Here is a 144,179-nt window from a genome sequence, read left to right as displayed (position 1 = left end):
TACATTCACGTGTTGCTTCATGACGGGGATACAGTCTGAGAAATGCATCATTAGGTGATTTCGTCATTGTGTGAACATCATAGAGTGTACTTACACAAACCTAGATGGTATAGCCTACTACACACCTAGGCTATATGGTACTAATCTTATGAGACCACCGTTGTATATGTAGTCCATTGTTGACCAAAATGTCATTATGTGGCGCATGACTATTGTTATTTCTCAAGATTCCATACCAGACCATCACCTCTTCTCAATATACGCACTGTCCCTGGGTGATTTTTATCCCACATTCCTGGCTTCAAAAACCATGTACTGCATATATGGAAATGAATCCAAAGAACAGCCTATCCTAAACCATTCCTGAGGTCCATACCCACAAATGGATTCATAGTCATGTCAAGTTGGACGTCTTTCAGGAACCTTTAACTCAACGTGTCAAAAACTAAACTTATTATCTCTGATTCCTATGGCTACTGTCTCCCTGTAAACTGCTCTTCCTCTATTCCTCCTCTTAAAAAATGGCACCACCATTTGCTCAAGATAGAATCTGAGCATTATCTTTGATTTTTCCTTCTCCATTATCTCTATTTTAAGGATCATCAAGTTTTGTACATTCTACTACTTAGAGTAGATTCTTGTTATTTGTAGTAGCCATGCTCCACTAAACGTATAAAGTAAATGTTACTGATTTGGGATCTGTCTCCTTTTTTAATGTAGGCACTTACAGCTCCCAGTAGCTTCTTATACCTAAGAAAATGAAAGCCAGAGCAGCAGCAAGTGTACTGTTTCAGATGGCCTCTGATTAGCTGAGGGAGGGAATGGGCAAAGCAGAAAGGCCTGAAATAAAAGAACAGAGTTTTTAAGTATAAAACCTATGTCTGTCTGAGATTTTTGGCTATGGTTACTTGCACATGAGACAAACTGGAATCAGCTAAACTAGAAGCCTAAGATTGGGAGAATTTTTTTTTTCAGAAGTCACACACATTACTTATCAAAGTGTCTATTTAACCCCTAAAGTAAATAATGGGCTTCCAAAAATGCACCAGCAGAAAGTGGCTCCCAAAGTTGCATATCTCACAAGAAGAGCATATTCTGTAATGTGCACTTCAAATGTGGCCATAAACAAGAACCTTCTAGAGAGGAAAGCCAGGGATGACAGAAGATAATGGAAAAGAGGATTCCTCCCAAAAAACAGAACTGGGGAGAGAGAAGGAGATAGGCAAAGTTATTCTACATGCAGCAAGTGGTTATGGATATTTGGGTGGTCTATTAGTTACCTATTGCAGTGTAATGAATTACCACAAATTTAGCAGCTTAAAAAAATACACATGTATTATCTCACAGTTTCTGTGGACTAGGAGTCCAGACATTGCTTAGGTGGATCTGCTGCAAGGATATAGTCAAGGTGTTAGCTAGTGCTGGGTTATCATCTGAAGGCAGTATTTGGTTCCTTGAGTTTGCAGTGTTGCTTTATACATCAGACCTACTCCAGCCAAACATCACAGAAAAAAAACTGTGGCTACACCCACACCCCCACCACAAAGCCTGAGTGGGGAGTCTAGATTTCCACTGTGACCAGGCTGTAACAAGGCACCCCTCAACTGTGCTGAGGGTGGTGTCAGAGAAGACCAACAGGGAGCAAGGACTTTCATCCCCACTGGCTGATAATGAGCTCCACCCCTGGAATATCAGTGGCGGCCTTGTGGGGAGTTGGAACTGCCACACCTACCCAGCAGTAAGGAGAAGCTCTCCCCCGCTCCTGCACCTTGGGAATCAATGGAGGACAACTGGGAAACCTAGAACTTCCATAATAAAGCAGTGTGCTCCTTCTCCTGTTGAACAGGTGTCAGAGGAAGCCAGCTAAAGTAATGGGTTTAAATAATATTTAGTTTCATACCATAATTCTGGACAAAAAAATGTCCAAGATTCAACTGAAAGTTACTCATCATACCAAGAACCAGGAAGATCTCAAACTGAATGAAAAAGACAACCAACAGATGCCCATGCCCAGATAACAGAGATGTCAGAATTATCTGATAAAGATTTTAAAGCAGCCATGAATGCTTCAAGGAGCAATTAATGACACACTTTAAACAAATGAAAATTAGAAAGTCTCAGCACAGAAATAAAAGATATAAAGAACCAAACAGAAATTTTAGAAATGAAAAAATATAACCTAAATAAAAAACACTGGATGGGCTCAAATGCAGAATGAAGGAATCAGAAGAAATAATCAGTATACTAGAAGCTGGAATAGAAATCACATAGTATGAACAACAGAAAAAACAGTCTTAAAAAATGAACAGATCTTCAGGGACCTCTGGAACTATAACAAAAAACCTACCATTCATGTCATCAGTCCCGAAAGAAGAGAAGAAAGAGGGTGGGGCTGAAAAAGCACTCAAAGAAATAAAGGCTAAAAACTCCCCAAATTTGGCAAAAGACATAAACTTATAGATTCAAAAAGGTGAGTATGGCCCAAAAAGATAAACCCAAAGAAATCCATACCAAGACACATCATAGTCAAACTTCTGAAAACTAATGACAAAGAAAAAATCTTAAGAGCAGCAAGAAAGAAACAATCTGAATGACAGTGGGTTTTTCATCAGAAACCACAGAAACTAGAAGGAAGTGGGACAACATTTTTCAAGAGCTAAAAGAAAAGAACTGTTAACTCAGAATGCTATACCCATTGAAAATATCCTTCAGGAATGACAGATAAATCAAGACATTCCTAGATGAAGGAAAACCAAGAGAACTTGTTACCAGCAGACCCATCATGTAAAAAGAGCTACAGGAGGGGGGCAGCCCGGTGGCGTAGTGGTTGAGTTTGTGCGCTCTGCCTTGACAGGCCCGGGTTCGCAGGCTCGGATCCCAGGCATGGACCTACACACCGCTCAAGCCATGCTGTGGCGGTGTTTCACATATAAAGTGAAGGAGGACTGGCACAGATGTTAGCTCAGGGACAATCTTCCTCAAGCAAAAAGAGAAAAATTGGCAACAGACGTTAGCTCAGGGCCAATCTTCCTCACCAAAAAAAAAAAAAAAAAAAAAGAGAGAGATACAGGAAATTCTCTAAACAGAAAGAGAATGATAAAAGAAGAAATCTTGGAATGTCAGGAAGGAAGAAAGAATACAGTAAGCAAAAGACATGGGTAAATACAATACATTTTACTTCTCCTCTTGAGTTTTCTAAGTCATATTTGATGGCTGAAGTAAAAATTATAACATTGTATACTATGTCTCTAAATGTATGTAGAGCAAATACTTAAGACAATTATATTACAAATGGGAGAGGGTAAAAGAACATCAAGGGTAGTAAGGTTTCTACACTTCACTCGAACTGGTAAAATGACAACACCAACAGAAAATGATAAGGGGTATATGTGTACATATATATATAGTAATACCTAGAGCAACCTCTAAAAAAGTTATACAAAGAGACACTCAAAAACACTAAAGATAAATCAAAATGGAATTCTAAAAAATGTTTAAGTGGCCCACAGGAAAGCAGAAAAAATAAAACAAAAAAGTGAAAAACATACAAAACAGAATAAAAAAACTGCCAACTTAAGTCCATCATATCCATAATTACATTAAATGTAAATTATCTTACTACACCAATTAAAAGACAGAGATTGGCAGAGCGGATTAAAAAACATGACCCAAGCATATGGTGTCTATAAGAAATTCAACTTCAAATATAATAATATAATTGAGTCGAAAATAAAAGGATACAAAAAGATATAGCATGCAAAAACAAATCAACAGAAAGCAGGTATGGCTATGTTAATATCAGATAAAGTACAACTCAGAAAATTACTAGATACAGAGAGTGACATTGTACGATGATAAAAAGGTCAATCCATTAAGATGACATAGCAATCTGAAATGTGTATGCACCAAACAACAGCAAAATATATGTGAGGTAAAAACTGACTGGATTGAAAGAACAGACAATCCACAATTACACTTAGAGACTTCAACACTCCTCTCTCAATAACTGATAGAACTAGACAGAAGATCAAGAAGGATATAAGATCTGAACAACACAATCAACCAACAGGATCTAATAAACATTTATAGAATATTCCATCCCTAACAGCAGAATATATGTTCTATTTAAATGCCCACAGAACATATGCCCAGACAGACGATATCTTGGGCTGTAAAACAAACCTCAACAAATTTAAAAGAACTGAAATACTATAGAGTATGTTCTCTGACCATCATGGAATCTAACTAAAAATCAATATCAGAACAGTAACAGGAAAATCTTCAAATTCAATGAAATCTAACAAGAAATCAATATCAGAAAGATAACAGGAAAATCTCAAACACATGGAAACTATAAAACACCTTCTAAATAATCCACATGTCAAAGACAAAGTATCAAGAGAAATTTAAAAATACACTGAACTGAATGAAAATGAGAATAAAACATAACAAAATATGCATGACACAGTGAGAGCAGTGCTGAGAGGGAAATTTATACCATTAAATGCATTCATATGAAAAGAAGAAAAGTCTCTTATCAATGATCTATGTTCTCACCTCAAGACCTCAGAAAAAGATCAAAATAAATCCAAAGCAAGTAGAAGGAAGGATATAACAAAGATAAGAGCAGAAATCAACGATATTGAAAGCAGAAAAAGAATAGAGAAAAATCAAAGAAGTTGGCTCTTCAAAAGATCAATAAAATTGACTAATCTCTCACAAAACTGACAAAGGAAAAATAGAGAAGGCACAAACTACCAATATCAGGAATGAAATAGTGATACCATTGTAGACCTGACCCCACAGACATCAAAAAAATAATAAGGGAATATTACAAAGAACCCTGTACACATAAATTTGACCACTTGGATAAAATAGTGCAATATCTCAAAAAACAAAAACTACCATAACTCACCCAACATAAAATAATTTTCATAGTCCAACATATCTATAATTACATTGAGTTGAATAAACCAATGACTATTAAGGAAACTAAATTCATCATCTAAAAATTTCCCAATAAAAGAAATCTCCAGGCCCATAATTCCACCAAATGTTTAAAGACGAACTGACACAAATTCTGCACAATCTTTTCCAGAAAACAGAAGAGGATGGAATACTTTGCAATTCATTTTATGAAGTTAGTAATATCCTGACACCAAAACCAAAGACAGTACAAAAAAATAAAACTACAGACTAATACTCCTCATGACTATGGATGCAAAAATGCTTAACAAAATATTAGCAAATGAAATTCAGCAACATATAAAAAGATTTTTTCACTATACTAAGTGCAGTTTATTTCAGGATGCAAGGCTGGTTCAATATTTGAAAGTCATGTATTCCTCTACATTAACAAGGTAAAGAAAAATCACAATCTTATCAATCGATGCATAAAAAGTATCTGATGAAATTCAACACCCATTTCATGATTTTAAAAAAACAACTCAGGGGGCCGGCCCCGTGGCACAGCGGTTAAGTGCACGCGCTCCGCTGCTGGCGGCCCGGGTTCGGATCCCGAGCAGGCACCGACACACCGCTTGTCAGGCCATGCTGTGGCAGCATCCCAGATAAAGTGGAGGAAGATCAGCATGGATGTTAGCTTAGGGCCAGTCTTTCTCAGCAGAAAGAAGAGGATTGGCATGGATGTTAGCTCAAGGCTGATCTTCCTCACAAAAAAATAAAAAAATAAAAAAAAGGACTCAGGGGCCCGCCCACTGGTGTAGCGGTTAAGTTTGTGTGCTCTGCTTTGGCGGCCTGGGGTTTGCAGGTTCGGATCCTGGGCGCAGACCTACTCACCACTTGTCAAACCATGTTGTGGCAGTGTCCCATATAAAATAGAGGAAGGTGGGCACTAATGTTAGCACAGGGCCAATCTTCCTCAGCAAAAAAAGAGGAGGATTGCCAACAGATTTTACCTCAGGGCTAATCTTCCTCAAAAAAAAAAAAAAGAACTCAGAAAAACAGGAATAGAGGAAACTTCTTCAACTTGATAGAGTATCTACAAAAACCTACAGCTAACATTACAGTTAACGGTAAAACTGAATGCTTTCTACCTAAGAGAGGGAACAAGGAAAGGATGTCTTCTCTAAACCTCTCTTATTTAACATAGTGTTGGAAGTTACAGCAGGGCACAAAGATAGGAAAAAGAAATGCATAGAGAGTGAAAAGAAAGAAAATCATCCCTACATGCAGATGACATGATCGTCTACATAGAAAATCCCAAGGAATCTAAAAAAAACTCCTAGAACTAATAAGTGAGTTCAGCAAGGTTGCGTATACAAAATAAACATACAAAAACCAATTGTACTTCTATATACTAGCAATGATCATGTAGATATCAAAATGTAAAAATACAATACCCTTTATAATCATTCAAGAAAAATGACTTAGGTATAAGTTTAATAAGACATACAGTACTTGGAAGCTGTAACTACAAAATGCTGATGAACAAAATAAAAATCCTAAATAAATGGATAAACATACTGTTTTCATGCATTGGAAGACTCAATATAGTAAAGATTTCAATATCACCCACATTATATACAAGCTTAATTCCTATTGAAATCCCAGCAAGAATTTTTGTAGATATAGGTGAGATTATTATAATATTTATATGAAAGATAAAGGAGCTAGAAAAGCTAAAACAATTTTGAAAAAAATAAAGAAGAATAAAGTGCCCGATTTCAAGATATTATACAGCTACAAGTTTTTATGATATTGGTGGAAGGATAGACACATAGATCAACGGAACACAAAAGAAAACCAAGAAACACGTCTACACAAATGTGCCCAAGTGAGTTTTTACTAAGGTGCAAAAACAATTGAATGGAGCAGTTAGCTATTTAAGCAAATGGTGCTGGACCAATTTTGCATCCATTATCCGCCCCCACCAGCACTCAAAAAAAGAACCTGGACCTAAGTTTCACACTTTATACAAAAATTAACTCAAAATCAATCATGGATCAAAGTGTAAAATGTAAAACTATAAAACTTTAGTACTATTGAAGAAACCAGATTTTACTTTGTTTTGGAAAGAATCCAGGTGTCCTTCAATGGGTGAATGGTTAAACAAACGGTACATCCATACTATGGAAAACTAGTCAGCAATAAAAAAATAACAAACTACTGATACATGCAACAACCTGGATGAATCTCCAGAGAATTATGCTGAGTGAAAAAAAGCCAATCCCAAAAAGCTACATACTTTATGATTCCATTTATATAACATTCTTGAAATGACAAAATTATAGAAATGCAGAACAGATTAGTTCTTGTCAGGGTTAAGGGAAGGCAGTGGAAAGGAAGTAGATGGGCTGTGTAAGGTTAACATGAGGAATCCTGTGGTGGTGGAAATGTTCTGTATCTTGACTGTTTTAACATCAATGTCCTAGCTAGGATATTATACTACATAATTTTGCAATACATTACCATTGAGGGGAACTGGATAAAGGGTACATGGGATCTGTCTGTATTATCATTTCTGAAGACTGCATGTAAATCTACTATTATCTCACAACAAACTTTCATTTTAAAAAAGTCTTCAAAAAGGTAAAGGAAAAAAACCAAACTACCAAATAATTCTGCCTGGGAAATCTCTTTACTACATAAAATGATAATTTTATTTTTATCTCATATTCTGTTTGTCGGGTAATGAGTTTTGATAGACACTAATAAATAATTTGAATAAAATAGTAATGTTGAATAACTACAGGATAGCTGATTAAATTTAGCAAAATGTGAAATCTTCATTCATTTAAAACTCCGATAACATGAAAAATGACATTTCATATTACTGCATGCAAAGGGATATGTCTATTCTTCTTCTGATATTTCAGACAGCTTGCAGGCAAAAACATTTGGCCTATTAAGAACCACCTTATAATGGACTTCTACTATATTAAATTTCTTCCAGCAATACCTCATGACATTGCTGATCCTAGTTAATCTTATAAGCATTCTCATCAGTGTCAAGGGAAACTACGATGAAGTAACCATCTGTTAGAGATGGAAATCTTAAAACTCTCTACAAAAATAATTAGCTGGACACTTTTAGATTTCTAGTGTTTCTCTTTCTTAAGAAAAAATCAAATGAATACAAATATCATTTGCTAGTTGTGATCTTAATTTATTTAATATCTCTGAGTTTCAGTTTCTTTGGATATAAAATGGGATACTTCCTAGGACAAATGACTAAATAAAGTAAGAGCATAGAAGTAGTTAGTAATTATATCTGACAGAGAACAGTCATTTAATAAGTTTCAATAATAACTGATAGTTCCAGGTTAAGGCATAAATAATATAACATAGGTAGAAACTACATCATGTTGCTCTTTAAAATCTCTTGAAGCAACCGTTCTTCTTGGGAAGGGGAACAGATTGTCGGAATTGTCTCCACAAAGTAGCACAATTATGAGTGAAATTATAAAGGGGTATTTGGAAATCCTTTCTAGTGCAGACTATGTCACAATATCTGTGTTACAGGACACTTCGGATGATGTTGAAGAGCACTGACACAGTCATTGTGTGGCGAGATACCAAGAATTGGAGCTCTCCACCTTTCCAGGCATGTTTTAATTGTGTTCTTTTCAGGCAAGAGGACTGACTAAATAATATAATTATCAGTTTGAGGTGCACACAGTGGCTTCAAAAAAAGGAGACTGTCCAAGTTTACTTTGCACATAATTTTCCCTCTGTATAATGTTGATATTAGATGCTAAAGGAAGGAAAAATGCAAAGTTTTAAGAACAAGAAGCTTGATGGTGAAAATGGTTGGATTTAAATCCAGTCTCCACTACTTCCTAGCTGTAAGAACTCAGTCAATTTACTTCATGTCTCTAAGATTGAATTTCCTCATCTACAAAAAGGGGCAAGAATAATATAATATATATAAAGTTCTTTGCACATTACCTTTCAGATATTAAGAGCACAATAAATGTTAGCTATAATTTTAGCTAATACAATTGCTCCTCAAGCTTAAGTATAAAAGGGATAATTGCTGAAGTGGCTTCTAAAATACCTTTTCTGACAAGGTGAGATATAAGGATTAAAACGTAATTAAACTGCAAAAGGGCTACTAGATTTGAAATAACTTGCAGCTTGTTTTGCCTGAATATGATCATCATTTTAAACAAGTATTACGCAGGCTGCTTCATAAAGACTTGATGAAAGAACCATAATTTCCATTTTAGCTCATCAATGTCACTTTTCAAGCATAACACTAAACAAAATTGTTATATTTAATAATCATCTTCATATTCATGAACAATTTATTTTTTAAAATACTTTAAAAAAGTTGTTTATCCTACCTAAAATATTAGTCAATTCAAAGAAACAATAAGAATTTTATAAACATATGAACTTGTCTCCATAACAAATAACATCTTTAGAAATCAAATTGTAATAAACAAACTACATTACGAAACCCTTTAAGATTAGAAATTAGTCCTGTAAATATTAAAACATTTGGGCCTGGGAAGGAGAAATTAACTAAGAAATTCTATAATTGTGAGTAACAGCTGCACAGTCAATATTTAATCACTATATTGTGAGACGGTTCAGTAGAGGAAGACAGGATTAACATATTGCTTTAAAACATTCCATTACTTTCTGCATCTGTTTACTGATAATAAAAGACACAGCTGTTCTAAACGAAACACACTAACAGGTGTAAAGTGCCAATTTGGCATTTTACATAAAAGTCACTTCTTATTTCCTTTTGGAATACTCTAAAATTATACTCGAAGCACAGCTACCAATAACTTAAAGAATTTTTTTATACTAACTTGGATTATTCTAGTCATTGAAGAAAAGATATGCTTCTTTCTCCATGAATTCAAGATTATTTTTAAACAGTACATGTCCCGAACGAATTATAATTACCCCAGATGTTTTTCATAAAAATGGTCACACATTCAAACAGGGTTTCTTTAGCAACTGTTCTATATCAGATTTACTGCAAAGAGCATTAAAATTAGGAACTAACACTGTATCAGATTCACTATGTTTAAACTACAAATGATAATGAAGCTGGAGCTTTTAATGTATTTTGACAAGTACTCCAGCTAATCTGTAGCCATATGCATTTAATCCAAAGCAACCATGAGGAAATTCAATATTTTTATAATAAATTCTCAATAATCACTCACCTAAAGCATGTCAAAGTAACCAAAATTTGAGAAAACCATAAATGTAACCACATGGTTCTGCAGGGTTTTTTTGTTTTGTTTTTACAACATACCACAAGCAACTTAAAATTTCTTGAGTAAAAAATGTCACTCCATCCTAGTAATTTAATAAATGTAATAACTAATTTTTTAATTTTATAAATTATAACAGAGACATTATCAATTACAAAATCAATGTCAATGAAAATATTAATGTATTGGTGATAAAAAACACTACGAAAAATTTTAATTTGAATTTTATTTACTTTAATATATAAAACTTGGAGAGGAAAAGTTAAGGGAGAGTATCAAAGGAGTCCAAAGCATTCCAGTCGCTTTCTTTTCTTTTCCTAAAATAAAGACATTTGTCAAATTTGCTTTACGAAAAAAGGTTCACTAACGTACATTTAAAGAGTCTTTGAGACTATGCCTATATTTTGAGATACACACCTGAGAAGAAACATATAAAATATATACATTTCACTTATTTAAGATTATACAAAGCATTCAGATCTTCCCCCAATAGTTCCACTTCCCTGTTAGCTCAGGTATAAATGATTTTAAATTCAAATAAAATACTCTACAGCTTTGCAGTAAAGCTCAGCCACGTCATTTGGTTACAATAGTTTTTCTGGTCCTTCTGGAAACAATTATGATCAATGAAAATTCTATTAGTTTGCTGCTTAAGTTTTGAAAAGAAACACTGGAAGTAATTTTTTACATCAAAAGAAGGAGGAAAATCATTAATTTTATTGTGGAATCTAATTAAGCTTAGCTCTGCCTATAGTGTGGTAAAATGATGACATTATCTTAGTAACATACCACAGGATTTTCTGATTTGTAAAATAAACTAAAGTATATAGTCAATAATCCAAATCATATGATACAGCAACTCATGAGCTGTTTATAAAGACTTCATAAGGCCTTCAGTCTTCATAAGTTTAATTACTGTATGTAACCATTTATCTAAGCTGTCTTAACCTTTATCATTATTTATCAAGAAGGTTTATTATTTGGAATTACATACATGCTGTGATGTACCAACTACAGTGCACACTTCAAAAGATTTTTAAATTCCCTTCCGATACAAGATTATATTAAATTGTTTAATTTTTACTATAACTGGATATACATATACAGTCATGTGCTGCATAATGACGTTTTGGTCAACGATGGACTGCATATACTATAGTGGTCCCATAAGATTAGTACCACATAGCACAGATGTGTAGTAGTCTATACCATCTAGGTTGGTGTAAGTACACTCTATGATGTTCACAAAACAAAGAAATCGCCTAACGATGCATTTCTCAGAACATATCCCCATCGTTAAGTGACGCATGACTGTATATTCTAGCAATTATATATTATTTTGCATTCTTGTCATGTTCATAAGGAAAGGTGGACCAACCAATCTGTCTTATTAAAAGAAATAGTTGAGGTAAATATAAAAGAAAAAATATAAGTAGAAAGAAATAGAGGCTCCCTTAGAAAACTGAGTTTTTAAAACAACACTCGCTAAAGCAATTAATTCAAGTAATTCAGGGAAAAATAAGACAAAATGGCAACCAAGAGACAAAATGATTTGTCAATTCATTAAAGATGAAGGAATGACAGTTTAATGCCTTTAAAGAATCAGCCTTTAAAGAAATTAAAGGATGGATGTTTGTAATAACCGAAAACTACTGAATTTTAAAAATCCATATTGTATAAATTTAGTCGAATTTCTAGATTAAACTAAATTTAGTCAAATTTCTATATTAAATTCTTGACTCTTTTTCTAGTACATATAAGTACGGTCAGAATCATAAGATATGGGCATAGGGTTTTACATTACGTAGCACTTGAGTAGTCACCGTAGTCCATCTAACAATCAAGTAATGAGTTATAGGTGCGGCTTGAAACATTTAGGATTGTAAGAGATCAATAAATTCTCTAAATCTTGTTCATAATTCAATAATCTTACTGTATGTATCTCCTACTTCTATCTCAAAAACTGATATATTTCCTCCAAAACTAGTAACAATTACATATTTATAACCATATGTTCAAATGGGTTTTAATAAAATTGTATGTTAAGACTAGCAAAACTCAGCTTCTTTGTCCTATAAAACTTCTTCAAAAATCCCAAAGTACTGATTGTAATTCCTACAATCACGATGTGGCTATCCATCTGGTAAATTCTGAGGGCATTAATTAAGAAGTCTTAATAGTGTCCTTTCCTTCCACCTTCTAGTATGCAATATTTCTTCAGATGGAGTAAAATTCTTCCTCCCATACATTCTCTAGTTTTCAAAGATTGAAACAAAAGTTTCCATCAATATGTAATTTCATATGGAGTGATATATAGGGAACTTCATTTAATAAGGGTATATTAGAAGCTTAACTTAAATCCATGGAATGAATTCTGCCTCTCCTTTACTTGAGATGTGAACAGTGCTTTATAAGGAAATAGATATTGAGGTAGGCTTATGTCAGACAATGTCCAATCTCTCGTGAAAGTAATAAGTTACAAAATAGTGCTTATAAATACCTTTCAAAAAGTTACATATGCTACATATCACCCTGTTTTACACTCCAAAATAAAAGTTGTGTCCCTGTTTTCATTGAGAACTTAAATAAATAACTTTTATTGCTACCATATTAGCAATTTAATTTCTGATTTCAATTTTAAATACTGATTAATGGTAAAGAAAATTTTGTTATGCTTCAATTCTTACAATTAAATAAAACAAGACAACCATAAATACAATAATAGATTACTAATGCATATTAATCCAAAGAAAACTTTATTTTAAGTAGTAAATAAGTGAATTTTAAAGAACTGGAATTTTATTGTTAAATACATAGTATGAGAATAGGTCAAAATATTACCTACTAAAAAATCAAAAGGGATTTTCAAATCGTTCTGTGACTGTGTGACTTGAATTTTTCTAGGTTAAAAAAACAATTAAAAATACAAACTCTAATGTCATATATGATATGTTTACACAAACTGGAAGATCATCAATACATTAGTTTCACTGTCAAAGGGAGGGAGGTGGGGGGGGAGGGACAAGGGGAGGGGGAGGGAAAGACAGAAAGAGAGAGAGGGACATCTGAGGACAGACACAGACCTCAGAATAAACATTTTTTTTTTTGGCCATTTCTGCATACATTACAAATTCTTAAGATACTACAATTGATTAGGAAAGTATAGGCGGGCATGGAGCTGTTGGTTTAAATTGCGGTTGGCCTGCCCAGGTCCACTTTCAGGAGAGTATTCAGGTGAGTGTAACAATACTGTGAATCAAGACTTTTGTGATACTATGAAGCCAAAACAAAACACTACAATAAAGAAATACACCGTATCCAATGCTGATGATATACGGCTGCAACTGTTACTCTTAATCCTGTTAAATTAGTTTCTAAAAACACTCTCTTGTTCTCAGAGATTTCCTACGTAAAAAGGAGATGTTATAAACTAACATGGCTTGTATGCAAACAGTGCTTTTAATGTTTGTTCTCAAGTCATTAGAATATCTCTTTCTTTTGCATAATAATTTAACAAAATTTCATAACTCAAAGGTAAACATCTGCCCTATTTATTTCAAATGATAAATTCTTGAATGAATAAAATTTGGATCGTAAAGCTAAATTCAGAATATGTCCAATTTCAGAATAATATATACATAGGAAGCTAATCCAAGCATAGAGCTAAAGCAAAACATATTTATTCTAGATATTTGACCTGTGTTATAGAAACCATTTTTATACTTGAAAAATACCTTGACACAATTCTAAATGTAAAATTATTATAATTATCACTACTGAAATCAGTAGTTATTCATAAAGTGTTTGAGGTACATAGAAAATACAGCAATAACCACTAATAAAATATCAATTCAAATTTTTTGTACATAAATACTACAGCTTACCATGTCAGTGTTGACTTCTCTGCCTAAGAATAAAAAGATAATTCAGAAATCAAATGGTATTAAAATATTGTCAGATAATGTGTTCCATTTTAAAAACTGGGAGAACAAAACCTCCATATTGTACAAGCAATCTATCCTATTCCTGATGAAGGCTACCACTTATTGAGCACATACTATGTGTCAAGTACTGTGTATAACTCTTTACGGGGATTATTCGTAACCTTTAAACCATCTCAACAAGACTGGCATTTTCCAAATTTTACAAATAAGGTGGCCATGGGATTTAACTGACAAAATTGGTAAATTGAGAATTAAAAAAATGGGTATTTCTGAGAATAAAGGGAGGGGGGCATTATTAATAATCATGCTAGGAGAACAGGTGTAAATCATGACTGTTCCAGGAAATCTACAATACATGGTCACCACACAAATGAGAAACTGCCTCAGACAGGTTCATTCAAAATGTATTCAATGAACATTTGTTGAACAAATTTTACACAGTGTGTTAGTTACTGGGGCTAGAGTTCTGACTTTGCAGAGCAGGTAATTGCCATGTTTGCTTTCAAAGCCTCATCTCTAATCACCATATACACTACCTACAACTCATAAAAAATTGTAAGGCTTTATGCTTTTCAAAACATTTTCACATTCATATACCCTTTGTTTTTAAAGGTACACTTATATATTAACTATTCATTTCAACCAATAACTTTTTAACCTTATGGTTAAACCTTAACCATATGGTTAACCTTATGGTTAAAAAGTCCTCTTAGAAGTTTGATATGTATTTCTATTTTCTACTAGTTTTGCTCTGGTTTGACATTTTAAATGTAAAATTTAATACACCTCTAACTTACTTTGAAACATAGTATGAGATAGAATTCTAAGTCTTTTTGTACAAATTAATGATGTAATGTCTGAATATGGTTCTGAATAATCCATTACTTCCCCAATGATTTATAGCACTTGCTTTTTGATTCTCACAGGTTAAATTTGAGTCATCTATTTCATTCCACTGATATCTGCTTAATCTCGTGTTATTAATTCACTGTCTTATTTACTGAAACTATATAATCATTACCTGGCCCCACCCTGTATACTTGCTATTGTTTCCTATTTATTTTTCCAGATTAAAGTTTGAATAAAGATAATCAAATTCAAAGAAAAAAACAAAGATTGAGAAAAAAGAATTCAGAGAGAAAAAGAGAGTTGTCAGAAACAATGATAAACACAGAAACTGATAATGTTGGTTAATTTAACAATCGACATAACATTATTAAGTTTTGTGTTAAAATATTAAAACAAATTCTAGATAAATGTAACAGGAAATTGCCTTGGGGGTTCTACAGGTAAAGCTAAATTTGTCTTATTCAGGGGGAAGAGAGATGTTGAATAATTTTGTTAAAAAAATTTACGGTCAAGAATATATTTTAAACATTTAAGGGTAACCATTAAAAACGAAAAACAAACAAACCACCACCACCACCACACAAAAATCAGAAATATAACCCACTAGGGGTGACTGAAAAAGGGAAAATAAATTTCATTATTTCCAACAGAAAGGATTAATAGAGGGAAAGAAAGACACAGACAGATATATACACACACACACGCATGCTAAACAAAAAGCACAAAATAAGATGATGGCAATATTTTCAAATAGATCAGTAATCACAATAAATGTAATTGTTTAAGTTCATCCATTAGCAAACAATATAATACTGTCAAAGAGATGAATAAAGCTATATCCCCAGTCCTGCTAAAGGACTGGAGTTAGAAGCTGTGTTGTCATCTGGTTTCAATCTTCTACGTAAAACAGGATGATGATTTAAGCATAAAGTGGTACAGACTCTCTTCTAAAATATTACTCTCTCCCCCTTCCCCACACCAAAACACTATTACCCATATTGAATATTAAGATCTCCCAGCCTTTTTAGGTTTCTAAAATGCTAGTAGCCAGGCTTACTCTTCAGGAAGGAGATTGAAATATTCTTCCCTTGGGAATACGACCAGTTCACAGAAAAGGCCTTAAAATACTTACATCATGGGTTTCCCAAAGAGTCAGTCGGCCAGATAACCCTTTAAACGAATACTTCAATAAACAAGCCCCACCCAACTAGCTACTTAATGTCTCTTATTCTTAGTATAAACAGGCAGCCAAGGATCAGAAGACATCCGAGAAAAGCCACTAACCTAAAAGACTGAACTGAAAAACTGAAGGAGCAACTTGGAGGAAACAAGGGGGTATGAAACTGTCAGAAGACCTCACATTGCCTACGGAGAAAGAGGCACGCTCATGTACGATTGATGGAAGTGCAAAATGGTATATCCCCATGGATGAGAATTTGGCTATTATCTAACAAAATTATAAATGCATTTACCCTTTGACCTAGAGATCTTATTTCCAGAATCCATCCTGAATATACATCTCCACCAGCAAAAAAAAAACATATGCACAAGGTTATTCATTGGGACATTATCTGTAGTAACAAAGATCAGAACAACACAAATGACCATATTAGGGTACCAACTGAATAAAGTGTAAAATATCCATATAATATTACACAGCCATGAAAAAGAGTGAGGAGGCTCTCTACGTACTGATTTGGAGCGATCTCCAAGATATATTGTTAAATGAAAAAAAGCAATGTGCAGAACAATGAATAAAATATGCTACCTTTCGTCTAAGAAGGTAGGGAGAATTAGGGAGAAATTATATATATGTATGTATATATGTATGCATTCGGGTATTTTTTAAAAAGAAACAATGAAAAAATACAAACTAATAAAAATGATTGTCTATAAGAAATAGGAACAGAATGGGATGGCGGAGGGGAGGGGGATGGAAGCGAGACTTCTCTAAATCTTTTTTTAAATTTTTATTTATTTATTTATTTTTTCCCTCCAAAGCCCCAGTAGATAGTTGTATGTCATAGCTGCACATCATTCTAGTTGCTGCATGTGGGACACGGCCTCAGCATGGCTGGAGAAGTGGTGCATTGGTGCGCGCCCGGGATCCGAACCCGGGCCACCAGCAGCAGAGCGCCTGCACTTAACCGCCAAGCCACGGGGCCGGCCCTCTAAATCTTTTTATTTAGCTTTTGACTTTGAACATTATACAAATGTTTTATATAGCTTAAAATAAAATTTTAAAAAAGTAAACCCTGCACCTGAGAACAAACTGAAGCAAAAAAACAAACAAAAAACCCCAAAGTATGTAAAAAACCATCAGTAAAACCAGACAAAAGGCTTATCAAATATTCTTAGAATACTGACTTTCAGATATATTTTAAGACAAACAAAACATGCAAAGAAATCTTAAATTTCATTGAGTACTTTGTAGTTAGCAATAAGCATGGTATTGCCTTTTTAAAACTATTTTACATATATTGTAAAATAAAATGAAGTTAACATGTTAACATTATAAGGACCAAGATTTTTAGGATAAGAGAAAATTTTAAATATATAAAAACAAAGCAGTAAAGGAAAAATCTAAAATATTTAACTTGAGTTAGAAATATATATTCGAACTCATAGTCTTCTTTAAAAATTACATATACACATGTGTGTGTGTGTATATATATATGTATAGATATACATATATCTCCATCCATCCTGGCTGTAGCCATTGAGAAAGCCCAGAATTATTAACATCATTCCAGTGAACAAGGAGTACACTTAAAACACCTGGCGTCAGTTTCTATATGCCATTCTGACAAAAAGAAACCAGACAAAATGGCTAATTTCCAGGGGCAGGGAAAGTATAAGATGAGCCTAGGACATAATATACGTGAAAAAACACTGATGTGCTCAAAGACTATAAAAAGGTATGGCAAAAGGACACAAATTCAGCTTGAAGGGACTCTCAATTGCCAGATTTGGGACAATTTTAGTGTTAAAAGAGTATCTGTAATTGACTATAAGATACTGAATTAATAAACACTCAAGAATCCACAGTATCAGTCAAAGGACAAGGCAAAAAACGTTACTTCCCCACAGGAGATGACTATCACGTCACTTTTACAGTGAAAATTGGTGAATATTCAAGAATTAGGCATTCACCCTGCCTTTCTTACCCAGAACAACAGAATTAGAAAATTACCATTCTGTAACCCTCCAATGTAATAACTGATATAAGGAATATTTGCACAATGCCAAAGTGTCTTCCCACAGATTATCCGTTAATTGCAAAGGGAAAGCGTATCTTTACAAAGGAGAGATCAAGTACTCACCACCTTAGTCAAATGATCAAACTCAGCATCACAGAGAGTGGAACAACCTGATATTATGTCCTTCCATTATTATGTAGGATGAAATACCCAGTATCACCTATGAAGTATTCTTGCCAAAAAGGTGTAATCAGAATCTAATCAAATTATTAGAATTTAGAAATACAGAACATACAAGTAAAAGAAAACTAAGAGAAAATAATCAGACAAATCCAGAATATGATTCTTTCCTCAAGACAACTTTCTTCGTCTCTTTAAAAGGGCAATGACATTTAAAAAAAAAAGTGAGAAAATTGTTAAATGTAACTAGTGTGACATAATAGCCAAGTGCAGTGCATGAATCTGATTGGATTCTGATTTAAAAAAAACAACTCTGAAGAAATTTTTGGATTGGGAAAATTTGAAAATGGATGGATACTAGATGATTTAAAAGATTAACACTAACTTTCTCACATGTGACACTAGTATTATTTTTGAAAAAGAATGTTCTTATTTTTAGGAAACGCATTCTTTTAGGAGATACATCCTGAAGTATTTAGAGATCAAGTGTCATGATGATTACATCTTTCAAACAGTTCAGAAAAAAATACAAACATGTGGATAAATATGGCAAATGTTAACAACTGCACATCTAGAGGGTGAATATATGGGTAACTATTGTACTATTCTTTCAGCTTTTCTATATGTTTAAAAATGTTCATAGTAAATCATTTGAAAAAATACATTAACATCCCCAGAGAGAAAAGAGAACATACTGCATCCATGAACAGAATATGAGCACTTGGTGTTAACAATAGATTAGCAGAAATTAAAGAAAAAAGGTTGGAAAATAAAGTTGAGGAAATCTAGAAAATAGAGCAGAAAGGCAAAGAGATAGAAAATTATCATTCATATATATGTACACGCGTGTGTTTATATATATCCATCCAAAAGAAGTTTCATAAAACAATTCAGAGAAAACACAGAGGAAGAAACCAACTAAAAAATAACTCAAGAAAATATCTCAGAACTAAAAAGACATGAATCTAAAACTGAAAAGGCTCATGGAATGTTCAGCACAATGATAAAATCAAATCCTCACGGAGACCCATTATCGTGAAATTCCAGAATATTTAAGATAAAGAAAAGTTCCTACAAGTTTCCAGAGAGAATGAACAAGTCAGATACGAAAAGGATCAAGACTTAAAATGGCTTCAGATAGCACCACTAGAAGCTAAGACAAAAAAGAGTAATGCCTCTAAAGTTCTGTGAGAAATTTTTTTCCATACTAGGATTTTATATCCTGCTAAGTATAAACAATCCAAATCTAAGTGATTTCAGGTATACGAGGTCTCAAAAAATTTAATTCTCGGGGCCAGCATGGTGGTGTAGTGGTTAAGTTCACTCACTCTGCTTTGGCAGCCCAGGGTTGACGTATTTGGATCCCAGGCGCAGACCTACATACCACTCATCAAACCATGCTGTGGTGGTGTCCCACATACAAAATAGAGGAAGACTGGCACAGTTGTTAGCTCAGGGCCAATCTTCCTCACCAAAAAAAAAAAAATTTAATTCTCATGTACCATTTCTCAGGAAACTATTGGAAGATGTACCTCACTAAAATAAGGTAGTAAAACAAGAAAGAGCAAGACCTGGGATCCAGGAAGCAGTATTCAACTCAAGAAAGATGTGAAATGAATCCCCAGATGATAGTAGACCCCTGGATAATGGTTTTGTATGAGACATAGAGAACAACCAATTCAGAGTAGGGCAGGTCAGAAGCCTCCAGTGAGGTGATTTTAAGAAAAGAAGAATGACAGACTACATGATGTGTGTGAATGTTTTGAGAACCGAGTTAGACAACTGGGCAGATTTGGGGGATGAATGAATGACAGATGTAAAAACCCCAAAGAATGAAACTGCTTAGGAAATATATTTATATTTGATATTGGAATAGAAAAGGGCCCTTATAAATGAAACTGTTATTTATTAAAGTTGTTAGATTATACAAATAATGATAATTGCTCAATATAGCAAAAAAAAGAAAGTGTAGAGAAATATATGGGAGAAAATTAAAACCACCTAAAATTTTACTACAAATAATTATTGAATGCTTACTATATGCCCTGCTCTCTGGTGGTGTCTGGGATTCAGCAATGATTGAAATAAATTCTTGTTTTTATGAAGTTTAGATTCTAGTGAGTAGAGACTAACAAACCACTAAACACAGGCTAGAGGTCAGTGGTAAATAGGATAAGTAGGACAGAGTGATGGAAACGGAGGGATGCTATTTTTTATAGAAGGACTAGGGAAGTCCTTTCTGATGACATGCAAGCAGAAACTTCAAGCAAGTGAAGCAACAAAGACTGCAGATATCTGGAGAAAGAGCATTCTAGAAGGAAAAGCAACTAGAGAGACCCTGAGAAAAGAGCATGTTTGATACTTTGAAGGACCATCTAACAGGCCAGTGTGGCTGGAGGAATGAAAGATGGAATCACAGACAGAATAGTAAAGTCAGACAGAAAATGAAAGTTGGAGGATGGGTGGCACACATAATTTAAGACTTTGTAGGCCACAGTAAGGACTCTGGATTTTACTCTGACAAAGCCACCGGAAGTTCTGTGCAGAGAAAAGATTTAAAATGATTTCTGTAGTTAAAGACTGCTCTGGCTGCTATGTAGAGAATAGACTATAAGGAAGCAAAAGTTGAATTAAGAGGTCAGTTAGAAAGCTGTTTTAAAAATCCAGGTAAGAGATGATGGCAGCTATTAAGACTTTAGTGTAATTCCCTCCAGTTTTTTCCTGTGCATTTTAGTGTATGTATAATTAATATAATTGGGATTAAAAGATGTGTATAATTCGGTACCATGCTTATATGAGAAGTTAAAATTTTTCATATAATTTAAAATTCTCATAAAAGGTAGCAATTATGTGCCCAACAAATATTTTTCTTGGTTTCTTGTATGCTTGTAAATTTATTTAAGTGTTATACAGAAACTTTAAATCAAAAAGTTGGGAAAATTATAACAACCAAAATGTTAAACAACAAAATGAATGTTTAAACAATCATATATCTATATGCTGGAATATCATGCAGCTCTTAAAAATAACACTTAAATATTTTTACATGAGATAATGCTTATGTAATGAAAAGTACAAAAAGCAGAATAAGACTGTGTATACCAAATGTTCCCAACAATGTGCAATATATATCAAAAACACTGGAAGGAAATATATAAAAATATTATGTCTAGGTGGTGAGATTATAGGTATTTTATTCTCTTTTCTATTCTGCATTCCTCAAATTTTCTTTTTTTTAAAGATTTTATTTATTTTATTTTTTCCCCCCAAAGCCCCAGCAGATAGTTGTATGTCATAGCTGCACATCCTTCTAGTTGTGGCATGTGGGACTCGGCCTCAGGATGGACGGAGAAGTGGTGCCTTGATGCGCACCCGGGATCCGAACCCGGGCCGCCAGCATTGCAGCGCGCGCACTTAACCACCAAGCCACAGGGCCGGCCTCAAATTTTCTACAGTAACCTAGAATTAATCTTATAATTAAAAAATAATTTCATATTTGCAAAAATGAAGAAACACACAGAACTGAAAGATATAGGTTCAAACTCCTGCTATAACTCTAACCAGCCGTTTCTTTTTTTTTATTTTTTTATTTTTATTTATTTATTTTTTTAATAAATTTTTTGTTTATTGCAGTAACATTGGTTTATAACATTGTAAAAATTTCAGGTGTACATCATTGTACTTCAATTTCTGCATGGACTACACCATGTTCACCACCAAAATACTAATTACAACCCATCACCACACATGTACCGAATTATCCCTTTCACCCTCCTCCCTCCCCCCTTCCCCTCTGGTAACCACCAATCCAATCTCTGTCCCTATGTGTTTGTTTATTGTTGTTATTATCTACTACTTAATGAAGGAAATCATACGGTATTTGACCTTCTCCCTCTGACTTATTTCACTTTGCATTACACCCTCAATGTCCACCCATGTTGTCACAAATGGCTGGATTTCATCGTTTCTTATGGCTGAGTAGTATTCCATTGTGTATATATACCACAGCTTCTTTATCCATTCGTCCCTTGATGGGCACTTAGGTTGCTTCCAAGTCTTGGCTATTGTGAATAACGCTGCAATGAACACAGGGGTGCATGTATCTTTATGCACTGGTGTTTTCAAATTCTTTGGATAAATACCCAGCAGTGGAATAGCTGGATCATATGGTAGTTCTATCGTTGATTTTTTGAGGAATCTCCATACTGTTTTCCATAGTGGCTGCACCAGTTTGCACTCCCACCAGCAGTGTATGAGAGTTCCCTTCTCTCCACATTGTAGTTTTGATTTGCATTTCCCTGATAGTTAGTGATTTTGAACATCTTTTCATGTGTCTGTTGGCCATCTGTACATCTTCTTTGGAGAAATGTCTGTTCAGGTCTTTTGCCCATTTTTTAATTGGGTTGGTAGTTTTTTTGTTGTTGAGATGCATGAGTTCTCTATATATTTTGGAGATTAAGCCCTTATCAGATGTCTGCTTTGCAAATATCTTCTCCCAATTGTTAGGTTGTCTTTTCGTTTTGTTGATGGTTTCCTTTGCTGTGCAGAAGCTTTTTAGTTTGATGTAGTCCCATTTGTTTATTTTTTCTATTGTTTCTCTTGCCCGGTCAGATGTGGTGTTTGAAAAGATGTTGCTAAGACCAATGTGGAAGAGCGTACTGCCTCTGTTTTTTTCTAGAAGTTTCATGGTTTCAGGTTTTACATTCAAGTCTTTAATCCATTTGGAGTTAATTTTTGTGCATGGTGTAAGGTAAGGGTCTACTTTAATTTTTTTGCATGTGGCTATCCAGTTTTCCCAACACCATTTGTTGAAGAGACTTTCTTTTCCCCATTGTATGTTCTTGGCTCCTTTGTCAAAGATTAGCTGTCCATAGATGTGTGGGTTTATTTCTGGGCTTTCGATTCTATTCCATTGATCTGTGTGTCTGTTTTTGTACCAGTACCATGCTGTTTTGGTTACTATAGCTTTGTAGTATATTTTGAAATCAGGGAGTGTGATACCTCCAGCTTTGCTCTTTTTTCTCAGGATTCCTTTAGCTATTCGGGGTCTTTTGTTGTTCCATATAAATTTTAGGATTCTTTGTTCTATTTCTGTGAAAAATGTTGTTGGAACTTTGATAGGGATTGCATTGAATCTATAGATGGCTTTAGGAAGTATGGACATCTTAACTATGTTAACTCTTCCAATCCAAGAGCACTGAATATCTTTCCATTTCTTTGTGTCTTCTTCAATTTCTTTCAGAAATGTTTTATAGTTTTCGGTGTACAGATCTTTCACCTCTTTGGTTAAGTTTATTCCTAGGTATTTTATTCTTTTTGTTGCAATTGTAAATGGGATGGTATTCTGAATTTCTCTTTCTGCTACTTCGTTGTTAGTGTACAGAAATGCAACTGATTTTTGTATGTTGATTTTGTATCCTGCAACTTTACCAGATTCGTTTATTACTTCTAAAAGTTTTCTGGTGGATTCTTTAGGGTTTTCTATATATAAAATCATGTCATCTGCAAATAGTGACAGTTTCACTTCTTCCTTTCCAATTTGGATCCCTTTTATTTCTTTCTCTTGCCTGATTGCTCTGGCTAGGACTTCCAATACTATACTTGAACTAATTTCTCTCTTAATATCCATTTCCTCACTTTTTTGGTGAGGAAGATGGTCCCTGAGCTAACACCCGTGCCAATCTTCCTCTATTTTGTATGTGGGATGCTGCAACAGCATGGCTTGATGCGCAGTGTGTAGGTCTGCGGCCGGGATTCAAACCTGTAAACCTCGGGCCTCTGAAGCAGAGCACACCAACTTAACCACTATGCCACAGGGTCAGCTCTACCATTTCCTCACTTAAAGATAATAATATCATCCTCGAAGAATGACTCTGAAGATCACATGCATGAGTGCACTCAAGTCAGCATAGTTCCTAACATATTAAATGCTTGATAAATATGTTTAAATAAATACGAAAATCTGATGGTCTGAGAATTCACATTTCAAGTAAAATGCAAAGTCTCACTATGAAGACCTGATTAAAAATGAGTGAAAAACGTTATTCACCTTTTCACTCTGCTTACTTTTGTCTGCAATCTGATTCAAACTGGAGAAAAATACATCACCCTAAAATTAATGTAAAAGGCAAACCAAATTGCTACCTTCCTTCCTTGGGATCTGTCTGCCTAAAGTTTTCCCTAATAGTGGAAAGAAATTTTCAAATTTTGCTGTAAAAAACTCTCTTCCTAAAGTTTAATGTAAATGCTAGAGAGGAATGCTTAAGCCCCCTTTTGCTCAAGTAGATACTGAATGAAAGTAATTAAAGCAGTTTCCCACTGCTGATGAGAGCCTGGAAATTCATATGCAGTACTGACTCAATTTAACAGATAATTATCAACTGACTATAAATTGGGAGAGGAAACACTTTTTAACACAATAAATACCTAAAATTTCAATAGTGGCCAATGATTCAAGGTAATCATATAGACTGTGGACCTTGAAGACAAAGGATAAAAATTTCCTTTCACTAGAGGAATGTAAAACTACCTACTCTGCTAAAGATTTTTCCCATAATAATGAGGTTCAGATTTTGATGTGTGTGGCTGGCTGGCAGGGAAATTGTGAATATCAGTCTTGTCCCAACCACATACTTCTAGCTGTATCCTTTTTTCAGTCAGCCCCTGACTAAGGTAAACTTCCTCATCTTCACAAACTTTTAAAGTAAAATAATAAAGGATATCTAAAGTTCAAATATTTCTCTAAGCAGCTTCATACAAATGGAAATCTAGGTCACTGTGTATTTGCAACTAAAGCATTGACTTCGTAGGAAATATAACTGCAGCTGTCCCCAGTTTCAAAAGACTAAAAATCCAGATTTTGAGAAAAAATTATGAAATAATTCTATTACACAATGCTTCTTATTCTTATCAAAGATTTTATCAAGTTTTCTTTTAGGTGGAAATTTCACTCCCAAATTTAAGTATTTGTAAATCTTACTTATTGGTGATAGAGTTTTAGAACCAGAAAGTCCTATTTAACCCCATCCTTCTCTTTTGGATATAAAAGTGACAGAGATACATATATATATTCTTTTAGTAGCAATAAATGAAAATAACTATATAGTGCTTTGACATATATGATCTTGTTGCATCTGAATAATCCTGTCAGATTCTTTTTCCCATCTTTTGAGTAAGAAGTTAGGGTTCAAAGGAGATAAATGACTTTCCTAAGGTCACTAACTAGTACATACCAGAGCCATAGTTTGAACATAGGTCTTTTCTCTCTAGATTCAGTGTTCTTTGTAGTAAACAAAACCATCTCTTCTCAAGGTAGATTGTGTAAACGTGAGGATAAAAGACTGAAGTCCATTAACATCATACTGCACAAAGATTTAGAAAACCATTTCTTCTTTTCAAATATCTTTTCCCAAAAGTGACTTTAAAAAACAGGTTCTGTCCTCAACACGGCCAAGATGATTCACTAGGAAATTGCTGCATTTCACATTAAGGAATCCAGTTAGGTAATCTTTTCCCATGCTGTGTTAACAACTTAATTTATTCAGAGATGACTAAAAGAAACAAATAATTTTCTTTACAACAAAGTATAAATGGAACGATAATTCTGTAAGCAACTCTGTAGGATGCTAGCATGGTGACAAGAGAAGTGAAGCAAGAGTAAAGAGATTTGCCAGGGACAAACCTCGGGTTAGTCACTTACACATGTTGTGCTTCATCTGCAAAACAGAGTAATGACCTACAGTATTTCTGTAAGGATTACACAAAAATGTGTATGATGGCAGTTGGTAAGGCATCAAACACTATCTAAATGTTAGGCAACAGAATTATTGATTAGCTCATTGTATTTCCTAATGTAGATACTAATCACCATTCAATCAACATGTATAGTTAAACTTAGTTTATTTTAAGCTATAGAAGTGTTACTAAAATGTTGTACATAAATCAAAGAAAGCAAATTTTGAATAATCTCTTAAATAATCACTCCCACTTAATACTTGTAAATAAAAATTTTACATACAAAGAATGAATATAAAATGCTAAGTTAACTTTCTACAAGTCATATACATAATTAATTTTGCTACCTTATCACCTGAAGCTTATCTTTACAGGCAATTTATCTTCCCCTTTTCCAATATATAATGCTCTAACAATTTGAATTAACTTAATGTTTACATATAAAAGGCATTCAAATATTTACCGACTCTAACAGTGACGATAATGTTGACTATTGAGTCTCAAAGAACTAAAATATAATGAATAAGACATACTTAACACAAACTATAATGAAAAAAAAAATATTCCTTAAATGATTAAAACATTTCTTCAAAATTGTACCTTGTTCTAAGAATCATCATTATGAATATAAATTATTGTGTGGTATTTTAACAGTAATTCAGCTATCTAAGCATAGTGGTTAGGAATTTAATTTATAAATGTGTTTAACATAAGTTAAATACAAGCAATCATACTACTTTCCGTATTGTTCATATTACTTTAGATTAATTTTATCAACCTATAATCTCCTACCCTAATTAAAATTAAACTTAACATATTCAGTATTTAAAGTTTTTATATCCTTCAAGAAAACTGTTTAGTAGAATGTATAGTTATATAAGCTATATAGTTACCTGGCTCAACTTTTATTCTCTGATCTTCCATTTATAAACGTTTCTTCTATGTTTACACTTCTGATTCTTCTTATACTTAAGATCCTCAAAAAACCTATTTTAAAATATCTTTTAAAATCTATCCTGTTAATCCATACTATACCCTTCCTTCCTCATCTCCCAATTATTAGTCAGTTTCTTTCTCTTTAGTCTATCTCCTCTCCTTAAAAGATAATTAATAGAGAATCATATTTAATGCACATAAACAATGAAAGGGGAAGAAAATATATGCTGCCAAGTTGTGTAGTAAAATTGATAACCTTCCTATTACTAGTCTTTCCTATTGGCTAAATTCAAACAAAAATTTTGTTTGAAAAAAGATAGCAAAAGTTGAACACTGAAGTATGGGTTATTCATGGCTGACCAAAAAAAGGATAATTCTGAGACCTATTACTTATAGATAGTGTTTATGTCCTACACATATTTACTTTAACAGCATATTTATAAGCACTCATGCAATCCATTTAATAGTGACAGTACATACCAGTTGACAGATTGAATCCAAAGCTTTAAGGAAAAAATAAACAAGAAAAGCTCTATGAGAAATTTCTAATTATGCAACTAATGTAGAAAATATTTCAGATTTTGCACGAAAAAAAAAAGGCTTTTTAAATTAGAAAAGCAGGAATTACCAAGAATTTCCTGGTGATTTTCTGAATTCTTCGTTTGTAATTATACCAAACTGCTTAATTCTCATATTAAGCCTCTGAAAATGTCTCAATAAATAAAGTATGTTGTAAGTTTAAGAAACTGTAGCATTGAAAACAAAAGATAACGAAAGATATCTAGTAATAATTCTCAGGAAAAAGCAACAGATAAGATAATTTAGAACAATATTTACAGGCTCAGATACATCTACTTAACTTGTAGAGAATAAACAGCAAACAAAGATCGATGAATTTTAACAGAGAAAGATGAATACAATCTTCTAGGCTTCAAAAAAATCATAAAGATAGAAAACATGCCCTACCAGATATTAAAATTTATTATATAGCAATAATTATAAAAAGTATGGTTCTGAAAACAAAATAGACTCATCAATGTTAATAACAAAAATAAATAACAATAACTCATTGATTGGGCATATACTATGGGTCAATCATTGTGTTAAATGATTTTTATTTTATTTATATTTACATTTTATTTAATGACTCATCTTTAGTACTTGCAATAAATTTATAAGTTTATTATCTCCATTTTACAGATGAGGAAAGAAAACTGCAAAGCTTAAGTAACCTAGTCAAGGGCATAGAGCTAATCTACTTGAGTGTATATAATAATTCAGCATATGATAAATGCAGCCTTTAAGATAAATGTGAATTATTTAAGTTCAAGAGGCCTTCAAGAGGTTCAATTTAAGTTCAAGTGGCTAAGGTTTTAGAAAAAAAGAATAGATACTTATGTTACTTTTTACACCAAATGAATTCTCTATGAATTAAAGAGTTTTTTTAAATTAAAAAAGTAACAGAAAAAAATACATATTTATATAATTTTAGATTGTGATTATTTTAAGGATATCAATAATAAAAACCAAAAAAGAAACCTTTAATATACTTGGTTACATAAAACCCAAAAACATCTAAGTGGCAAATTACACCACCACCAAGTTAAACACACAAAATAAACCAGTAATATTTTTTTCAATATATAGAGCAGTTTTACTCTCTCCAATATAGGCGTTTTTACAAATAATAAAACTATCAACAATCTAAACAGAAAAAAATTGGTAAAGAATAGAACAGGGCATTCACAAGAGAAGAAACAGAATGATCAATTAACATATGAAAATATTTTCATATTTACTAGCAACCAATGAAATGCATATAAAAATAATAGTGAGGTATTTTACTTGCTTGAGGAGCAGAGATAGCGAGTGTTGGCAAAGGTGCGGTAAAACCTCCACTGACAATTATTGCTGATGTGAGAGTTAACTACTACCATCTTTTTGGGAGGCAAATGTGGTGACGTATAAAACATCTTTTTAAAAAGTCACATTCTTAGATCCAAAAATTTCAAATCTTATGAATTTATCAACAAATAGGCATAAATTTTTGTAATAATATGTTTGTGGACTGCATTGTTTTTAATGGGGAGAAATAAGTGGAAGCAAACTAAACTGCAACAAATTTAATACTGTTTAAATAAGTTCTAGCAAATCTGTTTAATGATATATTATGCTACGATTAAAATGGTGATTCAAATCTATATTTACTGACATGAAAATGTGTTCATAATTATTGATAAGAAAAACAAGATACAGACCAGCATGTTTAATACCATCCTAATTTCATGAATACTGTATATACACAAAAAATCTAAAAAGATAGAAGTTGGGTCTGGGTGTGAATTTCGATAACTTTTTTCCTTTTTGTTTTTTTGAATTTTCTACCTTTCTGAAATAAATAGCAACATTTGCAAAATTCATAAATTAATCTAAAAAACTAAACAGGAGGTAAAAAGTAGAGAAGACAATACAGGTAATGCTTTCAGGATAACAGGTTATAAAGGAGAGAAGAGAAAGAAGATGATAGCCCAGGTGTAATATATGAAGAAAAAAGAGAGAGAGTAGACCCAGAGATAACAGGGATGAGAAAAGGCAATAGCCAAATGAAGGAAAACACACACAGTTTGGAATGCAGAAAAAAGATTTCAAAATTATTACAGAAACAGGTTTGAAGCCATGGTCAAAGATCATTGAAGAGCCTGGATCGAAAAACAGCGGAGGCTGAAAAATCGTTTATTATTCCATTTCTGACAATACAGTCACCAATGATCTCAATGAAAATAATGTGGTGGCTTAGAAAACACAGGAGTTAATATTTTCCAAGAATCTATATGAAGGACAGAAGATTACATAAAAGTGAACACAAAACAGAATGATTCAGCTGAGATGTATGAAAGTACTTTGTAAATTGCTCAGATTTACAGCAATACTACTCTATAGAAACTGAGTCACTGAAGTTAGGCCAGAATGAGATCCGGTTTATGAAAAATACTTGAGGCAATGCAAGAAACGTTTTAGATACGGTTAGAGTAAGAAGATGAACAAAAAAGGCCTATTTATTTCAAATGATATGTAACTCTCAGGAAGTTGATAGAGACAAAATAACACAGATGAGCTTCTACTTTGCTTCCTTTTTCTTGATATACAAAAAAATTCAAATTGCGAAAGGTAGAATAAATATGCAAAATTGGCACTAAAGACATGATGAAGATATATTACAGAATCTTTTAAATTCTTTGAATTAAAAGTCTCCAAGTAAAACACAGATCATCCCGACATGAAATATATGTGATGATAAACAGTGGCAGCTCAGCCTGATCCTTAATCCTCCAGAAGCCAGGTTTTATATACGGTAAGCCCCAGTTCCTTACCAAAAAATAAAAAAAATGAATAAATGGATTCATCTAGAACCATCGCAGATTTCATGTTCCTGGGTACCTGGGCATACTGAATCAGGGTCTAATTGAGAAGAACATCCAAACTTCTTGGAACCCTACATTATTGAGATCTAAAGGGAAGTCTCCATTCCTCACAGGTAGGGATAGCTGAAAGTACTTTAAAGAAGCTAGAGAGACAGGAAGAAAACGAGGAAAAGAAGCTGAAATCTGTTCTTCCTCTACCAGCAGTTAAAGTTTCCCAAAAGTAAAGGCCCTATATGATGTACATCACTCTGCAATTAAACAAAGCTGAAGTATGTATCTGACCTTGGATAGAAAGTGGCCCTCAACATTCCATTCCCCTCTTCAGTCCCTATCTTTATCTCCTCCTGTCCTGTTGGCTCCCATCTCTATCTCATTCTGTTAATGATTCTCTCTCTTCTTCACCTTCACCCATTCTTCTCTATGCCTCTTTCCTACATATGTTTAAAGTTTTTTTTTTTTCATGTTTCAAACAAAAATTCTCACTTGGCTTCACATCCCACTTTAGCTAACACACTTTATCTTCATTGTATTATGCTTCATGTGTACACTCTTCTCTTGTTTCTCATAAACTTGCCAACTCAGTATAATAAGATACCTGTTCTTTCTACTCTACTGAAAGTGCTCGTGCTAAGGTCACTAATGATCTCTAAACTGCTTAAACTAAAGGATATTTTGCAATCCTTGTCTTACTTGACCTCTCTGAAGCATTTAATACTGACTTTTTCCTTCTTCCTGAAATTATCATTTCTCTTGGCTTCTGAGACCACTGTCCCTTAATCTCCTCTGCCTCTGCAACATCTCTTTGGCTGCCTCTTCTCAATAATCTTTATGGGCTCATCCTATTCCTTAAAATGTTAGTGGTGGCTAGGGTTCCATTCTTATTTTCTAAATAAAGTTAATTTCAGATTTTCTTCCTCTCAATACGCTCTTTGAATAACTTATCTACACCCAAGGCTTCACGTATACAACTATTATTTCAAGTCTGCATTTTCAGCTCTAATCTCTGTTCCAAGCCATAGATATATATGGCTTACTACATATCTACATGTGGATGGTCCTTAGGCACTTTAGGGGAAAAACCAAAATAGAAACAGAGTATAACTTTCAAATTAGTACAGGACAGAAACAAACAAAAACCTCTCATTGGAACAAGGAAAAAAAACAAAAAACCACAGAAGTTAGAGTAAGAGAGAGAGAGAAACAGAAAAAAGCAGGACAGATAGAAAGCACAAAAATAAGATGGTAAAAATAATATAATTCCATATAAGCTAAATATAATTACTACAAGTAATAAATGACAAGAAGATTATCAGACCTAACAATAACAGAAATCCAGCTGTATACCTAAAATATAAGGACACAGAAATGGTTGAAAGAAAAAAGATGGAAAATCCCCACAAATATTAACAAAACAAAACGAAAAGTTGGTATAGCTATACTAATATCAAATGAAATAGATTCAAAGGCAAAATTTGTTTCTAGCTATAAAGATTTATTACATATGACATTAACCAGCAAAATATAAAAATTCTAAACTTATATGCATCTAATAGCATAGCATCAAAATACATTCAGCAAAAATTGACAGAACCAGAAGGAAAAACATCCATGATCACAGTGGAAGCTTTTAACATCCTCATTCAGTACTCAGTAGCTAACAGAACAAGGAAACAAATTCATGCATGTTTGTGTTGTTAACAACACAATTAACAAGCTTGATCTGGTGAAGGGGTGTGTGTGTATGTGTAACTCTGCACTCAACAACTGGATACTCTTTTCAAGAACATTTAGAACATATTTATTTTATAAAGCTATAATAATTAAAAACTATGTATTAACTCTGAGATAGACAAACAGACCAATGAAACAGAATAGGAAATTCAGAAATCAGTGGAGGAAATGATAGACCTCTTTAACAATAAATATCATTAGTATAACTGAAAACAGACAATCTATATGATAAGAAGAAAAATATATGAATATATACAAAATAAATTCTTAAGTGTGACAAGGCTGAACTTGATCTGAGCTCTGTGTTCCCTGAGAGGAGTGATAGTTTAAAAATCCCTCCAGCTTTTCGTGTTTCCAGAACTAACTACAAAAGGCCACCCTGCTCTCACATAACCCTCATATCACCTCTACCCTTCCTCAATGATTATGACTTCCTTGTTTATCTGCCTTTATAAAACCTCAAGTCTCCTCCTTTTATTTTGAGATGTTCCTCACTAATGAATGTGGTCCCTATTGCAATAGCCTGAATAAAATAATCTTCCTAATTGTCTGGTGCCTCTGACAAATATGAAAAGCAAAGTGGTACAACTGTTAAAAGAAAATGTGACAGAAAATCTTGGTAACACTGGGGCAAGTAAGAATTTCCTGACTAAGATACCAAAACATGGATGAACTTCAAAAACACTGTTCAGTGAAAAGAGCTGCAGAAAAAACTGTTATTTATATAAAGTTTAAAAATAGCATGTGTGTAACTAGGGATACAAATCTATGTGATAAAAATACGGACAGGAAGGATACATACCAACTTTAGGACAGCTATTACCTTTTGTGAGGGAGGGAGGTGAATAGGATGGCAGAGGGGGAGGTTTAGCTGGACATATCTCTTCCTTTGAAAAAAGATTTACAGCACAGTTTCAAATAACTTGAGAATTCTGTTAAAATGCAGATTCCGCTTCAATAGGATTGGAGATGGGGGTGGTGCTGAGACTCACAATTCTAATGAGCTCCCAGGTGATGCTAATACTGCTGGGCCATGGACCACACTTCAGATCCTCTGATCTAAAGAAAATATGACTACAGCCAGCCCTGACGGCCTAGGAGTTAAACTTCGGTGTGCTCTGCTTCTGTGGCCTGGGTTCAGTTCCCTGGGTTCAGTTCCTGGGTGCAGAACCATGTCACTCGTCTGTCAGTAGCCATGCTGTGGCGGCGGCTCACACAGAAGAACTAGAAAACTTACAACTAGAATATACAACTAGGTACTGGGGCTTTGAGGAGGGGGCAGAAAAGAGAGAGAAAGATTGACAACAGGTGTTACCTCAGGATGACTCTTTCCTACCAAAAAAAAAGAAAATATGGCTGGCTTAATTAAACCTAGGTAGTGAGCACAAAAGAGTCTAATATTTTCTGTATGTTTGAAATAATTCATAAATAAATATAAAGTTCAGGGGAATTTCTAGCAGTCTCCATAAAGTGCCACCAAGCAGTAGTAAATAATCCCTCTCTTAATTAGGTACTGCTTGAGGCTGTTCTCATTTTGTGACACATAATATTTAGAAATACACAAACACATACGAAAATAAGGAAAGCATTTGGGATTCTAAGAAAAATGTCAGGACAGTATCTTAAATTCCTATAAAACTATTTTATAGTAAATTAATAAAAATTTTACTATTTTGTAATTTAGTCCCTACAAATTGACAAATTTCTTAATTTAATCCTAACCTCTTGATCTGTCATTGATAAGATACTCCTGAGAGACACTTTCTGAGGTGTTCTTCCACTACAAAAAAATGGAATAGGGTCGGCCCCGTGGCTTAGCGGTTAAGTGCGCGTGCTCCGCTTCTCCGGCCATGCTGAGACCGCGTCCCACATACAGCAACTAGAAGGACGTGCAGCTGTGACATACAACTACCTACTGGGGCCTTGGGGGAAAAAATAAATAAAATTAGAATATAATAGCTCAGATTAATATTTAGAGTAACATAAGTAAATGACCTCACAAAAAAGAGAACAAATTGCCTCATGAATGGATATCTTCTGTATTTGAAGAAGTGGATTTAGGAAGTTTACATTAATTAATTAATAGAATCATTAAGTATAGAATATAAGGTCTATGAAGGTCATGACTTTGTGTGCTTTGTTCTCCACTATTTCATCAGCATCTAGAACGCTCCTGGTATATAAAAGCCCTCAATAAATATCTGTCAAATGAGTAAGAAAAATTTCATTTAGTGACTCCAATATACTAGAGGATGCTGTAAGGGATATAAAGATAAAAACAAAAGATGGTCTTGCCCTTCAGGGTATCAAATCTAGTGGGAAAGAGAGACACATAGAGTTAATTTATATCTTACACATTATAATATTATATATGTAATAAATGATATTGACATACTTAGAAATCTACATATTTTTATATAGTAGGAAAAAATATGGTCACATAAAAAAGGAAGGTATGTATTCAGAGAAACGAACTATGTATGTATAAAAAATTGCATAAATAAATGTATGAAAGTGTATAAAAACTATGTATAAAGAAGTGTATAATGTGAAAATAAACGAGGGGGCATGAATGGTAAAATATGTACAGGATGCTAGGCAAACACATTAAGGAGAGAATGCTCAATTTGCTCAGGGAGATCAAGAACTAATTCTCAAGAATTTACAGTAATTATGAGTCTTACAGGATTAAGCAGAAGTTTCATGGGTGGCCCTGGACTGATGTGGGATAGAGCAGGAGGGATTAGGTAGCAGGAAGTCAGAGACATATTCTAAAGAGAGGAATGTATAGAAAAGCAGGAAAAATAAGGTTTATTTTAGAGAACTTCAAGGAATTTAGCATGTCAAAGTTCAGGGTAGAAGAGAAAAAATGATAGGAAATGAGGCTAAACAGGTATACAGAGGCTAGACTATGAAGTGCTTGAAATATCATGCTAAGAAATCTGACAATTATTATAAGCAAGAGAGTGATTTGATTAGATTTGTATTTGAGAGAGATTCTTTGGTAGCAGCATGAAATACGGACAAGAAGTGAATAGGACTAGAGGAAGAGACTAGAGGTCTTTTAAAATGGTTGAAGCCAAAAGTGATTAGAGCTTGAACCAGGGCAGTGGCCTTGGCGATTGAGAAGAGGAAAGAAACTCAAGAGCTTTTAGGAAGTAGAACTGACAAGATAATCAGGGAGATGTCAAAATGGCTCCCATATTCCTGACTTGGGAGACTGAGTGGATTGTGAAATAGTGATCATATGTACACAGATCCAAGTGTACTAAAAGCACATATATAAGACTGAAAGAAGGTGTGAGTAGAGTAGCACGTGGGCACACAGGAAAGTAAGATGAGAAAGGGAACTTCACATAAAATGGAATATATATGAGGTGTATGTGAGAGAAAAGACGGAAGTAGATGGGAAAATATGTTTGTGGGGATGCCTTTTTTTTAGCAGTCCTTATTTTCAATTTAAGTCACCTGTCGGTTGTACTTAGAATTTAGGCAATGCCTAGTTCTCTAAATGAGTTAATATATATAAAGGGCTTAGAACAGTATCTAGGTAAATACTAAGTTTTCAAAGAATATTAGCTCTTTTATTATTATCCTGAACCATAGAAGAGCTTTAGTCCCTACTTTCACTTTTCTATTTCATTTGATTCTGAGTTCTAAAGAGGATTTGATAAAATCTCTGGGGTGTGTATAACTTTCAAATTCTTCAACACTGTCATCCACTTAAAATGCTGAAATAAAGATGGTCTGTTTATTCAAAACAAGGAGAAACTGGAATACGAGCTTTCATTAATTGCTTATTTGCCTGAGGAAACACATAAAACTTACCCACCCCAAGTAAGTATTACATACAGTGACAGTGGTTTCAGATCTGCCTTAGAAAGATACTTTACGTCATTGAGAGTTGATGCAACCTATTTCTAAAATGGAGTTGTAAGAGAAGAATTTGAGCAGAAAAGGATAAAGAAGTTCAATAAATTTCCAGAGTTGCTTGAGTTGGACCTTCAAAATGTTCTCTTATTATTTTCTTTGAAGAACTGTAAATAATCAGACCAAAAATATCCAAATTCTAAAGTAAACTTCAAAGAAAATATAAATTATTTTTAACTACACAGAGGCTCTCTTTCATCAGTTTAATAGAAAGTTAACCGTAAATTCATAGTATCAAATTATTGTCAGTATCTAATCATTAAGATGGTATCTGACTCTAAGATACTATCATGATGAGTAACTTACCAAAAACGATAAACATTTGTTATACTTAGGTGCACAGTGACAGACCAAGCATTTAAGAAATGCCTTGTTATTTACCTGTAAAATTCCCTTAAGAAACAGGTGAAAAGCAACAAGGGATGTGAACTAATATTCGCCCAGTATCTACTATGTCCTAGGCATTGTACTAGTTGCTTTACATTTCCTCTCAGTCTTTACAAAACTCTGCAAAGTAAATATTACCCCCATAAACACTGAGGAAGCACAAAGAAGTAAAACAGTCTATAGTAACATAGCTAGTAATGGATACAGCTGGAATTCAATCCTGAAGCTGTCCAACTCCAAAGCCCACAGTCTTACATTATACTGTATTATTGATTCTTAAATATAGAATACATATGCCTTATGTTTGAATAAAAGTTATAAATTTAAAAGAAATTTATATATTTCACTGACAGATCATGTGCTTCTTTTGAACTACCATCTTCCCTTATAGTTTCTGTTTCTTCCTCCTTTGGGGAAAAGAAAAATGTAATATTAGGACCAGTCTTAACATGTATATGAGAGCAGGCAATTTTCCCCAAAATGTATTATCCCTAAATTGCCTGAAATTCAATCATTCAAAGATTAATTCAGGGCAACTGATTCCTTTTAAAATCCAAATATCCCAGTCATTCACATTATAGTTTCCCCCCTTTATGATAGAATGCATCTTTATATCATTCACCCTTGATATAAATCCCTTTCAATCGAATTCCTTTTCCTTTAACACTTATCCAATATCAACCAAATTAAGAGAAAAGGAAGTGTAATTGGTGACTGGGAAAGAGAACAAACAAGAGGTTATGTGGAAATATTTAGGCCCATGTGGAAGGCAGGAGAAAGTATAGGGACAGCAGTAAGTACAAGGAACCTACAAAGTCTACAAAGAAGGATAACAAAATATACATTTTTCCCCAGGCAAAAAATCAGAATATTTGCTATTATGAAAAGCAAGACAAAATTAATAATTTAAAGCACCTTTTTGTCCATGTACACCATAAACTCAACATTCTTCTTAAGTAAGGTTTTTGTCATTTCCAAAGTCACTAACACATTTTACTGGCAAATATTAGAACTAGAAAATGGAAAATAAAAATATATGCTTTAAAATTTTACTTTGATTGAATTTAAATTTAGAAATAATATATTTTTATACCTCAAGAATGTCAAATTCTTCTTCAAGTTCTTCTAAAGAAACGTCTATGTTGAATGAACACAATGAACATGAGATGACTAAAGACACATAACATAAACGGAACTTTTAGCAGTATGATTTTTTTCAACTGACTTCCCCATCTCTAGTCTTACTCATTCCTATTCATTTTCACCATGGTTTTAAACTAATATTTCTAATGTGCAGTTCAGATTATGTTACATTCCTGCTTGAAAACTTTTAGCTGCTCTTACCAAAGTTGAAAATCTTTAGCCTGAAATTCAGGGCCCCTCAAAATTTGTTTCCAAATGAACTTCTACTCTCATTTCCCATGACTCTCCTTTGGATGGGGAGTATGACCAGTATTGGTTTGTCAATACCTGCAGATTTGGAATTGAAGGGAGAGAGTGCTAAATAAAATGCCATCATACAAATATACAGATAATTATAGATTGCCTTCTGGGATAGGCACCCTGCTGGATAATAAAGATAAACAGAGGTAAAACTATACATAAAAAAGTCACAATAGTCAGTGATTTTAATACTAAGTATACTAAATAATGAATGAATGGTAAACACAAGTGCTAGGGTATAAGAGTTACTTCATTGTTTTAGGAAAAAACAAATAGATTTTGGCCAGCTGAAGGATGTCCAGGCGGTGAGATTAATTATTAGTACAGAGTCCTATAAAGTATGAGTGAGAAGGAAAAAAAGAGGGAAGAACTTTTGTGGTGATCATACAGCACAGGTCCCCCCCAACCCTAGGGCTTCTTCCTTTCTACCTATTGACTCTGGCTGTAGCTCTCCACTCAGATTATTTTCATTTAGTCTTTTCTGTAGTCTTCCACTTTCTTTTACTATTTAATTTGAATATTTTCTTCTGTTAATGGTTTTGATTTCATTTTCTTTGTTCTGTAACTGTAACCCATTGCAAATCCTTTTTGGAAATAAACAGTATTCAAGCCACCTTTTCTTCCCTCTTTCAAAATTTTTTTTCTTTCATTAGTGTTGTTCTCTTAGTTGACTAGAATTCGCTTTGTTGTTACGTGCTGTCAAGTCAGCTCTGACTCCTGGCGACCCTATGAATGAGGGATGTCCAACGGATTGTCCTCAACAGCCCTACTCAGTTTCTGTAGACTCACGCCTATGGTTTCCGTTATGGAGTAAATCCATCTCATATTTGATCTTCCTCTTTTCCTGCTGCCTTCTGCTTTTCCCAGCATTATTGTCTTTTCCAAAGAATCTTGCCTTCTCATGATGTGCCTAAAGTAGGAGAGCCTCAGTTTTATCATTTTTGCCTCCAGCAGTATTCCAGGCTTAATTTGCTCTAGGATCCACTTGTCCTTCTGGTAGTCCAGGGTATCCACAGTCCTCTCCTCAACACCATATTTCAAATGAATCAATTATTTGCCTGTCCAGCTTTCACATCCACACGTAATAATAGGAATAGGGGGTGTGGATAATCTTGGCCTTAGTCTCTGATGACACTTTCTTACACTTGATGATCCTTCATAATTTTTTCATTGATGCCCTTCCAAGTCTCAGTCTTTTCTTGATTTCTTGGCTGCAGTCTCCATTTAAGTTGATGACTGAACCAAGGTAAACAAAATCTTCAACAATTTCAATGTCTTAATTGTCTACATGAAAGCTGTGTAGTTCTTCTATAGTCATGATTTTTGTCTTCTTGATATTCAAATGCAGTCTGCTTTGGAACTTACTATCTTCACTTTCATCAGAAGTTGTTTCAAGTCACTGCTGCTTTCTGCCAGTAAGTAGTATTATCTGCATATCTTAGATTGTTGATATTTCTTCCACCAATTTTCACTCCTCCTTCATCTGAGTCTAGCCTAGCTTTTCATATATGTTCTACGTATAGATTAAACAGATAGGGAGATAAAATGCACTCCTGTCTGACACCTTTGCCTATAGGAAACCATTCTGTCTATCCATATTCTGTCCTGACAGTGGCTTCTTGTCTACAATACAGGTTATATACCAGGACAATCAATGGCTAAGGCACACCCATTTATTTCAGAGCAGCCCATAGCTTTCATGATCCACACAATCAAAGGCTTTACTGTAGTCTATAAAACAGACTAACCTTCCAAAATTCTTTGGAGCACTCCAGTAACCAACGAAGAATTGCAATTAGATCTCGTGTGCCTCTCTTGTTTTGAAATCCAGCTCGGACATCAGGCATTTCTTGCTCCATATAAGGTAAAAGCCTTTGTTGCAGCGCCTTGAGCATCACTTTACTTGCATGGGAAATTAGAGCAATGGTCCTATAGTTACCGTACTCCTTGGCATCTCCTTTCTTGGGGATTGGGATATATATTGAGCACTTGTTTTGTTTTCCATATTTGTTAGCATATTCTTGTTAGGATTTTGACAGATTCAGTCTCTGTGCCTTGGGATATTTCTATAATTCTACTGATATCCCATCTACCTCTGGTGACTTATTTCTTCCCAGTACTTTCAGCATTCATTTCACTTTCTAAAATTACAAATACCATATGATTTCACTCATAAGTAGAAGAAAACAACAACAAACACATAGATACAGAAATTAGATTGGTGGTTATCAGAAGCGAAGGAGGAAGGGAAGAGGGCGAAAGGGGTGACAGGGCACATGTGTACGGTGATGTGTGGTAATTAGTGTTAGGGTGGTGAACATGATGTAGTCTACACAGAAATCTAAATATAATGATGTACACTTGAAATTTATATAATGTTATAAACCAATGTTACCTCAATAAAAAATAAATAAAAATTTTAAAAAAAGAAAAGTATTCTAGATAGATGTAAAAAAATAAATAAAAAATTAAAATTATGGGTTCTTCCTCACAGGAATCTTGTTCAAAGGAATCTGTCATCCTTTTATCTCTTCTGTATAGATCTTCAGTATACTGTTTCCACATTCCCTTTATTTTCTCCTGATCAGATAGTGTATTTCCCTGTTGGTCATTTAGCATTCCTATTCTAGTTTAAGTTTCCCTTTTATTTCTTGGATCTTTTGGAAGGGACCTCTTATTCTTTCTTTTTTGTTGTTTTCTTCTATCTCTTTGCATTGGCCATTATAGTAGTTCTCTTTATCTCTACTTGATAGTCACTAAAAAACCGCGTTCAGGATTCTAACCCCAGTTTTGTCATCTTTTACTTTTGTTTCTTGCCTGTCCTTAAGAATTTTTAGTGCTTCTTCTGTCCTCCATTTCTATTTTTCTTTTCTTTTCTTTTCTTTTTACTTCAGGCATTGTCTTTGCGCAGTCTTATTTAATAATATTTTTGGTTTCAGTCCGTAGTTCTTCTAGTTCTCAGTCAATTAAGTTTAACAATGCAAATCTGTTTGTTTTTTTTTTTCAGGAAAACTGGCCCTGTGCTGACATCTGTTGCCAATCTTCCTCTATGTCTCTTTTCTCCCCAAAGCCCCAGTACATAGTTGTATATCATAGTTGTAGAGTTGTAGCTCTTATACGTGGGACACTGCCTCAGCATGGCTTGATGCGCAATGAGTGGGTCCGCACCCAGGATCTGAACAGGCGAACCCTGGGACGCTGAAGCAGAATGCATGAACTTAACTGCTATGCCACCAGGCCAGCCCCCTGTAAATCTCTTTTTTATGTGAACTTTCAATTTGTCAGGAATGTTGTTTATATTATATTTTGGCACTATGATACTTTTAGTGCTCTTTTTCAGCTTTACTCTGATATTTGATGTTAACAGTTTGTGGTCTGTACCACAATCTGCTCCTGGTCTTGTTTTGGCAGAGAGAATACAGCTTCTCCCTCTCCTGCTTCCAATTACATGTCTATTCGATTTCTGTATTGGCCATCTGGTGATGTCTATGTATACAATCACCTGTTCAGTTGCCTGAAGTGTATATGTGTAATGGACTGATTGTTGGCTTTGCAGAAATCCATGAGCTAGTCTACTGCTTCGTTTCTAACCCCTAGTCCAAATTTTCACTAATGAGATATTTTTAATATTCAATGATATTTTAGAATTCAGTCTAAATTTTCTAAATTTTAATTGGCATTTTTTGATTAAGAAGGTTTTTAAGTGTGGTCTTTAAATTAAAAAAATCTCATTATAGGGAAAGCATAAATCTTTTTCTGACATTTGAAATAAGAAATTATGAAAGAGAGGCAATTTGAGAAGAGATGCCAAAATTTTCGCATTAGGAAAGGAGGCTGTATCAGGCATAATAAACAATTTAGGAGGAAAACTAAAAGTAGAAGTGGGATTTATAAATAAAATTTGTCTGGTATGGTCAGGAGGAGCTTTAGTTCTTGTTTCCAATTCAAAAAACACAATTTTATTTGGGGATGCCCAAAAGAACATATGGATGTCAACTCTACCTGTTAGAAGACATAGGTAAAATTTAAAATAAACAACTATGAATATTCATTCTATGGGAAAAGGGCACTATGATGTTCAGAGAGATTAAATTGAATGTTTCTTCACAGAAGTATTACAATGTGGATAAAAATTGTTTTTTATCTTAAGCTACTCTATGTAGCTGTAGATTCGGTGTGTCTGTGGGAGGAGGTAATTTCAGTATCTTCCTAAGTCGCCATCTTGACCCAGCATGTTAAGTGAACCCAAAGAGACCCATACCGAGACACATTATAATTAAAATGTCAAAAGTTAAAGATAATGAGAGAATATTCAAAGCAGCAAGAGAAAAACAACTTGTTATGTACAAGGGAACCCCCAAAAGACTACAAGCAGATTTTTCAGCACAAACTTTGCAGGCCAGAAGGAAGTGACACAATATATTCAAAACGCTGAAAGAAAAAATTTCCAACCAAGAATACTCTACCTAGGAAAATTATCATTCAGAATTGAAGGAGAGATAAAGAGCTTTTGAGACAAGCAAAAGCTAACGGAGTCCATCACTACTAAACCGGCCTTACAAGAAATGTTAAAGGGACTTCTTTAAGCTAAAAACAAAGGGTGCTAATTAGTAACAAGAACATATATGAAAGAATAAATCTCACTGGAAAATTAGATATATGTAAAGGTAGTGGATTAATTACTTATAAAGCTAGTATGAAAGTGAAAAGAAAAATAAGTAAAAAATAACTATGATTACAACAGTTATGGATACACAAGATAAAAAAGATATAAAATGTGACATCAAAAACACAGAATGTGGTGAGGGGAGTAAAAATGGTGAGCTTTAGAATGGTATCAAACAAGTTGTTATCAAATTAAAAGAGACTGCTACAATATAAGTTGTTATATGTAAGCCTCATGGTAACCACAAAGCAAAAACCTATAGTAAACAAACAAAAGATAAAGAGAAAGGAATATAAGTATACCACTAAAGAAAGTTATCAAACACAAAGGAAGAGAGCAAGAAAAGAAGGAAAAAACAGAGAGGAACTACAAAAGCAGCCAGAAAACAATTAAAAAATGGCAATAAGCCCATACTTATCAATAACTACTTCAAATGTAAATGGACTAAATTCTCCAATCAAAAGACACGGGGTGGCTGAATGGGTAAAAAAACAAGAGCCATATATATGCTGCCTATAAGAGAGACACTTTCGATGTAAGGACACACACAGACTGAAAGTGAAAGGATGAAAAAAGGTATTCCATGGAAATGGAAACCAAAAGACAGCTGGAGTAGCTATACTTATATCCGACAAAACAGACTTTAAAACAAAGACTGTAATAAGAGACAAAGAAGGGCATTACATAATGATAAAGGGGTCAATCCAACAAGACATATAACACTTGTAAATATTTATGCACTCAACACAGGAGCACCTAAATATAGAAAGCAAATATTAACAGACTAAAGGGAGAAATAAACAAGAATACAATAATAGTAAGGGACTTGAATATCCTACTTACATCAATGGATAGATCATCCAGACAGAAAAATAAGGAAACACTAGCTTTAAACAACATGTTACGCCAGACGGACTTAACAGATATTTACAGAACATTCCATCCAAAAGCAACAGAATACACGTTCTTCTCAAGTGTACGTGGAACATTTTCCAAGACAGATCATATGTTAGGCCACAAAACAAGTCTTAATAAATTTAGGAGGACCAAAATCATATCAAGCATCTTTTCTGACCACAGTGGTATGAAATTAGAAATTAGTTACATGAAGAAAACTGGAAAATTCACAAATATGTGGAGATCAAACAACATGCTACAGAATAACCAAAAAAGAAATTAAAAAAAATACCTTGAGACAAACAAAAATGGAAATGTAACATACCAAAATTTACAGGATCCAGCAAAAGCAGTTCTAAGAAATAAGTCTCAAATAAACAACCTAACTTGACACCTCAAGAAACCAGAAAAAGAAGAACAAATGAAGACCAAAGTTAGTAGAAGGAAGGAAATAACAAAGATTAGAGCAGAAATAAATGAAAGAGAGACTAAAAAGACAACAGAAAAGATCAATGAAACTAAGAGCTCATTTTTTGAAAAGATAAACAAAATTGGCAAACTTTTAGGTAGACTGACCAGGAAAAAAAGAGAACTCAAATAAATAAAATCAGAAATGAAAGAGGAGATGTTAAAACTGATACGACAGAAATACAAAGGATCATAAGAGACTACTGTGAACAATTATGTGCCAACAAATTGGAAGACCCAGAAGAAATGGATAAATTCCTAGAAACACACAACCTACCAAGCCTGAATCATGATGAAACAGAATATCTGAACAGACAGACTACTAACAAGGAGACTGAATCACTAATCAAAAAAATTCCCCCAAAACAAAAGTCCAAAACCCAAAGAGCTTCACCAGTGAATTCTACCAAACATTTATCAATCTTCTTCAAACCCTTCCAAAAAACAGAAGGGGGAACTCTTCCAAACACATTTACCAGGCCAGCATTACCCTGATACCAAAATCAGACAAAGATGCCATAAGACAAGAAAATTATAGGTCAACATCCCTGATGAACATAGATGAAAAAATCCTCAACAAAATATTAGCAAACCAAATTCAACAATACATTAAAAGGATCATACACTATAATCAAGTGTGTTTTATTCCAATAGATGCAGAAAAAGCATTTGACAAAATTCAACATCCATTTATGTTAAAAACTCTCAACAAAGTGAGTATAAAGGCAACGTGCCTCAGGGGGGCCGGCACGTGGCTTAGTGGTTGAGTGTGCACGCTCCGCTACTGGCAGACTGGGTACAGATCCCAGGCGTGGACCGATGCACCACTTGTCCGGCCATGCTGAGTCGGCGTCCCACATATAGCAGCTAGAAGGATGTGCAACTATGACATACAGCTATCTACTGGGGCTTTGGGGAGAAAAAGGGGGGAAAAAAAAAAGGAGGAGGATTGGCAATAGATGTTAGCTCATGGCCAGTCTTCCTCACAACAACAACAACAAAAAGGCAACACGCCTCAACATAATAAAGGTCATATACGTCAAGCCCATAGCTAACATCAATACAATGATGAAAAGCTGAAAGCTTTTCCTCTAAGATCAGGAATAAGACAAGAATGCTCACTTTTGCCACTTTTATTTGATATAGTACTGAAAGTCCTAGCCAGAGCAATTAGGCAAGAAAAAGAAATAAAAGGCATCTAAATTGGAAAGGAAGAAGTAAAACTGCTGCTATTTGGAAATGACATGATATTATATATAGAAAATGCTAAAGACTCCATCAATGAATTTGGGATACAAAGGATACACAAAAATCTATTGCATTTCTTTACACTCATAACAAACTATTAGAAAGAGAAATTAAAACTACAAGACATTAATAAAAGAAATTGAAGCAGACACAAATAAATGCAAAGAGATATTTCATGCTTATGGATTGGAAAAATATTGTTAAAATGTCCATAGTACCCTAAGAAATACACAGATTCAATGCAATCCTTTTCAAAATTCCAATGGCATTTTCACAATAAAGCTGAAGGCATCATACTCCTGATTTCAACCTATTACAAAGTTACAGTAACTAAAACAGTATAGTATTAGCATAAAAACAGACATGCAGATCAACAAAACAGAATAGAAAGCCCAGAAATAAACCCACACATATACGGGTCAATTAATTTATGACAAAGGAAGCAAGAATATACCATGTGGAAAGGGCAATCTCTTCAATCAGTGGTGTAGGGAAAATTGGACAGCTACACATAAAAGAATGAAAGTGGACCACTCTCTACACCATACACAAAAATTAACTCAAAGTGAATTAAAGGCTTGAACATAAGACTTGAAATCATAAAACTCCTAGGAGAAAAACATAGGCTGTAAGCTTCTCGACATTGGTCTTGGTGACGATGTTTTGAATCTGACAACAAAACAAAAGCAAGAAAAGTAAAAATAAATAAGCGGAACTACATCAGATTAAAAAGCTGCACAGCAAAGGAGACCACCAACAAAATGAACAGGCAGCCTACTGAATGGGAAAAAACAACTGCAAATCTTATTTATCTGATAAGGGCTAATATCCAAAATATACAAAGGGTTCATACAACTCTATAGCAAAAAAAAACAATCTGATTAAAAAATGGGCAGAAGATCTGAACAGACAGTTTTCCAAAGAAGACACACAGATGGCCAACAGATACATGAAAAGATGCTCAACACCGTTAATCATCAGTGAAAAGCAAATCAAAACCACAAAGAGATATCATCTCACATCTGTTAGAATGGCTATTATCAAAAGATAAGAAATAACACGTGTTGGTGAAGATGTGGAAAAAAGGGACCCCTTGTGCACTGTTGGTGGGCATGTAAACTGATGCAGCTACTACAGAAAACAGTATGGAGTGTCCTCAAAAAATTAAAAATAGAACTACCATATGATCCAGCAATTCCACTTCTGGGTATTTACCTGAAAAAATGAAAACACTAACTCGAAAAGATAAATGCACCGCCATGTTCATTGCAGCATTATTTACAATAGCCAAGATATGGAAACAACCTAAGTGTCCAACAGTGCATGAATGGATCAAGACATTGTGGTACATACACACACACACACAAACACACAATGGAGTATTATTCAGCCATAAAAAAGAATGAAATCTTGCCATTTGCAACAACATGGATGGACCTCAAGGGCATTATGCTAAGGGAAATAAGTCAGAAAGGGAAAGACAAATACCGTATGATCTCTCTTACACATGGAATCTAAAACAGAAAACTAAAAAATCAAACCGAGCTCAAAGATAGAGAACAGACTGGTGGTTGCAAGAGGGGGTGGGTAAGTGGGATAAATGGGTGAACTGTTTTATTTTTTTAGTTTGAATATATAAAAATTTTTTTAAAAGTACACTTAACATAATATAACCTGTGATAAATGAATGTGAAAATATTTCATTAAAAATGGTAAACATGAAAACACACACACACACAAAAAGACCCAAGCAACCAAGAAAACATCCAGGTCCCCACAGCCCAGCTCAAATGCAATTTTCTTCATGAAGCTGATCACGCTTGCTGATGTGATTTTTATTTATTCTGAACATCCCTTGCGTTTTTATTTCCCTCACTCAGCATTGATTCTAATACGGTTATTTGTGGACGATTCTCTTTTCATAGACTAAAATCGTCCTGAGGGCAGAGACCAAGTTTTATTTAATTTTGCATCCCTCTGTGTCTTGAATCCCCCAGAGTGTTTTTGATAGATGTCTGGTAAAAACTGAGTGAATGAATAAGTTTTAAAATGTCACTAAAATCATTCTTTATCAAAGAAGTAAAGCCCAAAGGAGAGTCCCCTTAAGAAACTACGGTGGGGAGTAATACCTAGACAAACTATGGCATGAATCAAAGATAAAAAAAAAGTTAATATTCAGTAAAGAATATTAATCTCTTTCTCACTCATAGTTTGATCCAATGAATAGGCGACAGCATGGATAGGTGAGAATGGAAAATTCTAGTGATCATGTGGAAGAGATGAAAATCAGATCTACAAATAAACAATCCTTAAAAGTAATACTATCCCTAATCTCAAGGGCATGATCATAAAACATGACTGAAATATAAGTTATTTAATACTAAAATATTTTAATGAAAACAAAATGCTAGATACTACATGAGTAAATTTACATGAGTAAATTTATATTTAAAAAACCAAAAACTACAACATTATTTTATATGAAAATTTCAGATGAATTTGCAACCTGTATACTGATCATTTTCTGGCAGATCTACCTGACATTTCAGTAATAAAACTCTTTAAGTTGGCATAATGTAAATGTTCTGTTTATCTGTCTCTGCATAACAAACCACCTCAAAACTCAGTGGTTTAACAATTTATCTTGCATGATTCTAGTGGTTGATGAGCTTAGCTGGTCAGTTCTCACTTGGGGTACCTCATATAGTTGTAATCAGATGGCAGCTGAAGCTAGAGTCATTTGAAGGCATCTTCACTCAATGTCTGGCCCCTGACATTGGGGCTAGGATGGCTGAACAACTGGGAACCAACTAGTGAAGCATCTCTTTCTCCACATAGCGTCTTCACCTGGCTAGCTTGTACTTATAGAATGGCAGATTCAGGGTAGGTTGATGTCTTATGAGGTGACTGACTTTCACAGAGAAACTGTTTCAGGAAAGCTGCAAGGTTTCTATGACTTCACCTTGGAAGGCATAAAGCCTCACTTCTGTTATAATCTGATGGTCAAAGTAATCATAAACTAGCCCAGATTCAAGGAAGTGGAGGCAGAGACTGCACCTCTTGATGGGGGAATGGCTGTGTGTACAAGAAGGTAAGAATTGATGTTGGCCATTTTGGAGCCAGCTACCTCAGTAACATTTTCGAGAATATATAAATCCAACTTCTTAGATAAAGAATGACGTCCAATAAGAAAACCCAAATCTGACTTCCCAGCAAGAATGGAGAGTCATAAATATACTACTAATTCTGATTATTTGATTTTCAGTATATGTTTGGATTAAAAACATATCTGTATTCTACATCAAGAACCTAGCATTTGGCCAAAGGATTATGTGCACTCTTGTTGACCCAAGTGTGGTTCCTGAACCAGCAGCATCAGAATTACCTGGGAATTTGTCAAAAATGCAGAATATCAGACCCTACTCCAAACATAATGAATCAGACATGTATTTTAACAAGATGCCCAGGAGACTCAAATGCACATTAAAGTTTGAGAAGTGCTGATTTCGGCCATACTCATACACTAGTATATTCAGGGTATCCTCAAACTTGTCATCTGAAGAAACCTAGAAAACACAAAGTACTCCTCTTCCCACTTTGTGGGCAGAGAAGGATTGTACATTTTATTTTGGTTTTAAGTGGAAAAAATAGCTAAAACTTGATTGCTCCTATAAAATCTCTGACAAGTTAGAAACTGCATGTGTGAGGGGAAATCTTATTTTTATCTGGGACATCAAGAATCATCATTATGTATACGGGAAAATGTTTGATGTATAAGTTTTTTTTATATGACTAGGGAAGCTAAGGAGAAAACACCAAAAAAAGTGCAAAGAACTTCAAAATAGATAATGAATACCTTATATACATTTAGCTATTTACATGTAAAAACACATGGAAAAATTTTTTGCTATTATTATTAGCGCATTTCTTAAAATATATTCTTGGGCAGAATAGCATCACTGTCTTGCAAGTTAACTTGCTGTAATTTACCCATGTCTTTAGATAAAATGAAAGCAAATTTTAACACAAAAATGCCCTTTTTAAAGAAATAAAACTAACTTTTGAAAACATACCATTTTCTTCCAAAAATGTTCAATCCATTCACAATTTCTTGCCTGTTTCTTCTTAACTTGTCATTCATTTCTATGATCTAAATTACAAAACATAATTAAAATGCCTGAGAAAGTTCTTAAAAATCAAATAAGTTCAACATTAAAGATAATTTTAAATCCGCCAGCCATTACTTCGTCTTGTTAAGGATCTGGAGGTAAATGTTATCTAGAAAATTATATTTAAATATTTAAGCCCTTTATAAATAAAACTTTCATATAAGGAATAACTAGAAACTCTAGGTTGGTTTCTAAAAGGCCCCAGATACGAGCATAGATTAAAATTTAAACACCTGACTTAATAATTTTTTTAAAAAGATATTGAATGATCTTCCTAGTCTGTAAGGAATTCAAAAGGATTCGCTGAAATCCTACTGACTTCTTAGTGTAGAAAGGAAAGGCAAACGACCCTCCATTCTTCCAGTAATCTGTTATCACCATAAATTAGCCAAACGGAGACTTCTTTTCCACTTTATTATGGCATCATCCCAGAGAATCTACACTGAAAATCCCCACAAAGCTATGAGGGCCTCAAAAATTGTCAAATACTCTCTAGATTATTTGTCACCACAGAGCCTTTACCTCTTTTTGTTTGGATCACTCACATTGTCTCAGTTCTCAAGTAGCCTGCTAACCTGCTCTATCTGCTTTTAATTTGGATAAAGTGTTCTGTATCTTATCATGTACCTCTCTGCTTAAAAATTTTAATGGTTTCCCACAGTCCTTACGATAAAATTTCCCAAATCCTTAGAGGCCTATGAGACCGTTTATAATCAAGGTACTGCCTATCCCTCTAATCCAATCTCCATTTACTCCTCAAGAATCAGTGATGCAGAATTCCTTGCACTCACCAATGCACTGGCACATGCTGTTCCCCCTGCCTGAAATACCCTTCTTTTCTTTCTTCTCCCAGATAATTCCTTTCAACCTTAAGACTCACTAGTTTAATAATTTCTTCCATAGGTTTCTCCAAGTGGGGAGCGGGTGCCCCCTCCACGCTTCCATAGTACATACTACCTATTCTCATAACACTTATCATATTACATTGCAATAATTTTACCCTCTAGAGGCTAAGGAATGTTCTCTTTGTATTCTGTGTTCACCACTGAGTGTGACACTCAATAGATGTCTACAAAAAATGAATATACGACTAAAGTAGAGATGGTGGAGTTTGTTATAGTGATTTCAAGTCCAATTTGAGTAGGGTGGAAGAAATCTACTCCACCCCCCCCCACTGATTAAAAGATTTTATGGATAAAGTGGGCTAGTTAAGAGGCATTTAAATATGGTCAACAGTAATGTAGTGATAATTAACTAAAGAGGTCATTCCAGTTCCTGCTAATGAATATTCAAGAAAAAATAGGAAGAAACAAACTTACAGAATGTTAGAAATGATTGTACATGAGGTGTCAAGTTCAGCATCTTTATTGCAGAGATGAAAAAGTACAGGCTAAAAGAAATGGACTTGAGATTGTTAGGGGAACTTTAATATGGAACAGGGCAGTGGTTCTCCAAGTGTGGCTCAAATGTGATAACCACTGAGACAGGATTTTAAAAATTAGAGAAAGGACCTTTACATTAATTTGTAGTGGTTTAAGCAGAAATAAAAAGTGTGATAATAATAAGCAAGAAGAGAAAATAATCTCAAGGCAGCAGAGGTGAGGTTCAGCAGTGTGTGTGTTGCTAGCATTACTGGAAACATTGAAGAAGGGTTTTTTTCTTTGTTTTTTTTAAATAACAGCTTTTTTTTTTTTTTTTGAGGCAGATTGGCTCTGCACTAACATATGTTGCCAATCTTCCTCTTTTTCTTTTTTTTTCCCCCAGAGCCCCAGTACATAGTTGTGTATCATAGCTGTAGAGTTGGAGCTCTTCTGTGTGGGGACGCTGCCTAAGCATGGCCTGATGAGCAGTGAGTAGGTCCCAGCCCAGGATCCCAACCAGCGAACCTCAGCACCTCCAAAGCAGAACTGGCGAACTTAACCGCTCTGCCACCAGGCCTGCCCACACAGGTTTTGAAGATTAAAACTTTTTCAAGTTTAGGTGACATCAACCAAAACATCTAGAATAAGGTAACAGTTAACTCTTAATTCTTCATGCTTATGAAAGAAAGTAGTTAAGAATCTCAAGTCATTTTTCATTTCGCAGTAAAATTTATGATTTTTCTTTCAGTACTTACCACCTTTGTTTTACCAACATCCGAAGTCGAACTAGTAGAGTACTAGATCAGCTGTGGGCAATGAGGCAAATCATTTAATTATTCTGGGTTCCATTTTCTCATCCGTAAAACTGGTTGGATTAGATCACCTCGAAGATTCTTTTTAGCAATTATGAAGCCATGAACACTGGTTTGCCTGAATCAATCTAGAATGCCCCCAAAAAGTCTAGTTCATTTAAATACCTTAATATCATTAATGGTATTTAATTTGCTCGGCAACTTTGGTTTTTAAGTTAGTAGGTCAACATTTGGGTGCCCAATAAATAGCTCATCTTTACATTTTTAGTTAAGAAATGTAGATTGCGGTGGGATGGATTGCAATTCTTGAGCTACAAAATCTGGATAATATCACCCGAGAATGAAACAGCCAATGAACATAACAAAAATCTGCCCACCTGAATCCAGGCCTAACATTTTTCAGTACGTTAAATATCTGAAACCTTGTAGGCATCGCTGGACCTCGCATGGCTAGCCTCAAAGCAAGAGGTCCATCCAAGAGGCGCCTGCAGGCCTCACCTCCGCACGGCTTGGGCGTCACTCCGTGCTGCAGCCGAAGCTGGGATCCCAAACGAGGCCCTTGGGTCTCAAGAGTAGTTTGGGAGATTGACACCTTCAGAGTCCTCCCTCTCTCTCCTCGGCCAACTCCCAACCGAGAAAAATGGGCAATTTGGGGGTGAGGCTTTCCTTTCCCTCCAGATCTCTTCGCCTCCCCCTTAACCCCCCGCGCCAGCCTCCCAAACTGCAGCGGCCGTTACCTCCATCCTGGGAGCCAGGGCTTCGCAGTCTCTCCCGCCTGCTCCAGCCACTTCGTCCCACGGGGCCGCTGCTGCCGCAAAGGCTTGTGGGGCATGGGCGGGCGGCCGAGGGCAGCGCACCGGGCGGGGCTCCCGCGGCCACTTCAGGAGCCAGGAGGCGGGCCCTCAACCGAACCAGCCCTGACCCCGCCCACCAGGCTCTATTAGAAAAACGTCGCACCCGAAGTTGATCTGGCATTCCCGAGAGTGGCGTCAGGTAGTGTCTCAAATACTTTTTTTCCCCCAATATTTACGTTGACCATAATGACCTTTAGGGCCTATTTTTCAAGGCAGGCAGTACAACAGCGGTAAAGAACACAAGCTGTGGGATTACAGTCTCAATAGTAGCTACGATGCTAAATTTGTTGCAAAGATTAAATCAGACTGTACCAGGTAAGAGCATAGTGTATCTAGCAAATAAGTGGTAAATATCTGCCATCATTACATTACTACTAACCTGATTTGGCAGAATCCAGGACTGGAAAGAAAAAGCAAAATAAGTTTATTCATCTAAGAAGCTGTTGTAGGACCTTCTACAACAACAGACTATATCAGCTAGAAAATGAGTCTAAAATTTTGCTTAGGGCAGGTACAAATGTGTGATGCAAATTTCATCAATCCAGATATCTCTGTGACCTCCTCTTTTCTCAATTTACCCAGTAAATTAAAAAGCATTACTCCCAGAAAGGCATCCTAGAGAGGGGCCCCAAATTTTTAAAGGGGATAATGGAAAAAAATAGTATTTGGGTTATGGAAATTGGGTTATAGAAACAGGACCATGTTGGCAGCAGAAAAAGCCCAGCTACAGGTAGAATTTCAGGTATCACAATTTGTACCTCTTAAAACAATCGTCTTAGGAATTTAAAAATTCTCCTTGAGAATTAAGGGAAATGGTGTGAACGAGAAGACACTGTATCAATTATAACACATCTTTATACGATAAATATATTCATTAAAATCATGTTTCAACTTTTTGTACATTATTTTGGTGCACTGTGGGATCTGGTTTTTGAAAGGACACATACACAATGAATAATCTTAACCTACATTTTCTGTTAAAAATCTGAATCTTCCCACGTTCTCTGACAAATTTTGAGACCAAAGTCCAATAATTTCCATATAAGAGCCAGCAACTTCTAAACTGTACCCCCAAAATAGAGGTAAACGGCAGGATCTTCAAAGCTATGTTCTTTCTTCTTCCTCTGAATTTCATTTTCTCTTGCTCCCACTCCGTGTCTCTCTATCCTACTTTAAAGGAGATTGACAACTTACATCACATATGCCAGGTGGGTCTGTGTGATTTCTTTCTGCACAGGACTGACCCAGTGTATTAGTCAGCTAAATAGGCTGCTATTAACAAAATACTATAGACTGGTGGCTTAAAAGCACAACAGACATTTACTTTCTTACAGTTCTGCAGGCTAGAAGTTGAAGATCAAGGTGTCAGCACGGTTGGTTTCTGGTGAGAGCTCTATCCCCGGATTATATAGGGCCACCTTCTCTCTGTATCCTCACGATAGGTGGTGGGAGAAAAGGAGAGAGTACAAGCAAACTCTCTGGTGTCTCTTCTTATAATAGCACTAATCACACCATGAGGGCCCCACCCTCATGACTTCATCTAAACCTAATTACCTCCCCAAAGGCACTATTTCTAGATACCATCACATTAGGGGTTCGGGCTTAAACATATAAATTTGGGGACAGAATTCAGTTTATAGCACCTAGTAAATCAACTACCCAAGAATACTAGATATTTTCCAATTTGGAGTTTACAATTAATAATTATTACGAAGGCTGGTTCTTGAGAATAAAATGAACTAATAGTCTATATTAGTTTATTTAAGTTTTCTACAGTTTTTAAAATTGTTTTCAATATACAAACAAGCCAGTGAATCCTCACTTATAAAATAACCATTTAACACATGATAGTACAAAGATGGCTTAAAAACTTACTCATATTATTTTATGACCAAATCAATTTCAATAGTAACAAATTTTCTTAAACATATTTAATCATGTAGCTTCTGGAAGATGGGTTAAATGATGAAAAAATGGGCGACCATGAACACACTCTTTAATTTCATTTCCAAATTGGTGCTTCATTCTGTAGATAATGTCTTGGATGTCCTCTTTTGATAAGTACATGGGTAACTGTCTAGATAGACGCACTGCCTCTCCCTGTGAAGAGAAAGCCATACATTTTACCATGATATACCCTGAAGCAGAAAACATGTTATTCCTGGCAACAAGGAAAACAGAAAATTGATTACATTCTTTTTATTATTCATTCACTCAACAAATATTTATTAAGCACCAATTATATGCTAGTCACTATTGTAGGTTCCAGGAATACAGTGGAGAACAAGACAAACAAGATCCTTGCTCTTGTGAAATTTACATTCTAGTACAGAGAAACAGAAAACAGATAAAAAGACAAAATTTCAGTGACTAATAATGCACAAAATTAAAATGGACAACATGCTAGAGAGTGATTGTGTGGTTAGGAAAAGCTTCCTCGAGGTGACGTTTAAGCTTCAATTTAAATAAAGAACCATGATGCAAAAATCACGGGGAAACAAAAGCATTTCAGGTAGAGGGAACGGAAGGAATCAAATTGTCAGTGTGGGTGCAGCAGTTACTACAAGGGGAGAGGAACAAGGAAGAGAATTAGGCAGGGGTCAGATCACCCCTTAGGACAGAATGAGCAATTTGGGTTTTAATCTGAACGCACAGGGAAGTAACCAGAGAGTTTTTAAGCAAGACCCTGACATTTGTTTCACACTTTAAAACAATCAGTCTGGCTGCTGTGTGAAGTATGGTTTGAAGCAGATCAAGAAGAGAAGCAGAGAGTCTTACAGGCCATCACTGTAGTCGTGGTGAGAGTTTTTGACTTGGCTGATAGTACTGGAGATAGGGGGAGGTATAAGACTTCTGACATGAGTCAAAACTTGCTGATGGACTGGTTATGAGGGATGCAGAATCAAGGATAATGTCCACATTTTTGGTATGGTAATGCTGTTTTCTGAGATAGGGAAAACTGAGAGTTTGGTGGTAAAATAGTATTAGCAAAGCTGGCTTCTTGTAGGATATACTTTAAAAGAATTGTTGTATTTCAAAGATCTTGAATCCTAACATGATTCTCTCTAACCACACACCCTCTCCCATTCTCTTTCCAACCATCCTACTCCTTTATTCCAACTAAACCTATTCTTTTTCTTCACTCTGACCTTTAATCTCCTCCATCTCTCCTTATTCTCTTGGCCCACCAGCACCCTTCTGTCATCTTTCCCTACTTAAGGTACGAATAGTGAGCAAGACATTAAGGATACTATTTCTAGCTTCCTGCATTCCTTTTAGATTCCCACTAGAATCTAAGGGCAGATTCCTACTAGAATCTAATTCATCTTTATATCCCTGAGACCTAACACTGTTTCTTGCATATATAATGTGTTCAAATTTTCTCACTCACCCTCCTTTTCTTCCACCATATTCATCTTGCTAATCTTACCCTTGGATAAATTTTACCCAGCACTGTTGGAGAATCACAAAACTGTGCTGGCTGGATCCAATACTAGTGTTAGCTCTTATGAGTCCTCAATGCCATTTGGACATCTTCTATAATCAACCTTCTCTTACAGTACCTACAGCTCTTATTTTCAGACCTTTTCCATTATACTCAAATCCCCAATGCCTCCCAGCCTCTTCACTTTAGCAGATAACTTCTCCTACTCCTTTACCACATATATCATACGTGACTTCTCTCGTTTACCTCAAAATATTCTTACTTTCACTTTCCCTCCTCTCTTCTGCTCTCGATTGAAAGAATGGTTTCTCCTTTCTAAAGCTTATATCGTTATCCCATCTTCCTTCTTGCCTCTTTCGGAACATCTGCTCTCCAATCATTTATTGTCAATCTTTTCCATCAAATTCAATACATACATGCTAATCTCTCCTTTCCGCCTTACACCACCATGTGACTTGCTGCCTACACTTTTCCACCACTTTCCCACGCTTTGATCATTGGCAAATGTCTTCGTCCTTACTACTTTTCCATTACAGCTCTCTTCAAGGTTATCACTGCCATCTAGCAGCCACACCAGATGGTCTTCTAGCAACTATTACCCTATAGAGGATGTAATACTACTTATTTTTAAATTTCTTTCCTCCTTTGACTTTTATATCCACCTCTCTCGGTTCTTCTTTTACTCTCCTATCTTTATCTCTGATTCATCTTATTCAGCTTGACCTTAAATGGAAGCATTCCAGTGGTTCTCACAGAAGTTCTCTTTTTTCCCTAGACTATCTTCCTTAATAATCACATCCACTATTGCCTTAATGTAATGAGAAGTATAACATTAGTAAAAATATTTATATCTAATACCAACCACTTTTTTCTGTTATTTCTGAAATCTTATTTCTTTCCACATGGTTCTTCAATACACAAAACACTACCCACAACTCCCTCAACCTTTAAATTTATACTAAGTCTTTCACAAGAAAATATTCCTTTGAAGTCCCTAAAAACTATCAGTGTTGAATTGCCCCCCACAACAGGCTGGGAAGTTCCACAAGACAAAGCTCTTGAAGGACTCACAGAATGCTGCTGAATACCATCTTCAGAAAGGGTAAAAAGTAGACTTTCCTGTTGAGGAATTCTGACCCTCAGAATGCAACGGGCATGCCATAATTATAGTCTAAACAAAAATGGCTCATTTTTTTTTAAAAGGGAGAAAATAAACTTTATTAAAGTTCAGGTTTGTTTTCAAAATAATACCAGTCCACCTTGAGGGAGAGTACCTCAAATATAGAGACAATCACTGTTGTTTTCCAACCATTGTCCTATACTTGGACATTTAAAAGTTTGCAATCTTCCTCCATCCTCTAATATTATTGAATTTACTATTTTAACCCACTGTTACATTTCTCATTTGTGGTAAATATTGCTAGAAAACTAAAATTTCCATTTATTCAATAATCAACATCTTTCACTTTCCTTCCCCTCTTTTGCACTAGAAGAGATCAGGGCTTAAAATCACATTATAGTTCTTTTTAGACAAGTATTTGATATAAAAGTGGAGCAATTGTGAATCCTTCTCAAACAAAAAGAAACAAAAGAACTTCACTACAAAGTGTCTCATGCATAAGGCTCTTCTTCAATGTGTACTCAAGAAATAATGGTATAGTAAGGATCCATGATAGAGTTTATCACAACCAGTCTATGATGTAAAACTTTTAATGGATTTTTCTTTTTTTAACAATATTTCCTCTTGCAGACAGATAATAAATCTTATAGAAACTTTACTATTTTGAAACCGTTAACTATTTTATTAAGGAAGAGTTAAGTATCTTAAAACTTAGCCAACCTACATAATCTAATAATGCATACCTCTAAATAACTTATCACTTTGCGAGGTCTACATTCATAAACTTCCTTGGCATTTTTGTTTAATATAGCATTAAGAATTTCTTTTAAATCCATCACTCCGTAGAATGGGAGACAATTAGCCATTCCTTCTATTTCCAAGTAGTTTTCAGCAACAGAAATTCCTAAAATAAAAAAATAATAAAACCACATATAGATATAGTTAGTTTGGCTTTGTTTGAATTATATTCCAGAAAATGTCTATTAAAAACAAAATCACCGTTAAAACATTTAGTGAACCTTCATTAGAATTTAATATAGTCCGGACAAAGTTTTGTTCCTTAGTTGGAGAACAAATAATAACCTCCCATAGGATTTCACATTCACATTAAGTCATAAGTGCTCATAGACAACACGTGCTTTATATCATTTAATTTAATCTCAGTTATTGCTGTTCTGTTCCCTACATTTGTTTAGAACATTTCTTACTTTGGAGAGAAAAATGGAATCCCATGATATTTATTAAAATAAAACTGGTTTAAGTGTTTTAACAACTGATGCTGTACAAATTCTATCCTTCTGGTTTAATATCTAACTTAAAGGCCTGAATTATTTCTATGATTATTTTAACTTACAAATTATAAAAATACTCACATAGTAACTACTTATTTTTTCCAGCTTTATTGAGATATGATTGTTATGTAACACTGTGTAAGTTTAAGGTGTACAAAGTGTTGATTTGATACACATATATTGCAAAATGATTACTGCCACAGTAACTTATTAATGTATTAGTAATTTGAGGAAACAAAATACTAATGTTTATTCAAAATGTTTTACTAGAACAATGTTTAAAACTGATATATTATCTATTATTTAAACTACTTTAATGATTAAGAATAAAACTAAAACTAGCTATATGACTAGATATATAATGGGGTAAAATATCTATAACAATATACATTCTGAAGCATCAAATTTGGCTTTAGAATGCATTTTATGATTTTGGAAAATAGCAAAGATTTGCCTTCTTTGACTATATCTGTGTAACAGTGTTCTTAATATTGAAGTCCACACAATGTTACCTAGAAGTAAAGAGAATGAGACAGTCCAATGTTGGATAAGTGATAGCTATCAACAGATGAATTAAAAAAGAGGAGTCATGTAGCTTGGAGAATTTCAGATCTCGAGATGTCAATGATCCTATTCCTAACCTGTTCCCAATTACAAACTAGTTCCTTAACCTGGGTGGCAGATGCAATGGTGTTACACTAAACAGAGCAGGCATCCTAATGTTCTTCCCAGGAAACAATTGGAGAATAATATAAGTAGATATATAATCAGGCATTAAGGGATAAAATATAGAGTTCAGTGAAGGGAGATAAAATGAGAGTCTGAGCAACCAGGGGAACTTAAATGGGACTTAAAATAGGGTTTAGATAGGCAAAGAGGAAGTAGCAGAATATTCTAATTCACATCTTTACATATGAAAATTTACAAAAATATCAAGTCAAGAGACTTCACTAGTGCTGGTTCTATACCTTTCATAGTATGATTAGATAGAAAAGTCTAATACTAACTACCTTTGCCCTGGAAAATTATACATATTTCAGAAAATTACTTGTGGGTATGGGCAAAAAGTATCTGGCAGCAGATGAAGAAATTTGAGTAATATTTTAATCTCTGTATTTGCAAAATTCAGATATGGAAAACTCAGAGACATCTGAAACCATATAACAATAAACTTGCAGTTTCCATAAAATTCTGTGAAATGCTTCCCAGTTGTCAGGGAAAATACTTCAAATGAATAAGCGGTTTGACAAGTTTTCACTTCTTAAAATATGGAATTCTTACTGACCCAGAACAAAAAGCTATTTCCCATTAACAGGCAAAGTTCTTAGGGTCACATTCTGTCTTTTCCCTCAAAGCCAGATGTATTCTTCCTCTCTTTCAAATGCCTTATCTTTATCCAAAGATGTTTTGTGACAACTAGCAAACTGTTGATCCAAAGTTAGTCCAATACAACAAAACTCTCAGTAAAAGAAAGAGAAATGGTCTTTAAGAAAACATGACCTGAAAATTAATGAAAGAAAAAAAAGGCTAAAAAAAATGAAGAGAGAAAACATGAATGTTTTGAACTTGATATGTTATTGACAAGAGAAATAATGCTGATGATAATCTAAGTAAAGTTAATTCCAGTCAAGTCAGTTTGTAGATGATTGTCTTATTCATTTTTACATCTCTGGTGCCATGCAAAGTACCTGGTATTCAGTAGGACTTAAAAAACACTATCTAGGGGCCGGCCCAGTGGTGCAAGCGGTTAAGTGCACGCGCTCCGCTGCATCGGCCCGGGGTTCGCTGGTTCGGATCCCAGGTGCACGCTGACACACCACTTGTTAAGCCATGCTGTGGAGGCGTCCCATATAAAGTAGAGGAAGATGGGCACGGATGTTAGCCCAGGGCCAGTCTTCCTTAGCAAAAAAGAGGAGGATTGGCATCGAATGTTAGCTCAGGGCTGGTCTTCCTCACAAAAAAAACATAAAAACAAAAAAACACTATCTACAAGCTAAGAGCTGAAAGCATCTGTCAGACAGAAACTTACTGGGTAGCTCAAAAATAAACACGCTCTTGGAACAGACAGGGTAGTTATCCTAACCTTTAAAACAAATTGCTGTGATAATATCTTTCATGAAAAAATGGCACCTGCCACTAACGCCACATTGTTAATTAGAAAAACAGATTAAGTCAAGAAAAAAATATTCTGCTATACACACACACACACACACACACACACACACCCTTCTTGCTTCACACTTCAAATAAATTAAAAAGATGCCAGGGGCCCTAAAGAAGAAAGATTTCTAGGAGGACTAAAAGAAATGACTTTAAGTCAGTTCAGGACAGAAAGGGGGGTTAGAGGATGGGAAGAAAAGAGACTATTTGAACACCTACCATTGTCAAGTACTATGCTGATTGATTTATATAAGTATCTTGGGTAGTGCTCACAACTACTTCATGAAGTAGATACAGATACCTCAGTTTTAATAGGGAAGCAATATAACAATCTAAAGGCAGATTACTTGGGTTCAAATCCTGGTACTACCACTAACTGTGTACCCTTAAGCAAACTTAACTTCTCTGTGCCTCGATTTTTCCATCTATAAAATGGGACAGTAATAGGACCTACTTCATAGGGCTATTAGGAAGAGTAAATGAATTAATACATTTAATACTTATAAGAGTGCTCTGCACATAATAATTATTCAATAATTATTAAAGTTATTATGATGAGGAAACACTGAGGCCAACTGACTTTCCCAAGAACACACTGGTTTTAAATGGCAGAGTTGGGATTGGACTCTCTTCACTCCAAATCTAAATATCCATGATTGAGATAGGAGGAAAGCAGTTTAGGGTAGTTATCCTTAAAACTGCAAAAGTCAAGTAAAATTAGTTAAACTTTGGAACACCAAAGCATTTTCTGCATATACCTAATATCACGGTTTTGGACATTGTTTTTACTTATTTTCATGTGTTAGTAAAACATTCCTTTAAAAACCTTCAACATTCTTTTTCTACATTTTGGTCCTGACAAATTTAGGGGCAGGCAGGACAGTGGAATCACTCTTCATGGTGCCTTTGTCTCCTTGATGCCAGATGAAGGGAAAGTAATAAGTCAAGACCAGCCTAGGAAGCTAGGGAAGAAGGTAGTTGAGTATGGAAACTATGAAAGAGCAGAGAAGGGGCCACTAGAAAAACTGAAGTCTGCCAGCTAGATGGAATTTTTTTCTCCTAATGAATTTCCGTACTAAGCAAACAGCGTTATCAGTCTTTTTAGCAAAGCCATGGAAATCAAATCATCCATTCTACAAACCGTTAAGACTGCTGATGTTACACATCTAATTGGCAAAACAAGTAAATGCTTTTAAAAAAGGAAAGGAGACAGAGATTGGATTGGTGGTTACCAGAGGGGAAGGGGGAAGGGAGGAGGGCGAAAGGGATAATTCGGCACATGTGTGTGCTGATGGGTTGTAATTAGTATTTGGGTGGTGAACATGATGTAATCTATGCAGAAATAGAATTATAATGATGTACACCTGAAATTTATACAATGTTATAAACCAATGTTACTACAATAAACAAAAAATTAAAAAAAAAAAAAAAAAAAAAAAGGAAAGGCGATATCCATTTTGTTAGGCCATTCCAGTATCCTACATATTTATTTTTGTTTCATTATCTAAAGGAGTATTTAATCATTCAGTTAAACAAAGCAGGCAGTTTGAATATTGTGACAAAGGATGGCAAAAATTACAAAGAAACTACTTGATTAGTTATGAAAATGCAAATTCAAGGCAATCGACTGAAAGAGATGCCAAACTTGCTTGTTTCAGGCAGAGGTGACCTTTCTGAAATATGACTGTTTAACTGACACTGTACTTTTGGTGAGACAAAAGTATACAATGATATCTGTAAATTATGAAATCCAAATGTAACTCTTGGAACAAGACTTATTTTTCCAAGTCAGGAAATATTAAACCACATTATCATACCTGGTATCAATTTTATCTTGAAACCATTTGCTGTAAGACGAGGATCGCACAGGTAAGTTGATCCACTGTATCTTTGATCATCTGCTGTCATTTTATATAAAATCTCTAAATAATGAGATCCATTAAAAAGACTGAAAAAGAAATTATGGCCCTTTAACTTATTAAATATGTAAAATGAAATAAGAGGATTTATGGAAAAAAGTTAATCCAAAGGCCCTTTAAAAAGTGTTATTATCAGTATCCAAAATACAAAGGTATAAGTAGCCCTGTGAGAAGCTTTACTTTTTTACATTCCTGTTAATATTTTATAGACGACCTACTACATACAGAGTACAGAAAGGAAGAAGAATAGACATAAAAGACTGTTTCTATCTTCTAGGATGTTACAAACTAAATGTGAAATCAAAAAATGTGCTCTCCATATATAATACGAATGAAAACTTTATAAATAATACCATTTTATACCTTAAGCAGACGCAATAATACATAAGTTACTCAAGTGGTCCATCCTACGTAATTTTCAATTGCTAATCAAGGTTTCTGCAATAATAAAAAGATAAGCGTGTATCTTTTCTCCCAGGACCTTAAATATTTAGTAACTTAGAGCTTGAGAGAGCTTCCTTCAGTCTACTGTAGGCATAGCACGTTTGCCAAAGGTGGCATATGAAATGGTTCAGAGTGGTGCAGGCCCTAAAGAAAATTTTGAGGTAGCCAAAGATTATCTAGGGCACAAATTAACCTTTCATGTTGGTTTTAGGTTTGGTTGGGATGCTCCCTAACATGTTACTACAATAAGGTGTCTGTTGGGATTGAGATGTGAGTGGTTACCATTTTCCCATTCAAATATTCAATGAATATTTGAGTGCCTACCATGCGGTAGATACTATCTTACGTATGCAAGGTACTGTTCTATGTTCCAGTGCAGGATGATAAGCTGCAGTTTGTTTATTACCATCCTGCACCCCCTGAAAAAGTAAATGAACAGATGATGTCTTTGCTTATCACCTTGGAAAGGCTGAGGATCTCACTGGCTGTGAGGGAAGAGAGGAGAACTTTGGCTGTATATTAGATGTGCTCTGTCTGGTCTAACCAATGTTCAGAAAATCAATTTGAGACCCAGTGGTGATGGTGATAACAATATAGTATAGCAGTGAATGGTGCAGGCTCTACAGTTACTGTCTAGACTAGAATCTCGGATCCACCGCTTATTTATGGGCTATATTAGCCTTGGTAAGTTACTTAACAGTTTTGTGTTTCAGTTTCCTCATCTATAAAATGTGGATAATGATAGTGCCTACCTTTCATAAGGTTGTAAAGATAAGATCATGAAAGCAAAGGGCTTAATAAAGTTCCTGTCATATAATAAGTGCTCAATAAACACTAGCCATTGTTGTTCTTATATTGAGATCTTACTTGTATTTTATAGATATCTAAATTATTCCATTCAGACATAAGCTATACAACCCACATTAGAACTCTGGTGAGAAAACAGGTCAAACCCGTAATTATCCTGTCCATGACTGAGTTTTGAAAAACTTACATTACTAATTGTGATGGTGATGTCACATTTCAGAAGAAAGTGAAAATTTTGAAATAAGCTTTGTTGCTGCCCATGTTCAAATAAGAATGATTTATTTTTACGCTAGTATGGGCCCAAAATAATAGTTTTTAATGTATTTGTTTTTGAATAACAAAATATCACAAAGAAAAATATTTTTAAAAACTCATAATTTGTACAAGCAGAAAGATTTTTGAGATCTAAATGAAAGTTTACAAATACCATTTAGAAAAACAATCAAGTTTAAAATTTCAGATAGCTCTTTTTAAAAAAAGAAAAAATATTATCAGATTTTGAACTGTTTTAACATAGCCTAAGGCTATATTAATTCTTTTCCTAATTCTTCTTTTCGACAGTTTCCAAGGCCAATCTTAAGAGAATACTATGAAAGATGCTGGATTTTGGTTAATGTGTTACTGTTGCCTTAATTATAAAAGAAGGCTTTAACAAATGTTTTTCTGTATCCTAGCCCTATTTTTTCCTTCTGATGGCAGAGTCTTTAACACAAGAGTTTTAATACATTTGATAAATGATTTTTGATTTATTCTTGGAAGTTCTGAAACAGAGTTATCTAGTGACATGTCCTAGTGAACAAATTTTCATTATCTTTCTAATTTCAGGTTTCTTTTTATTTATTTTGTGTGTGTGTGTGTGTGTGTGTGAGGAAGATTAGCCCTGGGCTAACATCCATGCCCATCTTCCTCTACTTTATATGGGATGCCGCCACTGCATGGCTTGACAAGGGGTGTGTTGGTCCGTGCCTGGGATCTGAACCTGCAAACCCCAGGCCACCAAAGCAGAGTGTGCAAACTTAACCGCTACACCACCAGGCTGGCCCCCTAATTTCAGGTTTTTAATCTCCTTTGTTGTACATGTGATTCTCTTCTACCTGTGTCAGATAAAAAAGAAATATTAGTATAAAAAGGGGAAATGTTAATACGTTATTCAGTTATTCATTTTTACAGAAAACGATTTCCTCGCATAGGATATGAAAAGGAAATACTCCATTTTACAATCTATAATAAAATTAGTTCAGGCAACAATCATTAATGGATGATACCATTAGATGGAAAGGTTAATAGGGAACTTTAAGGTGGAAGACCATGCTGTCAGCAGCTGAACACAGTGCTAAGTGCCTTTTGATGTGATGAAATATGAAGTACATGGCACCACCTATTAAGCAGTCTTACAGGAAAGTAGAGTCTAAATCTATTCAATCCTCCTGAGCTAACTCCCATTTAAATATGGGAGAGGGAAAAACAAGTTAAACAACACCACAGGAAGCAGACAAATCAAGACAACAGGACATTCCAATGAACAAGTGACTCAGTATCAAAAATAAGTTAATGGTGTGATATTAGAAGAGATTTAAGAGACATAAGAAAATATAATGGCTGGACCTTGTTTAGATACAAATTAAATTTAAAAAATTTTAAATTATAAAAAAGACATTTTGAAACAATGAGGAACAATTCCAAGAAATTATTATTGTGTAAGCTACGAAAAAGGCATTGTAGTTAGGTAAGAAAATAGCCATTTTTGAGAGAGATATACTGAAAGGTGTAGGGGTGGGAACTGTTATAAAATATTTTAGCAAAGGAAAGAAAATATATGTGTGTGTGTGTGTGTGTATAAAAGGACAGAAAGGGCAAATGTGGCAAATTTGATAATTGTTGATAAAGGCATTCATTGCATATTTCTATTTTGGTGTACGTTTGAAATGTTAAAACAAAGAGTGAGCAATGAAACAGAGTCATGGCAGGCTAACTCCAAAATTACCATAGGGAAGTCACTAATGTACAGGAGGAGAATTGAGCTTGATACTTATTAACTGCAGAAGTAAGCTGTCTAGAATATTCTAAATTTATTCATTTAAAAGCAATGAATTCCACTGAAGATTAGCAATGAAGTTTTTAAAAGATTTCTTTAAATAAATAAATATCACTTTTCCCTACTAGGAAATACTTTCAACTTTTACCTTCAATTTCTAATCTAGTATGGATTAATAAATGTTTTTTGTTTTTTTGGTGAGGAAGATTTGCTCTGAACTAACATTTGTTGCCAATCTTCCTCCTTTTTTGCTTGCAGAAGATTAGCCCTGAGCTAACATCTGTACCAGTCTTCCTCCACCTTGTATGTGGGTCACCGCCACAGCGTGGCTTGACGAGTGGAGTAGGCTCACGCTTGGGATCTGAACCCACAAATCTGGGCCACCAAAGTGGAGCGTGCTGGACTTAACCACTATGCCATGGAGCCGGCCCCATTAATAAATGTTTTCAGAATAAAAAAAAATTATATTTCTTCACCATACCTCTCTGTTAATATAATTGGCTTTTCCAGTGGCTCTGCAGGAAGTTTATGATTCTCAAGAAGTCTTTTAAATAGCAGGGCTTCTTCCACTCTATATGGATTTAATAACATAACCTCTGTTTTGGATGTAATTAGCCACCCATCAGGAAACTTAAGATTGTGGATCAAGCAAAGGTTATCCTTCTCTTCTAAGTCAAATTTATGTTTCTCGAAATTTTTCTTTAAGTTTTCCATAGAAAAGGGGATCTGAACTACTTTAATGTTTTGGTCCTTTTTTTTTGCAATTTGGGACTGAAAGAGCTCATCAAGTTTTGGCTGATTAGATAATGAAGTTTTCAGCTTGTGCTTCTGTGCCACATTCCACGCACTGGTGGGTTTTATCTTGTTTCTGCCATCTTTTATTGATATTTGAGACTCCTGTTCAATGGCTCTCTTGATTTGCTTATTGTATCGCTCCAAGTCTTTAGTAGCCTTCTCTTCATATCTATGAATAAAGATAAAACGGAATTAATGAAGTGATAATCAGAAATATATTGACCATCTAAAGTAAATTTTATAAAAAATAAAGAGCTGGCATTCCAGGTCCAGTAATGACAAAAGAGCTAGTATTGGACTAACCCTCCCATATACAACTATGATAAAATCTGAGCAAACTTAGAAATAGGCAGTGACTAACAACCAAAAGCAGGCAGAAATTGGAATGGATTCAACCCTTGGAAAAAAAAAGATCCACATTTATACAGCTTTTACCCAGAGGGCAGTCCCCAACAGTAGCAGTAGTGACAGGAACTCAGAAATCTGCACTCTTAATAGCCTTAGTCATCAGAACATAGAGCTCCTTTCTTCCAAAACAACTGGAAATTAAGGGAGAAGATCCCATGTGTGGGACCCTAGAGGAAAACAACCACTAGAAAGCTAAATGAGCTAAACAGAGATTTCAGTGGCTGCCCCTTGCAGGGGAAATAGAGTTTGGAGTTTGAATTCCACATAATTAGATGGCTTGGTAAACACTTTGGGCTTTCAATTAAAACTGGAGAAGGACTACATCTTAGGGGTAAGAAAAAAACTATGTTCTAGAACTAAAGAAGCTGCCCTAGAACTAAGGGCAAACTTTAAACAGTCTTTCCCTAAGGCAGTGTAAAACAAAGCCTCCATAAATTCAAGGGGATCTGTCAATAATTTAAATGCTTAGTAGAACAAAAACCAACGCTTTTCAGAAGAAGATAATAGAATCCCGAGTTTCTACAACATATCACCTACAATGTCTGTTATATAATCAAAAGTTATCACTCAAAACAGGAAAATGTGAGTCATGGTCAAGAAAAAAAGTGGTCAGTAGAAGCCAACCTCAAGATGACTCAGATGTTGGAATTTGCAAAAAAATATTCAAAAATGGGTTTTTATAAATATTTAAGGACTTAAAGGAAAAGATGATCATAATGAGAGAATAGAAGGGGCAATCTCAACAGAGAAGGGAAATTATAAAAAAGAGGCAAATGGAAACAGAAATTCTAGAACTAAAAAATATAATATCTGACATGAGAAATTCACTGGATAGGCTTAACAGCAGATCAGAGATGGCAAAAGAAAGCATCAGTAAACTTGGAGACAGATCAATAGAAATTATCCAATCTGAACAGAGAGAAAAATCATTGAAGAAGATTGAAAAAACATCTCAGTGACCTATGGCACAACAAGCAACTTAACATCTATGTAATTGGCGTCCCAGATAAAAAAATATAGAAGTGAAGGGGAAAAAAAACCTTTGAAGAAATTATGGCTGACACTTAGCCAGTTTGGAGAAATGCAACATTTTACAGATCCACAAAGGTCAGGGAACCCCAAGCAGGATAAATGCAAAGAAATCCACAGCTAAGTATATTAGAATCAAACTGCTGAAAACCAAAGATTAAGATAAAATTCTGAAAGCAGTGAGAGAAAAAAAAGACATTACAAAAAAGGAACACCACCACAAATGATAAATATAACTTCTCATCAGAAGCAATGGAGAGCCAGATGACAGTGAATAACATCTTTTAATTGTCAAAAGAATCCAGAATTCAATTATATCCAGCAAAAATGTCCTTCAAAAATGAAGATGATATAGACATTTTCAGATAAAAGAAAGCTGAGAATCTGTTGCTAGCATAATTGCACTATTAAGGAATAACACTAGACGGAAACTTAGATCTATGGGAAGAAATGATGAGCACCGAAAATGGTAACTATGTAGGTAAATAGAAAAAATTCTCTTATTTGAAAGATAACTGTTTAAATAGAAAAATAATAACACTGTAAAGTGAGGTTTATATTTTATGTAGATATAAAATATATGACATACCAACTGCACAAAGGAAAGGGGTGGTAAGTAGAATTATACTTGCAAAGTTTTCATATTTTATGTGAAATGGTACCCTATTAACTCTAAGTAGATTATGATAAATTAAGGATGTATAATGTATTCCCCAAAGCAAAACATAACACAAAGCCAACAGAGGAATTAAAATTACAAATAAATTATATTCTTTTAACTCTAAAGAAGGCTGTCTCTCTCCCTCCCAAAAAAAGACAAACAGAGGAACAAAACAGAGATGGGACAAATAGAAAACAAATAGAAAAATGGTAGACCTGGGTTGGTAAACCCAATCATATCAGTTATTACATTACATGGATTAAATGTTCCAATCAAAACACAGACTGTCAGATTGATTTTAAAAGGCAAAATCTAGCCATATGTGTCTACAAGAGTTATACTTTAAATATAAAGACACAGATAGTTCGAAAGTAAAAGAATAGAAAAGATATACCATGCAAATGGTAATCATAAGAAAGTCAGAGTAGATATAGTAATATAGGATGAAGTACATTTCAAAACAAGAATACCATAAAGAGGGAAATTTCATAATGACAAAATGGGCCAATAGGAAGGTGTAACAATCACAAACATGTATGCACCTAATGAGAGACCTTCAAATTACATGAAGCAAAACTTACAGATCAAAAGGTAGAAATAATGAAACTAGAAATCAACTATAGGAAGAAAATCAGAAAAGCCACAAATACATGGAGATTAAACAAAATGCTACTGAACAACGACTGGGTTAATGAAGAAATCAAAGAAGAAATCAAAAAATACCTGGAGACAAATGAAAATGAAAATACGACATGCCAGAATTTATGGGATACAGCAAAAGCGGTTCTAAGAGGGAAGTTTATAGCGATACAGGCCTATCTCAACAAACAAGAAAAATCTCAAATAAACAATCTAACAATGCACCTAAAGGAACTGGAAAAAGAAGAACAAACAAAGCCCAAAATCAGTAGAAATAATAAAAATCAGAGCAGAAATTAATGAAATAGAGACCAAAAAAAACAATAGAAAAAATTAATAAAACCAAGAGCTGGTTCTTTGAAAAGATCAACAAAATAGACAAACCTTTAGCTAGACTCACCAAGAAAAAAAGAGAGAAGGCACAAATAAGTAAAATCAGAAATGAAAGAGGAGAGGTTACAACAGACACCTCAGAAATACAAAAGATTATAAGAGAATACTATGAAAAGCTATATGCCAACCAATTCGACAATCTGGAAGAAATGGATAAATTCTTAGAATCATACAACCTTCCAAAACTGGATCAAGAAGAAGTAGAGAATTTGAATAGACCAATCACCAGTAAGGAGATTGAAACAGTAATCAAAAACCTCCCCAAAAATAAAAGTCCAGGACCAGACGGCTTCCCTGGTGAATTCTACCAAACATTCAAAGAAGACTTAACACCTATCCTTCTCAAACTCTTCCAAAAAATTGAGGAGGGGGGGAAGCTCCCTAACTCATTCTACGAAGCTGACATTACCCTGATACCAAAACCAGACAAGGACAACACAAAAAAAAGAAAAGGTAGAAATAAATCCAGAATCATAGCTGGAGACTTTAATACCCCTCCCTCAGTAACTGACAGGACTAGACCCAAAAATAAAAATCAGTAAAGCTATTGAAGATTCTAGCAATACTATCAACTACTTTGACTTAATTGACATGACAAAATTAATTAGAAATCGATACCAATAAGATATTTAGAAAAACCCCAAATATTTGGAAATTAAACAACACAGCTTTATTCATAATAGCCCCAAACTGGAAACAACCCAAATGCCCACGAACTGGAGACTGAATAAACAAATTGAGGTATATTTATACAACTGAGTATTACTCATTGATTAAAATGAATGAACTATACAGATACATTCAACAACATGGAAGAAAATCACAAAAATATTTTGTTGAGGAAAAGAAACGAGGTATAAAAGACTTCATATATATGAAGTTCAAGTATTGGCAAAACCAAGCTAGTGTGATGGAAATCAAAACAGTGGCTGCGTAGGCAGACTGGCTAGTAGGTGGCATAAGGGAACTTTCTGGGGTGATGGAAATGTTCTATATTTTGTTTGGGGTGGTAGTTACATGGATGTAAACATATGAAAATGCACTGAACTATCTATATGGTTAAGATCTGTGCATTTTACAGCAGCTAAATTTTACTCTATTTTAAAAACCATTTAAGAAAGTCTTGAGGGCACAGGCACAAAAAAAAAATATCAAGAAATAATTCATTAAAATGTCAATTCCAGATCTGAAGAGTTCCTTATACATTTGCTGTAACATCAACATGGAATAAACAATTCCCTGAGCACTACAAAAGAAAATTTACATATATTAATACTCCATTTACTAATTAGATACAAGTAAAATTAAAATCGCCATAACATGCAAAATGAAAATTATATAATTAAATTTATAATGGTTTCATAGCTAAATGTTAATTTTTTCAGTTGATATTTCTCATTTTAGAGTCATCAATGAAAAAATAAATTTAAATAAACTGAACACACACAAACCATCTAATTTAATTCAATTTCAAAGGTACAAGATAATGGATGTTTTAAAATTATACTGGGTAAAAAACTGAGGTCTTTCCTTTTTGGTTACTAATAACAGGAGTAAAATGAAACTTCTAGGGCCAAAGACAATCCAGCATAATGGTTATATCAGCCCTTTTCTAAAAAACTGAGATGCCTAGATCTTAACCATCAGAGTTTCTAATCCTCAGGCCTAGGTTTGGGCTGGGCAGTATTGTTTTTAGAGCTCCATGGGTGATTCTAATGCATATCCAGAATTGAAAACTACTATTATGTGTTCAGCAAAGTGTGGTGATTAAGAGCACAGACCCTGGAGAGAGACTGCCTGGTCTGGTTCTGCCACTTAGGAGCTCTGTAAACCTACTATGCAAATTATTTAATTTTTCTGTGCCTCATAAGCTCATCTGTAATATACGGACAGTCTACATCTACTTCATAGTTTTGATGGGAGGAATAAAATGAGCTAAAATGTGTCAAGTACTTAGAATAGTGCTTGAATAGTGATAAATGTGTGCTACCACTATTTTCTATAGTGAAACATATCTTATAATGAATGGGGCACATGACTGACTAAAGGTTGATAATTATTTAAGCAACCTTGTTAAAATTTTTTTAAATGGAGTTTTAAATTTGAGAGGATTAGTATTATTTTTAGTCTTAAACTCTTAAGAAACTCGCTGTATTCTATTGCAGGTAATACATATATAATATTTTTAAGGAGAGATTTGAATAGATATGTGTTAGGAAATAAAAATGATACTGTTGGGAGAACTATATTAAACGTTAAAAGTGAGACTAAGAGATAAGAGACCACAGCATGTACTTTGTAGTCAGTATATGCTTGTTGAATACAGAAATGTTTCCTGAATGAGAATGTGAAAAAGACCTTGTTTCACTGTAAACTAGATGAAAAATGCCCTTTTGGTTACTTATCATGCCATATTCATAATTTTTAAAGTTATTTTCTCCCATTTCTATTTAGAATCTGAAGTTCTGGATTAGCTACATAAAACATGATTTTCAATACAGTTTACTTTCAACAGGTTTTATAAATAAGTATTTTTAGCTCTTGGACATTGAAATTCAAGATTTTTCCCTGATGGTGGAAAATAAGTTCAAGATGAAGGTCACCATTTGTAATTAATTATAATGTGCAAATTTTCACATATGGTATTAATCTTTTGATTTACTCAAGAAGTCAATTTAATAAGTTCCTTAGGAAATATAAAAAGTTATGTCCAAAGGAATATTAAGTATATGTTAAGTAAAAAACAGCTGCTACCTTTGATTTAATGTCATTAAGGGATTTAGTAACTTGAATGAAAAATATTTTGATTTTAAGAATAATGAATTCAAATGATGTTTTTGTGACTAAAGATTACATGTAATTATGAAGTTTATTTACCATTTTCAATAATACCCAATTACAATATTATTCTTGGTTATTTTAAGCAGAAATATGTTCATAGCTACTGTTCAAGTTAACATCCATTGACTAAGACCCCAGTGGCAGGGCACATAGCCTAAATTTGGTTTCTAATCCACTGGAGGAAAGGAGAGCAAAGCAAGAAAAAAAAAAAATCCAGAAAGGAAGAACTAAAAAAATGAAAGTACTCTCTACTCCAAAATCTGTCCTAAGCTCTCAGCAGAAAACCGTGATCCTAGTTCTTATTCAAACTCTTGGTTATGAATTACAGAACATTCCATGGCCTGCCTTCCTCATCTTTCTTTACCACACTCCCCCATATTTTGTTCCTGTCATAGAGGGTATCTTTTAGTTCCTCAATAACATAATTTTCCTTCTAGCTTCCAGGCCTTCTTACATGTTGTTCCTTCTACCTAAAAAATTCCCTACACTTTTCTGATCGATTTCCATTCAGGAAAGCATTTCCTGTCCAATAAATGAGATTAAGCCCAACTGCTAAGTGTTTTCATAACTCTATATTTCTTTTATTTTGAAATTCATCACATTCTATGATTACTATTTGTTTAATTGTGTCTTCCTCACTAGACTACACCATTTATAAGTAGAGAAAGTATGTTTTATTTATCACTGTATCTGAAGTGACTAGTTAGAGTACATAGGGTTTGTACACAGAATGCCGTCAATAAAGAAGGGAAGGGAAGTGAAAAAGAAGAAATAAGGGAGGGAACACAGAAGGGAAAGAAACAGGAAGAAAGAACAGGAGAACAGGATGGATGGATGGAAAGACTGATTATCTGCAGAAGAGAAGTCTACTCGTATATCCTTTAGCATTCCTTGTAGAATTTAGGATCATAGAACGAATTCCAAGATAAAGATAAAGAATTCCAAGATAAAGAGGAGAAGTGGTAGTTAGTGTGATTCTTGTGTGATATCATTTTTGCTCTACCTTCTCACTAATCGTGATTTTGGACACAGCCGATCATGGTCCCAAGACCCCTAGCTCTGGAAGATTCTAATACAGCAGTTTGTGACATACAGTAAGCTCTCTGATCTCAAGATACCTATATTGTCTTCACAGGTTTCTATTTTTGGCCTCCAAATTAAATTTAATCTTAATTAAGCAAACGAAAAATAATATCAATTACAACAGAGAAATTTCTTTTTCACAGATGGAAAACTCTGATTAACATCAGGAGCAATCATTTACTAGGTGCCAGTCATTCATCCTGTATCATAACACACAATATCTTACTTAATCCTCACAACAATCCAGAAGATACTGTCTACACATTTTTTACAAAAAGCTAGCAAAGAGAGGAACTGGGGTTAGAACCCAGGTGTAGATTCAGAGGTCTGCTCTTGACCAACAGTGCCTCTTTTGTCTACCTTATGGCAATAAGATAGTGAAAATTTTGGATTCCAGAATAAACAAATTTTTAGATGAGGCCTATTAACCATATTCCTGACACCTTGGGGCCTACAAGGAGAAATAATGCTGACATTCCCCAAAAGGCAACTGGAACAATACCTGCTGTTGTGAGACTGCAAGGGAATAGCTATCTTAAGCTGTTACACTGTCCCTACTTTCACGAGAACTGGCAACATCTATGATTTATTTTTTCTATTCTCAGACAACTCTCAATTCATCACCTCCCTGGTCAATGCAATTCAACTTTTGTGGGCTTGCTGTATTAAAAGTTAAGTGTACTCGTCTTTAAACTGCATAGTTGTGTCATTTAGTTTTTGTTGTTTTTTTTAAATTTTTTATTTATTTATTTTTTTTCCCCCAAAACCCCAGTAAATAGTTGTATGTCATGGTTGCACATCCGTCTAGTTGTTGTATGTGGGATGCGGCCTCAGCATAGCCGGAGAAGCAGTGCGTCGGTGCGCGCCTGGGATCCGAACCCGGGCCGCCAGCAGCCCGGGCCGCCAGCAGCGGAGCGCGTGCACTTAACCGCTAAGCCACGGGGCCGGCCCTGTCACTTAGTTTTAAAGACAATCACAATTTGTGAACCTTATTTGCATCCTGATTCAAAGAAACGAACTTTAAAAAAAAAATCTGACATTCATGAAATAATTAGAAATTTGTAAAATGAATATTTGATGACATTAAAGAATTCATGTTTTAAAAAGTTACGACAATTGTATTATGGCTATATTTAAAATAAGAGTATCTTATACCTTTTCCAGATATATACTAACATATTTATGAAACAGATGATATTATCCTAGGATTTCCTTCAGAATAATAATGGTGAAAGAGTAAAAGTGAAATGAGTGGAGGTACAGCTGAAGTGGGACTGACCTTGAGATGGTGGTTAGTGACATAGGGTGAGGGGTTCATTGTACCGTTTTGTCTACTTTTCTCTATGTTTGAAAAAAGAACAAAACACACAACCATCCCCACCAAAAAAAAAAGGTGAAGAGAGAAGTTAGTTTATGGAGGTTTTACCTATTGGTGTTAATAGTGGTCTTTATTATTTTAAACTGACAATGTCTTTATAAGACTGAATAAGCTAATGAAAAAATGAAAAAAAAATTGATCACATATTCATGTAGTTTACCGTCAAATATAAACTCTGGATGACAGGTTACATTTAAATTTTTTCCCCAGATGTTTGACATAATATTGAGATGTCTTAGATAATAATATGTGATTGGAAGTATAATTCCACTCTTTCATTTTCTGGTGGGCTAAATCACTCAAAACATAGTATTTTGTATTTACAGTAAGTGCCCTAAGTCAATTAGAAACACCCTTCATATTATTTTGAAATATTTATTCGGATCATGTGATCTAAAGATGGCAAGTAATATGTAGTTATTTTAATCAAAGATAGATCAAACCATCTATTTACCTACAAAAAAAACTGACTGTAGTTTATGAGCTGCCAATAAATAAATAAATAAAAGATTCTAGAAGGAAGCCTTGAGTTACACTGAATAGACAGTACTAACATCACTAAATTGAATCTGCAACAATGTTACAATTTTTGTTTTGTGTTACATATTTTGGAGACCAAGTTATAAAAGGGAATAAATAGTCAAGATATTTCTTAAAAACACTACTGTTATAATTCTTCTAACGCATAAGCTTAAAAAAGTAAAAGTATTGTCATAGAAAGATTCTTTAACATAAAATAAAAAAAATAGAAGAAAACGGTAGTTTTAAATTACGAATGGAAAATCTTTAAATACAAACTTAAATTAGAAAGCAGTGAAGGCCTGTATCAAAACAAAAAACAAAACCCCACAACTAAAAACCTCTAACAAAAAAAGCGATGCCAAGAAGGTACTCTAGCTAAACCAAAAGGCATTTTCCATTCTGCTTTTCCATAAATAAGAAGTTAAAAAAATTTTTTTAACCCAGTGAGTCATATAGAATGGAAATATCTGAGCATTCAGGTCAGATGCAAGCTCTGGAAACTTACTTCAGTTTTTCCTCTTCACTCAATGTCTTCCACAGTTCTTCAATTTGTACCGTTGCATCCTCCAAACTGGTCTTAGAATTTTCTGTGAGAAACTGAGCACGATGATCTTGAACAAAAAGCGCGCTTGCTGACATGGGTTTCTTGATTACTTGATTGCTAATTAAATCATAAGCTGTAAGCTGTCCAGATTTGTTATCTACCACATTTGATTTTTTGTTACAGGAACCTTCACCGAGATTCTTTTGTTCAGGGCTTGGATGATTATTATTATTACTTACTTTACATGCTGAACTTTCTCGAGGCACTAAAATTTTCACAGGTTCGATGTTTTCTCCCATTGAATTTTTAAATATATTTCCCTTGCTCCAGTCATCTGCACTAATTTCCAAAGACTTCTCAGGATCTGCTGCTTCTTCATTTTTCCCACTCTCATTTATGTGGCCTTTACTACCATTTTCGGATTGGGTGTGCTTAACAGAACCTACACAAGTTTCACTATATTCCTTCTGAGTGTCCTCACATGGTAAATTATTCATTGGGATCTCCTGAAATATATTTCTAGTGTTCTTATCAATGCTAGAATTTTCACTACTAAAATGATCATCATAATGGTCATCAACATGTATCTGAGGATTTAAACAATAATTAGTGTTTTTTCCAGATTCATCATTATGCACAACATTTTGGAATGGAATGGCGAAAGTATCAACATTTGGATAATTATTTCCAGATGATTCCATTTTATTAAAAAGCACATCTGTTTCTGCTGTTTTACTAACAACCATGTCAGCTGAGGAAACATCTGTTTTATTATTTTCAGAAGAATTTGTACTAGGTAGTGATCCATAACAAGTCGTCATCAGATTTTCAAGAGCAATTAAAACAGATTCCTAAAAATACAAATTAACAAATGTTAGGGGAAATTATGAAAATAATAAATCCACAAATTTAAAATAATATTTTAAAAATATATATAAACAAGCAAATCTCCTTTTTTATATGAAAATGGTTAGGACTGCATAAGTTTGTAAATAACAGTAGTTTTGTAAATTAATGCAAAAAGCATCTGAAAAAGGTTACCTTATTCTGTAATAATACTTGACTTTTATCTGGTGTTAAATTTACATCCACATCAGCTGTAGGAACATCAATTTTTAGAAAGAAAATGGGATACAAACGAGTAGATTCCTTTAGGCACTTCAGATTGTAATAATGTCGGATTAACTAGAAATATATATAATGAATAAAAGACAAAAATATCACGTAAATAAAGACAGTACTGCCATCCTTAAAATACCACCAAAAGAAGCATATTCAACTGAGAAACTGAGTGGATATAAGTGCTTATTAGGAAAAGCAGTATTTAAATGTACTACGCATTTAGAGGCCTTGAACCTATATGAAGCATAAGCATTCATTAAGATGTACAAATATCCAATGCAACTGGCTTCATGGTTAAAAGACCATAGTATCATGGATGTCTGAAAGTCCAGGGTTCAAATCCAAACTCTGTTACTTCCTGGCTATGTGCTCTAAGAAAGTCACTAATATTTCAGTTTCTTCACTATAAATAAGGATAATAATTCATCACAGAGTTGTGAAAAGTCAATGAGACATCATATGTAAGGTACCTAGCACAATGCTCAATAAATGTCATTGTATCACTTTTTCTCCTTTTCCTTATTTTAGAGCAAATTCTTAGAAGTAGTCTTTGTAACAAGTTGACAAATGACAGAGCTAGTTTTTATTTCTGATTCAAGTGATACCTTTTTCTAAAATAGATTACCTTTAATATGTCTTTTTGGTGTACTGGTCGACTGTTTATAAAGATGAAACTCCTTTCTGGGGTTGAAAGACTTGTGCAAGAGTGGTCTGCATCATGCTTTGGAAGAAATCCACTAAGAAAAATCTATAATTGTAATAAATAATTACAGAATTAATATGCATAATGTCAACAATAAATGTTGTTCCATGGGTCTGGTTATATACAATACACTAATAGGTACAAAAAAATAAACAAATGGATTTTCATCTTAAGACCTAAAGAGCCATATACTTCTGATGACCACTGTATTGAACATTAACCTTAAATAAAATACTGAAGCATGTTTAATTGGTGTTCTCTGCCTTTAGCTCTCTTTTTGCAACTCTATTTTATTGAAAAATTGGCATTCATAAAAGCTTCATGAATGGGCATATATCTTACTGTCATAGGACATACAGCACAAATACTGCTCTCTCTCTGCTCAACCCTATATTATGTCTTTTAAAAATTTCTTTCTTCATATTTGTGACTTTCCTCTGGCTGTTTGTCCTTTACTTTTTAAACACTTTTTCCTATGAAGAAGTGGTTATTTGTGTCTTTATTCTGAGTATGCTATGAAGCCAATGTGACTGGGTTTTCATTTCTGAGTTAAAAAAAATCTCTTGTACTCTTTTACACTGATGGCAGTATTCTACTTTATTTTTGTTTAGAGAATTTTTCTACAAACAAACCAATTATTTTTATGCTACCTTTCTCTATTTTACAAATGTATAAAGAGGAGGAAGAAAATGAAGGATCCTAGCAAAAAATACCAGAGAGAAGAGAGAGAGATTGAGGGGACAGAAGGCAAGGAAAATGCTCCTACTTTTACCTTTAAAGATAATATAGAGAATTGTTAAGAATACAGAATAGAGCCAGACTAACATGATTTAAATCCCAGCTCCACTAGCAGCTATGGTCAAGTGATGATCTTGGTCAAGTTATTTAAAATACAGGCCTATAATCTCTTATCTAAAACAACTGGAACCAGATGTGTTATTAACCTGTTAAGAAAGACTAATAATAAAATTTCAGCTTAGGTTTAGAAAAGCAAGAGAGTCAGTGGGCATGCTATTTTTAGTTAAGCAGAAACCATGAGGCTCCTTAACCAACATAGCCTGCAGGCTGCCACCTATGTCTATGGCTATCTCTGCCCTTGGAAATAAGTGTTTAAAGAGATGCATTACCAATTTTAGAACGCTAAGTGCATTATTGTCACAGTGCCAAATTGTGCCAATTTTTAAAAAATAAATTAATAAAGCTGGATAATCCATTATAAAATGATACTACTTAATTAACTGTAAAACTTCACAGCATTTATAAATGGTTGAATAATTTACTAGGTAACATGAAACCCTTCTAAAGCACCTGCTGAGCATCAGGGAGAGTCTGTGTAGTCTCTGAAAGACTTAATGGGCTTGTGAATTAAAAAAGAAAAAAAAAATCTGCCCCAAATAGGTAAGAATGAAGACTAAAATGAAGAAAATACTAGTAAGATTGCTTGTGTTTTCCTTTCACACCATCTTGTTTGGCCACTGAGTAACTACTATTACTTCCAAATATTGAGTGTTAAAAATGGCTTGAGATAACCTTAAGAACTAACAAACTATATTTAAGTTATATGGAAAAGTAAAATCAAACAGCAAAGTCTTATGAAATGCTATAAAAGGTCAAAATCAGGCTAGTTCATAGACAAAGAATATAAGAAACCAAATCAGTGCAACAAAATAAAAAATTAGACCTTAAAAAGAGTACCAAGTATTCCTTAACCTAAAAAGCAAAACAAAAATCAAAGGCAAAATATAAACAAATACTAGTCCTCTTTTTGCTTTTCAACCATGGACTTCTCTCTTTCCTTCCCTTCATCTTCAACCCCCTATAATCTGGCTTCTACATCAATGACCAACTCCAAGGGACACTCAGTCCTGCTTGTATTTGACGCTCTACAGACCCTGACACCAATGACGATCTTTTCTTTGGGAAGCATGAACCTGTTTCAGCCTTCTCTTTTGGTCTTTCTGCTTCCTCTAGGATACTTCCTCTTTAATTTGATGCTGGTTTCTCTCCCTTTGCTTATCCCCTACAAATGATGATGGTTCCCCTGAGTTCCATCATTGGGCCCTTTTTTCTTGCTTTCTACCCTCCGAGTAATTTCATTCACATCTATAGACATACACCAATGATGCTATTTCTTGCACTTCCAAATGCTTACTATCTTCAACTAGCTGTCACAAAAATCTCAATCTCACCACATTCAAACCTTGATAAAATACTTCATCCCACTTCTAACCTGCCATCCAATTGGCCCCTGTATTCCTTTACCATGATAAAGAGCCCTGCCACTTACCGAATCTGTCAAACCCATCTCCTCCTCTACCCTGATAATGTTGAAGTAACTCTGGTCTCCTAACATTAGTCTTTCTCCTCTTTCAGTAAACCCCTAGAACACCATGGAGTTATGTTTCTAAAGTAATAATTTAAGTAATTTGGTCAGGATAGTGGAATAAATCACACAGAAACTCCATTCTCCTCTATCCCAACTACAAATATATAGCAGTGACAGATAAAATCAATTTTTACAATAATTTTGAAAGACCTAACCATTTAAAAATAAGACAAACATAAAGATGTTATGGACACAAAACATAACAGGGAGTGAAGGCTGAAGTCAAAAGCTCTATGTGCTCTAGATCATAAACCAGCTGTGTCAGTTGGAAATTAAATGCTGGTATGTAATAGGGATGGAAATGGGGTGAGAGGGGGCAACCACTAGCAGTTGGCAAACAACTTAAGATTGCTTTTGGCCAGGAATGAGAATGAGTCAAAGAAACTCATAAAGGACAACTCTCCTTACAAGCCCAGAAAGCATGGAATGGTGATGGGTAGCTGATGGCAACATAAATACAGTACCCATTTAGACACACAGTGCATTAAAGAAGAGGGGATTTGGTTAGATGATCACTCTCGCTAGAGAGACACTCAAAAATTTATCATTCTGATAGCCCATGGAACTGGAACTACTCAGCAATACGTGCTTTCCAAATTCCCCCACTCCTCCATGCAAAAAGAACCACATGAAGGTACAGCAAAAGTTTTGGTATCCATGACAGATTACCAGCAGCCCTTATGCAATTCTATCTCAAGAGAAAATAAAAAAATAAATGGGTAAGCATAGATCTGGCAACATACCTCAATACAGATCAGAGAAAAAAATTCCCAACTGCAAGACTGACTCATGTGATAGTCCCAGCCGTACCTGGAACCATAACCAGTCTAAGGTGGCACTGGGGTGTGTTGAAACTATTAAACAACTACTATTAACGGAGCTCTGAAAAACAGGACCTATGTCAGATCATGGCCATGCTCCAAGCATTATAGCTGGCCACAAAGGCTGGCCTGAATTGTTCCTCAGGCAGAGAGAACTCTTAACACATTAATTGAGCATAAGCTCCCATCCAAGACTCTAACAAAATGATAATAATTAAGAACTCAGTACTACAAAGAGAATAGGAGGGAAACTAGTAGCAGAAAGGAGATTTCAACAAACTATGAAAAAACGGAAGAGTAGAACAGAGTCTTCAGGATTACAGTCAGCAGACAAACAAGAACAACAAACAAATGAGTTCTTCTATAAAGAAACTGAATAAGGACAATCTCTCATGAACCAATTACAATTTAATTTTGTGCTAGAAAGAAAAAAAAAAGAGAAAAAGAAGAAGGAAAAAAATGGAGGGGAGAGAGAGAGATGAGTGAATTTCCTAGGGCAGTCAGTATGGGTGCAGTGGGTAGAGTAAGCCCCCATCCCATAACAGCACTTGTGATTCCCCCAGACTCCAGGAACAGGACCAAGATCTTGATTACTCAACACTCAAATGGAGCCTGACAGTCAACAAGCCCAGCCACAAACACTGAGTTCCCAATTAGACTTCTTATGCATGGGAAGAGAGAATGAGAGGAGAGGCTCAGAGGAAAAAGACTTGATAAGTAAAACAAAACTGATCTCTTAGGAAAAAGAGATAATTTAAGGAACAAATAATTTAAAAACAGAAACAAAAACTTAATATCTTCAGAGAGATTCAAGATTTTGTATCCAAAAAAAACAAGAAGTGGGGTGGGCCCGGTGGCACAGTGGTTAAGTGCGTGCGCTCCCCTGCAGTGGCCCAGGGTTCGCAGGTTTGGATCCCGGGAGCGCACCAACGCACCGATTATCAAGCCATGCTGTGGCGGCATCCCATATAAAGTAGAGGAAGATAGGCACAGATGTTAGCCCAGTGCCAGTCTTCCTCAGCAAAATAGAGGAGGATCAGCATCGGATGTTAGCTCAGGGCTAATCTTCCTCCCACACAAACAAAAAAAACCAATAAGAAGTTAAGAAAAAGCAATATAATTTAAAAATGCTTTTGGAAATTAAACATAATACTTTCAGAATAAAAAAAAATTCAGTAGAGGGGTAAAAGATAGCAGAGAGATCAAAAACTTACACAAAAGAAAAATTGGAAAATTCAGAAAAACAATGAGAAAAATAAGAGGAAGTCCTACTCAACAATAGTTTCATTAAAAAACAGAAATTATCAAAGTTATGACAGAGGGAAGTACATAACCCAAAGCTGAAACAGAAATCAGTCGTCAGATTCAAAAGGTATCACACCAAGTGCTCAGCATAACAAATAAATAATAAAAGACACACATCTAGACACATCCTTGCAAAACTGAAGAACAAAGATGAAGGACAGATCCTAACAACTTTCATATAGAAAAAAATATCACCTAGAAAGAAAGAATTGGAATGCATTAATCTTCTCATCAGCAACAATGGATGGTCAAAGATACTCAATGTCTTCAAAATTCTGAAGAAAAATTATTTTCAATCTAGAATTCTATGTGTACCAAACTACGAACAAGAGAAAGTGCAAATAAAGTCATTCTCAGACATCAAAATCTCTCTCTCCTGTCTCTTTCCTGTGGAAGTTACTTAAAGATGTATTATCAGAAAAACGAGAATGAATACCAAGAAAGAAGAAAGCATGAAATACAAAAAACAGTGGAAAAAAGCAGTAGTCCTATGAAAAGAAATCCCAGGATGAGTTGCGCATAACGCCTAACATGCAATCAATGCAAATAAGAAATAAATGGGTTCTAAGAACAATTACTTCAAAAAGAATGGGATGGATTACCAGTTTTAGCTAGAATAACTCACAGAGCTGGATTTTATTGCTGACATGATGAAGAAAGTTTCTTCACTTAAAGAAAAAAACTTTTGGAAACCCAGAAAAAGCAAAAAACTATATTAAGATAGCTCATACATAAAGCAAGAAAAACATGACAAATTTTGAGCAACTGATGGGAGAACAAAAAAGGAGATTCCATTTAATTGGGACAATAGGAATATTCTCATTTGTATGGCATAGAGACATAACACTGGATCTTTAGAGAAAAAATGTAATCCTAGCACAATACTTGGGTTTATAATGAAGATAATTTATAGGCATAATAATGTATACTCCATATAAGTTTTCAACTTTTTAGACTCAATCTTCAAACAAAAGATGGAAGACAACAAATGGTTACAGAAGAAAACAAGTTATTGAGCTTGATAACATAAGAGTAGAGCTGACATGACTGAGAGAGGAAAGGGCAAGCAGAAGTAAGAGTGGGAGTGTTAATAACTTCATCCAGTATTATAGGGACTCAAGAAGTTCCGTCTGAAGCTGCTAGATCAAGAAAAGGAACTGGGAGTATTTACTTAGGATGGGAAAGGGAAAACAAAGGTAAGAGAGCTCAACTCTTTTTCTTTCATGGTGAAAAGTAAATAGATGAGATCCTAAATTGAAAATTATTAAAAAAATTAACATAAGCACAATACTGAAAATTAAAAACAACAAACAGAAAAGATAAAAAAGGAAGCAGGGCTGGGGAGAGAGGTTTACTATAAGCTCTGTATTTTCTTTTTTACCTAATACAAATTTGATAAAAAAGAAAAACCTCTTGCCATCTCAACCCCCCAAAACGGAAATCCTTTAACAGTTTCATCGTTAAATTAGAATTTTTAAAGAACACTTTTGTTGTATACCTGAGATTCTTCTGAGTGGTACCGCACGGATTCCATATTGCCCATAACGCCAGTCCCCAGAACAGACATGAGAGCCATCTTATGATCTGATACTCTAGTTTTCTGCCAAATAACTGCCTAGGGACAAAATGACACAGACAACTTTTAATACAATTTAGATTTACTAAACTCAAGTATTTATACCATTTATTTCTATATTTAGCATTCATCCCCAGCTTCTATTTTCAGTATCATTTGGAAAAGATGCACGGGCTATAAAGTCCAACAGAACTCTGGTTCTGAATTTTAGTAGCTGCATATGTTACAGTGTACAATCTAGTTAACTTCCCTTAACCTCCATTTTCTCCTCTTTACAAGATGACTAAGAATATTTATCTTCCAGAGTTGTTGAAAGATGAAAATCTACATGTAGGCAAACACACAGGCTGGTGCCTGGCACAAAACAGTTTCATTAAATATTAATTCTCCTCCCTCTTTTAATCCTCAACTTCAGAGTACATACTTCAGAGTATATTTAAAACAAATTGTTACTCCAAGTAAGGTATTTTATTGAGGACGGACAGCTATGCTGTAAGATTTCTGTAAATAGTCCAACTGGTATAAAAATCTGGGATAATGCAGCTCTTTTAAAATTACCTTTGTAATTACCTTTGTAATTACCTTTTACATACAGAGAACTTAGAAAAAGCTAACTGAACCTCACAGACATAAAAGCCAAATAATGACCTTGGGTTTTTTTCACTGCAAGTTTGTAGTAGGGTAGTTTAAGAGAATCATGTTTCAGAGAGACTGGAACCAAGTTTGGCTGTGAAGTGCAAGATAGGTATGTATGATATATTGCAATTTCTTCAGTTAAAAAGGTCCAACTACAGTCAAATCTCTTGAGAAACCATCAATACAGACAAAATTCGTTCATTCAACAAATAGTCACTTAGCACCTCCTAAATCCTGAGGAAAATGTGTAAGGGGCCTGGGAGAAAACATCAACATTTAAGGGGCAGGCAGAGGAAGAAGAGGAGACTGAAAAGGAGTAGTCACAGAGGCAGGAAGAGCCACAGAAGAGTATGGTACACAGTAAGTAACAAGAAGTAGTCATATGCGCCCAAAGTCGAGAGATCAAGAACAGAGGTGTGGCCACAGGATTTAGCAATCAGGAGGGTGAGCACAGTTCTAGGGAGGTCGAGTAACCAAAGCCAAATTTGTGATTGGGTAGTGACTATAGGGAGAACACAGAAAAGTGAATCTAGACAGCTCTTTCGGAAAGTTTGGCTGCAAAGTGAAAGCACACAGAGCAATAACCGGAGGCAGGTGTGGATCGAAGGAGGGTCTTAATATGACACACTTGAATAGGAAGCAGTAAGGGAAAAATGGGTCTACAAACAAGTAGATTTGTAGATTCAATGGCTGGAGTTTGGGAAAGTTCCTCTTTGTTCTTTTTTTTTTTTTTCTGTAATGTAGATTATTTGTTGTGAGTGAAAAGACACTGATTTAAATATCTGATTGCAGAGAAGGTCTGAAAGAGAGAGACACTGTGACTGACTAGACCAAAGGATTCTGGCCAAACGAACTCCTTAACATGACCAGGAACCTATGTAGGCAGGAAGAAGTACTAACAATATCATGTATAATAAAATGAAAGGTAAATTACATGGATTCATGTTGTCCTCTAATTGGTATGTTAGGGGACAGTAGTGAAGGAACGTATTCTTCTGGACAAGGTGACAGTAATCATTCACTCTGCTTGTTGATCTGTTTCATCTATAAACCACTTTGTTTTCAGAATGTCAAAGACCAACCTCCTTGGGAAACAGAGATGGTGTAACAACTACTCAATAAATCAAATTATACAATACTTAGCATAACAAAAAAAACCTTTTAACTATTGCCAGGGTTTTATTAATACTAATCAAATAGGAGTTACAATTTATGAAGAACTTAACGAGGCACTACTATTCTAGAAACTACTGTTAATTTTCATAACCATTTCAAGTAGGTATTATCTCATTTTGCAGATGATGAAACTGAAGCTCAAAGAGATTGATTTACCCAAAGAAACACAGATAGAAGGTCACAGAACCATAATTTATACCCCAACCTTTCCGGCTCCAAACCTCTCACTGTTTTTACTTTGCTAACATCTCTCTCCTCTCTAGTCAAAGATAGAGTGAGTTAGGCCAACACCAGACCCTGACTGGGAGTTCTCCGAGTGTCTCTGACATGCATTTTCATGTATGATTACCCTCCATGGCTATGTAATATGCTATGTAACCTCCAATTAGCTTGAGGGTATTAATCATTTCTCAAAACGAAACTATTTTAATCTATTTGATTTAAAGATAAATAAGTTACCTTTAGAAGGGTAAGGAGTAAAATTGGGATCCCCAAATCAAACCAACCACACCAGAATAACAGAAGTCCAAAAAGATCAGAGCTACTATCCTAGTAGCATCCTAAAGTCAGAATATTTTTGAGAGTGCAGCTGTTGGTACCAAACTTAAACTTATTATGCACATCCTTATAACTAAGGATTTCTAAAAATCTAATAATTTTTATTCATTAATAGTCATATAAATACAGATGTGCAGCAATTAGTCCCAAAGTGCACAGCAAAATGAGAGAAATAGAAAAACAATTTACATATTGTTCTATCCTAAATTTCAACTTTTCACTATCTGTTGCTTTGAAAATGATCTGAATCAGAAAAAGGATATAAAGTACATGAAATCAAAGTAGAAAAATAAATTGTAAACAATTAAAAATTAAGATATAGGTTCAATGCATATATTTCTAAACACAAAATTATGACATTTTGGTAACTACATTTATACTTAAAGGACAATACACTAGACTATTTAAAATTGGAACTGCTCCAGGAAACATGGGATATAGAGTCAAATAAGTATTTTTAATCCTTAATTTCATCACATATTGTAATATATAAACACTTAGGACAAATTAAAATTTTTGGAGAAACTCATTTTGAACTTATTCAGAAAATATTTATTGAGCATTTACTTTGTACCAGGTTCCACGCTAAAAGCTGAGAACACAAAGATAAAAGGACAAGGTTCTGGTTCTCAAGGAACTAAAAATACAAAGGGAAAGCAAGGTATTAAATAATTATAATACATTTTATGAAAAGTGCTATTACAAAACACAATGGGAGCACTGTAGAAGAAACCTAAGTCTACTTCACAGAGCGGTGAGACCTGAAAGAAGGAGTTTGGCACTCACAAATCATGGGAAGGGCATTTTGTGACAGACAGAAGAGCACGTGAAAGGCACGAAAGCAGAGAGGATATGCCTTGCTGGAGACGAAGCTGGACAGAAAGATAGGAGCAAGATCATGAATGACCTAGCATATCATGCCAAGAAATTTATAGTTTCTCTTACAGGCAATGCAGAGTCACTGAAGAAATCTAACTGGGAAAATGCCATGATCAGATATGGATGTTAGAAAGAGATCTTTGAAACCTTGAGGACATTATGCTAACTGACTGAGAAAGATAAATACTGTATGATATCACTTATATGCGGAATCTAAAGACAAACTCGTAGAAATAGAGAGTAAAATGGTGGTTACCAGGGGATGGAGGTTGGGAGGATAGAACAGATGTTGTTTAAGGGTACAAACTTGCAACGAGTAGCAAATAAGTCCTAGAGATCTAATGCATGGTACAGTGAACATAAATAATATTTATTAAAATCATCAAACTTGCTAGGAGACTAGAATTTCATTATTCTAACCCCTAAAAAAGTGAAAATTACATAATGTGACAGAGGTGCTAATTATTGCTACAATGGTAATCATATTACAATATATAAATGTATCAAATTAATATGTTGGGGGCCGGCTCCGTGGCTTAGTGGTTAAGTGCGTGCGCTCTGATGCTGGCGGCCCGGGTTCAGATCCCGGGCACGCCCCAAGGCACCACTTCTCCGTCCAACGCGAGGCCGAGTCCCACGTACAGCAACTAGAAGGATGTGAACCTATGACATACAACTATCTACTGGGGCTTTGGGGGGAAAAAATGAATAAATAAAATCTTTAAAAAAAAAAAATTAATATGTTGTACACTTTAAATTAACAGAATGTTATATGTCAACTATATTTCAATTAAAAAAGAAAGATCTTTGGCAAAAATGATTCAGTGAGAATTGAAACTAGAGCAATATGAATTTTTTAACAATGTGATTGTATTAATCCAACTCACAAATTCTTGATGTTTCCTGAGAACATGCAAAATGGATGAAGTGCACATTCACAAAATATTCCCATAGGCACTGAGGATTGTGTGCAATTCTTGGCACACCAGCTGTAATGCTACCACTTTCTCTCCCACTCACAAACATACAGTGGAATGCAAGTCAGCGAAAGAGACATTTACAGGATTATCCTCTAACTTTTTTTAAGGTAAAACATTTGCAAACTTCGGTACTTTACTAATATTAACACTGTGGCTGAGAATCACTGGACTGGGTAATAGAACCAGGCACACTGGTAAAAAGGAACGAGAACAGAGGGATGGACTAAAGGATGTGAAATAGACTTGATGTGACCTGGTGACTGACTGCATGTGGAGACGAAGAAAAGAAGAATCAGGAACATAATTGAGTTCCTGGTACCAAGAACAGTGTCAGGTACTCAGTAGGGCCCGATAAACACTAATTTGTTGAAGGAGTGAGCAAATGAATATATTTTTCTAGAGAAAAGTAACCCCAGTGGAGTTGAAAACTAGCTCTTTGTTTTTAAAGATTAAGATTGCTGGTTGTCATATCACTACATGGGTTAGCAATTATGTCTTTGTCTACTACTTTACTTTAGGAAATCCAAAGCCAACTTTGCTTTCTTTTTTTTAATATAATAGTTTTATTGAGATATAATTCATACACCATACAATTCACCCATTTTAAGTGTACAATTCAATGGTTTTTAGTATATTTATAGAGTTGTGCAACTATCACCACAATCTAATTTTAGAACAATTTTATCACTACAAAAAGAAACCCTATCCCCATTAGCAGTCACTCCCCATTTTCCCCCACCTTCACCCTAGGCAATCACTACTTTACCTTCTGTCTCTCTAAATTTGCCTACTTTGAGTGTTTCACATAAATGGAATCCTACAACACATAGCCTTTTGTGAATGGCTTCTTTCACCTAGCATAATGTTTTCAAGGTTTATCCATGTTGCATCAGAACCTTATTACTTTTTTTAATGGCTAAATAAGATTCCATTGTATGGATAGACATTCAAATTATCCTTTCATTGGATGATAGATGTTTCGGTTGCTTCCAGTTTTTGGCTATTATGAATAATGCTGCTATGGACATTCATGTATAAGTTTTTGTGTGGACACACGTTTTCATTCCTCTGGGTATATACGCAGGAGTGGAACTGCTGGGTAATAGGGTAATTCTGTTTATTTTTTGAGGAACTGCCAGACTGTAATCTTTGTGTTTCGTGTGTCTGTGTGTGTGTGTGTGAGAAAAGACAAAGTAGTGCTGGCTTCTGCTATTATGGCTATTATTTTAAGCTAGCCAGTAACTGGTGATTTAAGGGACAATACGTAAAGTAACAGAAAATAGGTAAGGTTCTGAATAACCTGCAACTGTATGGGAATGAAATGTCCCCTGCTTCATACTTTCCATATCACAAGTTACTTTTAACAAGGAATAGTTGAGCAATAAAAACCTATTCACAAAACGTTTATAAGGCTATGCTGGCTCTCTGACACTGACATGCATATTCATAAAATATATTTAAAATAGTCAAGAAAATATTTCAAGAAAATGAATGTTTCAAAATTGTGTGATACTTATATAATGTAAACAGCATATTGTTTTATTTTAGTCTGTATTAGAGTGATGCCTCAGGTGACGCCTAAGATATAAATCTTAGCTGCTGATTAACGCAAAGATGCTATCTCACTGCCTGACCTGCTGAACAGCTAGGATAGAGAACTGCAAAAAGATCACTTGAGAAAACAGGTTTTAAAAAAGCTGTGAAACATGAGAACCATTAAATGTGAATTTTTTTTTTTTTAAGTAAATACTGCTAGTAGTTCTGGAGCATTATTTCACATTAGGCAATTATTGCATCAGATCAAGGGGGCTAATTTAGGAGCATTTTCTAAACTAGTTACAGCTGGGCTAGCAATAAATGCTAAAGAGGTCTGCCAACAAGTTAAATCTTCACTATTACTTAGGCAATTAAGATTTATTTTCAAAACAGGATCCATTATTAAAGAACTAAACAATAAAAAGGGATAATTAAAAATTAAAGATCTAGAAGAAACTGAATTTTTAAATATTACATTTTCTACAACAAATAGTTTATAGTTTGCTTTCCCTACCGTTTCATCAATCCTACATTATTTTCTAAAACAGAGATTTTCTTTTCACTTCCTCAAGTTTTTCATATATTTTGCCCTTAGGCTAAAAGCTTAAGATGTGCTAAAAATACACACACATATCCCCATATACTTTCTATCTAGGTCACACAAGTTGGAGCATCTGGATGTGCCAAGTAAGAATCTGACTCTAGTCAGTATGATGACAGTGCAAAACTCCTCAATCAAAAATATATTATTACATGCACACCATGTAATTGATTAAAGTTAGCCAAATATATCTTGCCACTGTTCCTACTTCATTGACATATACTATTTGAAGGAAATGAAGTTAGATGAGAATACTCAGTACTTAATTAGTAAACCTCAGGTGTGCAGGCAATCTGTGATAACGGCAAAAAGGAGGCTGCACACAGATGATGCACAATTAAGTAAAATTACAACGCTAATAATAGTAAGACTACCTGAGCAAAGGTGACCCCTTTTAGAATATGAAATAAAAAGTATACATATTGGCTTAGAGTGCAACTAAACTTCGTGCAAATTTATATGCACAGATGTACTAAGCAGTTCACATCCAAATTTCTTACAAGTCAGAAGTTTTAACTATTTCCCAGGTCTTGCAAGTTGATATAACTGGATCTGTATCTATTAGCTCTTCCTGGATATATATTTGTACTGACTCTGGTTCAGAAAAGGGCAGGGACACAAACACAATATAAGAAAAGGCAATTTTTCCCCATACTGGCAATATGACAACAATACCAGCTATAGAAACTTATCACTAAGACATTGCTAAAAGTTTTGAATTCAGTATAAAATTATGGATTATTCCATCACAATATCAATACTATTGTTAAAAGAACATCACATTCTATTAACATAATAAGCATTAATATGATTTTATTTTTGCTAATAAGCAGCCTCAGATTGTAAAAAAGGATTCTATCTTGGTAGAAAATCCTAGCAAGTGCAATTAGGCAAAAAAAAGAAATAAAAATAGAAAAAAAGAAGTAAAATTGTCCCTGTTTGCAGATGACATGATTCTATACAAAGAAAACTCTACAGACTCCATTAAAAAAAAAAATACTGTTAGAACTAATAAAGAAATTCAGTAAAGTTGCAGGATACAAAATCAACATACAAAAATCAGTTGCATTTCTATATACTAATAATAAAGTATCTGGAAAGAAAATTAGAAAAACAATTCCACTTACAATAGCACCAAAAAGAATAAAATACCTAGGAATAAATTTAACTAAGGAGGTGAAAGACTTGTATACTGAAAACTACAAAGCATTGATGAAAGAAATTAAAGACGACACAAACAAATGGAAAGGCATACTGTGTTCATAGACTAGAAGACTTAATATTGTTAAAATATCCATACTAACGAAGGTGATCTACAGATTCAGTGCAATCCCCATTAAAAATCCCAATGGCATTCTTCACAGAAATAGAAAAAAACAACTCTAAAACTCATATGGAACCACAAAAAACCATGAATAACCAAATCAATCCTGAGAAAGAAGAACAAAGCTGAAGACATCACACTTCCTAATTTAAAAAATATTACAAAGCTACAGTAATCAAAACAGTATGGTACTGGCATAAAGACAGACATAAAGATAAATGGAACAGCATAGAGAGACCAGAAATAAATCCATGCATATATGTATGGTCAATTGACATCTGACAAGGGTGCCAAGAATACACAATGGGGAAAGGACAGTCTCTTCAACAAATAGTGCTGGGAAAACTGGATATACACATGCAAAAGAATGAAATTGGACCTTTACCTTATATCATACACAAAAATCAATTCAAAGTGGATTAAAGACTTAACTATAAGACCTGAAACTGTCAAACTCCTAGAAGAGAACATAAAAGCTTCATGACACTGGTCTTGGCAATGATTTCTTAGATATAATATGAAAGGCACAAGCAACAAAAGAAAAAAACAGATAAGCAGGACTACATCAAACTAAAAAGCTTTTGCACAGCAAAGGAGGCAATCAACAGGGTGAAAAGGCAACCCACAGAATGGGAAATAATATTTGCACACCATATATCTGATGATTAATCTCTAAAATATATAAGGAACTCCTACAACTCAACAAAAAAAACCTAATAACCCAATTAAAAAACGGGCTAAGTTCTTGAATATTAGGACGTCCACGTTCACTGCAGCACTATTTACAGTAGCTAAGATGGATGAACGGGTAAAGAAAATGTGGTATACACACAATGGAATATAATTCAGCCTTTAAAAAGAAGGAGATCCTCAGGGGCCGGCCCAGTGGCATAGTCGTTAAGTTCGGTGCACTCCACTTTGGCAGCCTGGATTCACAGGTTCGGATCCCGGGCGCAGATCTATACTACTCATCAAGCCATGCTGTGGCGGTGACTAACATACAACATAGAGGAAGACTGGCACAGATGTTAGCTCAAGGACAATCTTCCTCAAGCAAAAAGAGGAAGATTGGCAACAGCCGTTAGCTCAGGGCCAATCTTCCTCACCCAAAAAAAAAAGAAGGAAATTCTACAATATGTGACAACATGTAAGAATCTTGAGGATATTATGCTAAGTGAAATAAACCAGTCACAGAAAAACAAAGACTGCACGATTCCACTTATATGAAGTATCTAAAATAATCAAATTCATAAAATCAAAGAGTGGAATGGTGGTCACCAGGGGCTGAGGGGAGGGAGAAAAAGGGAGTTACTAATGAATAGCCATAAAGCATCAGTTAAGCAAGATGAATAAGTTCTAGAGATCTTCTGTACAACATTGTAACTCTAGTCGACAATACTGTACTGTACAGTTAAAAATTTGTTGTGCTCTCCTGTTAAGTGTTCTTATCACAATAATATTTAAAAAAAAAAACAAAAAACCAAACCCACGGATTCTAAGCTTCCAACACTCCCATCAGCTGGCTGCCCGATAGTATTCCTGTTCCAATACGTCCTATTTTATTCAGGCAAATGTCCAATAATAACTTTATGGTTCTTTATTCTTTTAATTTTGTGCCCTTTTTAAAAAACAAGCAGTAAGTTTTAAGGCTAACAAATAACAAATAATATCCAGCCTAGTTGATTAACAAAATCTCTCTATTGACGAGGTAACAATAATTTCACTTTAAAAGTTTTGTCTGATTTTATTAGCTTCTTTTTTGAGTGAAATCAAAATTATGTCACAGTAATTCATGAAGGTAACTATATATTATAGGAGAGTCAGATGCACCCATCTGGAGATAAAAAAGGGATGTAATATTACCATTTTCCTGGGCATGTAAGTTAAATAAATTAGATATCCTCAAATTTTTTCTGTTCTTCATCTTCTACATGCAGTCAGCCAAGGATTCTTCCTTATAACAGCTATCACAGACACTCTTTGCTTTCTATGCCCAACATGTTTATCCTAATTCAGACCCTTAATGCCTGGATTTTTGTTATAGCTTCCTAACTAGTGTCACTGGTTATAGCCTCCTACAATTCTTCCCTGCACACTACTGCCAAACTAACCATCAGAGGTAACACCTTGATTCAGTCACTTCCCTACTCCCAATTTTTTATTTAAAACAAAAGAAGATTCAGCCTAGCATTCAAGACCCTTTATAATCTAGACTCAAATTATCTTTCAGGATTTATCTTCCTCTATTCCTTTATATAAGACACCTACTCACCTAAATTGACTCATTCACTGCCTCTTAATGTGCTCAGCACTTTCCTACCTACATCTTTTATGTTCATACTATTTCTCTACCTAGAATGATCTTGATCCATTTCCCCACATTACCAAATTCTACTGTAATAGAATCCCCCTATAACCCACTTACCTCAGGGGTCCTAGGTGTGATCACTTTATAGGTTGTTCCTAGTCCACTGAATCAGTAACACCCACCTTCCAAGTGGCCAAAGTCAGCCTTCTCTCTTTTGTGACTTTCTACGAGTCCCCCAAAAAGAAAGGGAAGATCTCGAGTATAAGAGCTGATACTTGCTGTTTTGCCACCTCTCTGTTCCAGTTACTATCTTTATTTTTTTTTATTTTATTTTTTTTTTGTGAGTCCAGTTACTATCTTTAATCCTTAGTGACATCACCTGCCCCTGTATCTTAGGTGCTTTAATACCTATGCTCACAATCCAGTATGGGCTAGTGGCACCAATGTGATGAAGTGCTCCTGTCCTTCCTGTTCCAAATTCTTGATCACACTCATTCATTTAACACATATTTTCTGAGCACCTACCGTGAAGTACTATTGTAAGCACTAGGGATACAACAGTGAAAAAATAGTCAAAAATCCTTCCTCTCATGGAAATTATATTCTAGAGGAGGAGAGACAATAAATCAAGATAAGTACAATATTTAGTATATTAGATGCTGTTAAGTTTTAAGAAGAAAAAAAAGCAGGAAAACGTGTGTGGAGCAGGGGAAATGGTCGCAATTTTTGGGCGGCTAAAGAAAACCTCAGTGAGAAGGTTTAATTAAGACCCAAAAGATGAGGATTGAGCCAGATATATAGGAGAAGAATGTTCTAGGCAAAGGAACTACAAATATAGAGGTCCTGAGTTGGAAGCATGACTGGTAGGTTCAAGGAACAACCAGGAGGCCAGTTTAGCTGAACCAAAGTGAGCAAGAGGAAAGTAAATGAGGTCAGATGCAACAGTGGGTCGGATGATCTGTAACAGGGGTCAGCAAACGATAGCCCAAGGGCCAAATCCAGCCCACTGCCTGTTTTTTTTAAGTAAGTTTTACTGTCTATGGTTGCTTTCCTGTTACAATAGCAGAGCTGAATAGTTGTAAGAGAGATTGTATGGTCCACAAACCTAAAATATTTACTATATGGCTCTTTACAAAAAAAGTTTACTGACCCTGATGTAGAATTCATAGGCTATTTATAAAGCCTTTGATTGTACTCTGAATGAAATGAGAACTCACTGAAAAGGAGTTGTGTGACTGGCCTTACATTTTTACAGGATCACGCTAGCTGTTGTGCTGGGAATAGACTGAAGATAGCAAGGAAGGAAGCTGGCAGATCCAGTTGGGATATTATTACAAAAATCCAGGTGAGAGATGATCATGGTTTGGCCACAGTGGTAGTCACAGGCACGGTGGAAAGTAGTTAGATGTTAGATATAGTTCAAAGGTAAACCTACAGAATTTTACTTTTGAATCAGATTAGAGTGTGAGAGAATTAGTAGCCAAGGATAACTCTAAGGCTTTTGGTGTGCCAACTGGAAAAACAGAGTTCTTGTATACTGACAGGGAAGGATGTAAAAAGAACAGTTCTGGGAGAGAAGACATGGAGCTCAGTTTACGACATGTTAAATGTGAGAAGCCTATTACTAGATATCCAAAGAGAGATTCTGGGTGGTAGCTGGATCTATGAGTTTGGAGGTCAGGGGAGAGTTATAGAATGGAGATAAAAATTTAGGAATCATCAAGTATAAATGACATCTAAAGTTATGAGATTGAATAAGCACACCAAGAAAATGAATACATACATATATTCTATTCATTCTATATATTCTATATATAGAAAAGGGAGTAAATGCGAGGCTTGAGCCCTGGGACACTAAATGTTTAGAAGTTAGGATATGAGGTAGAACTAGAAGACTGATAACAAATGGTAGAAAGAAAGGTAGGAAAAACACCAAGAAAGTGTGTTGATCCAGAAGCCGAGTGAAAAAGTGTCTCAAGGATGGAGAGATAACTGTGACAAATGCTAAGTAAGATAAAGACTGAAAAATGACCACTGGATTTTGCAATTTGGAGGTCAATGGTGACCTGGATAAGAGTAGTTTGGGTGGAGTGGTAAAGAGAATAAGCCTGACTGAAGTGGGTTCAACAGAGAATGAGAGGACAGCAATTGGAGACAATGAATACACAGAACTATTTCAAGGAGTTTTGCAAAAAGTGAAGGAATTGGCCTTTCCTAGGAACATGGGGAATACATCTATAGTAACAGAAGGGAAGGCTGACTATATGGGGACAATTACAGACAGATGGGGAGTTTGTGGAAGTTCTTTTTTGATTGCCTCAATTTTCTCACTAAAATAGGACGTAAGATCAGGTGAGTGAAGATGGGGAAGAAGGTCTTGGCTGTCTGAGGAGAGAAGAGATGAAATAGCCATTTGGGACCTTGTGACTCAATGTGTGACTCACGGACCAGCAGCAACCGCATCAGCTGGAGACTTGCTGGAAACGTAGAATCTCAGACCCTCTCTGACCTACTGAATCAGAATCTGCATTTTTAGTAAGATCCCAGGTGACCTGCATGCATGTCAAAGTTTACTTAAAACACTGATGTAGTAGACCAGAAGAGAAGATGGACTAGGGAAATATAGTATGACTACCAAGCAGCATTAAGATTAGTGATCATGAATTTAAAGTGATACTAGTCAGGATGGGTCTGTGTTTTCTTCCAGCTACGTTCAGCTGTACTGGTTCAGGCACCGAGAAGACAACGGGATGGATTTAACCAGAATTTGCTTAGTCAAACGAACACAGTTAAGTGAGAGAGGAGCAAGAAAATTGAGCGTGTGCCCAAGGAAAGGATGATAATTATGGACCATGTAATTTAAGCAGGGTAAGGAGAGAACTGAGGACATCAGATACAAAAAACAGTTAAAAGGCAGCAGGATCAACAAATCCAGCAGAATCCAGATCACAAATCCAACAGAATCTAAGGATGGTTGGAGGGACAAAGCTGGAGACACAGGAGGTGGTGGTCAAAGAGTGAAATACTTACCACTGAAATTACGGAGGAGGTGCAGTTTTTGGCAATGACAAGGTCTATGGTTTAGCCACAGGAATTAATGGCTGAGGTAGTGTGGAGAATCAAATTACTGGAGGAGAGGAGGTAAAAGATCTGAGAAGCTAGGAAGGACTATCTCTGTGGATACTGAAATCACCAGGTGGTAATGATCTAGGAGTATAAAGACATGAAATTCAAAGCAGAGTGAGATTTTTAGATGGAGAGAAGAAATGGTCTGGAAGTTGTAATGAGGCACAATGATGTGAGGAATAGGTGAGAGAAATCAGTCACCATTTGAAAGCGCTGCAGGGGATACAGGGTCCTCAGGGAAAGCCAGAAGGTGATCAAAGAAAAGGCTAAGGACGTAGGAGATTCTACTTATGACTGACCACGAAATGGGGCATTTCAGGTGAGTGAGATGGGAATGTGTGAGAAAGAGAGCTAGAAAAAAGCAATGATTTGTATGAGAATAAGAGTCCAGGGTGATAAGGGATGATTTGAGAGACGCAGACTTCTTGTGGTGATTGACATAAACAGGAATAAAAACTGATGAGATAAGGGCTGACAGTCCCAAAGCAGTTAGCAGTTGCGAGACTTGGACTTTTAAGGGGAAGGCTAGAGAGGCCTTGCCAGGATTATGAGAGTTCTGGGAATCCCATCTGACATCTGCAGATGGAAGCATGGAGGAGAGAGAGGTGATCTTGTTCTGAGAGCAAAGGCTTCCTACTGCTCCCTACAAAGGGGTGGTCTTTCACCCCACTGCTCTGGGATCTCATCCGGCTCCTATCAAGGAAAACCTAAGGAGACGTCTTACTTTGTGTCCACATCAGATACCTTCTCTCACTCATAGGGATTTTTTTCAGCAATTCTGTTGTGCCTCTGCTGCCTCACCATCTGATATTTAGTACAGAATTAAATCCCAACTGTGCAGAAGGTTTAAGTTTATTTCTATGAAGCTCTTAGGCCTTAGGCAAATCAGGGCTGTGACTAAGTTCTCTGAACATTTTGTGATAGGTAACATGACATTTTATCTGTTCAGCGCAAGCGAGAACTTTTGTTTATGGAGGTGAGACCTATCTCCACACACTGATATATCAGCATCAGCTCCAGCCCAGCCAAGACACTTGTTAAACAACCACACAAAGATCCAGATCAAAACACACCCACATGAAGTTTTTTTCCTTTACTATTTCGGTCTAATGTAAAGGGTCCCTCCTCTCAATTTCCACACTATTTATAAATATTATTTGACAATCACTCAACAAGTTTTCATTATTCTTTTCATCTGTTTAAATATTCATACACTTCCACATCTTAACTCCTCACTTACACTGTAAGCTCTTTTGGAGTGTAGGCCATCACATAACTGTTTCAGAGCACCTACTCAAAGCTCTGTATCTAGTAGCTGTGAAGAAGCCATAGCAAAGGAGAATGAATGTTGCGTTAAAAATTAAGAGATCTGAATTTTAGTTCATCCTCTGCTATATTCAACATTTAAGTTATTGGACAATCTACTCAAACTCCTGGGGTCACATGAAGATAAAATGGGAAGGGACAGAAATAAAAATACTCTAAAAAATTTGCTAAAAGATTTGGGGCAGGACAAAAAAGATTTTCAGTGGTCTTTCCCAGATATAAAGATCTAGGAATTGTTATACCTCCGATTATTTTATGATTTGATATATTAATCATCTCATTACAACTTTTAAGTGATGGAAATGTGAAATTCCAATTTTGTAACAAAGAAATGGAAGTGCTCAAGATATAGGTACACATCCTTAAAAATCAAAGAGTTTTAGAGTTGAAAAGGGCCTTAGAGATCATTTGATCAACTTTTATTGGCCTGAGCTCAAAAAGCTAGATTTGTGCAGAATTCTCTGGGTGTTATTGATCAGAAGAGAAATCTACTGTGTTGGAGTAAAGAAATGTATTGGGATAAATAGTAAGTATATAAAGTGTATTTGGTTAGAGGATCTGTAAAAGAATAATTATATGGTTCTATTTAACGAAGTTGGTAGAAACAAAATATATTAAATTGATGGCTCTTAGAGACTGTGTCCCTGTCAAGTGCTCACCCCCATTGTCCCATCCATGCCAAGCCTTTATATATTTCCTAACTAGTTCTTTTTTTCTTTTTTTTTGATGGGGAAGATTGGCCCTGAGCTAACATCCATTGCCAATCTTCCTCTTTTTTGCTTGAGAAAGATTGGCCCTGAGCTAACATCTGTGCCAGTCTTCCCCAGTTTTGCATGTGGACACCGCCACAGCATGGCTTGGTGAGCAGTGTGTAGGTCCATGCCCAGGATCCAACCCTGTGACCCCAGCGCTGCCGAAGTGGAGTGTGCAAACTTAACCTCTACGCCACTGGGCTGGCCCCAGTGACTAGTTCTAATGAAGATATATCAGTGACTTAACTGCCAAGAAAGGAAATAGACTAGAATAGTATATATGAATACAAGTGAGAATATACTCCATAAAAATCTAATCCAAAAGGATGAATCCTCAAGAAAGAATTCATTTTATGAATTAATATTATGAGGAAGGTTTGAAACAGGCCGGAGTGTTCAAAACTGGTGCTTTATGAATTTACGTATTTTGATTTTAGCACTAACTAATTCATTTAGTATTCTACTCTGTGCTATGCACTGAGTGAGTATTGAGGGAAACACAGAGAAGTAAGATGCAGCCCTCCCTTCCACAACAGGCTGTTGAGAAGAGGAGACAAAGCAAAAATAACATAATAGAAATATGCAAAAAATACTACGGAAAAAGTTGAGGAATAACTAAGTGTTGCTAAAGAATAGGGGAAGAATTCAGAGACTCCTTTAAGAGCGTGGATAAGCATCAAAATCAGAAATCAACTACACTAAAATTTGACTTACACATGTCTCTCATATTTTCCACATACTATTTCACAGAAGTTAGGTGAAAAGTAAAAGCAATTAATATAACAAAGAAGAAAACATGAAAACCATTAAAAAAAAATCACTAATTTACAAGCAGCAAAAAAACCCCAAAAAAACAACCAAATAATTACGATTGATTATCAGCCCCAAGCTAACTTTAAAATATATCTGAAGGGACGTCCACCTTAGTTAATTAAAAAAGAAACTAAAACAAAACTAACCAAGACTTTCAAGGTTGCAACTGGATAAACAATTTTCCTCATGAGGAAGGGGCATTTGAACCACAGTCCTGAATTGGAATTTCTCTTTGACTATACTGCCTCCACACCCTGGCTGGTATGGGGGAGGGAGTGACCCTTTAACACTGGTCCAATTGTGGGCAAAAGCCTTTTCCTTGATCCCTCATAGCACGACTGGAACATTCAAAAATATGGAGTAAAAGGCTAAAAGATCCAAAGAACAATAAAATGAACAAGAGAATACCACGAATGTAGGGGATACAGATTATAAACTACCACTTACTTATCTTCAGTTTATAATCCAATAAATGTGTCCCTTCTTTCTCATTCTTGGTTACTACATGCCCCCTGCCCTGAAAAAACTCTTCAGCCACCACCACAAAAGACTACTCTCCTAGAGACCCAGAAAACTAGAGAGGGAGCCACCACACTCACTACCAAATCTCCATGCCCAGTTTTCTGGGTTTCTGCTCCTAGCTAAGGCCCTATCTCTTCCCAGACTGACTGAAACCAGAGGTATTCAACTCTTCAAAGCTGTGCCATCATTTTTCCAGACCTCAAAAACAAATAAACTGATCCCAACAAGCCTTAACACTCATATGACATGGAGGTGGGGTAGGTGGGAAGTCATTCCTTCAATTATTTCTCTCTATTTTGTAACAGTTAAAACCTCCTTATATCAATGATATCCAATTCAGCTTTTACAATACGAGTAGGCCTCTCATTATCAAGACAAAATGCAATTTAAAACAATTTTTAAAACCACAAATGATATTTGAGGCAAATGAAAATATTTACAAAAATCAACAAGTATGAAGTATGAAAGTATTCCTTATTTGAAATCACACATTTAACATGTTCCAAACTGAATGATCCACAAAATTATTTACGTACATATGAACTAGCTAACAATACTAAACTGTTTCAGATATCATCACACTGAGAAAAACTAATTCTGGGAAATAACTACTCTATAAATGAAAATATACATAGCAGGACCTCACAGGGATTCAGTTATTACAACTAAAGCCAAAAACTGTAGTGCTCATCTAAGGAATGGCTCTAGCATTTCTCCAAATAATATCTACTTTAAATAAACTCACTGAATCCACTTGTAAATTATTTCCCTTTGGCTGTCTCATTATTCAATATGCTTTCAAGGAACATGGTGATGAAAGAAGAAAAATACCTCTTTCTAACATAACCATACTGGCAAGAACATCAACATTATCAGTATTCAAAGAATGTCTTGGCAGGTTAAACCTTCATAAAAAGAAGAAACACTATCTAATCCAAGATGTGAAAATAGCAATAGTACTTCTCATATTATGTGCAATATGATTGTTTGTTTCTAACGCAGAAAAAAATTTCAAAAAAAGAAAAGAAGCCAATAGTGTCATGTTTAAATTTTAAGCAAAGGCAAAAAAAAATTCTTCAGAAAAGCACATAAAGAATGATAAAAGTAAGCATGTTTAAAAGAAAAAGGCTAAGAGCAGAGTAGGACTCAATGTTCAAAGAGATTTATGATAATGTGTCAACACCATTTTGGGAGGTTTAACAATATATTTTAACAGTTGAGACACAACAGTACTATTAAGAAATTAAAAAGTGGAAAAATAATTTGTACAAAGAGAAAAAAGCTTGAAGACAGACTGCTAGTTCTAATTCAGTCCATGATTTCCTTGTGTAATAAGAGCTAATACTTCATTTTTCTATAAGACTTTTGATGATCTTACATTACTTTCATAGTATAACACTCTCAGCATACTCTCTAGGATTTGAACTGCATTTGAAATTACTGAAGGCTAGTGAGGGACTTGTGTTTGCTCAATATAACCTGAGATATGGTGTCCTCCAAAAATAATAAATATATTTTATTTTACATTATATAAATATATATATGCAGTATATTATAAAATACTATTTCTACTCTCAAAAGAAAAAGCCTACACTGATGATTTTACAGTGGTTGGGAAAATATATAAACTTATCCAAAGCTTAGAAGATATATATTTGACTTGAAATACTCAATTCCATTACATGAGGCAATAATCTTGTTTTATTCTTCTATTATGTTTTCTCTTACTCAAAACTTTTCTCTTTAGTTGTACTTGCTTTTGTTTTATAAATATGTGGTTCCTATCTTCCTATTTTACCTTTTCCATCTGTTTTCCCTTCCTGGTCATTGTTTCTTCTGTCCTTGATCTTTTCTTAATTTGTGCACATTCAACTTTTAATTACTAAATGTCCTTTGGATCAAGAGGTCATAGGGTTATTTATATTAGCAGGATGAGCCTCCATCCATCAACATCCTGAGGAATCATAGCATGGCAGAGCTGGAAGGGATCTCAAGGTATCATTTGGTTGAGCTCTATGCCAGCAGGAACAGGTGGCTGACTATTCCTAATGTTTTTTCTTTCTTTTTTATTTTTTTTAAGATGACCAAAGATTTTGATCATAAATATTGCACTACAGCTTGGTTTAATACAGAATCTTCTTAACAACAAGTAAAAAGACATGGAGTAGAAACAAAACTGGATGAAAAAGGGTTCTGACCTCAGCACTATTTCTTACTGTAAAATATAAAACAATTCCTTTGATCACTCTGAGCTTCAAGGTCCCCACACAAATAGAGATAATGCTGTCTAACTCACAAAATTAAAGTAAGTGCTCTGAAACCTGGAAAAGAACTATATAAACATAGTATCAAATTGGGAAGGCAACACAGCAGAGTGTAAAGAACCTGCACTCTGTAGACATGCTAAGTTTCAAACCTCATCACAACAGTTTACTAGCTGCTGCGCAACATGGAGCAATGTATTAAGTCTCTCTGAGTTCAGGTCAGAGGACAACTGCAAAACTGATAAACGTCCACCTCACTTGGTTGTTGCTGTGGATTACAGGAGTTTAATGCGCCCCGCATAGGTCCTGGCATCGTGCAGGCCCTCAGTAAACATTAACTCCTTACTCCCCATCAGGTTTCCACACTTCTGCCATGTGGTTCTGCTCTTCTTCCATTGAATGTTTCAAGGTACACACGTGGAATTTTATGAAAAACAGAATAATCAGAAAACATGTAAACCTTTCTTTCCCCTAAGATTTATCAAGCAACAAGAAGAATTCCTTATCAGCCCTGCTTTGAAAAATGGAAAGAAATGAGGCAGAGTTTCCTTCAAAAAGCTCTTCCAAAGAAGAAACAGTTTAGATTAGAAGGTGAAAAGGTCACTCAACTGTGAACTCCTTAAAGGAAAAGAACAAGTCTTACTCATCTTATCTAGAAAGCACTCAAATATTTCTCGGATGGAAAAGTCTGTTGGTGGAATCACCAATCTTAGAAATTAAGAAATGAAAGCTTAAATGAGATTTCATACAGATATTAGGTAACAAAGTAAAGATGCTCTTTATATAATAAAGATAAAACTAAACAAACATGGACAAATTTTTAAAAGAAGACTCTTTATATATATAACTGATTTAGATAAAATACATTGTCCCTTTGTATCATATATCAAAAAAAATCTTACAGAAGTACAATAATGCTTACCTTGTTATGTATAAAAACAATCCGTAAGTCAGGTTTAAGTACACCATAGCTTATGAGGAGATCTTGGACTTTTTTTATTTCATCTTTACATTTTTTAGCAGTTGAGTAAAATTGCTTTCTTACAGGTAGATTCTTAAACAATTTTAAAGCAGTTACAGTTGTACCTGTTGGCAGATAAGAGAAAGCTATTTAGATATGAAAGGAACTTCATAGATCTTGAAATCCATATACAACCAGTAATTAACCCCTTCTGTCACTGAAGGTCAGTCCTCCTCCAACTCTGGGAACCCAAAGATGACTCAATTTTTCAGGCTATTCTGATCCTATGCTAGACTCTTCTATTTGTAACCAGACTGATCTGCTAAGTATGATCTCTTCTATGTTGTCTAAACAAGAATAATCTTTATTTCTATCACTGCAGAGAAACATGGGCTCACCAGAATGTAGTACCTTAAGAAATTTCTAGTATTCAAAACACCTGGGGATGATGCTTATTCTGCACTTTAAAACACAATATATAGGTGGTATAAAGCTACAGAGCATATGTGTTAACCTTAATTATTCCACTAAAAATTCTTATCTGAAGTAATATCTAATTGCCTGGTTTAATTTACCCTCACCTCCTGAACAACAAAAAATACTCGAAACACAGGATAATCTAACAACAGGTCTTTTTTAAATCGTGAATTTATTTAACTAAAACTTATACTGCTGGGCCAGCCCCAGTGGCCTAATGGTTAAGTTCAGCACGCTCCACTTCAGCAGCCTGGGTTTGGTTCCCAGGCATGGACCCACACCACTCATCTGTCAGTGGCCATCCTGTGGCAGCAGCTCACATACAAAAAAAGAAGATAGGCAGCAGATGTGAGGTCAGGGCTAATCTTTGTTAGAAAAAAAAAAAATTATACCACTTAAATACCAGGTTAATAATCAGCCTTTGCTGAAAAAAAAAAAACAACAAGAAAACCACATGAAATTAGGACTAGATGTTTTCTCACGGCCATATATCATAAGTCCGTGTTTTTCAAACACTGAGGAACTTCTAAAACTATCAGTCACCAGCTAATCCAGACTTAGTAAATCAATCTCTCCATGTGATTCTCATGAATGTAGCCAGGGTTTAGAAAAGAAGCACTGAGGAGTCAAAAAACCAATTCAGTGTAGAGTTTCTCAACCTTGGCACTACTGACATTTGTTGTGGGGCTGTCCTGTGCATTATAGGATGTGTGGCTGCATCCCTGGCCTCTATCCACTAGATGCCAGTAGCACCCAATGCAGTAGTAACAATCACAAATGTCTCTAGACACTGCCAAACGTCCCCTAGGAGACAAAACTGCCCTCAGTTGAGAATTACTGATATAGCAACTAGCATTTTTAAAATAAATAGTCTAGAATAGACTAAATGAGAATAGAAAATAGGGTGCATCACACATAGTAAGGGTATATATTGTTTCATGAAACTTTTGCTCTAATTAGATTTGAATGAACTGGGTTGCTACGTAAAATGTATTTTTTACTGTGAATCAGAGTCAGAAAGGCTGAAAGTTGCTGCAATAGGTCAATCTTTGATCTACTGCTCACAGCAAAGGGGAAAAAACACAAAGAAATGGCAATCATGAGGGAAATATAAGACTTAGACAGCCTAGAATAAAATCAGGAGTTCCAGGAAAAGAAAAAGAAACAAATGGAGATGTAATTAAATAATAGAAGAAAATTTTCTTGAGTTAAAAGCTTGAGTACAGATTTCAAGAGCTTACTGCATTACAATATTAAAAAAAAAAAAAAGACACCACATTCCACTGGAAATCCTAAATTTTAAGGACAAGGAAAAAACTTTACAAACTTTCAGACAGAACAAGTTCCTTATACGAAAAGACTAATTTCTTTCCTATATCACCTTCTCACCTATAACACCAGATTTCTCACCTATAACACCAGATTTCTCACCTGTAACACCCGATTTCTTACCTATAACACCAGAAGACAGACAATCTACAAACTATTGAGGAGTAACTAAGAAACCCACACTCAGTCAAGATATGTATAAGGGCAAAGTGAACACATTTTTGGACTTGCAAGGATTCTGAAGTAAATCACCCAGATATATTTGATGAAAATACTGGAGGATGAACACTAACCAAATGACAATTACATCAAAACAGATATCATGACAAGAGAAGATGAGAAAATAAACTTGGTGAGCAAAGAATCTTAAGAGCTAAATGTAAACAGAAGATGGCAATGTGACTGGTATTTGCAATGTAACTGTTAAATGAGGATTCCTGAAATGAAAGATGATATAGCGGAAAGCCTAATAGCCTGGAACTCAATGTTTTAAACTATTACTAATAATACTGGATAACTAGAGTATAAGGGTTGGGAATAAAACAAGATAAAGCATACACGGCCCTATATAACCTTGACTATGGCTATCTCCTTTCCTACCAATGTCCTTCCTTCTGTTCCTCCAACACTTCAAACTTGTTTCTACCTCAGGGCTTTTGCACGTTGTTTCTCCTACCCTTTGCATGCCTAATTCCTTTATCGACCTTCGGATCTCAGTCTAACCATCATCTCTTTAGAGAATCCATCCCTGAATGCCCTATCAAAGGTCGCTTCTCCCAAACTGAAACCATGTTTTATTTCTTCCTATAAATTATGAATATTTGAAAAAACTTGTGTCTGCCTCCCCTCGTAGAATATAAGAAGCATGAGAGCAAGTGACTGTCTACCATGTTTACCATTACATCCTCAGCACCTCAGACAATGACTAATAATCTGTAGACATGTAAGAAAAAATTTCTGAATGCATGAACAAATGAATGAATGCATAGAAGAATGAAAATAAGAGAAATAAGGTAATAAGAATAAACTCTGTATTTAGTTATAGAGAACACATGGTATTTTTGTAATTTTTAAAGGGAATCTACTAAAAGAAAGAAAATAAAACAAGGTTAGGGAAAAAAAGATGTCTGTGGAAAGTACCAACGGAAAAGCTGTATTTCTATTTTGCTCACACTTGATGTTTTTCTGCTTCTTTTCTCTTGATCAGGTGCTTCACCAGCATATTACATTGCTAACAACTAACTAAAGTAATTGTTTTTGCCTTCCTTCATTGTTACGGAGGCTATTTCCTTGGCCTAACTGCACATGTCACTTTCACACACAGAACCTAAGTCTTTGGAACACCCTGGTATTTCTCACTGGTAACACCGTGGTGCTACTATTCTCTGCCTTAGGAAAGTAAAAAGGCTGCCACTAAGTTTTGAGGTGAAGTTGACAGATGTCAAGGAGTCCCTGCACTCAGCAATCAGAACAGGCACGCACTCTAACAGAAGTGAACACTCACACCAGAATTCACATCAGACACTATTCTTAGAGATCTCGCACGCCTTCTTCTCCTCTCACTATGTTCTCACTCAATATCTCCTCCACTGCCACAGCTGCAGCTACCACCCATATGCCAATGCTTTTTTTCATCAAAGCTGTAAGAAACACCATACTTTTATGAACTTCTAAAAAAGAAAAAACGTGAATTAAACTCATACAATGCCTTAACAACAGTCCTGTGTGACACATAAATTGGTCATATCAGCCTCTCTTGTTTTTGAAATTTCTTTTATCTATCCCCACAGATAGGGCGCTTTTCTCCGGTGTCTTCAATATCAATGCTTGGCATGTGATAGCAATCTTTTTGCACTTAACACAGCTTTTTTCACTTGTGTCTATTTTCCTTTTTTAGGTCTCAAAAAGCATTTGTTTGTTGCTTTGCAAGAAAATATGAAATTGTTGTTTATTCTTCCAATGAACACATAAATTACCAATAATGCACAAAACTGCCTGTTCAAAAAGGATTTGGGGAGGCCATTAATTATAAGCCACAACTGTTTTCAGAGATGTCAAAATGTGACAAAATGTGCATCTTAGAATTAAGATATGTATCTAAGACCTACAGCATCAAGTTATATATAGATGTTTATTCAACATCACCTGGATGTCCTGAAGACACCTCAAATCAACCACACCCAGACCTCACTGTCTTCCTCCTTCAGTCTGATACTACACACCTTTCCTCAATTTCTCATATAACACCGACATCCAACAGCTTCCAAACACAAATACTCTAGATTTATTGATTCTTCCCTCTACCTCATACTGTTAATACTGTGTAAGTCATCTAGTCCTATCTATTCTATCTCAAAAATCTCTCAAATCTATGTCAAGTCCCTTCCCTTCCCTCAAACCTCAGTTCAAGGTAACATCTCTTATAATAAGATATAATTTATGGTAGGAGTTATAATGTCCTACAGGTTACTTCTGTAAATAACATGATATTCATCTTCTACCCAAAAAGTTTCAATGGCTCACTGCTGGTTCCAAGAAAAGGTACAAACTCCTTAGCGTAACATAACAGGCCCTTCATAACCTAACATCCAAGCTATCATTTTCTAACCTAATTTCCTGCATCTACTACCTCCAAACATTCTCACTGAACTTTGCTATGTCATTCTTAGTATTCCATTTTTATCTACTTTATTGACTGTTTAGCTATATTTCTTTGTATTGTTTTTGTGGTACACTAGATTATAATCTACATTCTTAAAGTATCACAGTCTACCTTGATTACCATGAAATGAATTATACTTCACAGTGTAACAACCTTACAATAATGTAATTCCATTTACTCTCTGGTTTTTTGTAATATTTTGCCATGCATTTTATTTCCACATGTTATAAATGCCACAATATATTGTTCTGTATGTTTTTGTAAAATAAATTTTAAAAAATTTAGTCTGGGACCTGGCCTGGTGGCATAGTGGTTAAGTTCACATACTCCACTTCAGCAGCCCAGGGTTCATGGGTTTGGATCCCAAGCGCGGACCTACACACCACTCATCAAGCCATGCTGTGGCAGCATCCCACATACAAAATAGAGGAAGACTGGCACAGATGTTAGCTCAGAGCTAATCTTCCTCAGCAAAAATAAATAAATAAATAAATAAATCAAATCAGTCTTTTAATTTTTTCCACATATTTAACTTTTCCAGTGCTTTTCCTTCCATCCTGCAGATTCAGGTTATCATCTGCAATCATTTCCCTGCAGCTTAAAAGCCTTCCTTTAGTGTTTCTTGTAGTGCATGTCTGCTTGTGATGAATTCTCTCAGCTCTTATTTGAATGAAACTGCCTTTATTTTGTCCTTATTTTTTTAAGGACATTTTTATAGGATACAGAATTCTAGGCTGAAAATTTTTTTTTTTTTCGGTAAGGAAGATTGGCCCTGAGCTAACATCTGTTGCCAATCCTCCTCTTTTTGCTTGAGGAAGATGGCTGCTGAGCCAACATCTGTACCAATCTTCCCCTATTTTGTATGTGGGATGCTGCCACAGCATGGCTTGATGAGTGGTGTGTAGGTCCACGCCTGGGATCCGAACCCATGAACCCCGGGCCACCGAAGCACAGCGCTCGAACTTAACCATTAGGCCACCAGGCTGGCCCCCTGATAATTTTTTTAAACACTTAAAAGATGTCATTCTATTTTCTTTGGGCTGCCATGTTTCTGATGAGAAGTCAGTTGTCATTTTTATTGTTGTTCCTCTGAATGCAATGTATTTTTTCCTTAGCTGCCTTAAGATTTTCTCTGGTTTTCAGCAATTTGATTAAGATGTGCCTAGCTGTGGTTCTGTTTGTATTTATTCTACTTGGGGTTCATTGAGTTCCTTGGATCTGTGGCTTGAAGTCTTTCAGCAATTTTGCAAAATTCTCATGTTTTCTTTTCAGACTTTTCTTCTACCCCATTCTCTCTTTCCTCTCCTCCTTGGGTTCCAATCACACATGTCAGACCATCTAATGTTGTCCCACAGACTTCTGATGCCCTGTTCTCTTTTTTCATTCTATCTCATCCTCTGTGCTTCAGTTTACATGATTTCTATTGACTTGACTTCAAGTTCACAAATCTCTTCTTCTGCTATGACCAGTATGCTGTTAAATCCATCCAGACATAGTACTTTTTTAATTCTACAATTTTCATTTGGTTCTCTTTTAGAGTTCCAATTCTCTGCTGAAATTCTCCACCTTCTTACTGATTTTGACCATCTTTTCCTCTAAATTCTTTAACATAACAATTGTTTTAAAAGTTCTTATCTGCTAATTCAAATGTCTGGGTCATCCACAAGTTTGCTTATATCAGCTATCTTTTCTCTTGATTATAGGTCCCATTTTCCTTTCTTCACATCTCTCAACATTCTTATTTTTGCCAGACATTGTGTATAAAAGAATAATAGATACTGAAGCAGATAATATTTTTCCCCAGAGAAGACACTTCATCTGTCAAGCAGCTAAAGTGGAGAGGGAATCTCTTGAATATAATTAGGAGTTTATCTGGGTTGGAGCTGAGTTGCCCCTTTATTTAGTTTCAGTTAACTTATAGTTTCAAATGTCTTGAGGTTGGAATCAGGTCTCTTTCTCTAGTAAGGCTTTGTGATCTCAAGACTTCAAGATCTTTCTTTCTCTCTCTAGCTCAGTCCCAACTTTCTTCATCACTGCTTACTCAGCAAAAGTCCTGATGAGATTTGACATCTGGGGTGAAACAGCTCTGTGTTTGAGGATCCCATCTTCCAACTGTCACGTCAGCTCACATGTGGCTATTAAAAGTCCAGCTGGTCTCTCCTAGGGCCATAAAAGATCTCTTGTCTATAGCAGGCTTGCTCCTTTGCCTGCCTATGCCTCCAGACTCAGTTAATGCTCCCACAGAAGCAAGTGGCCACCAGTCTCTTCTTGTCTAGTAAGGAGTCATCTTTCTCTTGGACTAAATTTATTTAAACTTCTTTGTGACATAGTTCTTCAATGGGTTTTTAAAAAATGCAAATTTTAAAAATTATGTGTTTTCTCCCCTCATTGCTACATTGGAGAGCAATGGTCTCTTGAAATCTTCTACATCCATCATTCTTCTCTTGCTGAAGTATACTCTCACTCCTTCTTACCTACCATCTTCAAACTCAAATGTTCTTTTTCTGAAAAACTCACTAACCTTCCCCTTGGCAGCTGGTGGCTTCTTTTTACCGTCATTACTTATTTACTCATCTGTGTTTTTCACTAGTGAGTTCTTTTTACTTATCTGTGTTCTCTACTAGCCTGTGATGAATATAATGACACATACTGTAGCTGTGGACAGATGGTGGGAAGGAACGCAGGCAGAAACTGGTAGGGCAAAATATAAATGTGGTTATGAAAGGAAAAAATACATGTTGATTTTTAAATATATGTTATATGTCAAAGACCACACTATACCTAATTCATATATTGATAAATTATTGCTTCAGCAGCTAAAAATATTCTCAGAGCAAATTGAGAATTACCAATAAGCCAAGAATTATACATGTTTGAATAAAATTTAATGATGGAAAACTCTGCTGATTCCAAATGAAATGTGCATCCTTAAAAAAAAGTACCAAGTAACATTGGCCAATAGGGAGGAGGCCCCAGTATACTATCATATTTTACAAGAGAACTGCTCAGCTCTCTAACTTTAGCACATTCTACAAACACTAGAATTAAACTGCAGTCCTGTAATATGCTCCCTGCTATATTTTTACATGGCCCTATGCTAAGCCATTTATAAAGGCAGCTATTTATATTCCTAATGTAAAGAAGTATGGTTGCTTGAATATATCAAAGTTTTCTGAAACCATTTAATGAAAAAGTGTCATTCTCAAGATGAAAAAAATCTTTCAATACAGGCACAATCACACATAGCAGGGATTTACAAAGAACCTGATGCTCCACTCTAACAACAGGGTAGGGAAAGGAAATATCCTGATCAGAGTACTTTAAATATACTACTTTTGATATCTGAGAAATTCCTAAGGTGGAAGTACTAGGAAGTGTTAAAAGAATTTGTCCAGAAGGGTAAATCAATTTAGAAAGCTTAAAACTGATTATCTAGGGTGAAGGGAATAGAAGTGATGACAGAAAAAAGATATGACTAAAACAAATAATTTGGTCAGGGTTCTTGGTAAAAGAATTTAAAGGCTGGAGACTTATTTTTATGTTTCTTATTAATTTTTTAAATGTCTTAAAACAGAAATGAACAGAAGGTAAGGGTAATTTAAAATGACATACTGTTAAACACATAAATCATTTTAAATGGCTAAATTAATCATAAAGCAAATACCTACACCAGGAAAAATGAGAATGGGAATCTCTAGTAAACTATTTTTAAACATTTTAAAATATGTTTTTTAAAGGGGTAACAAATTTTCCAACACCTAAAAAAGATTTTGTTTAAGTTGTCTCTGCACCTACAGTTAGGCTATATACAGGTGTCATTCTATCAGATGATAAAGAAATAACTGCTAAGCAAGGATGTTCACACCACAGTAGAAATTAATCTACAAGAACCCTAAATGCACAGGTATTAATTAGGATGGCTGAACTGCAGTTTTATCTTACACAGAAAATATTTAAATGGAAGCTGAATGACAGCTGGTGGTGAAATGTGAGTCTGTGATTCAACCACTCAAAAACTATCAGCACTAAGGCAATATAAATGTAAAAGCCTTTTTGCAAGTGTTCATGGATTTCTATAATACGCCCACTTAGAGCATTTTGAAGCTAAGAGCTTGGGAAAAAAAACCAAGAACTTGACTTTTTGTTGTTGTCCTAGCCAATCAACTATAATTAGGCGAAAAAAGTGAGTTATCCAAGAAATTACTGGTTTCACAACTACTGACCTTCCAAGTACATTGTTTTTTTTCTTAAGGTAAAAGGAATATGCTAAAAAAAATAAATTTCATTTACTGTCTGTAGAAATTTCTTAATATGCATACCTTGTCTCATTTACTAAAAGTAGAAGACTTAATCAGCAAGAAAACTTAATCAGCAAATGAGCAAATATCAGAAGTATTCCATATTTAAGGACTGTTATTTCATAGTTCCCATGGAGATGAATATGGAAAAGCATGAGATGTATGAGTGATACAGAGCCACTGGCCATCCACATTAGACTGGCTACTAATTAGATAAAAATAAATACATTTAAGTTTTATAAGGTGACCAGATTACTTCCAAGTACTCTACAGGATAGCCACTCAAGTATCTCCTAACGGTTTCCTAATTTGAACTCCTAAGAACTGGGGTCAGAGCATTTCTGGAGAGGGACCATTTAAAAATGCCTTCTCTTTGTCCTAACCTTCAATACATCAAAAAGAATCACAATCTATTATTTTTAATTAATATATGCACAATATTATTATATATCAAATTAAACAGCTATTAGACTTGAGCTCATTTTTATTAACTGAATAAATGAGAAAAAAAGTTAGTGTATTTTCTTAGGAGCTCCTATTATTTTCTTTCCCCTATGTGGAGAGAAAAACACTAATTCTTAACAGGCAAAAGTAATCAGTAAATAATTTGAGGATTTATAAAATAAGAGAAAGAATGAGAGAATTTGGTATCAGTATTAAGATACAAGAAAACACATTTCAATGAAGAAAAATAGAAATAATTTAGAAAAAACAAATCCAATAATTTAATATTAAAACTGGAGGGAAGAAACCGCAGAAAAAATAAAGTACTTTGATAAATTACAATGAGGGACCACAAAATTAAAAATAAATTTACAATACAAATTGGAGGAGAAGAAGGGCAAACAACAGCAAAAAAACACAAGTCCCTTTTCAGATCTAATAATTCTTTTGAACATGACTCTAAAGAGGTCAAACCTTTAATATTCTCTCAACTTTAAACACCCCATTAACAGAACTTAGCAGTATGAAAAAGATTAAAGGAGATATGTGAAACTCAAGGCTGAGGAGATTTTTTTTTTCCCTTGGAAGTAAATACTTAGCAGAGGAACTTAAAAATAAAAAAATGTCAATTAAAATATAATAAAATTACATAAGTGTATAAAACACTAAAGAACTAAATGACAAACAGCCACACTAATTAATATATTTGCTTCACATAATATAGAAAGAGAGAAAGTGGGTGACAGTATTGGACAAAACAACATTAGCAATGAGTTAATAATAATTGTTGAAACTGAGTGATGGGTACACTATCTACTTATGCATATGTTTGAAGTTTTCCATAAATCAATAGATTTTAAATTATTTATTTAATCATAATATCTTGATGGTATGATTTATTACCATGATTACCAAATCAATAATGTTTTAGGTATTTCAATCAAATATTATCCTTCACATATAAAAACACTAGTGATCCAGCAATAGTAAAATAATTGCTCTTACAGTTTTTACAGAAGAGTAACTAATCCATGCTGTTGTCCAAAGTCTTTCACACAGTTCCTCTTGAGAACAACTCTAAGTGTTTACGAGATTGGTGGCTAAAGTAAAGGCTGAATGTTCACTTGGAAGTTAACTAGCCACTACCAGGACCAAGCCTGAAGCAATATATTTGAATTTAAGGAGTAACAATTTTTTTAAAATAAGCAATTAAGACAGAAAAGGCAAAGAATGCTACAAAGCTACACTCTTACCTTGACCAAGATGTGAAGGTTTTTGAGAAATTACGTGGCCACTGCCATCTAAAACATACTGGGTGCTAAAATTATCAGCAGCCGTCCTTGTTGTAATTAAAACCTGGAATTAAAAAAAAAAAAAAACTTCTAATAAAATTATGATTTTTGATATTGCAGTGGGCTCATTATCAAATCAGATGTAAAATAATTACCGTATATTTACTTAACATCCAAAAAAGTTTTACTTGATAAGTTTTTATGACCACTTCTCATGAAATATTCCTTAGAGTTACACTAATAAGCAATAGGCCAGCTTACATTTTTTATGCTGCAAATTACTGATTTTTATTTTGAGTATTTCATTTTAAAATCAAATACTTCAACTGCATCAGGGAAGCTTGCTTTTAACTTAAAAGACTATTCCCATAAATTTGTTGGTAAATTGAATAATCCTTTTGTAATGTAATCATTCCCTCCTTTTATATTCTGTATAAAATTGCACTTAGGTATTTAAAGTTAATGGTTCAAAAGAATAAAAAAATATAAATCATACACATATGTATCTATGGGCGATTTTTTCTTAAATCCAAGCTTTGAACTCATTGTTTAAATGTAAATTTTTTTATTAATTAAAAAAATTTTAGCATTAAAACATATAAGAGTAAGAAAGGACTTCAGGGGCCGGCCCTGTGGCCTAGCGGTTAAGTTCAGCGCGCTCTGCTTTGGCAGCCCAGGTTCGGTTCCTGGGGATGGACCTATACCACCCACCGGCGGCCATGCTGTGGTGGCGACCCACATACAAAATAGACGAAGATTGGCATAGATGTTAGCTCAGGGTGAATCTTCCTCAGCAAAAAAAAAAAAGGGTTTCATTCAGCATGAAAATATTTCCTAAGATGTCACAGTCATAAAAATACAAAGTTAAGAATGTCTGCACTCTGAGCTACCATCACCCTCAGCTTTGTTTACCTACCTCATGAGATTAGGAGAGTATAACAACAGCAAACCATACCATTGTCAGAAAATACCATAGGTGAGGAGTAGGGATGCTGGCAAGGAAAGCAGGGTGGATTCAGAAAAAGGCAGCCTTCTCACACTTCTGGTAAGCAATGATGACCCAAAATTGGCAGCAATCTTTCCTGGCCATCCTTGGACTTAGCAGAGTTGACTATCTTAAAATAAACTTATATAATTTAGGAAGACGTTGCAAAGACCCAGCTCCACTGCTGGAACTCATCTGAGTCCAGTTGGGTCTATGTTTGATCGTTGTCACCCTGCCTTAATCATTCACTGATTTATTGCAGGCCATATGGCTCTGTGGAACATGTGCGTACAACGGAGGGAACACCAAAATCACCAGGAAAAAATGTGGCTTCTCTAGCTCACAGTACTAGCAGAGTCTATTAGATTCTTTCTGAGAGTGACATCCATAAAATCCTTAATAGGGGCATTGCCTCAAGCTGCCATTTGTGTGATAACTATTCCCCAAAAAAGCTATACCTAAAACAAAGTTGTGAGCCTCTGTATACTCTTAAGTGATTGTTCTACTTCTTCCAAAAATATATTCCATGGTTCAAAAGTTTATAATTTAAAAAGTTTGCCTGATAACTAATCTTAATCTTCCACTAGATCCCAACTCTATTGTGTCCAATAGTGATTTCTTCTAGTAAAGTTTGTTCAAAACAAAGAGGATAGAAACTGCTAGAGATTTTCTTTCCTGTCTCTAATTTAATTACTCCATGATTGTCCCTTTAAAAACAATTTTACATTTAACCAACCACTTCTCCAAAATGCCAAGGTCAACTGAATTCTATTTCTATTCTCCAAAGAGCTAGCCACCTGACCTAAAGTTGGTGTCACTGAGCAAAGGCAGCCCTGGAACTCTGAGTTCTAGTGCTAACTCTGCCAGTGGCTTGCTAGATGGTCCTGAATAAATGATTACACTATCATCTTTAAGGGGAAGGTGATGATAAGATGAAGATGATGCTAATACTTTATAAGGTTACATGGGTTTTTGCTTTAACTACTTCAAAGCATTTTACAGATATTAACTTGTTCATCCTTTAAACACATTAGTGAATAGTAATACTCTAGCCTAGATGAATAAACTGAAGTGCTAAAAAGCAAAATAAGACCTTCGTAGTTATAATGTAATATTTATGTTAAGTAAAAAAAATAGAACACAATATTGTTTTCCAACACTAAAATTTTTTAAATTAGAATGTATAGAGTTCTATGAAAATTTATTTAGATAGGAAATGCTTTGCAATTCACTGCTAAAGACAGTGAAGGATAACACGCATAAGCATGTTTCACAAATTCATGAAATACAGTGTGCTCCTCAGAGGAAGGAATTGTATTTCAAGAGTTCATTTCATCATATGACCCTGTGTCCTGGGCAGGAAACCTTTTTTTGGACCAGGCACAGGTTCAGAATGTGTTAGCTGGGCAGCAGCTAGCATTTGAACCTGCAGTAACTCCACCACCAGAAGCATCTCCAGTATTACAAATTATTACTGGTGCTTCTTACCAGAGACATTGAGGAATTACGACAGTGAGTGAATCTAGTGGTGTCAAGAGAAGAAATAAGAAACTTATTTAAAGAATTTCAAAAGGAGAAGTTTATTTTAAAACAAGTTTTAGAAGTCCTTAGAGGACATATTAGCTATCAGTTATTAAAAATGGACTCTTTGGTCCAGTTACTGAGTTTCAAGAAATTACAGCACTATTACAAAGTTAAAATTACATAAAAGCATTTAAATTTTAGATAAGTACAATTTTTCTCAATGTTTTAGATAAAAAGTAAATTAAAAACTTAGGATATATCCTGGTAATTCATACAAAAAATCCTCTCCTGACAAAAATTCATTTTAGATAATTAAAGGTTTTTTTAATTGTTTAGGTGTTTTTGCTAACTTTTAGAGGAATACTTCGGCAGAGAAACATGAGTTTGAAAACTAAGGTAAATGGTCCTCATGATTCAGCTGAAATATGGATTTTGCCTGGACGACTGAAATGTCTTTTTCCTTCAATGTGTAAGTATGCCTGCGTGCCTGCACACAGCTGTACACTAATATAAGCACTTTGACTTGAGAACCTTCTCCCTGATACTCCACTGTGGGAGACTAGCAACAGGGAGATCCCGGCCCTGGCTTTTCTCCTTTCAACAGAGTTCTATTACCTGTGAGGAGATTACATTTAGGAAGCAGGATATCCCAACTGCTTCAAAAATTCCTGTGCTTATTCTAACTAAAGTTATACCACCATGGCTCCAACAGACATAGAAGGTACCCTACACTGGAACAGGAGGCAGGAACCATCAGAATGATGCTAGGGGCTTCCCCCACCCTTTTACAGTTATTCAGGCCCACAAATAAGGGAGTCCCAACTTCCATCTTCAAAACAGAATGACTTAGCTTCTCATTCTGCCCCCTTTAAGCCACAGTGGTTTTATGTAACGTAAAACAAAAACAATTCTACAGATCCCATATAATCTCATTACAAAATTATGCATAATGAACTTGACAGATCAGAATAATACCCAGCACACTATAACCACTGTAAAAACGTTGAATGAATGAATCAATGAACATGAGTATTATTCAGCGGATGGCTGGCAACTCTTCTAATTCTTCTGAGGGAAAAACAAGAGAAAAAATAAACTTATGCCATGTAATAAAGACCTTTGGTGAGAATTAGAAGGAATTTACCTAAGAATAGTTGTTACATTTTAGAAAGGATTTCCCAAAAATGTTGAGGAGTCTGCATGAACTTTGAAGTGCAATACTGCTTGCCAAAAAGGGAATGAGTAAGCTGATGGCATCATCACCTGTATGATACAGCCACATACTACTTTTCACATTCAAGTCCAGAGTAAAACTAAGCTTCATCTGTATGGGACATGACAATATTCACGATACTCTAATATGTACTATTTCATTTGACCCTGAAATCATTAGCCTCACTTTATAGATATTAAAAAAAAAGACTGAGGAAAGTTAACCTGTCTCATGGTCACATCTGATATTCAAACACTTGGGAATGAGAATTAGGCTTCTGACTCCTTGTTCAGAATTTGTTCTGATTTTAAGAAAATAAAACCATTCTGTAATCCTCCTAGAACTAAGGTATAATTTAGCCTCTATTAAAATCCAGTTCAAAAAACTTATATGAGTTTCTTAAACATTTCTTTGGAGGGAAAAAGAATATATATTTTATATACATTATATTAAAATGTATATTTTTATACAACCTAAAAATAAATATTTTATTATGTGTGTTTTATTTAATGACAGGAACAATATATACAAGAGTCTTCATAAAAAAATTTATGAATAGGTCAAAACAGGATTTTCACTATCTTTAGCTCATTCTAGTCAGTATGCTTAGTAATCAGTATCAGGAATTTAACACTGAAGAATAACAAATATCCCCAAATTATTGCTCTACAAACAACAACAAATTTCAAGAGAAGTTATGCTTGATAATATGATTTAAAAAAAAAAAAAGCCCTATGGGTCAATTTGTGTCAGTCACTGATACATTCATCATAGATTATGGAAGCAGTAATTCCATTTTTAAATATCAATAGGATACTCTGTATCTACAAAGTAGATACAGCCAATTTTGCTGAAAATTAATTTAATTTCAAAAAAATTAATTTGCTGAAAATTCTCCAGCTAATTTTGCTGAAAGTCTACTTAATTTTTTCTTTTTATAAAACTAAAATTATTAACATCTTTAAAATAATCTAACAAACAATAATTTCAACAATTGGAGTTTTCGGTGATGGCTGTTTAATAGTGTGACACTACTATATCCCAATTACACATTATCAATATAATAAACATGAGATGGATTATATCTCTATGACTTTAAAATTATCTGCATCAGTTAGTCTGTCATATAAAATAACCAAATAACTAATTTTTATTATGTAACTGCAATCTCCATCCAAAGATTTTCAAAATGAATCGCAGCCTCTAAAATAAATATGTAACTTCTATACTACATAGAAACTTCAATTCTTTCTGAGTGGTGAAGAATATTCATTAAGTTTAAAAAGTGAACCTTTTTCCCCAAAAAGCATTAAGTCTTCCTGAATCACAATATTTATTTTTAAATGTAATTGACCTTAACAAGCATATATTACTTTCTGTATTTCTGAAATACTATTCAGAATCCTCCCACGTTAAGTTTCAACTTGACTACTGCTTGATAACCTGTCTCCTGAGCTTACCATTGCAGGCCTGGGTATATTTATTATAATATGAGGTGTTTTTAAACTTATAAATACCTCTCTAACCATGCTAGTAAGAAGGCAGCATGAAAAACTCAGTACTGGAAGGCATGAAATTAGAACTGGATTCTTGGCTTTACTATGGACACATTATGTGTCCCTAAACAGGTCACAGTTTTCATATTCCATGTACTTCACTGTGCACAGTTCCTCTGAGGTAAACTACTTAGCACAGCACCCTGCGTACAGTAGACAATGAAATATTAGCTGACCAATTATTAGACTGTGTTTTAAAGCTGGAGTGAGAAGACTTGGCATTTAGCCTCACAAGACCTCAGTTTCCTCATCAGGAATATGAGGATACCGAACCACAGAAGACCTACTTTGCAGGGTGGCTTACCCACGAAGCTGACTAAGGCAAAGACTAGTGAGCAGGAAGTTTACTGAGGAGTGCTGCTGGGATGATCACTTGTGGGGGCATGGCAGAAAGAGAAGTGGAGCTGTGCCACAGTCACAACAAGGCCTTGGCTGACCTCAGAGGGGAACTCTGGAGCAGAGACAGCATAGCAGAGTTGTTCTGAATTGGATAAATCATATGGCTTATGTACAATATATTTTAGAAAACTAAGTATAGTGCTGCCACCTAGCAGACAAAGTTGATATGATCAATTTCAGTTCTGAAAGGTTACATACATCTTAGAAAATACAGAAATGCCAAATTATATATTTTTCAAAAATACTTTGCCAAAATGAAACTTAAAGACTTATCTGCTAAGTTTGGACAATAGCTAAAAAATAAAATACTTACGTTCTCTAACAAATTATATGATTTCTAATATAACCATTGAGAGGTCATACAATAGTACTAGTCCTGGGAGCTTCAGAGGTTCCCTGATACAAATCCCATCCTATTTTAAAAACAGACTCTACACGATCCCAGGGCCATAGGTTCCCATATATAGTCTCTCGGGAGAAAGATGGGCAATGCCCGGTTGTACCCTCTAGTGACTCTTCCCTAAAATCTATTTGGAGACTCAGTGAACACTAAATAAATCAAGTGCTGAGAAACATAAGAGAAGCACAGAGTGCACTAGTTTTTGGATACCGGTTTAAGCAGAGTGCACTTAAGGAATGACAAGGTCTTTCCTCCTTTAGTGATGTCTGAAGATCTGGATTCTAAGAAGCAAGGGCCCCTAGTCCTCTGGGCTAAAACAGCAAGGTCGCCCACTTTAAACTCCACCTCCTCCCCCACTCACAATTCCTCCCCCACTCACAATTTTTCTTTCTTACTTAGTCATCACCTTCAAGAGCCCCAAAGTCAAAGAGTAAATGAATACCTCGTCAGGACCCTATTCACAAAAAATGGAAAAAACCTACACTATGCCAGCACTCTAAAGGCAAAGGGAAGACCACAATAAGCCTGAAGAATGTATCACTGCTGGGAAGACTAGGCTACTAAATTGATGTCCAGAGACCAGATAAGGAGAGAGAAACAATATCTCACATCCATGCCACTTTTCTGAGAGAGAAGGTATAAAGTCCTATCATTTTATTGCATCTGAGCATTCTCACCTAACTAGGGTCTGCCGTCCCAAGCACAAATGAAGGCTTACAAGGCCACTGGGCAAACTTAGACAGCTCAAGAGACCCTCACAATTACCATGTCACTCACTAGCACACAGATACTATCACACTATAACACAGAGCTTAACATACATAGAGAAACAGAACAGCACAAAGAAACTAGTAGAGTCATGGGATAAAACATAACCGAGATACATGGAAATGAAGAGATCAAGGTTCTAGATGGGCTTTGCCACAAATTAGTTACATAATCTAGGGCAGAGGCAGTGAAGTATAATTGGTAGTATGCAATCGAGTGGATCAGGCAAACTCAGGGGTTTATAGACACTGAAACACCTAACCAGCAGTGAGGAGAGCAAAGTTCCAGGATCCAATCTGCTTCTAATTAGCTAGGTTTAGGCCAAGTCAATTCGCATCTCTAGAGCACAATCTAACAATCTGTATTGACTAGAGTGGTACTTCCAAAGTATGTTCCACAGAACAATAACAAGAAAACAGAGATATGCTTCTCAATAAAAGGGTTTCATAGTCAAGTAGGTGCAGGAAAATGAACCTACTATAAACCATCAACCTTAGAGATGCACAATGCACTCTCAGTAAAGGCTCTGAAAAGTGCTTATAGTTAAGATATGTTTAATTTTATTTAATACCTTTTTTCCAAGACAATGGGCCACTAAACCAGTATTTCTTCTTATAAACATTAACACTGTAAAACACATTTTGCTGTTCCTCAAAAAATTAAACAGAATTACCATTTGACCCAGCAATTCCACCTCTGGGTACATACATAAGAGAAATGAAAGCAGGGTCTCAAACAGACATTTGTACACCCATATTCATAGCAGCATTATTAACAATATCTAAAAGGTGGAAACAACCCAAATGTACCCCAATGTCGACAGATGAATAGATAAACAAAACGTGGTTTATACATACAATGGAATATTATTCAGTCTTAAGGGATGAAATTCTGATACACATTACAACATGTATGAACCTTGAAGACATTATGCTGAGTGAAAAAAGCCAGACACAAGAGGACAAATATTGTATGATTCCATTTAAATGCAGTACTTAGTATAGAAAAATTCAGAGACAGAAAGTAGAATAGTGGTTACCAGGGGATGAGGGGAAAGGAGAATAGGGATTTATTATTTAATGGGTACAGAGTTTTCAGTTTGGGATGATGAAAAAGTTCTAGAGATGGACGGTGGTGATGGCTGCACGACAATGTGAATGTATTTAATGCCACTCAACTGTACACTTAAAAATGGTTAAAATGGTAACTTTTATGTTATGTATATTTACCACAATAAAAAAAAAACACTCTTTGTCAAATACTGGGTTATTTTTCTCTTAATTCTAATATTCTGTGATTATAAAATCACTAGCACAGTCAATATAAATTACCTTACCTCAGCTACAGAACAAACTGACCCCAAGGCTTCTCCACGAAAACCGTAAGTTGTCAAATTTTCAAGATCTTCATGACTATTTATTTTTGAGGTGTAGTACTTTATTGCCATTACAGGCGCATCAATGGCTTTGATACCCTCACCATTGTCTCGCACCTCAATTTTATCAAATCCATAGTTCTCCTATAAAAAGTTAAAAAACACTTTTAGTATATAAAGGTATTAAACTTACAATATTTAGACACAGAAAGAAACACAAGTGAAACAATTTTTGTGGTTTATTTATCTTTTATGGAATCTTAACATTAAGAAAGCAAGAGTTGAATTTCTTAATTCCTATTTACTAATAGGAATTTACTAATTCCTATTTATGGTACAATGGGCAAGTCCCTCATTTTCTCTTGACTTAGATTCAACTTTAATATAAGGAAGTCAGTCTGATCTTTAAGGTTCACCTGAATTGTTTCAGTATCATAGGTATTTATGTCTAAATTTATGTTGAAACTTCACTAAAAAAATTCTTCTAAATTATATATATCTTTGCATGTATAATCTCACAAACAAAACAGAATACCATCACCATCACCATCAAAAACACCACCTAGTTCCACCCACCAAGAGTCTAGCAATTATCATTATTCAACTTGACTTTGAATACCTTCTCCCTTGAACATTTTATTGCTTTCATAAGAAATTCAAATATTTACATTATAACTTTCAAAATTTCCAGAGAATTTTGAGAACAAGATATATATTTGCCTGCCTAAAAGTCTTAAGTGAAATCTGTCAGATACAATTATCTAATCCTATTTAATTATTATCAATTGTATTCTAATCAGACTGAACTATGAAATGTTTAAAAACAATAGTCTTTCTTTGATTTAATTTAATAAATATTTTTCATGTTTATAAAACTTACAGAACATTATTTAAAAACAAAATACAGGTTTGATATGGTACAGAACAGTGGTTCTCAGCATCAAGTAGAAACTTGTTAGAAATGCAAACTCTTGGGCCACACCTAGAATCTGAAATTCTAGGGCCCAGTAACTGTTCTAACAAACTCTGAATTATTCTAACGCCCCCAAACGTTGTGAGAACACTGGTATAGAGGAAAGATTTTGAATGGGGTTTGGAGTCAGAAAGACGTGAATTCCAATCTCAGCTCCACTACTTACTAATTATATAACTTTGACCAAGTTCTCAGAACCTTAATTATTTGTAAAATGGGTACTGTAGTAGCTAATTCACTAAGTTTTTATAAGGAGCAACTGGGATTTTATATATATATAAAATATACATACATATGAAAACTATAGGTTTCTTTCCTACAAAGATATTCATATCAGTATTATTTCTAATACTGTAATACTAGAAATAAGATAAATATCTGATAATCAGATGATTACAAAAAAACGTATCCTTACTTCACGCAAACAAATTTATTTACCATTTATGTACCAAGTACTGGCCAGGTATGGTGGACACAAAACTGAAAAAAATATAGACCTTATTTATGAGCTGGTAATTTATAATAGGGGAGGTAGACACACAAAATAATTATAATAATTCGTAATGAGTGTCATAAGTCATATTAACTCAAATGATTTAATACATAGCACTTAAATTTAAAAATGTGAAAACTATGAAGCAACATGGGAAACGGTTTTAAAATAAGATGAGGTTTGGGGCTGGCTTGGCGGTGCAGCGGTTAAGTTTGCGTGCTCCGCTTCAGTGGCCCAGGGTTTGCCAGTTCGGACCCCAGGCGTGGACCTACTCACGGCTCATCAAGCCATGCTGAGGCAGCGTCCCACAAAGAACTATAGGGATCTACAACCAGGATATACAACTGTGTACTGGGGGCTTTGGGGAGAAAAAAGGAAAAAAGAGGTAGATTGGCAACAGATGTTAGCTCAGGGCCAATCTTCCTCAAAAAAAAAAAAAAAAAGATTAGGTGAAAAACTAAAATGCAAATGAGAATATATAAAGCAAGTAAATATGAATAACCAAGGATAAATATTAGTAGAAAATACAAATTAAATTTATGTTTTAGGTGATGGAGTACTAAAGAGTAAGTTTTCTTTTATAATTTCCTTTAGTTTTACTAATGTAGACTTAAACTAATCAACTAATGTTGATTTAAATTAAAATTTATTTTTAAGAATTTACTCTTAAACAAGACAAAGGGTCCAATGTCCTAAGAATAATTTACTGGTACATAGAAAGAACAGAAAGGCAATAGTTGTAAGGAGAAAACATTTGTCCAGCCCTTTTTTGCTTCAAAGGTATTTGGCTCCTCAGGGACTCTCACCAGTTTAACATCTATGCTTGTGGCACCAGCATCCAAGGAGTTTTCAATGAGTTCTTTTACAACACTGACCACTGAAGTGATTATCTGAGAACTTGAAAGGAGGCGAACTGTTGCTGCAGGCAACTGTTTCATTCTAGCTTTTAGCAGAGTAGCTAGAAGACAAAAATACAAGTTGTAAAAATAACAATTGTTAAACATTCCTGACTAACAGAACTGATGGCAACAAAAACAATAACAATAATAGCAGCTCAAATTTATTGAGCCCCACTGTATGCCAGGATCTACTGTAAGCACACACAGTATTAAATCATTTATTTCATACAAATACTCTTTGAAATAGATGTCATTATCATCTCCATGTTATAAGACTAAGGCATAGAAAAATTAGTTGGTAAATCACACTATGGTAGTAATTGAAGAACAATAAGCACAACTGTGCTATAATGAGTGTAATATATACTCTGCGTGGCTAGGAATGACCGGGTGGTGCTGTCACCCCAGGATGCGGATAATGTCAGTCAGTTACGTGCCTTAATGGCAGTCTCACGTAAATGTCATTAGTCATCCATATGTTTTGATGAGTCACAATGCCTTTTTCAATTACCGAGCTCTTTTGGAGTTAGGATATGTAGATCCCAGAATTACTATTAATCTGAACCAGTGAGATCTCAGACATATCAGATAACTATAACTATCCTCTACATTACTCTGCCTAAAACATCATTCTAATCATGTGGCTCCCCAAAGCCTAAATAAAATAGAAGTACAATGATGTACACCTGAAATTTTTACAATGTTATGAACCAATGTTACTGAAATAAACAAAAAATTTAAAAAATTAAAAAAAAAAAAAAAAGATAAGGCTCAAATCTCTGTGCTGGTATTCAAGGTCCTTTACATGCCGATCCAACCTGTACACCCAAAATCTCTCTGCCAGTAATTGTTTTAGCTATGAAACCCTTTGTTTGAAACCATTTCAAACGAAGAAACAAAAAATCTTACATGGAAATCTCATACATAAAATATGCAGGGAGTGGGGTTTGCATCTGCCTTAATGCCTAATTTTAGAAAAGATTTCAGGAAAGAAAAAACACTAGCTTGACAACATGTAATTCCCCTATAGAGTCAAGATTTTCTTTGACAAAGAACAGGGGAGAAAAAAACCCCAGGTACTTAATTTACCATGATTAGTTACAGGCTCACATGATGATTTGATCCTATGGAATCTAGGATCAAACAAAACAGCAATGCCAGAAACAAACAAAACAAAACAAAAAGGTGTCCATTTAAGATTTTTTCTCAGGCAACATAAGACATAAGCCAAGCAGAGTCATGTCAGTAAGAGGCAGTAACCGAGCAAGAAATAGAGTATATCCACAATAACAATCACACAGGATTTTAAGGGATGCATTTCTGGGACGAGGCCAATATCCTGAGCTCTGAGTGGTGTTAACTGGTCACAATTCATAAATATAACTATATTCTGCTTTGTACAAGGCAAAGCTGATTAGCACAGTGGACAAACATGCCAGATTGGAGTCTAAAAAACCAGGTTTTGGGGTTTATCTTCATTACACGTAAACTGAAGCAAATCACTTAAATCATTCTGTAAAATCAATTTATCACCTGTATAAATGGAGATAAGGCCTCACTGGTCTGTTGTGAGGATCAAATGAGAAAGCACATGTAAAATGTTGTGTAAATGATAAGGCCGTATAAAATGTACACTATTATTACGATGAAATATGACTACGTAAAGAAATGCTGGGAATTCTTTTTTAAGTCAACAATTACCTTCTAATTAATCTATGTATTTGATTTAGTTCTTGGGTACCCAGTTTTAAGGAGAACAGCTGTGAACAACTACCTCTCAACAGTTTTTGTGGCTCTCAAGGGCTGGCCTTCCCCAATAAGTCAGGAAAACAGTTGATGGTCAAGCTGCTCCATTGTCTTAACATTCACACAAATTAGTGCCATCATCAACAAAAGGCACCCTCTGCGCTATCCCCAAGCTTCAGACTGGTTTCAAGTGCAAGTGTATAGAGCTGCGTTGTCCAATATGGTAGCCACTAGTCACGTGGCTATTGAGCACTTAAAACGTGGTTTCTCCAAATTGAGATGTGCTAATACACTCTGGATTTCAAACTCAGTATAAAAAAAATATACAATATTATTATTTTTTTACACTGATTACAAGATAAAATGATATTCTGATGTACTGGTTCACATAAATTATTACAATTTCACTATTTTCTTTGCTCTTTATAATGTGACTATTAGAAAATTTAAAATTAAATATGTGGCTTACATTATAGTTCTACTGGACAGCACTGGATAGAGGAGTAGTAAAAAAAGCAGGCTCTAAAATCACACTGCTTTTGGTTCTATCCTAGCCCTTACACTAATAGCTATATGATGCTGGGGAAATTAAAATTAAACTCTAAAATTCAATCATCTAATCTACAAAATGGGGGTGATAATATCATATGGTTGTGGTGAGAAATAAATAAGATAATGTATATAACTTATTACAATGTTTGGCACATACATGCTAAAAGATCCCAGGATACTTGGACTAAATTGAGTTCCTCCTAACTCCCAAAAGGATAAACTGCCCACCACTTCTAACCCCCATCCCCAAAGGGGCTAACCCATGGCCTAGCATCAGGTTAGGCTTGCATTCAAGAAGTCTTCTAGACTTCTTGAGAATCCCAAGGATCTAAGAAAAATACTGATCAATCAAGCTTTGCGGTATAAACCTACACCAACCTTAACCTTCACTCTTTCTGGGAAATCTCCTTATTAATCTCATCATCTTTGTCTCATTTTCTACAATCCCTCTTCTAAAATCTATTTTTTCCCCCCAAGTCCCTAATTTCATCCCAGTGTTTCCCATTCTCTAGTTGACTGAGATCAAGTCCATAGCATGAACTCTATCTTCACACACACCTCACCTCCTCCACCCCACTGTGTCCTCTGGTTTCTTAAAATGTCTGCACCTCTACCCATACTCTTCTTCCCTCAGTCTCAGGTCAATGTCTCCTCCTCCTAAGCTAACACACCTAGTTTCTTTATCCAGTCCTCCCACAGGCATCTCGGCCTTGAAAGCAAACACAAACAAAAAATTCTTCCCTCAACCGTATTACCCCAATGATTATCTTCTTTCTTTTTTTATGAAGCCAAACTTGAATAAGTAATCTATATTCACTGTCACCAATTCCCTACCACCGACTTCTAAAACCCTTGCAAAATGGCTTATAGCACAACCACTGTCAGGATTCTGTTCTCTTCAAGTTCACCAATGATCTCTTACATCCAAATTCTTTTCTCAGGACTCATGTTCCTTGATGTACCTGAAGCACGTGACTTTGACGATATCCCCTAATTCTCAAGGATCTTTCCATCTAAACCTCTTTGATCTCTTCACGTTTTCTTCACTCTTCCCAGAAATGTAGGCATTGCCCAATCCCTCTCTCCTCTTTCACATCTTAAAACCCAAAGCTTCAGTTACAGAATAATATCTAAATCTATATCCCCAACAGTGATCTCTCTCTTCCCAAGTTGACAGGCATTTCTAACAATGAGTATCACTGTTATCTCAAAATAAATATTTGTAAAACAGAATTTATCCTCTTGCTCCCCTCCTCATGCCTTCCACCTAATTTTTGCTATTTCTCTTAATAACACACTGCTTTTTGTGACCAAGATCAAAGACCTCAATCCTCCTTTGCCAGCAATCCCACCCTATTTGCACCTCCACCTCCTAATGCAATCCTATCTATCATTCCAGACCCAGTTCCGATAACATTTGTAACATGGTCCTTTCTGTTCACCCAACCAGGAAGGATCCTTCCCTCCCCCTACATTCCTAAACAACTTGGCTTGCATCCCTCACAGGATACTTATCACACTCCTGTCCTGACCTATACAACTTTTGAATGCAGGGAATTATATGTTATGTATTTCTGGATGCAACACAGAATAATCAGAGTACTTCGCTCACAGCAAGCACTTCATGAATATTAACGAAGGGCCACAAAAAAATAATTTTATCAGCACCTTCCTCATGCCAATGTAAACATTAAGAAGAGCATCCTCCTTCCCAGCAAGTCACCATTGCTTCAACTCCTTCCCTTTATATACTCTATTTTAACTAGCCTCTATATCAACCCCTACCTCACCTGTATCTCCTAACCAGACATTTTTCTGACCTCCAGGGCCTATTTCCAGGTATCTTCTAAATATCATCATTTAGATGACTTAGAAGCACCCTGCACTTAACATGTCCCAAACTGATCTCAGAATCTTTCTCTAACTTTCTTCCTATATTTCTTGTTTCATAATAAAAATAATAGCTAACATAAGCAACTTTATATATATTACCCCATTTAATCCTCACAACAACCCTATGTATACTATCACTCCTCTATCACAAATGAGATTTAAAAGCTTGATAACTTGTTCAAGATCACACAACTAGTTAAGTGACAGATGCACATCTGCATATCTTGGCAGTTTGACTCCAAAGGCAGTCTCACAAGGCAAAATTAGAAACCTTGAAGTCATCCTAGAAATTCTTCTCAGTCTCTACATCCTGCCACCCAGTCCTATGTATCCTATTACTAAATATTTCTCAAACTAGTCTCTCCTCTCTATACCTATAGCTACTGCCTCTGTTCAGCCCTTCCACATTTCTCCCCTGAACTATTGCAGTAACCACCTAATTGATATTTTGCCTTGAATCTCAACCCCCTATAGGGTTCTTTCTGTAATTTAAACGTCATCATGTTGCTACCCTACTTAAAATTTTATGAAGATTTCCAATTGCTAACCAGGTAAAGTCCAAACTCCTTAACAACTGGACCTCTCTCTATCTGTCTGATCTCATCCTACTATTCTTCAAATGCACACTAGGCCAGTTGTACTATACAGCTTGTCTCTCTTAATGTGGTGCCACTCACTCCTTCCTTAGCTCCCAAGGTTCCTTTCTCTACCCATGACTTCTAACCATCCTTCCAGATTTAGTTCAAGTATCACCTCCTCAAGGAAGCCTTTCTTTCCTTCTCTAATCCCCGTCGCTCCAAGAGATCATGCATTCCTTCCTCTGTACTCTCATAGCACCTTTTCCTTATTTCTAACCCAAAATTCATCACAGGTTATTCTATTGTTTTTCTGTCCCTTCCTCCTGGCTCAGAGTTCTTTGAGAACAGAGATTTTATATTAATCTAATATCCCTTGCATAACCTCTGGAACATAGCACGCATTCTACTGTATATGTACTAAATGGCATCTTTTGAAAAGTGGAAGGGTTGATATCAGGCTTACAAGTCACAGCATAGAACGACTGAGAATGTCAGGAATCAGTCTTCCATATTTGCTGAGAGGGAAATCAAACACTCCTGAAAGAGTGCTGATGACCAGGAAAGTCAGTTAAGGACAACAGCGTACCTAAAAAAGAGGCAGAGATCAGAGAACTCATAGACTTTAGGGAAAACACAAGGGAATTATTTAAAGAACATAATAAATCTAACCCAATTGTTTTCATAGAGCCAACAGAAATGCAAGATATAGTCAACATTCTCTTACACCAATTTTGAAATGTTGTTGAAAGTTATTTCAGCATTTTAAATCATAAACTTTGTGTCCTTCAAGGTAATGAAATTCGATTTCAAAGATGACTCCAAATCATCTGACTTTTCCTCTCCGTTCTCAAATAACCAATTTTCGGTATCCACATTTCTTCAGCACGTAATACAGGTGCCTGTCTTCGGCTTGTGGATAAACCCAAAATGACATCAGTAAAAATCGTGGTTAACTGAAAAGAGTCTACTTGCACCACTCGCACGATGCCACAACATACAACGTTAGAAAACGCCACCTCACTCCCAAGACACGTTGAGTTACGGCTGTCAGGGGTTCAAGTTTCCGCCTGGCATACAACTTTGTCCTGCACCCAGTGGACCCGGGGAATCGGCTGCGCCTAAACACATTTAGCCAGGAGAGGCCACAACCGCCGCGCGCGGGGGCGCAGACGTGCTGGGAGCCCGTTCTCCACGCGTGCGCGCCCGCGAGCCCGGGCTCGTCCGCCTTCCGCCCCGTAGAGAGGGAGGGGGCTGCCCACAGCGGCCGAGTTGAGGGGAGGGGGCCCTCGAACCGAGAATATAAGAATGAAGTCTCGTTAACCACACGACACTACCTTACTGCTCGCGCGAGGTGGGCAATTACCATCCACTAGCGGACCAGCCAGCCTCCCGCCTGGAGCCCAGGCCCGACCTCGCGGATCCACGACTCGCCCGCAACCCGCGCGGCAGGCCGGGCAGCAGGCGCGCAGCACTTAGTCCCGCCCCGGCGGGGAACGTGGGATTGGCGCTGCCCGCAGCCAATCCCCTGGCAGCGCGTTCGGCCCTGAAAGCTTCCGCAAGCTGAGCCGCGTTGCGCTGGGGCTGACCGCTGGCGTTCGGCCTTGAGGAGACGCCGTCGCCGCCGGGCTTGTTCTGCTCGGAGCCGGCCCCCGGGAGTGGGGCGGCGGTGAGTGGGTGCCATCGGCCCCAGGGGCTGTGCTGCTGCCTGCGGCAGTGGGGAGCTGCCGCGGCGAGGCTCGGCCTACCGGGGAGGAGTGGCCTATCTGGCCGTGCCGGCCAGGCGGCCCCCGAGGCTCGCCTCCCGCAGCTCGTCGTTGTGCCCCGGCCCTGACGGCATGTGCGGCTCCGCGAGGGAAGGGGCGGGGAGGGAGGCACTGCGGCGGTAGCAGCCGCGGCTTTTGCTAAGCTTCTCCGTCCGGCAGCTCCGGCTGCCGGAGAAGGCTGCCCGTGGCGGTCGGCCAGGCGGGGCACTCCCCAAGGGGGTCGCTGCGGAGCCGGGAGGCTCTTTGCCGTCTGAAGTCATTGTTTGCCAGTCCTGAAGCGGCGCGGCAGGCGCCCTGGAAAGGTTTTCTGAACTGGGGTAGGGTCAGTACCACCGGGCTTTGCCTTCCAGCTCAGATGTAAATTTTAAGCCTCTTTCGAGCATTTTTTTCCATCCTGTGGAAAGTGGGAAAAGTATCTTGAATAGTGGCATGTTCTAAGTATAACTTATAGCATATAAAAACGATACCCGGTGGATGTTTAGGTTAGAAGAACTATTTACTCCTGTAAATTTGAGACTTTGGCTTAGTGTAACCAGCTTGCATCACCATAAGCCTTGATGCGTGTTCCATAGATTTGGGGAGGAAGAAGGGGACATTGTACTCCGGAAGCACTTGTTGGATGGAGTTATGAGAAATTCCTCTGTCGGTGTCAACTCTGTAATCGAAAGGGTTTATGTATTTTTAAATCAGAGCTGTTCCTAATATAATCTAGCCCTGTTTCCGCCCTCCAGCCTCACTGGTCAGTTTTTACCGAGATGATTAGGTATTCTTCAGGACAATTTTATTTTGTTAAGGGATTCTTAGACCCAAGCAAACATCATCGTTAAAATAACTGGGAGCTATTATCAGTTCTACCTTTGGTGTTCATCTTGAACGCACACGGGAAAGGGAAAAGCTTAAAAAAGAAAGAAAAAGCTAAAGTTTTAAAAGGGAGTTGACGAGAGTTAAAATATGCAGAAGACTCATTGTTTTAACCTAATTGTATCATGAGATTGAGAAACAAGCTTTATCCCTTGACCATGTAAAATTTCCACTACACTGTGTTCCTCCCAGGTTCAGTATTCAAAAAGGAGTGGTTTGAACTCTGACCACTCTTTATGGATACAACATTACATTAGATGTAAAAGTCTCACTACTCAGAACAGAATGGCTGGGGCAGCTTTGCTTTTTATATTAGTTTATTCTGTTGGTAAATTTAGCTCCTGAGTTTTCATTTTGCTCTCATGATATAAGAAATGTAGGTTTTCTCGTTCAGTTTGAGTTTTCCTGCCCATTATTTGATTTAGTAAAAGCAGCATGCTAGAAGACAAGCTTTAGGAAGGGGATTTTAATTGTTTATTTTTTTCGAGGAGAACCATAAAAAATAAGTCTTGTTTGTCTTACCATAAAGTCAGATGTTAAGAATTCTTTACTGCAGCATCTGCAAGTAGCATGTTTTGGAGGATGTGTTTGTTCTATTTCATAACTAGGAAAAAAAAATAATCCTAGTAACACTTATTTTGTCATTTCATAATTAGGAGTATTGAGGTTTCTAGTTATATCAGTATTGATTCATTTCATTGCTTTCCTGCAGAGCAAACATGAATGTTGGAGTTGCCCACAGCGAGGTGAATCCAAATACTCGTGTAATGAACAGCCGGGGTATGTGGCTGACATATGCATTGGGAGTTGGCTTGCTTCATATTGTCTTACTTAGTATTCCCTTCTTCAGTGTTCCTGTTGCTTGGACCCTAACAAACGTTATACATAATCTGGTAAGAATTTCACCTTATACTAAACACTTAAAATCTTAAGGTATCATGGTTGTCAGGGACTGGGGGAGGAAGGAGGAGTTATTGTTTGTTTAATCGGTACAGTTTCAGTTTTGCAGGATGAAAAGAGATCTAGAGACGGATGGTGGTGATGGTTGCATGACAGTGTGAATGTACTTAATACCACTGAACTGTACACTTAGAAATGGTTAAGATGGTACATTTTATGTTATGTGTGTTTAAACACAATTTGGTATAAGTATACTTTCTTGCTTCAGTATTGAAATTTTGAGCTTAATTATATCTTATATAATTCAGGATCTTATGGTGCCTTAGCTTCTTCATGTTGACTATCACTGTTCTGTATTATATGGTAGCTCTGCAAAGTATCACAGGTTCAGTTGAGTCCACTGGCCATATTATGCAGCCCTGGAAATTGCCTGTTTAAAAAAAACCCTGACACTGACTTTTCTTGTCTTTAACAGCCTATTAAAAGTAAAATGAAAGAGGAGAGATCCAGTTAATTATGACTTTTAATTGAATCTAGATTAACTATATATTTGTTTAAAGATATCCAAAAAACGAAGAACTTAGAACATTAAGACAGAAAAATGTAGGAGAAATAGATTCTTTGTCCATAGCACTTTTTTTTTTTTTTTTTTTGGTGAGGAAGATCAGCCCTGAGCTAACATCCAATGCCAATCCTCCTCTTTTTGCTGAGGAAGATTGGCCCTGGGCTAACATCTGTGCCCATCTTCCTCTACTTTATGTGGGATGTCGCCACAGCATGGCTGCACAAGCAGTGTGTCAGTGCGCGCCTGGGATCTGAACTTGGGAACCCAGGGCTGCTGAAGCAGAGCGCACGCACTTAACCACTACGCCACACGAGAGAAATGGATTCTTAAAAATTATTATTTATTTTATATCTTCTGGAAAGCATTTGAAGTTGACTGGAGTAGGACAAGAATGAGATGGTGGTAGAAATAAGTAAATGTCCATTAGTTCATAGGATTTGATAGGGAAACACTGTTAAATACTAGTGACTTCTCTGAAGTGTTTTACACTAATCACATTGCTTTTATTGAAATTCTTTTCCTTTGGCTTCCATGGGATCCCTTTTTCCTAGATATATTTCTGATCTTTCCTTTTCTATTTTTTCTTGCACAGTCTTCCTTCTCTTTTCCTCTCTTAAATATTGTTGTTCCCAAGGTTCTTTTCTTCATTTCTTTTTATGCTATTGCTTGTATCTAGGTTACTTTGTCTATTCATATTTTCAGTTTCTCCCTGTAGAATGATGATGTCCATATTAATACTGCCAGATCACCTTGCACCCAAACAAGTATAAATTGAATTCATTCCTGATCTGTCCCTTACCACCCACAATCTGTTCCTCTGATTTTGTTCCTAATCTAGACTAAAATACTACTGTCTGCCCAGTAAGCCAGGCCAGATAGCTGTCAAACGTAAAATGATTAATATAATGTATCATCCAAACTGAGACTGTTTTGAGAGTAAAAGGGAGCTCTAATAATAGCTACTCCAAGAGGATAGGTATAAATCAGGACCGTCCATGCAAACTAGGATATATGGTCACCCTGGTCTTAGAGTAACTCCTTCTTACATTCCATATCCATTTAGTCAAAGCCCTGTCTGTTCTACTGCTTTGCTGTCTCTCAACTTGATCCCACTGGCATTGCTGTAATTTATACCCTTATTTTTTTCTCAGGTGGATTACCCCAGTAGATCAAATGGTCTCCCTGATGCTCCTCTTCTCTATTCCTCTATTCCAGCTTGGCAGAGTGATATTTTAAAATGTATGTCTGCTCAAGTTATGCTCTTAAGTCCTTCAATGATTCCCCACTGCATTCATAGTGAAATGCCAAGTTCCTTGTGTCTCATACAAGACCAGTTGATAATAGTGCAGAGGCAAGAAAGGAACTCAGTTTTATCTCAGCCTGTCTCCAAACACAAGCTAAGCTCTAACAATAATGAAAATCGTCTTGCTCTCACCTTTTTGCTTTGACTTAAGCTCTTCTTCCAATATTTTAATACCCCTCCCTCCTTCCTGCTCTGCTTGGCTGATTCCTACTTGTCCAAGAAAACTACTCAAGCATCACCTCCTCCAGAAAGCTACAAAATTCCCATGCTGCATATCATGTATTTATCATAGTTTTATAATTAGCGGTTTATCTTTTTTATTTTTCCATTTCTATATCTCTAAAGACCTATTTAAATGTTTGCTGAATAAATTAGTCTGTATTGTCACATAATTTTCCCTTATTCAATTGCAAATGTATTAAATGTACTTTAGAAGCCACTTCCTACCTCATGTTTTCAAGTTGGTTGACTGAGATTGAGGCACAGTATATGGCCATGAACAAAGGACAGGTAATTGACGACATAGGGAAGCAAACTTCTGACTTATTAGTTCACCACACTAAAAACCTAACTAACCAGCCATAGATGTAGCAATTACGTGACTCCAAATTTAAGTTTCTTTTGAAGATAGCCTACATTAAACCAATTAAAAATATGAAATACATACTGAATGCTTTTAAATATGGGAAAATAGACCTAATTGATAACCCTAGTTAGAAAAAATACTGTTTTTGCTTTTCTGAACCATACAGTAGAAACCTACAGTGACTGTTTTTATTCAGTGCTACAGTTCATGCCTAGAGGTATTAATATTTCACAAAACTCTTAGCCTAGCTTTTAAAATAAATGAGAATTCTCTTCATTTTGAGTAGTAAATATTTGTTAAAGGCTAAATATAAGCTATATACTTTTTTCTTAATTTTTTTCATGTGAGTATAAATCATCCATCACTAAAATTTTATAGAAAAACTATTAAAAATGAAAACAATGGAGTAGAAGATATATGGTCAGATAATATTTTATTCTTTTTCATTGAAAAGGATATATGAAATAAACCATTTGAATATCATTCTAAACACTGGTGAGTGCATGTGGTTTGAAGGAAATAATGAGAGGGTTGTTCTTCTCTTTGATCAACTACTAGCACATGTGTGGTCTAGAGTAGAGATTCTTAACTTCTTTGGGTCACATACTCCTGAGAATTTGAAAGCATACAATATCTGTTTCATAGTCTGGTTTAAAGCCCATGGGAAAATGTTTTCCTTGTGCTTACAGAATAAACATTCCTTGGCTTAATGTCATCTTGACTTAATATCTAATACTTGTTATGTACCAGCCCTTGTTCCTGAGTTATTCAGGGTAAGGTGAAAACAAAGATGCAGACAACTCTATCACAATATATTGTGCTATAATAAAAGTATTTTCAATAAAATTCTGTACAAGCACGTAGGCAGGAGGTTAATTATTACTAAGGAGGAGGGCTTCACTAAGGAGTTGTCATTTGAGCTGAACCTTCAAGAATAAGGTAGTTGACCAGGTAGATTGAAGGCTTTTGCCTCAGCTACAAGGAACCTTTCCCTCCTCTGCATTTCCTGAGTACTCTGATTGTACCTCTGATAGCAATTTGTGTTCTACCTTCTAGTTTATGCATATATTTTTTTTTCCTTACCATCTCTTAGAAGATTAAATTTTTTCAAGCCTGTTGACATGTCTTGTTCAATTTCATATATGCATACATGCCCTGTGTCCTGAACATATATGCCACTTATTAAATGTTTATTGTCTTGAATCCAATTGAGCATGAATCCATTCCTCTATAACTTAGGTGTTATTGCAGCTAAACAATTTTTGAATTGCCTAGTGGAATAACTAGGAAGTTGACTAAGCTTTGAAAAGAAGGGCTCTCTTAACCTAGTATAATAATATAAAAAGTCAAATCACTAATTTTTCTATTTTTTCCATATATTTATTAAAAGTAAAAGTAGAGGGGCCAGCCCAGGGGCCTAGCGGTTAAGTTCGCGCACTCTACATTGGCGGGCCAGGGTTCACAGGTTTGGATTCCGGGCGCAGACCAACGCACCACTTGTCAAGCCATGCTGTGGTGGTGTCCCGTATAAAGTAGAGAAAGAGCACGGATGTTAGCCCAGGGCTAATCTTCCTCACACACACACACAAAAAGTTAAAGTAGAAAAAAATGACATCACATCTTGACTTTGATTGGGAAAAACTGTTTCATGATAATGTTTAGGCTTTATTCTGTTATCAGTGCCTCAGACAGTGATCCTGCAAAGAACCACTACCTGTCAACCTAAGTGGGCATTATAATCCCAAGGAAGGCAAATCTAGTATACATTGCTTATTTCCTGATTAACCACAGAATTACATGTTTAAATATATCACTGGACAGAATGGCTTTTAGTAATTTTTTTACTTTGATTTATAAAAACTAATTTCAAGGGAAACACTGTGAGGCACAGTGGTGATTTTAAAAGTGAATTGAGGCCGGCCCTGTGGCTTGGAGGTTAAGTGTGCGCTCTCCGCCGCTGGTGGCCCAGGTTCGGATCCCGGGCACGCACCAATGCACCGCTTCTCAGGCCATGCTGAGGCCGTATCCCACATACAGCAACTAGAAGGATGTGCAGCTATAACATACAACTATCTACGGGGGTTTGGGGGGGGAAATAAATAAACAAATAAAATTATTTTAAAAAAAAAGTGAATTGAGTTGAACATTATACCTATTACATCAACCTATCTTTGTTGCTTTGGAAGAGAACTATTGAGACAAAGACAGTCCTAATATTAAATATTTTCAAAACCATTTTCCCCTGATACAGAGCTTTTTATTATTATTTACCAATTTGTATGTTTTTATCATTTTATAAGTATCATCAGATTTACTAATATGACACTAAACTTTCCTACACATTGGGGAAAAGGTAATCCTATTTTCTAATAGGAAAGGTGTTAGAAAATGTGAATATAATGGTGTAAAGCTACCCTGATGTTACTTTTTATTTTCAATTTAAGAAGAGATGAAAACAGGTTACTTTTGGTTGACCTTTCACTGGTTTTCACCAAATAATATCTATATGCCCCTGGAAGTTTTATTTTACTGTGAAGAAACAGGCCACAGCCTTTCACAATAATATGAAAGCTTAAAACTTGAGCTCATTAAGTTAAATCACACACTCTGTCACAAACAGACTGGAACTATCTTAATGCTTAATGACAAATACTAATTTTGTATTTGATATTGATTGTATATCTCCTTGTTTGTTTTCCAGGGGATGTACGTATTTTTGCATGCTGTAAAAGGAACACCATTTGAAACTCCTGACCAGGGTAAAGCAAGGCTCTTAACTCACTGGGAACAACTGGACTATGGAGTGCAGTTTACGTCTTCACGGAAGTTTTTCACAATTTCTCCAATAATTCTGTAAGTGGTGGAAATTTTTAGGGATAAGGAACATTGGATGAAAGGAAGCTATCCTTTTATTAGAATGAATTTGAATTAGAACCAGAATATTTTGTTGAAAATCTCTGTCAATAAATAGCTACCTCAGGTAGACTATAAAATACAGGCAAAATTTTTAATAAGCTGGTAATAAACCAGTTTTCACTTCAGGCGATAGCATACGGAGACAACATTACATGCTTATCAGTATGCCTAGACATCCTAGGATATACAGGTCAAATATATTGTAGTTCATGTCCTTAAATTGCTTATAAGAAAACTAAACACATAATCTTATTCCATATTCCACTATAAGACTAATCTCCCTAAATAAGGATTTGGATGATTACAGATGAATTTCATTTTCCACCTGCCCCATTTGGATGTTCAGACTCCTTGCGAGAGACAGTATGGTTTAGAGAAAAGAGGGGTTAGGCCTTCATTGTAGGACGGACTTGGGTTGAATCCTGTATCCATCACTCAGCCACCTTGCTCATAAATAAAATTCTAGCCAGTGGTACCTAACTCAATCTGATGCTGTAAGAAATAAATGAGATAATATTTATTTGTGAGGCATCTAACCTTGTATCTGGTATCTAACTTCTTCCCATTACCTGATATTCAGGGCCCTCCACAAAATGGTACCACCTCATTTTTCCTTTATGTGAATATTTTACTCGCACTCAACTCCCATCTGATCAAGCTCTTCTAAGCAGCATTTCTTGAATACTCCATGTATAGTCCTATTTCTTTGCTTTTGTTCAAATCATTTCTCTTACCTGAAATAGCTTCTCCTTTCTTAATTTATCTGCCTTACTCTTCTTTTAGGATTTAAATTCTACCTCCTCAGTGAGATCTTTTCCTTAGCACCCAACCTTCAGTGATAATGGTCTGCTTTGAACTCCCATGGTAGTTGGATGTGTATATATCCCTCATTTATGCCACTTTGTAATATTTCTCTGTTATTATAAGTGTTTTATTTCTGCAAAGAATTTCTAAGTGCATAGATTGCTTTGAATTCCACACTTAGTACAGTTGCTTGCATATCATAGATGTTTTATATATATCTTAAACATTCTATACCACATAGCTTATACATAATAATATATACATGATACAATCAGTGCAGTCTGGAGTAGCTAGAAAGACTTCTTGGAAGCATTAGAATTCCTTAAACTGGGACTTAAATGAGGGTAGGTTTCAGATGTTTAAGTAAGGGAAGGCATTGATCATAAAGTGGTAAGTTTCTTTTTCCTTATATTTATAGCACTTTGAGGAAATTTTTTAAATTTTTAATTGTTTTAGCCCCTTATAAAATTAACATCAAAAGAAAAATGATTTGTATGGTCCAACAAAGATAAATGTGATAACAAGAATAATGGTTATTCAAAGATCCCTAAATTTGGATTTTAGCTCTATTGCTTTCCAGCTATGTGACTGTAGGCCATTTTCTTGAACGCCTCAGTTGCCTCATCTATAAATGTTCAGGATTGCATTATAATACATGTAAAAAGCCTAACATATAATGAATTTTCAATGAGAGCTATCACAAAAAGGTCAACTAAAATGTGCGTGTGTACAACATCTATATTTCTAAAAATATATTTTTGACCCACAGGGATGATTTCAAATATTCTGTGACTAAATTTCTTAGATAACTGAAGAAACAGCATTAACGTCATCTACATAGCATTCATACTTTTCAGAGTGCTTTCACATTTTCTTATTTGATCATCACTTTTCAGGTAGGTGGGACTTGCAATATTATCCTGGATTTTTAGATAAAGAAACAGACTCAACTGCCTCACCTTGTTCCAGATGTTGCAGCTAGTTGGAGTCAAGAGCCCAGGTTAAATCCTAAACTACTAGCTTCTAATACAGATCTCTTTCTAGTATACCCTTTGGTGAATAAACGCTGTCACACTGATTGCCACCTGGGTTTTGCATCCCCTTGGAGGGTTGTTTAGTTTTTTGTAAGAGTCAAGTAATTTTCATATAATCTGCACACACAATTAGTTTTCATTAAAAGACATAAAGGGGACATATGCTACGGTATGATAAGGAGAAGCCATTCCAAGAAGAGGTATTACTTCCAACATATCAGATTTTAGATTAAACCTATAACGATGATGAGAAATCAAATGAGTTTACTAAATGCAAGTAGTAACCTATTTTGTTCAGTGAAGGAAATATGAAAACAGTCTTCAAGTATGTGAAAGCGGGAAGAAAGGGTTTAAAGGAAAGATTGAGGAATATGGTTTATTGTCAAGAAAGAATTTTCTGACTGTAGTTGGTGAAATAGGTGGAAGCTTATAGAAGTTCTCAATTTAGATGGTTCAGAAAATGATGTAGACAGCTCTGTGATGTTTTAATTGTACTTGCAAATAGCTGTTCTCTTCTAACCATGTTACACAAGATATTTATCTCCCCTCATGAGAAACTAATGACAGTATTTGGAGGAAAGGCTATTAGAATACTTTCCAGTGTACTCGAAAAGTACTAATTAGACCAACACCCATATGCACACTAATTTCTTAGATATGATCACATAAGGTATGATGTTTTATTCTTTACATCCTATCTATGTTACAATACTGTTTTAGTGGCCAGATGATGTGTCTGCACTCTGCTATACCCTGGGGTAAAACTAGACATTCCAACTCGATGATTTATCATCTTAAAGGTAGCTTAGGCTTGTTAAAACAAATTCTCAGATGTTGGATGTCTTTGAAGATGTACAATGTACGTACGCTCAGTTATAGCAAAACAGCTGGAATTTTACAATAGTATCTTTCAAGTTTCCAGTTAAACTGGTTATAGACCTGTTTTAACTACAATATGGAAATGAGAACATCAGAAGGGCAACCAAGTATTTATTTTCTTTCAAAGACACTAAATTGTACTAATGCACTAAACCTCAGTTTTCACAGCTTTACAGCAGTGGTTCTTAAACGTTTTGGTGAGTCACAAAACCCTTTGAGAATATGATGGATACTTTGGATCTGGATCTTCTCTTCAGAAACATACACACGAATACAAAACTACACCTGAAATTTCAGGGAGCATATGAATCTTAGTTTGAAAGCCTTTTGCTTTAAAGGATGCTAAGTGGCAAACGTATTCTATTAAATGCATTTAACATAATTATAGAAATGCAAAATGTGCAGATATGCCTCTCCATTAAACAAAATTTTAAATCCCAAATAAAATTAGTTTAGGTCCCCAAACTAAAATGTTTCCTCTTGTTTTAGCATTCAAAAATAGTTCTGCTTTAGGTATTTATGTTTCAGTGGCCTTTTTTCTACCTTTAAATTTTTAAAAAATTCTAAGTAATTTATTTTTAGATGTTACGTATATTCTTAACTTTTATTTCTGCAGATATTTTCTGGCAAGTTTTTATACGAAGTATGATCCAACTCACTTCATCCTAAACACGGCTTCTCTTCTGAGTGTGCTGATTCCCAAAATGCCACAGCTACATGGTGTTCGGATCTTTGGAATTAATAAGTATTGAAATGTTTTGAAACTAAACAAAAATTTTTGCAGGTACTGAGTTTCCTGTAAGGAAGGAGTGGTTAGTAAACTGCACTGTTTCTGTGATAATGTGAAATGAGAAGTATTTACATTGGAGGTCCAATTGGTGGTTCTTCATGTGCAGTCTTAAAGTGCAGATTTTTACTAGAAGATGCCTCTGTTTAATGCATCTGGTATATTTCTGAAGAGGGGCTTTATAGGCAGGCTGGGCAGGCCCAGCTTATAAGTTAAATGGCTATAAAGTGAGGGTGTAGTAGATAAATCCAAGGAAATGAGAGATTTATAAGAAACTGAGACCAGCTAAGCTTATAACAAATGGGCATTATGTTAGGAGAAGAAAATTTCCAATCATTCAGTCCTGGTCAGTTTAAGCAGACTTATTTGTAAACCAGAATCATCTCTTTGCAAGTTTATTATAGATTGTTTTTATTACCGTATGTATTCCTCTTGTGTTATATAAGAGGATATGTACCCTCTTGTTTTATACAGGCCAATTTCTACCTTATGAGTATACTTTTTTGGTTTTGCTGGCTCAACATTGTGTGTTGATAGATGAGGTCATTTTTACATGTATTAAGTTACTGAGTTCATGAAGGTCCACTTTCATGACTGATTGGTGATAGAAGATAGCCAGGCATCTTACAAACAGCTCTGAGTCAGCCTTCTAATTTTGGAACAAAGTGGGTTTTGCTGCCTCTCTAGACACAAGGCTGCTAAACCAATTAAGAAAATAATTTATTTCATGCAGTTAAAGTATATGGTAATTTAAAGGTCTCTGCTTATTTGGTTGTGCAATCTAATTGTTAAAGTCTGCCATTCTTTCGAAAAGGAAATACTAAAATGGACAACTATATAGCCAACCTGTGGTCTGGCAGAAACTGCTTCTCTAGCAATAGTACCACAGTAAATAATGGAGTCTTTTTTAGCAGATCTGCAGTAAAAGATAACCTTGTCTCTTCTCAGTCCTCTTGCTCTCAATCCCCATATTTTGCCCATTAATATTTTGCCTTTCAATACATGAGTCTTAGTGTAGATAACCCAAAATCGTAACTATTTCCAAAGCAGCAACCATATTGAATTCTTGTGACTTAGAGAATCTATTAGTTGCTGACATTAATTGCAAGAAATAACTATATACTACTTTGAGAAGTAAATATGTCAAAAAAACAAAATTCTGATATGGGATGAAACTGAAAAACCTAGTAACATATGTAAACAAAACTGAATGAAAAGAGTTACAAACCAATTTAAAAATCAGTTTGTTTCAATAAACTGACTTTTGGGGGTAATGATCATTGTTTTGTATTTCAAAAGTATTGAGTTTGGAAATCAGTTGTATGATAATGCCTTTGTATGTTTGTTTTTTCCCATGTATTTTTAAATAACCAGTAATCTATACTTTAATAAAATTTTTCTTTGGTGTAAGATGACTCCAAATTCAGTCATCAAAGTTATACTTACATTTTTCAAGTTTTTTTAAGTAACTGAATTTGTAAAATTAAGGTAGTTAAAAATATTCCTTTGTTTTTCTTCATGTTAAAGTTTATCTCAAAAGGCTTATATTTTTTGCACAGATTTCAGAGATAGAAATCTGCCTCTGATACAGGCCTTCTACTATTTTCTGCTTTTGCCCTTCAACGTTTTAAAAATATTTATTCTGTAAGTATTTGAGGGCCCACTCCGTTGTAGGTATTGTTTTAGGTATTGTGGACTTAGTTTGTAAACAAGACAAACCAAGTCCTTTCCCTTATGTGCTTACATTCAAGTTGGAGAATAGATAATAAATGAGTTAACAATATGTTTTATGTCATGTAGTGAAAAATGCCATGGGAAAAGAAAAATTCAGCAGGTGAAGGGCAGAGGAGCCTGCCTCAGAAAGCTCTTCCCTCAAGATCCTAACTAAGATGACATTTGGACAGAGACCTTACTGATGTAAAGGAGCAAGCTCCTGGGGAAAGATCTGGGGATAGAGGCTTCCCAGTACAGGTAATGACAAATATTAAGGCTCTGGGGCAGGAATGAGGGTGAGATGTTTGAGGAAAAACAAGATAGCCATGGGGGCTAGAAAGGAGTAATAAGCAAGGAGGATGAGAATGGTAGCAAATGAGGTCAGAGAAGTAGGTAGGGGTCAGATCATATAGGGCTTTATAGACCAAGGTAGTGAGCAAATTTTATTCTAAGCTTGACAAAGCCATTGGAGAGTTTCACACAGATTAAAGGGATCTGATTTTTTTTTTTTTTTTGGTGAGGAAGATCAGCTCTGAGCTAATATCTATTGCCAATCCTCCTCCTTTCCCCTGCCCACCAAAGCCCCAGTAGA

General features: G+C 35.3%; 2 protein-coding genes and 1 long non-coding RNA gene across 12 annotated transcripts; 1 reads left to right on the top strand and 2 right to left on the bottom strand.

Annotated features, from left to right (window-relative positions):
- Nucleotides 1-36,307: 36,307 nt before the first annotated feature.
- LOC147916328 (uncharacterized) lies at nucleotides 36,308-52,432 on the bottom strand. Its single transcript, XR_015553240.1, has 4 exons — nucleotides 52,314-52,432; nucleotides 49,308-49,384; nucleotides 37,428-37,524; nucleotides 36,308-36,919 (listed from the first exon to the last, which is right to left on the bottom strand). It is a non-coding gene; the product is annotated as an uncharacterized LOC147916328 (long non-coding RNA).
- Nucleotides 52,433-54,150: 1,718 nt separating this feature from the next.
- PMS1 (PMS1 homolog 1, mismatch repair system component) lies at nucleotides 54,151-130,960 on the bottom strand. 9 transcript variants are annotated; one of them, XM_087435480.1, is made up of 16 exons: nucleotides 130,811-130,960; nucleotides 130,201-130,385; nucleotides 129,940-130,062; nucleotides 126,482-126,759; nucleotides 124,615-124,766; nucleotides 122,304-122,486; nucleotides 114,084-114,186; nucleotides 103,582-103,745; nucleotides 83,781-83,897; nucleotides 77,693-77,815; nucleotides 76,987-77,130; nucleotides 75,907-76,796; nucleotides 66,134-66,616; nucleotides 62,265-62,395; nucleotides 57,739-57,899; nucleotides 54,151-54,530 (listed from the first exon to the last, which is right to left on the bottom strand). In XM_087435480.1, exons 5-16 carry the CDS (start codon nucleotides 124,744-124,746, stop codon nucleotides 54,366-54,368), a joined length of 2,796 nt encoding a protein of 931 aa, XP_087291606.1. In that variant the 5' UTR covers nucleotides 124,747-124,766; nucleotides 126,482-126,759; nucleotides 129,940-130,062; nucleotides 130,201-130,385; nucleotides 130,811-130,960; the 3' UTR covers nucleotides 54,151-54,365. The 9 variants fall into 9 exon arrangements, 8 of the variants coding, with proteins under 8 accessions (XP_087291606.1, XP_087291604.1, XP_087291607.1 ...); XM_087435478.1 differs by lacking the exon at nucleotides 126,482-126,759; XM_087435481.1 differs by lacking the exons at nucleotides 126,482-126,759; nucleotides 129,940-130,062 and having other exon boundaries at nucleotides 130,203-130,385.
- Nucleotides 130,961-131,007: 47 nt separating this feature from the next.
- ORMDL1 (ORMDL sphingolipid biosynthesis regulator 1) lies at nucleotides 131,008-143,284 on the top strand. Of its 2 annotated transcripts, none has more exons than XM_014784681.2 (4): nucleotides 131,008-131,142; nucleotides 132,813-132,993; nucleotides 138,156-138,307; nucleotides 141,704-143,284. In XM_014784681.2, the coding sequence occupies exons 2-4, from the start codon at nucleotides 132,820-132,822 to the stop codon at nucleotides 141,837-141,839; spliced, it is 462 nt and encodes a 153-aa protein (XP_014640167.1). In that variant the 5' UTR covers nucleotides 131,008-131,142; nucleotides 132,813-132,819; the 3' UTR covers nucleotides 141,840-143,284. The 2 variants fall into 2 exon arrangements, with proteins under 2 accessions (XP_014640167.1, XP_087291613.1); XM_087435487.1 differs by lacking the exon at nucleotides 131,008-131,142 and adding an exon at nucleotides 131,189-131,313.
- The last annotated feature ends 895 nt before the right edge of the window (nucleotides 143,285-144,179 follow it).

The sequence above is a fragment of the Ceratotherium simum genome, chromosome 9, assembly GCF_057802395.1.
Source record: "Ceratotherium simum simum isolate JZ-2026a chromosome 9, ASM5780239v1, whole genome shotgun sequence".
NCBI classification, from domain to species: domain Eukaryota; kingdom Metazoa; phylum Chordata; class Mammalia; order Perissodactyla; family Rhinocerotidae; genus Ceratotherium; species Ceratotherium simum.
This window is presented reverse-complemented; position numbering and strand designations above follow the sequence as displayed.

Excerpts from the sequence above, each read along its gene's own strand:
- ORMDL1 (XM_014784681.2), top strand. The coding sequence starts at position 132,820 with ATGAATGTTGGAGTTGCCCACAGCGAGGTGAATCCAAATACTCGTGTA. Across the intron at positions 132,994-138,155 it reads CAAACGTTATACATAATCTG|GGGATGTACGTATTTTTGCA; the intron begins GTAAGAATTTCA and ends TTTGTTTTCCAG. Across the intron at positions 138,308-141,703 it reads ACAATTTCTCCAATAATTCT|ATATTTTCTGGCAAGTTTTT; the intron begins GTAAGTGGTGGA and ends TTATTTCTGCAG.
- PMS1 (XM_087435480.1), bottom strand. The coding sequence starts at position 124,746 with ATGAAACAGTTGCCTGCAGCAACAGTTCGCCTCCTTTCAAGTTCTCAG. Across the intron at positions 57,900-62,264 it reads CAAGATAAAATTGATACCAG|GAATTTCTGTTGCTGAAAAC; the intron begins GTATGATAATGT and ends TTTTTATTTTAG. Across the intron at positions 54,531-57,738 it reads AAGTGATAAGTTATTTAGAG|GGAGAGGCAGTGCGTCTATC; the intron begins GTATGCATTATT and ends TTCTCTTCACAG.